The sequence below is a fragment of the Pipra filicauda genome, unplaced genomic scaffold (genome assembly GCF_003945595.2).
Source record: "Pipra filicauda isolate LSUMZ 115617 unplaced genomic scaffold, ASM394559v2 scaffold7_size6619720_pilon, whole genome shotgun sequence".
Classification (NCBI taxonomy): domain Eukaryota; kingdom Metazoa; phylum Chordata; class Aves; order Passeriformes; family Pipridae; genus Pipra; species Pipra filicauda.
In genome coordinates this window covers 5,523,624-5,667,802 of record NW_024104976.1, presented here as the reverse complement: position 1 = coordinate 5,667,802, position 144,179 = coordinate 5,523,624, and the positions used below count along the sequence as shown (strand labels likewise).

Here is a 144,179-nt window from a genome sequence, read left to right as displayed (position 1 = left end):
AAAGTTTTGAGTTAGTATTTGAGGGAGTATTCAGAGAAACATATGAAATGTGTCAAGCTAAAGGAAACCACAGTATTACAGCTCCAGTGTGCTTTAAAGCACTGTCACTGTTGACTCCCTCTTTGTGCCAGTGGTTCCCACAGTACAAGATTAGAAAGTGGGTGCTACAGATCTGGTGAAACTTTACCTCTCAGTTGTCAATGGCATGTTTGCATTTGAGAAAAGTTGATGTTGGATGAGATGTCCTTCATTCTTCTTAAAAGTGCTTTAAGTTTCAGGATAGATTCATCTGTATTAAAATTACATGTGTTGCTCCTTTTTTATCTTTTACATTAAGTTGCATGTATTGTCCATCTCCTTGGACTCCAAGACTTAGCATCCCACTTCTGTAACAGCAACACTGTTAAAAGTAAAGGAAATAATGTTACTTACCAGTGCTTTATACACTGCCGAGTGAACCATGGATGTAGCTGAAGGATGTAATGATTAAAGAACCAAATAATTGAAGTTTTGTACTGTCAGATGCTTAAGAGAATATTTTTCTGAAAAGTTGTCAGCATTTACAGTTAACTGAAAATGTTTCTCAAGTAATGAAGATTATTCAAACCTTACTAGTAGGGAGCTCTTCCTTAGCTACACATTATTTTAATTTTAAGTCAGATAAATTGAGTTGTGCCTAGTGAATTTATGGTCTCTATCACCCTCTGTTGGACATTTTTCTGCATTACCAGAACTATAATACCCTTGTCTTACAAAACATTATCTGTTTTGTTCCCAGGACCATTGTTTCTGGTTAGTATTTTCAGCTTACTTTATTCTGAAGGGAAAAAATGAAGATGGTAAATGTTTCTATAATATAAAAAATAACTCAGAAAAAAGATAAAGAATATGATAGAGACAGGTTTACCTTCACCTAAAATATAAATTTAATCTGTGTGTAGTAAAGGTATTTCTCATTATCCATTTAAAAGTTCTCAGTATCTAAAATGGAGTCACACCTGTTAACACTGAAAATGCATTATAGAGAAGTTTTGTCTTAATATAAAAAAGTAATGTTTAATATATTAATTCTCTCCTTTTTCTGTTGATAACCAGTGTTAGATATAATAGCCTTTTTATAAAACTTAAGTGTTGTTTAATCTTACCAGGAGAGGTAAAAAACCAAAATATGTTCTTATAATTTATAATTTTGATTGGTCTTTTTTCACTTTCTTATCTGTCTGTCCTAATGTAGTAACTGGCACATGTAATAATGCAAGTACTACAATCAAAGCTCACTCATCATTGAATGATTATGTACCTCCTGGTGTGGACTAGACTCTGAATCCTAATGAAATGAAAACTTTTTAAAGGAATTAAATAATTTAAAAATAAAACTAGGCAAAATAGAAGGAATGGGGTGACATTCCACCCATGCAGAAGAAGGAAGTATAGCAATGAACTTGGTATTCAGTTGTATTATTTCTGTGTAAATTTGTTTTTCTGCACATTTGAACAATATTCTTTCTGATGAATTTTGGAAAGTGAGCAAACACTTTGTGACAGTCCCATCAAGTTCCACTTTTGTTTTTTAACAATTTTTATGTGGTGCTGCAGCTGGTTGTTGCAGGATGCAGGCTTGCAGTTTATTTCACTATTACTATTTGTTTCACTATTGTTTGTTTTAATACATTTGCTTTTTTATACACTTAAACATTTGTTACCTCTCTTCTAACCCTAAATATCGACAGTGCTGTTAAAGGCTGTATGAATGGGGCTTTGTCAACTTGCTATTGAGCCATAAGTGTCTCTTTTCTTCCTTTGAAGTATTATTTTTGCTTATTTTAAATCAATGTATCCTTATATTTCTTTTGGAGCCAATGGGATGCTCTTATTCAGTAAATTTTAAGTTTAGAAGAAAAATGCAATAGAATGTTGAGGAGGTTTTAATGAACAAAGCAAAGTATGAGTAAAGTGTGCTCTTAATAATTAACCTTGACCATAATTTACGAAATACACCCGTAGGGAAGCGTGTTGGGTGTGGGTTTGGACACCTCTGGGACACTTCTGCTAGAAGAAGCCTTTCCCAGTGCTTGGGCAGGTGTGAGCACTGACTCACTGTGGCTTTGGAGGCAGAAAAGTCCCTTGTGAGCTGTGAAGCAAACTGGGTTTGCACAGACGTTGGTCACCACGCAGGGGCGCACTTGGCAAGAGTATTATTTAGCATTTTACCTAAAAATTCATTTGGATGGGAACAGTAGATACCTTTTAAAGGTAACTGAAACAAGTATTTTCTGTCTCACGATTTTTATATTGCTTTTTCTCTTGCATTGTATTTTGTTTTCATCTCCTAGTTAACTTCTGAAGTTAACAGGAAATATCTAAGCAGTTTTTAAATGCACACTATGAGCAACTTCAGTAACAAAATGACTGGTAATGAAAATTTTATGGACCTTAAAGAAAAATTGCATCAGATATTGAAATTCTCGGAAACTTTCTAGGGGGGTAAATTATTTCAGCTATAGGAAGCATAGCCAAGTATGTTAAATCTCCACCAGAAAAACAGGATTAGGCAAGGAGCTCCCATTTGGAACTGTCTGATGTGCACTGGTGTCCAGGTAAGAGAGCTATAGGTGGCATGATTGTTTTAATTTAGGCAACTCTTAATGACTGTAGGATCAGAGTGACAGATCTGAATGATGAGAAGTGTGTACTCTCCATGAGTTAGGGTTATTCTCTTAACTGATACATCTTGGAATATAGAGTTGTTCTTGTAAAGGTAAAGAATCTGTTTCCTGTAGGAATCTCAACTTATTTGTGTAATGTTGATTGCTTACACTGAAAAAAGGTCTGGGGTGGATTTGGTTTTTTCTGTGTGTGCTTTCTTAAAGCTGGAACCACTTCTTTCCTTTCTCTGTCCTCTTGTGTTTAGTGTGTACATTCTTCTGAGTCAGTACTCCCTACAATGCTTCTGGGAAGCTTTTCTCCTTTCTTCTTAGGCATTACTGTGTTCTTCTTTTATCAGTAATAACGTGAGGAAGACCCTAATATCTGGCTTAGTAAAGCAGAATCAAGGGCACATCAGTACCTATATCTGTCCTTCCCCTCATCTCCAGAAAATGTTTGCTGCTGCTTGTTCATCTCACTTGGTTGTATTGGAGGGGGGTGTTCTTCAGTGACCAGGGACTTTGTAAAGCTTTATGTCACGAGATACAAAGGCTTTGAGAGCAGCCTGAAAAGCTGTACCAAATAAACATCGGGCTGTGCATCAGTGGCCTGCTCTGGCCATCAGTACTTGGGTGTGACCCCAGCCAGCACAGGGGCCTGGGAGCATTGTTTGTGTTGCAAACTGTTTCCAGTTATTTGATCTTATTCTAAAAGTGATTCTTATTGACTGCCTTGAACCAGTGAATGCCTTGGGTTGTTTATGCTGTGGGAGCCACCGTGTTGAGAAGGTCACGCTGAGAATTGTCACCAAAGCTTTGCCCAGGATGTGATTGCACAGCTCTGTGACAGTGAAGATGTAGGTTATGGAGCCCATGGCATTCAGATGCTGAAATGCAGAATCACATGAAAATTAAATCTCTAGTTTGTTAATATTCAAGGCTTGGTTTTTGATCTGTAAAATGTACCATAAACATGAAAAGCTGTAATTACAACAGAATGCTCTCTCTTCCTCTCTGCCTTTTCATATACACCATTATAATTTCTTGGCTGTTGGAAATAGGACTCTTCGTTGTTGCTTTTCAGAATGACTTGCTAATGCCAAACTTTGCATTGTGAAACACATGCTGGGCCTTAATAAAGAAGAAGAAACAGGTTCCTGGGAGCTAAGAAATAACTGCTTTTTGCCACATCTTCCCTTTGTTTGCATAGTTTTTTTGTTAAATGTTTTACAGAGTGAGCCTCTGTGAGATTTCTTGACCCCACTGTCTATAAAGTCTCCCAGCCTTCCTCTATTTATAAAGCAACACTAACATGTTTTTTGGCTTATGATCTTTGACCATGACCCAATTTAAGTTGTTTCTGATACCAGTGCACAGCAGGTGCAATCCCTGCATGTAAAAGACAGTTAAAGGACAACTTTCCTGCCTTTGAACAGAGCTGGAACTGCTGTAAGAGCTGGTGCTGGGCAGTTGGGAGTAGCAAAGCATTCAGGTCAGTTCAGTTCCAGTGAAATGAGGAAGCACTGGATCTTCTGTTTGGTCTTTTCCCAGTGTCTCTGAGCCCCTGGTAATCCAAAGGATGGAGCTCCTCACTCTTCCAGGGAGCTGCTCTCTGAATCTCTAGTTTTGCACCTTGTTTCATTATAAGTGACCCAGAAACACAGATGTTATTGGGGCAGCTGTTGCTTACAGTGGCATTTGCCATATTTATCCAGCCCATATAATAGAGCATTCATGCCAGTGCTCTGGTTTGTTGGGTTAGGGTTTTTTTTTTTTCTCTCAGTTTTAAGCCAGTTCTGGGGGGGTAAAGCTGTTCTTGAGTCACTTTAAGTTAGTGCACTATAAATGTGGAATAAAACCCACTGAAATAACCATAAACAGTCATGAACATTTTTAATAAGTTTAATGAAAGTGAATTTATGTAAGATCTGAATGTCATAACTGTGTACAAACCCTTTTTTTCCCCATTCCAGCACTTGAAACCCCAAAGAGAGATTTCACTGTTTTGTTAAAATACAGCCTGACAAGAAACTTGTGAAAAGACACAAAATAGTTCAGTAACATTAAAATTTTGCTTACAAATTACATCTCTAAGTACTGGAGAAAAATGTTATCCCTATGTTAAATTTTTTTCCCCAGAGCTGCGGGGAAAAAGTAGAATAAAATATATTTGCTATAAAAAGCCTGATTAAACATACTTTCTTCTTAAGTGAGAGAAAGTTCTGATGTTGGTTACCTAAGGTAAAATCTCAATCTTAAAAAATGTCCAAATAAGAATTCAAAAAAGTAAATGCTTTGTAAAATATTTTTTTATCATTATAAGTTCCATAGCATATCAAGAGAATGTGTAATTAAGGTTAACTGATGCTTATAATTGTATGACATAAATTCTTTATTTTTGATCTAGATAATTTTTTTAAAGAGCAAAGAGAAAACAGCTTGCTTGTAGAACTCTGAAGGTTTAAAAATTAAAATGCTAGAACTTCCAATCATATTACATCTTAATGCTATATTGTTATGCAACTATATAATAATAATAAAAGCAAGTTAAAACAGTAGAACTTGAAAAAACACCAAATAAAACATAAACAAACCTAAAATGGTTTTACAAAATATCTTCATTCTGTAATGTTTTTAACTGCTTTTAAATATTCCATATAGCGTGGCACTCGGAAAATGTTTGCTTTAATTCAGTTTGGAGCAAAAGTAGGTGCTGGAGTGTGGCTTGGAATGGCTACTCCAAATTCTGATTCTGCCTGTGTTCCACTCTGGATCTCTTTTTTCCCATCAAATATAATTAATAATGTATAACCTGCCTATGGGAAGCAGCTTGAAATACAGCAAAGTAAAGGAGTTGTGTGGAGCTTTATTTTGTTCTTATTTCTGCAGGTTTTTTCTAACAATTTTTTTCCAGATTTGGATGTCTTTATAGAAAGGTAGAATGTAATCCTTAGTCTGCAGTGTGCCTTTGTCTTCACAGGTTGGATAACAGTGTTGGAAAACACAATGAGCTGAATTGTGTCCCTGTCAAAGTAGTTGTGAAAGCAAGTGCTGTTCTCTGTAATGATAAAGTGACAATTAGGCAATCTCATTATACTTGAGGTACTCTTCTCTCTGAATTAGTTTCAAAATGATATATTTAAAAAAATCCAAAGTAGAACTAAGAAAAATTTAAAGTTTTCAAGAATGCTGGGGATACTAACGGAATAGAAAATAAGATATTGTACATTGTTGGGCCTTGGGTTTTCCCCTGATTAAACAAGTTGATGTATATGAGGCTGCAAGCGAAACCGGGTTTGTTTATGAATAATTAATTTTTCCCTAGGTTAGAATGATCAAATGATCACTTTTGGGTGCTGCTGACTTCCTTTGGGTCTAGCATTTAATATAAGCTCTCTTGTTCAGTCTGTGACTCCAAGTCAGCTGATGGTTCTGGCAGCTGAAGAGTGAACCAGCTTCTGTAACTCCCTGCCAGGCTTTTTTTTTTTTTCACTGTTCCTGTCTTTTAGACCTTTTTCCAGCATTTTAGTGTAATATCTTTTTTAATGACAAACTCTTTAGGTCAGACTTCATTTTTGGAAGTTTCTCTTTTTTGCTTTAAGCTGTTAACATTAATTTTCAGTGTCTTTCTGAGGCCTCCAGCTGGCAGTGTTTGCTGGGTGGGAAGTGAGGGAGATGAACTCAGTTGTTTCAGTTCACAGTACAAACAGGGGTTTAGTATCCTCCCAGGAGAGCCACCATCTGCACCTTGCTTGGCTTTAAAAAATTAGATAAAACCTTGTCATATGCTACTGTCAAAGTTGGGAGTGTTTATTAAGAAACATTCAGTAACACACCAGTCCCTTCTCATGGTTGTTCATAAACAAATGAACTCCTGACCGTTGGGTTTGCTTCTGAGCTACTGGGTTTGTGCCACGATGTGGAAGTTAAGTGTAGACAAGAAGAAAGGAATATGGATAAAAATAGGTAATAAATGTGGTATCAGAACTATTCCTTTTTCTCAGTCCAGGCTGTTCCTGATTGCACTCTAACAAAACCTGCTGGGATAGCTCATAGGGAGGTATTTTGCAGCGTGGTCCTGCATTCCCAAACGAGGAAACTGCTGAGGAACTGAGGACTCTTTATCATGGCTAAGGTGAAGAGTTTTATGTCATGTCTTTTATGCAGAAATTACTAATTTATAGTTAATGCCTTTTAAGTAACCAATAGAATCAGATCTGGTTTGTGTTACATTGCAGCAGTTCAAAGAAAAAAAAACCAAAAATTTCAACCGTTTGAAATTCCTTCGATTTCAAGGAATGCATGGGAAAGCAATTGTAAAAGAAAATCGTGGAGCTGGTGCAAGACCCCTCTTATGAGGTTAAATAGCAAAAGGAAACAAAGTAATTTAGATTTTATTGCAAAGAAACAAAGAGGGGTGCATGAGAAGTAAGGTTCTGAAACTCAGATGTAAGGGATCTGTTAAACACCTGGACAAGCAAGTGATGGGGAGAAGGCCAATAAGGGGACTGACTGCATAAATATTCATTCTTGTTCTCCTATTTAGAACATGGGTGAAAACTTCACAATTATTCCTAAATTATAAATGATAACAATAAAAAAAAAATCTGTGTTTTTAGTTACAGGATTTTTCTCTGTTAATTGACTGACTTATGTTTCTTGTGCTAGAGATCAGAACTTGTAATGTTCCAGCCATTTGGCTTTCAACATCTCATTGTGCTGATAAGCTTGGGACTCACAGAAAGGGCTTATTCTCTGATGCTGTGTGTCAGCAGAGGCTCTGAGGGGGAGCATCAGTGTTGTCCCCTTGTCCCTGGAGACAGGGACAGGGGAACTTGCTTTACTGCAGGGGGGGGTGTCATACACAAAAATGAAAACGAAGAAACCCTTCCTGAAATCATTGCTGTCTGCTAATGTTTGTACTAGGAGACTGTCACTGTAAACAGTCACAAATCATTTTGTCACTGTAAACCTGAGAAAAGCCAGGGGAATAAAACCAGAATTGTTCAGTATTAGGGCAGGCTTGGTATGGTATCCTTTATTTTATGACCATTCTCATTTGGTTGTGTTCTTTCTCCCTGCTTGCTTGCATGGTGTCTGTTAGTAGAGTTTAACCTGCAGTGGAATTGGAATGTGCAATAAGACTGTAAGTTATTACAACTAAATTAAAAAAAAGACAATGTATGTATGCTGGAGGCAGCTTATTAGCAGATTGGTATGTTCTCATGGCAGGTGGGGTTATGAAGTAGAAGGGAGGCTATTGTGGACATTTGTGGGGGAAAATAAAGGCTTGCATGTGTGAGGATTTATGAGGTGAGTGCTAAAACAATAATTGAAACAATAAATGGAATTAGGATTTAATTTTAGTTTGATTTGTTTTGTTGCTTTCTCTGTCAGTTTGAATCTGTGCTGTGTCCTGTGAAGTCCATGGTCTAGAGATCAGGTTTTCAATTTGTTTGCAGTTGGAGAACCCTGTTCTCCTTTGTGCCTGCAAAGTGTTAGCAATGATGCTGTGTTGACCAGTGATATTTCAGACCTCATTTTGAAGTCAAAGTTCTTAGAAATACAATATTAAAGTATATTTATTGCTAAAGGTTTGCTCCTCTCTTTCTTTGGTAATACCGATGTACCACCTGGTGACATGTGAGTGTTGGTAGTATTTTAATTACTGTTACTAGTGATGAATCACTGATTTGATGAAAATTTTATTACAATTCAGTCATTTCAGAAACTTCAGAATTAAGGTACTGTAGGATTTTTTTTTTGTTAATTGTAATAAACTCTCAGAAGTCGATAACCCAGAGGTCGTAATGGAAGTAGAAGAATTTTTAGCAAGTGATGACAGTGCAGCAAAATGCTGTCTGACCTAAGCTGATTTTTACTGGGGAGCCAGAGAGTAAGTAAATGCTTAATTTTGTTTTGATGATTTTTAGGAGCAAATTGAAAATGCTAATAACTGTAACAGAATATTCCAAAATACCTATTATTTAATCACGAGACTGGAACAGCAATCTTGGAAATGTGGTCCACAGGAAATTAAGTATTTAGCCTTTGTTTTCATTTAACTATATTATAATATTACTTTAGAGCCTGGAAAGGCTCCAGTATGTTTTTAGGCACTTCCATTAAAACACAAATTACAATTTTGATAGACTGGGATGGGCAAATTTGTCACATGAATAAATAAATCCTTGGGAAGAAGGTACATGTAGACAGTAGTTCTGCTGGGCATATATTTTTCTTTTCATGCAGCACTTGCACACACATATAGAGATGCACCCAGAACAAGCAGTTAAGGAGCTGTTCTGTTTTAAAATCTGCTTGAAGTGTTGTCTTACTTTGTGAAATGAAAGCCATGAAAGAGGTGCCATTGAGTTTGGGAGGTGCTGTTGGGTTGGTGTCTGATGGAGAGCTGAAGTCCCTGGGCTGAGCAGAGTGGCTGTTGTTGCTTCCAAGAGCTGGTGTGGGTGCAGATCCCTGTTGCACTCAAACTGACAGGGCTGTTCTGCGGTAGATTTCCTTGGATATTTAATTTAACCTCTTTGGTTATTGTGACTGCAGCCCTCTGTAAGGGTACTGGGGGTGTGCTCAATGTACAAACTGGACCCAGAAGCTCTTTTTCAGACTCTTTGCCCTGTTAAGAGCCTATTTTTTTAACCAAGGCGGAACTCAATAGTATTGTGACTTCCCTCCCTTGGGTGGCTTGCTGGGAACTTGTTCTTGTATCTTCCACATGGAGCATCTTTGTCCCAAACGTGCTTTTAATGCCTGGATTCTCCATCTAAAAATGGGAATAGCGTGGCAAATCCTTGCTATTACAATTTTGAGTCCTAATGGTGGTGAAATGGCTGTAAGGCTGAATTAAGAGCAGTGTTGTGCTTCATTAGAACAAACCATTTTTGGTATCCTTTCTCTCTGGGTTGCCCACACTGATCTGCAGGAAGCTGTGTTTGGCCTTGGAGCAGAACAAAGGTATGAGAGAATATTCTCAGGGAGAGCAAGAATCTGAGTTTTAACCCCTTGCTGAGACCAGAGTTTCAATTTTGATGCAGGAGCTCATGTTTACAAGATGTTTACAAGACACAGTTTAGTTTCACAGGAGTCTATGCAGAGTTCCCCTTCAGTTTAAATTTTATGTTGGTTAACTTTTCCCATGAGGGTTTTGAGCTTTTCTCAGAAGCTCAAAATGAACAACTATTCTGGATGCCATCTGGTACCACCTCAGTTTGTGAACTTTAATAAGATTAGATCAGAGATTGTAAAATGGTTCACAGTTAGATCGAAATGAGCTTGTTCAAACTTGGTTGAAGTTGAATTTTTAACAGAACCTGAAAAGGGCCAGATTTTCATGTGGCTTTGCAGTGAAATGGCCTCTAGGGATTGCCAGTTCTCTTTCTTTTGCTCCCCACAAGTGCCGTGGTGTTTGACTCTTGAAGTCCTACAGACTCCCACAAATGTATGAGAATTGAGGTTTTCATTTCAAGTAATGTGAATTTCCAGCTTCCCTGGTTACTGAGAGAAGTCCCAAACTAGCAAGATCATCCACTTAATGGCTCAGACTTCACAAAACCAGTGAGGTGAGTTCAAACCCTCACTAAAAGTCTGTTGATTTACAAACCTCTGCCCTATTTTGGGGTCTCAGACATTTTAGTATTGCAGCAACAGATTTTTCACATGGGCAGAAATAGCATCAAAACTTGAACAAAACAGAACAAATGTGATGTTATTAAATAAGACTGACATATTTAATCCTTTTTATGGCCACAGGCTTCTCTGTAGTCACAGGAATATACCACGTTCTTGCTGATGAGGAGGCAATCCAATTTTCTGCAGTTCTGACAAAATGGTGTCTTTGAACAGGAGCATTTATACCTTGCTCCATGGAGTCATCAAAATGCCTGTGAATAACTTCCTGTTCCCTCTTTGTAGCAAGGACACCTGATCTGTTCAAAGCCTCTTGTAAAAACCTACTTGTGCACATGCATTAAATTTGATAGGTTTTCTTTTTCAATTACAGTGCATTTAAATGGATCGATAATTTTGGCCACAGGACTTTAGGGTCAGCTTTCTAGTTGGAGGCAGCTTAATGTGGCATCTCATGTGCATTTGATGAAATGAAAACCTGGCCAAGGTTAAAGTTGTTGTGCCCACAGTCCAGCAATCCTAATGGTTACTGGCAGTGCTTTAGCACAGTTTGGCTTGTGTGTGGTTTGAACAAATCCTGTGTAGGGGAAATGAGAAACGTCCATATTTGTGTATCTCATAGCAGGGAACGATGACTTTGAAACAAAAATCTGTTTTCTCCTGTAAAATACAAAATGCTTTTACAGACATTGCCTTTCCCTTTCCATACTAGAGCTGTGCCTATAATTGTAATCACTGCCATGACCTTACAGAAATCAGAAATGTCAGAGGCTTGTTAGTTCCTGCTGTTGGGCTGTTGTTGATGCTATTTATATGGAGTCTGGCTTGTTCTTATCGAGGTCATGGGCACATGAGGAGCTGTGGTGACAGAGGCAGGGACTGCATTATTTGGTTGCATTGGAGGCATTGGTTTGATTCCTCTGTAAATATGAAAAATCTCTGCACAATACTAGTGAGCAACATAAGAAACTAGGTGTGAGTAAAATCAGTCCTCTAGTCCCAAACTTTTCTGTGACAGGCAATTCTTTCTCTTCCTGACCATGTTTATTCCCTGTATCTCTGTATGACTGATTTTTGTTCCCTTTAGCACACACAACTTTACCAGTTTAGTAGAGTGGAAAGTATGACAAAAGGAAGAACTGGGATTCTTTAGCTGTAGCTTGCTTGGTGCTTCTGTTGATGATGATGAGAGAAGAACCATATCTAGACAGTTCTACCATGGGTTTGCAGCCACACAGGTAAGAAAGAGCATTGGGTAGAGGAGCTGATGGAGGATTTGAAGTGTTACACAGCTTGGGTGATATGAGAAACAAATGGTTATGTTTCACATACCTGTGCAGTATGTGCAGTACAACAAACACCTTGAAAACATGGCTTTAAATCAACTGGTACTTGCTAAGGTTTGCAGGTACTTAGGGGTTGGATGTGAGACCACATTATTGCAGATTACCTAGAAAACAGTGACCACCTGTGGCTGTGATGCTTGTTCATGTCAAGTAGCAAATAATGCAGCCTGGAACTGCTGCAGACAGAGACTGAAGGTAACAGGTTTGCCCTTCATTTGCTGTGGGTGAAGGGTTATCCAATTGCTGTAGCTCTGCTGCTCTGTATGAACATTAAATTTCAGTAACTGGCTGTAGCTTGAGTATTGATTTTACTCATAATAAAAAATGAAGTTTCTTAAAAGAAAGCAATGGTTTGAAAAAATGTAATCTTCTAGAATATCTATTTTAATTTTTCTGGTAGCTTTAATGATCCAAGAGCATGAGCAAGAGGCAGTGACACTGTTCCCTTGAGGAAGAGAGGTAGGTGATAAAGGAAAATTTAATAAACATACTTATTAGAAGCGAACCCAGGCCTGCATCTCAACAAATTCTGTAGAAAATAGATCAATTTTTACCAATTTCATTGTTGACTAAAGTTATTTTAGGCTAAAATTAATTAGTTCTGTACACTTTGATGCTGGAGGTTGAGATGGTTACCTGGAGAACAGCAGAAAGACAGCTTGGACCTCTGATTTCTCCAGCTGGTGCCTCAGGATTCAGGAGATCTTTTCTGTTGTTCCTGAGGAAGTTGTCACTTCAGTAAGAATACTCATGTCAACAAATTATTAATACTGGAAAATCATCTTGGTTTGCTTGTTCTTTTTTTGTGTTTGTTTTTTTTTTCCCTTTGGGATGCAGTGAATGGTGAATTGTTTCCTTCTCAGCAGCTTCTTTGGAAGCAGGCAAACCTTCAGAGTGATGGATGCCTCTCTGCTGAGGACAACATTCTTCTGTGAGGGAACAGTGAGTTTCTAGGAGCTGCCAGTAATTCTATAAAAATCTGTACAATTGATTCGTGCCTTTGAATTCAGTGCAATAAACATGCATGAAATCTTGCTGAGAGCACTGAAACCTGGGGTGTGTTACATGACTTCAAAAAGAGGATGTGGTTTGAGGTAGGTTTTTGTGTGCCTCACCTCCCTCCTGCTTCTGCTGCCATTTGACTTTAATGATTCTACCTTGTTTAGGCACATTTCTATATTTTAGGGACTATATCAAGCTATTTTGAACAACACTTCAATCATCTTGAGGTAAAGATTTTACATTTTGGTCTTATTAAATATTTTTCTTCAGGTGATTCAAGCCAGATGTACCATACACACATACAGGTAGGGCTTTATGTGAAGTAGAAATGGATTTTTTGGGTTTTCATAATTTTCAGTACTTAAATGCAAAGACCACTATGTCTGAGTTTATCTTAGCCATTGCAGGACATCTTTTTGGGGTTTATGTTGATAAGCCAAATCTTATTTTATTGTAGTTGTATATGTGGCTAAAGCTAAAGAGGAATTTGGCTAATCTTTCCCATTTTTTTAAAAAATAGAAGTTCTCACAGTTATGCAGCTGTTTCATGATTTAAGGTTCTCATAAACGGTTCACATAGAAAAAAAGTTTATCTTAAGCAGTAAAATTGTAGGACTGAATGTGAAATATGGAGAGATTTGAGGCAATATGCATTCACTAAAGTTTATTAAATAAAATGTGAGCACAAGCAAATTAGACCCTAAATTTTGGGTCCTAATTTTAGAATACTCATCTCAGTGCTGGCTGAGAGGGAGGAAACAACTCCTAAAATAGATTCAGGCCTTGCACAACCCTTGAGTATTTTAAAGAAACATGATCTTTTCATCTCATTATTGTTATATTGAATGGAAGAAATCTGTGTGCATTGAAACTGTATTAGTGTCTGAATACCCAGCATTTAAACCCTTAAGTAGGTACAGTGGCCTGCATGGAAGCAAACTAAAATATCTGTACTCTGTAAGACTGGAAAAGAGTTGTCATAATTATATGTGTCTCCTACCATGGCAAACCTTCATTTTAAAGGGATTGTTGCAGTTTATGCTCACATTTCAAGAAATGGGGCATGACTGAAAAGTCTTTGACCTGTGGAAATCCTACCTGCACGAGGAGATTGTTTTACAGCCTATAGAATTTTATTAAAACAAATAAATTTTATTACTGCGAGGTTTGCTTGTTTGGAGTTGGCTGCATGTGGCAGATGCAGTTTATCTTACGTGCCTGAGGTTTGCTGAGCCCCTTTGCCAGCACAAAGTCCCAGTGTGATGGACATGACTCCTGAACTCTGGAATGTTTGCAGTGGACTCTCAGGCTGCTCCAGGGTCAGTCACCTCTGTTATGGACACCAATGAATTTCTACAGCTACCAAGGGTAAACTGGAGCTTGGAATTGCTTTTGTAGGTTTGTTACCCCCTCTGCTATACTTATAAGGCTTAAATTTCTGTTTTCCAGGGCAGACAGACATTTAAAAAAAATGTTCCTGTTTTGCAAGTAATACTTGCACATTGTGATTTTCTTCCACCTTCCATACAGCTCTGAGGTCATTGCTGTTCTCAGCAGCAAAATCCAGGGGGATGGAATAGATTCTGATATCATTGTTTCTCTTTTCCTTACATATTAGTTGCTCATCCTTTTTTCCAGTCTTCATTTGATTACCACCCCCATTTCAGTGATAAATGAAGTAGAAAATCTATATATCAAAAAAGGGTAGTTCAAAGAATTTTTGGAATAAAATTTCTATTTAAAAGTCACTGCTTGTTGCATATGATTTTCCAGAAGTATTAATGTTGCCTGTGCAGTGTTTCTTCCATCAGTAACAAAATATGAAGGAGATCTAACAGATTCATTGCATATCTACAGTGGGTTTAGATTTAAAAAAATTCGCTTTGTGGAAAATATACATCATGGATGCTTTACTGCTGCTGTTTATCCTAATAAAGACCAGATACTGGACAGAACCAATTAAAACAGTCCATAAGGAGATCATGAACAGCAGTGATAACTAACTGGATCTTGCTGGACTATAAAATGCTTGACTTCTTGTGCAGAGCTTTTTAAGATTGTTGCTTAACCTTTAAATTGTAGCAGATATTTAAAGCAGCATATATGTCTGTACTGTTCAGGAGCCAGTACAAGCAAACCATGATGTACTTTCTGTGAATCTAATGTAATAGGAGTTTAAAGTCCTGTGTTTTTGGAGTTATATTAGTGAAAACAGTACTTAAGAAAAGCTTCAGGCATATTTTTGCACAATGAGTCATTGTTAAAAAATGGGTTCATCTTATTTGTTTTCTCCTGCAAGGCAGCTTTGCTGGTATAAGTATAATTGAAACTTGATCCCTCAGAAAATGTGTTCTGTACCGTGGTTCTTCTCAAGTTAGACTTTCTCTTTCTGGTGGCTTTTTTATAAAACAGTATAAAAATGCTATCTGTCAGGTGTTTGGTCACTGGAACTGTCAGGTATGTTGGTGCTGTTCTGAGAGAGAGGGAATTATTCCAGTCTTGTGAAATAGAAACCTTTTGGGTTTGTTTTTGTCCGAACCATATTATCTTTATCTACCCTCATTTTTGGGAAGCATCAGGAGGACTTGTCAGTCTCAGAAGAATCTCACTCCTCTTGTATTTTTAAATAAGCTTAATAATATGAATGAAACCATTGGCACTTCATATACTGGAGGCTTCTTCTATATTTTCCACTGCTCCCTTTTGAACATCAGTGATGCAAAGGGGAAGAAGTCAAAAGTCCTCACTCTCACCACTTGTGTTGTGTTCCAGCTGTCAAGTTTTCCTGTATCTAGTTTGCCATGCAGTGGCAAGAACAAACCTGGTCCATTCCAGTGTGAAAGGTTCTGTTTAGAAATTAAAAACACTGTTTATAAGGTTTTGTAGTGTATCTTCCTTTGGCAAAAAATACCACAGCTTTTGAGCATCTGTAGCGTGTAAAATGCAAGCAGAGGAAATGAGATATTACAACTGTTTGAAGGCATTCTGTTGGAAGGTGTTGAAAATGGCTATTTTTTGGAAGCATCTTCCATTTCTTACCAGCCTTAAGGGGCATTGAGATTGTTCCTAATTTTGACCTTGTATTGAATTCAGTGGGATTTGGAGCTCTGTGCCATTGCTTTGGGAATGATCCCAGTCACTGTGCTGCCGGATCCACTGGGCACGGTGTCACCTACCAGTCCCATGGCAGCTGTTCCCCTTCCTGTGGAAATGATGGTTGTTGCTTGCAGTGAGGCCCCACCTTCCAGGGAAATACCCAGTGCAGGCTGTGGAGCTTGAGTATCTCACACAGAAAACACTGAGGAATTTAAAGCATTATCCCACATTCAGGTCAGCTGGGTTTGCTTGAGAAGACACATGAAAATTTTGGTAAGTCTTGCCAGATCCTGGCATTTCCACACATTCAGTGTGTGCCCTCACTCTGGGCATTGAGGAGTACGAGGAACAGGTCACTGCTGCTATCCAATATATTTTTTAAGTCAGCTTTTTACTTCTATTGTATTTCACTTTAAAATGTGAAATGGTTATTCTGAAACAGAATGTATTTTAGTTTAAACCCCTGTTTTTTCCTTTAAAAAAAAAAGGCATTGTGCTTATTTTTAAATTGATCCAAACTGCTTCATTTTTACATTTCTATGGAGCAGACAACAAAAAAAAGAAGCAAGTAGAAGTAGCAGTAAATTTTTAGTTGTTTGTCCAACCAAACAGATGCTGATATATGTGACTCTAAGAGATACCTGATAGTGAGGACATAGGACTGTGTGACTCCACTTGTTGCTTCACTGTTCATTACAGTATCAAGTACTGCAAACTTATTTCCATTTCTTTGGACAAAATGTGAACAAACAGTTCATTCCCACCCCGAGAGGCATTGCATTCTTGTAGAAGTTGGAAGCTGCAGGCCTGAATCCTTGATTACATTAGTGCACCCAGTTGAAATGATATTCCAAATTTAGACTTAGCATACATTGTTCTAAAACTATTTATATAAAATTCAACCCAATGACAAGAGGGGGAGGTGTCTCTGCTCAGCAGCATTGGACAGTTATATTCCTTAGGAACTGGATGAGTGGGGAGAAGCAGCATGAACACACCTGGAGGAAATGCTGGCATGCTTTATTTTAGTTATGATTTCCAACACCTTTGTTGAATAAGTGCTCCTAAAAGTGCTCAGTTGAGGTTTGAAAATGTCTTGGTGGAATTCAGTAACTGGATTTCCAGCTAACTGCTTGTTGTAAAGATAGTTAAAGGAATTATTTGCTATGTTGTGTGTATTCCCTAGAAAGCTGCTGTACCTTCTTACAGCTTTGCTGAACATTTTTTCTCCATTCTGCTTTTTTTCTTTTTGAAGGGCTTGGGTCTAGGCCAAAGAGCACAATTATGCTTACATGGACCTTGATTTTTAACTGCCTGCCTAACTAAGCAAGTGAGCAGTGCCATTAAAGTCAATGGGATTACGTGCGTGCTTGGAGTTAGGTGCAGGCTTAAGTGCTTTGATGAATTGAAGCTTTACTGACTGACTGAGTCTTGTAACACAAGAAAGCGTTTCCAAGCACAGATATACTAATAAAAATGCTTAACTAATGTATCTCACATGGAGAGAATCACAAATACATATTTAATAGGGAAAAAAGTTACAGTAGATGAAAAACAAGTAGTTAATGATACAAAATCCTCAAGGAATATTACATCTTTGCTGTTGTATTGAAATAGGAAGTCTGGCATGTGCTGCGTTTTTTAGTTTATTTTGGTGGGAAATATTTGCAGTCATCTTAATACAGAGAGTTATGGTGGCAGTATTTTATAATATCTTGAACAGCATCATTCTAAAATCTGGCAATTACTCATATGGGACTTTCAGCTCAGTATTTTTACTGAACTCCTGCAAACTAGCAATTTCCTTGAGCCACCTTACTTCTGAATGTAAAATTTTCTTTGGCTTTTCAGTGGTTCCCAAGCAGAAATCTGCACTCAGGCAAACAAAGCAATGCTATGACTGTTTTCCATCAAAAAGAGAATTCGTACAAACTAAGAAGCAAAAAATCTCTTTCTGAACTGGAGCCTTTGAGAGAGATCTCCCAGCAGCCCAGTGATCAGCTGTGCTGTGGCACTGAGATGAAGTTATCAAGGCTGCCTTCATTTGCATGCCAGTAAACCCACAGCTTTGCCAGTTGTGGGAGCTGACCTTTGTCTGGTGACTTCAAAATAGTTTCACGTGATTCCTCTGATTCTTCATGTGGCAGGGAAGTGTCTGACTCTGCTTGGGAAGGGAAGGCCAAAAGCCAGGACAGGAGAAGAAAAGCTGCTTGTTCCCTGCAGCTCTGCACTGGCTCTGGCTCTGGGAATACAGCAGGAGCACTGAGCAGGGCCACAGGGAGGTGTGGGCAGGACAGGGACAAACCCATCTGTCCAGGTCACTCAAATAACTCCCCGAACAAGGACATAAGAGAGATGTTTCCATATCCAAAGTGTCTCCATTGCCATGGCATGATCAAAGTAAATATCGTTCAGATCTTAACTCACAGGAGCGTTTTAAATCTTCAGTCTGTATTTGTGTGCCTCCTGTGAAATCAGATGAACTTCTCTTCATCTTTGGGTCAGAGCTGGTTTTTCTGGAGAGCCTTTCCTGCCTCCGACAAGCCCAGTGTGGGAACTGCACAAGCTTTACAAGCGAAATCAAGGAACTCTGCAAACCCCTCGGAGGTCTTTACTGGTCTCCTGAGGGCAGTGGGCTCTTGCTTGAGAACATCTGCTGTACACAGTATCAGGTATTATAGAATTGAATGCTTTTCAGATGGCAGACTGTCAGGTTTTTTATTCCAGCTGTAATGTCGAGTTGGTTTCAGACTTCAAATAACTGTTACAAATTTGTTGAGACTCACAAATAACGAGCCCAAAAGGACTGAGTGCTGTGATACTGTTTAATTGCTCTCTGCTGCTGTTTCTGACTGAATTTTTCCTTTAGGAAATAAATATTCCTTTAGGGAATAAATAGGTTAGTGCTAAGGCTTATGAGAATGGAGAAGTGTGTTGAAATCACAAGATTTCTTTTTTTGGGTGTGCATATAGTGTTTTCTTGTTTTGACTTGGGCACTTGAGAAGTTCAGGGAAATGCATAAATTTGTTTTGGGATTTAATAGTGAAACAGGTGAATTCTGTGTGCAGCAAAGAATAAATTGTGTGTCTTACAAATTCTTGGATTATACTTCTTTATATTTGTGGAGTTTTAAAGGTGTAAGTAAAAGAACATAAACAGATATTAACCCCTTCACATACTCCCAACAGGATTTTGCCAAGGATTAATCTAAAACAGTGGGGTTTGCAAATGTACCTGCAAAAGTAGCATCAGGTTTCAGTGCTCTGGTATAGTTGATAGATCCAATTGTATTTTTCTAGGTACTTTGTGTCATGTATTTGTGCTGCAAAACAAGTAGAGCAGATAAAATTATATCTCTAGGTTTGTTTTACTTGTCTGAGGCTAGAATGTGTATACCACTGTTTTTCATTTTAAGCCTTTACTTTTGCTTGGAGTTCTTTTTATTTTTTTTTTTTTAGGTTATATTTCTGGTAGTATTTTTAGCACAACGTAATTTAACTTGATGGTTCTGGCCCAATAACTGAGTAATTTGATGTTGGTGTTGCTGTTTGGTCTTTGTAAATGTCTCCTGTCTTAATATTCTGACTTTGGAGTTTTTCAGTAATTCAGATTTAATAACTGTAGCTTTTTCTCCTGGACTGGCATATTTTAGGCTTCCTGCTCTATCATTCCTAACCATTCTGATGGAAACCAGAATGTCTGTGATCAGTCTGTTTATTGTAATGAGCTTTAGTTCAGAAACATCATTAGATAATAATTAGCCTGTTAGTCTTACCTAGTGTGGTTTAGCCCACAGGATGACATTCCTGGCTCCAATGACATTGTATAAAAACATTTTGAGGTGAAAGAAGAGGGAGGACTGACAATACTGCAAGAGTGGTGGACTTCATCATAAGCTTCTGTTTTCAAAGCCTCCAGAACTCAGGGGATGGTGTGAAAGCCAGAAGTCAGTGACACAGGCACTTTTGCTGAAGTATTTTTCTTACACTAAACATGGTATTGTACTGTGACCCAGTGACTATTGACCTTGTTTCCCTGTCCTGATCTGGAAGATGATGTGATGTCTCTGCAGAGAAACTTTCTCTCCTTTGTGTACCTTTATTTTTACTTTCTTTTTTATTTATTTTTTTTTGTTTTAGTTTCTTGTAAGATAACAGTCGAGGTGGCCCCCCTGAGCCTGAGGTATGCATATGACAGTCAAAACTTTGCAGCCCAAAGCCTCATGCACTCAGATAATTTGGAGCTTGCTTTGAAGTGATCTTTTGCCATGTTTTTGGCAGACAGACACAAGGTTTCTTGGCTCCTGCTCCTTGCCATCCAGAAGCTTTGTAGCCACATGATGCTGATCCTGAGTGTGCCTGGTACTCTGTCTCAGAAAGGCATGCAGCTAAACACTGTTAAATCTTGACACCTTTCACCCTTTGTCTGTGTGGGGCAGGTTGGCATCTCTCAGGTTTGAAGGAGGACAGAGTAAGTTGGATCTACCTGCAAACTGTCAAGTAGCCACAAGTAACTGTGAGAAAAATTGCAAAAGGTCCCATCTTTGGCTGTAAGGCAGCTCTGTACTCAGTGGAGAACTGTAAGCAGGAATCTGTGGTGTTAAGTGAGTGCATTGATTTATGCAAATCTTTTGTGGAAGTTTTTACCAGTAAACCTCAGTTTTCACCTGGTGGATGATTATTTCAGCAGCTGTGCCTGGGGCTATCATCTAGAGAATATTATGGCTCTGAAAACATTTTAGCATGCCTGCCTTTTACTCAGGAGTAATTAATTTCTATAATAGGGTTTTAGAAGGCTTAGTTGGTAGTTTAGAGTTTACTGTGTTCAGATTGGCTTTTTTGGAATCATATGAACCCCTCAGTGACTCGAGTCTCTGGTTAATTCCTTGGCACCGTTGCCAGTGAACCTTGTGTGGAGAAACCTGACTCCTGGCACAGAAGGATTGTGTATCCCAGAGCTGGTCCAGCTGCACAGAGCTCAGGCTGAGCAATTCCAGCCCTCGGCTCTTCCAGCACTACTGACCTACCTCGCTGTTTACAGGGCCAGCCTGAACCCTCCAGGGGCTGAAGTTACCCGAGAGCAGGAGGAAATTGGCCCATGTGTTCTCCTCAGTTTTAAGAACAGTGTTAAGGAAAGCTCTGAAGCCTTTTTGTAGGGTGGGTGTGTTGGAAAATAAAAAGCCAGATATTTTTCACTTTTGACCTTATATAATTTACTGCTTGTTTGTTATTTTTTTTTGAGGACTCTTGATAGTTGTTTTTTTTTTTTCCTTTGAAGATCTTTCTGAGGGACAAAGAATGAGAATTTGATTGCAAACAAAGTGTAAAATGTAATCAGGAGTTCATTTTAAAAACAGTTGCAGACTTCCTGCACAAACTCTTCTCTCTCACTCCTATTGAGCATTTCTGTTACAGAGCTGTACCAGCTGGAATAGCTTTGGCATAGCATGGGAAAAGGGCTGAGATTTTTGGAGATGTTCCTTTTGGAACAACAGTGGAAGCCACTTGCCAGCATAGATCTATCTTGGTAGTTGTTGGTTTACCTTGTCATAACTGAATTATGTTCTGTATTTGGAGCAGATCTCTTGAAGCCCACCTTGGGTATCTCTGCCTTGCATGTCCTGGGGAAAACCTTCAGCAGCCTGGGAGTTACTGAGTCCTGAAGTCGTTGTTGCCTTGTTTAAAAAAAGTGTTCCAAGTACTCACTCATGAGTGCTTTGTTCTGATTTTGAAATATGGAACTAAATTGCTTTCTAGAAAAGTAGTTTAAAGATACATTTGTAATTTAAACTGCCAGGTTTATTCTCCAAATAAAAAAGTTCTTACCAAAGAGTAGCACTCTCAGAAGCACATAAGAAGTCTAATGCTGAGTAAGGGAACAGTCATTTCAGAGAGAAGAATGACTGAAGGATGTTTTTACATTCTTGTTGCTTCGTGGTGTAGATTTTCTCAAAGCACTGGGGAAAGATAAACACAACAGATGTGCTGACTTGCTGTAGGATCTGGGGTTCTTTTGCACTTGAGGTACGTTGGGAAATTTCCCTAAGGGTAAAGTGGGTTTTTGACTAAATGGATTTAATCAACTTTTCTTTAGATATGCTAAGCATTAAATATTAATTATTAAAACTTGAATGTGAAATTCAAGATGAAATTTTGCTTTTGGAAATCTTCTGCAACAGTGCCCTGTTCTGTGAGCAGATCTTTTAGTGAATTAAAGAAATCCAAATCTCACAGAGCGAGCTCCAGGTTTCCATTTGTCCTTCTCTTTGCCATCACTGGCAATCCCTTGAGGGTTGGGAAGGAAGCATCTCAGGAGCTCTGTGGGTCAGAAGTGCATGTCCTGACTCTGATCACTGGCTCTGCTCACCAAAGGGGAAGGACATTTCTGTGAAAGGTGATGTATGTTTATGAATGTCTTTTTGTGTAGTCATTGCATTTGCAATGTGTGTCCTCCTGCCTAGGGAAAAAGTTATTGCCACCCACAGTTCCTGTCTGGAAAGGATTAAAAGTTCAGGAAAACAATGGGAAAGCCATATCATTTTTAATTACCTGATAAAGTACAGGTCAAAGCCATTCATGATTATAATGTTAATGGAATGTCATTGTTACCGTACTTGTGTCACTGACAGAGAGATCTTTTAAAATGGTCAGTGGAGAGAACCCAGGTTTGTTTGTTTCTGGTTGGCCAAGATCTTGGAGCCTGCTGCACAGTTCTTCTATTTGATATACTTACCTGTGTAATAACTAATTTGAGGTGTTCAATTGAGTTTGACAAGTATGGTTTTTAATGGTTTTATGAAGGGGGGGTTCTTCATTCTTTAATTTTCCATTTTAATTTTTTAAATTGTAATTTTTAAAGGTCCTATACTTCTAAATTTTCAAATAACAGTTAGCTAACATTGAAATGCTGTAGTAGTTAGAAGAATTATCTACACTCAACGAAGAACAAAAAGTCTTCCAGATAAAGCCAACCAGCATTTCTGGTGCCGGTGTAGATTTTTGCTGGTCCTCAGGAAACTGTTGTACAAAAGAAGGTCATAATATTTTGAACTGTTTCTTGATCAACTGTTGTATGTATCTTGCCAGAAAGTGCTTGTTTGTTTTTTTAATAGAGTATATTTACTTGCTGTTCGTTGTCCTTTCTCAGGTTTAAGATTGTTTTCACTTCCATTTTGTCCCTGTTGCCCATTTGGCAAGCAGTTTATATCATTTGAATAATTGTATATGCTCTATTTCAATATTTCCTGAGATAATCACTTCAAAAGTATTATTCCTAATGTCATTGCTTGGGTACAAAATACTGGTTATATGCAACTCAAGGGTGTGATGTTCCTGTTTCACGGGATCCTGAGAGGAGGCACCTCCCCCTGGGCTCATACTGAAGCAATGATGCTCTGCCTCTAAACCATTTGGTTCTGCACTTTTTTCAATCATCAAACTTCATTTTCTCATCTCAGTTAATCACGAGTATCAGTCAGACTCCTCCTCCTCCCCCTTGACACACATTCTCCCACTGTCAGCCCCTTCCCCTCTCCCCAGCCTGTGTTACTCTTGCAGTCAGGAGCAGGCTGCCTCAGGCTGCCTCACCAGCCCTTCTCTGGAGAGCCTCTTCTTATTCCTTACTCCTCATCACCACAATTTTGAAAGTCCTCCAGGAATGTTTTTCATTTTAGCCAAGGGACCACACAGCTAGAAAAAAATCTGCACAGGGAATAGGAACATAGTGCAAAAAGAATATAATCCTTTGTTTTGCCATTTTTAATGGCCCTTTTCTGTGCACACTTAGATTTGGCTGGAATGTTTGTATTTGCAAACTTACTTATGCAACTGAACTGCCTTCTTGTCTCTCCAGAATTCCAAGACACCCTTTATTCACAGTTTTCTGTTTCAGGGTCTGTTGTGTCAGTGGATGGGTAGTGAATACCTGCATGATCATATTTTTAGGTAGTAATATTGGTTAAAAAGTTATTACTGTATAGACAGCTAATCTGTTCATATATAAAAACATTGGGAATCATCTGTAGAATATCTTAAGCTAGCCTGAGTTTGGGAAAGATAAATCATTTGGTTTTTTGATGGAGCAGTGAAAGGTGATTAGATCACACCTAAATAAAATGCAAAATTTTTACTAGCTTATGACCAGCTCAGACCAACAATAACTTTCCCAGTGTTTAAAAGTTCAATTTAAAATATTTTAAAATATCTTACATTTGTTACATTCTTACTGTGGGCAGTAATGACATAAGATGTTGGCCTGAATTATTTTATGGCATTAATTGCTATTATAAGTTTCTCTCCTGCTGTGTATGTCTTCCATACTAATTCTGCCTTGTGGTGCTGGAACTGAATTAAACTACAGTCAGCTGTTATAGCTGTAGAGCCAGAAGCAGAAATTTGATTGGTATAAAACCACATTTTATAAGCACTCGCCCACACCTTAGAAACAATGTGGTGAAAAGTCACCTTTTTGAAAACATGGTGAGGAAAATGCTCATAAAAATGTGGTTGACTGGTCGGTGTGGGTTAGAACAAGCACAAGCCACGTGTCTGAGTTAAACATTTGCTCTGTCAGCTTGACAACATGAATGTCATCACTGTGTCTTTCGTAAACTTTTTAAGGGATGCTAAACTGTCCACAGGATTTTAAGTCTCGTCATGCCTGAAGTCTTTGCTACTTGATAAGTCAGCTGAATTTAATCTTAGGTGAAGCAAAGTTGAGTATCTTTAATGTGCAATGTTGTGCTTCTTCTGTTAAATCAACAGCTCCTCCAGGGTTGTGTTGATATTGTGTAATCCTGTTGATTTTGCTTGAAAGGTTGCCTGGTTTTGGTTCTTTAATTGATCAGAGACTGATGTTTGTGCCAGATTTTGTTCTGTTTGTTGAATAAACGAATGTAGAACAGAAGACAGGAAATTAACACAAAGATCTGACCAGCAAGGAAAACAAAAAGCTATTAATAAATTCACATCCACCACTTAATTACCCATTAAAGTCATTGGCAAAATTGTTAGTATTATCTTTGTAGAAGCATATTCTACAGACAGTCAGTGACATATATGTCTGAAATGTGCCCTCCCTTTTGTCAACTATTACAAAGAACATTCTGTTTAACTTTCCTTTTGGTTTATTTGCATAGTGACAGCAGTCTAAGATAATTTCCAGCTTACTTACATATGTATATACTAAATTTCCCTGGTGTCACCAGCTATTGATCACAGAATCGTGTAGCTGTCCTTGACAGATAGTTCACACAGAAGCTTATCTCAAGCTGTGTAATGTGAATTTTAAATCAGTCTGTTCCGTTTCCTTGGTGTGTGTGGTACATGCTCCCATCAACAGACATTATCCTGCACATGGAAACTGTTGGCTTTGAGTGTTTGGAATCTGTGTTAACTCCTGTGGAGGATTCAAAACATGTCTGCATAACAGAACTGGGGATCACCAGAAGTGTTTTAGTAAAGAAGTTGCTGAGGATATTGTAGACAGCTAATGCTCAAAGCCTTCCAAAGACTTTGCCTGCAAATAACTGTCGGGGCAGAGAATATTGCACGAGAGTCACAGGGACTCTAAGAAAACAGACACATAGGCAGGAAAGACCAATAGAGGCCTTTCTGGTATTTCCTTGGCAACAACTGCACAAAGACTGTGGAAGAGGGAAGCTGTCCCTGTGTATGTGGAATCTAGGAAACTTTTAATACTTCTGTTTCTCATTTCTCACTTCATTTAGGGATCGGCCAAGGGGAATGTTGAATGTAAAATCCTTGCAGTTTTGGAAGAGATGATTGGAACGGCATCTTCAAATCAAACTATCACAGCCTGGTAGTTTTCTGTCTATGGCAGATTTCTCTAAATTTCTCTAATTCTATAAGTTCACTTATTTCTCCAAAATCATGAAATTCAGTCTTGCTTTGATGCTGATTTTAAAATTTAAACTCAATTTTGAAATTATAGTTGCATGTGGATGTCCATCCAGGAACACAGACAGCTCACTTCACTTGTGCTTAGGTGTAAGCCCAGAACTTTTCAGAGTCCCTTCCATTGCCAGGGACACAAGGCCTCCATTAGCCCTTCTCCTGTTGCACAGGGAAGAGAGGACAGAGGGAGCTTTACCTGCTGTACAGCAACAAAACATGGAGCTGTGAGTTCCAGCAGCCATATAAATGGCTTTACCTCCTTCTCAAGATGGATATTCCTTGGTTGCTTCCCAGTGCAACTGCAGTTTTTCCTTACAAACTGCAGACCCAGTTTAAGACAACCCATGTTTGGTGAAGCCAATCCCGGTCCTCAAGTCAGAGGCTGAGGTGGCACATTTTGTAAAGAGTTGCTTGCCTCTGGCTGAAAAAATACTGAAAAAAGCTGCAAAGAAAGTTTTAACTCATATAATGCATCAGTTTATAACAAATATTAAAACCCTTATAAGGAACATTGTTTCAATGTCTGTTTTACAGTCATATCCGACATTTTTATTGCACAAGGCTCAAGATGCTGCACTTCTGCCAACACACAAGTGAATTCTTTCTAAGATGTTTGATAGAGGATATGTGGTCAATGTTCTGGGAGTTCATATGCTTTTACTGTAGCATATGTGCAAGTTTTGATCTTGATTTATGCAGTTCTACAGCTTCATTTCTAAAAAATCAGAACTGTCCACTCAATTTGCCATATGATGTTTTGCTTTAGTGGCAAACCTGTGCTTTTTATTTCAGTACATGTTTTCAGGAACAAGTATTTTTTATGAGTTTGAAGTCTTTAAATCACTGCAAGCACACAGAGTATTCAGTGTTTGCTCACTTCTCTTATACGAAATACTGATTAGAAAAACTATGTGTTACCTAAAGATCCTCACTTTCATGTCACATGGTGGCCAGACACAGCAGCTGAAACCCACATTTAGAAAAGAAAACATTTTAATATAGTGAGAGTCAGTAGACTTGCATCAAAGTGAACTATTGTTTTTGTAGTGATCAGCAGCTTCAGACCTCCCATGCTCATCATAAACTGCCCAGGCCAATACAGCTGATTTGTTCTCTTATTGCCACTGCCCTCCAACTGCCTTTCCAAAGGCAGATATCACAGTTGCTGCCAGCTAGAAAATTAGCAAAAGCCTTCTCTTTCTCCTTTTCTTTAAGCCTGTTATGTGTGTGATATTTTGGGTTGTAGGTGTGGTGTCTCTGGGTGTGTCTTGGATGTATTCATGGATAGAACATGGAGAGTTCCCCTCTCAATCTGTTAATTTGCACTGCACTGGTTATGGCAACCCTATGGTCAGGCCTCATCTCCTCCTCTCACTTATACCCTCCTTTCTTCCAGGAAATGTTGACCTGGGAGAATAAAAGGCTTTTTGTGCATTTGTCCAGGTTATCCAGATGTGTAACATTATGGCCAGTGTTACAAAGCAGTGGATTTCTACAAAGTAACACCAACCATTCTTAGGTGTGTGGAAAAGGCACTTTGAGATGCAGGCCAGGTATTCCACAGGACAGCTTAAGGTAATTAAGGCTGCCAGATTACATCAAGCCAGTCAGGTCAAGATCCTCTTTGAATTGGCAGATGCTCTTTAGCAGTGTGTCAACAGGGGTTGAACAAGATACAGATCCTGGAGGTGCTGGGCATCTGCAGTTCTCCAAGGGAAAAAAAAAAAAGGCAGATTTGGAAATAGCACCAAGAAAATGAACTCCAGTGCTGAATCTCTACCCAGATGATGGTCACAGTTTGACCCCTCTGCTGAGAGAATATCAATTCCCAGCATATTTGGGGTTGGTAGCTGTATCTGCTACAGCTTACATGTTAAATGGAGCATCCCTGAGCAGGCTTGCCTTTTGAAGCTTGAAGAAGCTTTTTGTCATCATGATTTCATTTTCTTTTTTCATCTTTCCTTTGGCTGGTGGGTGCAATGAGCACGTGTTTTAATCAATCAAAGAAAAGAGCTCTGTGTGTAGCATGTGTATTAAACACCATGGAACAGTTGAGTGTATAAGTTGGATGGAGAACCTTGATATCCATTATTAGAAGAAAGTAGAATTAATCTACTTGACTCTTACAAAGATGTTCTCTATAGTCTTGCTATAATCAAGGTAAAAACAAAGTTACCTTAAAATCATTTTTCTAAACTCTCCTGTGGTCAACTCTGATCACATCTGATAAACTAGTAACAGTCATTATTGCAGAGCAGCTCTTGGTTGTCTTTTCTCATTATGCTTTAGGAATTACAGTGATGAGTTTGACTTCAAATTCTTAGTTGCTTTTTATTCCATGTATAACTGCAAGAAGATATTTTGCTTTCAACACTTTTTTCAGAATGACAGCTCTGACAATTTTCTTGTTCCTTTTAAGTGCAAGATGCCCCATCCTGTAACTGAGCAAACTGTCCTGTTGGGTTTCAGTTTGTAAGAGGAATGTTAAATTAAGCTTAATGGGTATGTCTTTTGGATTAAAAACCTATATATTCTTCCAGTTAAAACAACGTGCTAGACTACTCATAACATAAATGTGCTTAGAGAAGACATTTGTTGAGGAAGGGGTGTCTGTGGGTTATTTTTTTCAGCCATATACTGGACAGTCCTCACTTCCCCACTGTTGTGCCCATTAAAAAAAATAGGTTTTTTGGTCTAGAGTTACTCTTTACTGTGAGCTACTTGCTTGTGTATTTATGTATGGGTTTTTTTCCTTTCTATTTTTATGCAAAATGACCAAGTGACATCAGCAGACCTTGTCAGTTTTAAAATGTGCTGGGAAAGCTCTATTTGATTTCAAACCTAAACCTATACATCATTCCCTTGTAACTACAAGTCCTTTTGGTACTGTGGCTGTTGTGTGAAGGTGAAAACTAAGTACTGGTGTTGGATTCTCCACATGGGTCTTTATTTTGAAAGCCCTGCTTGCCAAAGATGTTCTTGTACTTAACTAAGCCTTATGGCCAGTCTAATATTGCCGGAGGAATGTGAGGGAGCATTAATATGACTGAGTGAGGCCCTCTGTTTTCCTTTGAAATATCTGCCCTGCTTGCCAAACCGCCTTGGCAGGGAACTGCATGAAGGCTGGATGTGGAATTATGGATGTGGACTATATTTTTCTCCACAGTGTAGGGAATATGGGCTGTGACTCCTACACAGATTTAAAGGCAGTGATTGAAAGTGTTAGGACTGTAGGACAGACACACTGAAGAGCCTAATTGGTAATCTCTTAATACTCTCAAAAGTTCCTTATGCTCCCCCTAATAATACATCTAACAGATGATCTTGAAAAGGTATTTCTAGGAAACTTTTCTTCTTAAATATATTGATGATTTTCTAGCTATGGACATGAGAATATTTATCAAGTAAAACTAAGTATAGCATCTGACTTTGAATCCTTCACAGCTGAAGTTTGTAAGAGAGAAGGAAAATAGAAGGAAAAGGGAAAAAGAAATAAAGGTGGCAAATCGAAATCTAGTCCTTACTAAACACTTTCTTTAGTGTCTCTAGGTTGCAAAAAATCTTACTAAGTTGCAATACATTATATGTCCTAAGAATTAGTTCATATAGAACCTGCTGATTCTGCTGTGCCAATGTCACAGGACATGAAAACTGGAGGAACTGAAGCCACATGTGACACTTGGATTGAATTTACATTTTAAGTTCATATTTACTTATAAGATCATGCCCTGAGGGACCAGGCTGTTTTTAAATATTTGTTGAAGAAGCAGGAATTTTTATTTCTCTCTGAGTTACTGGCAAAGTATCTGGTTTGTTATTTGATGGTGGCAATCGAGCTGAGAGATTGTGACCTCAGGGACTAACAATGGATATTACAGGAGTCTACTTGATAATGAAAGATGGCTGAGAAAGAAAGAAAGATGGGTGAGAACACAGAGGTTCTCACCTCTTGGAAAAGCTGCAACAAGGTATCTTGATAATACTATATTTAGATTAAAGTTAATCTGTTTGATGTAAAAGGAGTGCTTGGAAAGTTAAAGAATGAGATATAAAAAGCCTTTTTAAGAGAAATGCTTAGTCTTCCATGACAATACTTCACAATAAATATTTTCATTCATAGATTAGTGCTTGATTTAATCTTTGTCTATGTTGGCTTTGGATAAGTAGTCATTAGGGGTCCATGGCAGATTGAATTTGTTTAATGCCATTTACCATCACATTTTAGCACGTATACTAAAGTATTGTCTTGATCCATTTGCACATAATGTGTTTAGAAATTTGAAACAATACATATTTTGTGTGAACCAGGCTTCTAGTCAAGCATATTGTGCAGAATTTCACACTGCAAATTTTTATCTATGAAACCTTTCATAAGAGAGAAGAGTATTGTAAATTTTCAGCGAAAATAAAGAAGGGAACAATCTGTCTGTCTTCCTAGAAAAATGAAAGAAATGGTTACTAAAAGAGAAGGAATCAATTTCTAATCAATCCCACCTTTTCTGGTTAAATAAAAATTAACCAAGACACTAGAAAGCAGCTACTTGCAGGCTTGAGGAAAAAAAACCCAAGATTCTAGACCCAGTGGTTCAAAACATTATTTGGATATTTGTGGTTAAGAACTTATGCTGAAAACTTTATCGTTGCAATTTATTTGATGTATTTTCTTGGAAAGGGATAAAATGGCCATACTTAATTGTAAACTTGTTTCTAAAACAAGTAATGACAAATATGCAAAGTCAAACAGACAAAATAAAACTGCCAGTGACCGGATTTGCTTGGTGATTTGTCATTTGGGGAATTTCTGTATCTGGGTATGCTTTTTCCAGATGATGATATTAATAATCAGCAGCATTCCCCATGCAGCTGTCTGGCATCGGGGCAAACTCTGTTGGATCTTCAAGCAGCTACCAAATAGACCAGGAGAGTCTTAGTCACACTTGCCATCCTTCACCAGCTCGTGTCACTGGGCTGTTACACAGCTTTGAGAAATGCTTTTGGAAATTCCTGGGCAGGCTGCTGCCATGGTGGCTCCATGGCCAGACTGCTGACCTTTGAATTTAGGACGATGTCTAAAAGAATATTCAGTTCTGTGTTATGCCACAGACCTGCTTGGTGATGTGCAGGCCCCTGAGGACCAGAAATGTTTGCAGTTGAAGACAGCAAAATAATAGTGGGGGGGGGGTTGTTTTGTTGTTGGTTGGTTGGTTGGTTTTTGTTGGTTTTTTGAGATGTGTTTGATGGTGTGTGTTGGTGATTCTGGGTCAGTGCTCAGCAATCTCAGCCTAAAGGCCCTTGGACAAATTTCTATCAGTACCAATTTGGATCGGGACGCCCTGGAAATCTGCCTGCCCTGATGAAGGACATGAATTCTCTTGGGAAGTTCTTTTGTAACTGCTGGAAGCTGTAAAAGCTCCATTCGAGATAACCTGTAAAATCCCTCTCCAGCTTTCCCAAGTGTAATCACAATATTGGCTATTACGTGACACTATTTTCTGCCAGAGTTGCTTTCCTGTGAGAAGTATCACTGAGTTTGTTGTCTTTCAGGAATCATCTTTCCTTACAGTAATAACAACAGTGAAATGAGTGAGCTAAACAAAACCCAAAAACTCCAAGCAGACAAAAAGCTAAAGATGGGATAAATATATTTTTAATTTTTTTTTTTTAATTCTTATTTTTGTTAACTGTTTTGGGTGCTTGCACTAATCCTTTGTCAGCGTGTCTAAACCAGGAGGGATAAGTGGTTTGCAAAATACATGTGAAAAAGGCAAGTCAAATATAAACCAAGTATTTATGGCAGGGTTAAAATGCTGTTGCCCCAGGCCAGTAAGTACCTGGTGAGTACTGGTACTTGTCCACTGGACATGAGCCAGCATGTGGGGCTGTACATAAAAATTAAGTGATATATTCATTGAGAAATAATTCATTGTGAGGAAGTCTTCCCTGAAACACTGTCGGAAGATTATTTGAGACATGATCCATACAGATCTGTAGTTACTGTATTGAAAAGACTTGGAACAGTGCAGGAAATCTTCAGGAGGAAATCTTCCTTCCACGATAAGGAATTTTCTGTGGGTTTTATTCACTTGCTTCTTGTTGGAATTCTGATTGTTTTCCAGCCATGTGATGGTGTTGGCTGCACAGATGTGCTTTTACAACCAGGTTTCTCAAACAGTCTGGTTTTATGTCTCTCCACGGGCCTTTAAGATTAGAACTGGTGTTATTGCTCACTTTAACACACGGAGACAGTCTGAGGATGGGGATAAAGGAATCAGCACCATTTGTGTCCTTCAAAACATACACAGAGAATGTTTCTTCACTTCCTTTGTTCTATGTGGCCTTTTAAGAAGTAATTTTTTTCTTAGTGTTCATACTCTTATTTATTTGCACCCTGGTGTCAGCAAACAGTATTCCCAGATTTTGTGCCACTGTGTAGAGATTTTACATTGTATGCTGAAGGTTTTAATATATGTATATATGCAGGGTTTAATGTACCAAAGGTTAATTTTACTGCTTAAAAATGAAATGGCATGCCAAGTAACTTCTTTAAAAATGTTTTCAGAGTATTCAACTACTTCATGCAGTCATTTTGGACTTGACTTTCCTCCTTATATAGTAGAGAAGTGTTCCTGAATTTAGACAAGCCGTTTGTCCCGTGAGAAAATTTGATAGTACTGAACTTTGTTTCAGTTGTCTGCTTCAGGAAGGCAAATTTCAAGTTAAATTATACTGGACATGCTCTGGGTACTCAGAGACTTATCAGCTGTTTATTCAAGTATTTATCAGCTTTGTGAGTCGCTGATCCTTTAGTAAATGGAGCATTTGAGACACAGGAGTGCATAATTATTTTAAGATGTTCCTTATCTGGTTTGAGCTGCATATGAATTTTCAGAGTTCACATACATGACATGTAGCCCAAGATTTAACATAATCTGTAGCTCTGTGGTTCCACTTCCCTGTGCAGCAGAAATCAGCCATGCAGAGGAATTGGGCATTTTGTCTCAGTAAATGACACCTCGAAAAATGGAGTCAAGTCCACGTGTGTGCTCTACCTGTGTGCTTCCCAAGCTTTTAAGCATGTGGGATCACTGTCCAGAGTCCAGAGAGCTGGGAAACTCCATATACATTGATGGTTCATTTGGTTCTAATGGGCAGCATGTGTTTCATGGGTTTACTTGGAAAGCAAGCACATTTATTAGATAAACTATCAAAAAAGTATGATATAAACAATCAGATTTCCCCAGAATTTTGTGTTTATTGAGGCAGTAAAGATGCACAGTTGCTCTTTAATTACAGAGTTTATTCATTTTTATATGCTCTACATCTGCAGAGAAAGGGGAGCCTTGTTCTTGCACTGCAGCTCAGCTTCTAATTTGTACCTAATTTGCACCAGCAGTGTAACTGGTCTGTTGGTGCTGCATGTTTTTGACCTGGCATGGACCCCCCAGTGATGGAAAATGAGCCGTTAGTTGACTAATGGGGTAGATTTTGACCTGGTGTTAATTCTTTAAATTTGCAATGCAATTAGGGGCAGGGAGTGTGCTGAGATCAGACAGTCTCATTGATAGAAATGGCAAATTGGGAGGATGAAATCAAACAGAATATGGAGAGATTTTTGGGGAGGAATAATTGCATCTTTGATTTAGGAGTTTTGTAACTAGATGGGAAAAGTTGGGATGTGCTTTCTGCTCAAACTGTAGTTTGCATTACTATGAGATTAGTTTTGTCTGCTCACTTCAGGTAACTGGGTTGTGAAATGAAACTACTTTAGAAATCTTCCTCCTCTTTCTTCTTGTCTTTGGGCTCTGGATGAGTGTTTCATCCAGCGTGTTTTAACCAGTATTGCAATTAAATCCCAAGTCTTCAGTTGAGCATACACGTTTCCTTTGGCATCACAACAGCTATTTTCTTTTTTATTTTTTCCTGCCAGAGGAGGAGAGAAACCCAGTATTCCCATAAAGCACAAAAAATACAATTGGATTATTAATACAAGTCTTCCAAGATTTTTTTCCTGTTCATCCTTTGGATTTTAAGTCGGTTCTGGTTCAGTACCTCTGTGACATCAGAGAACAGAAGTGCCTCTGCTACAGAATTGTCCTTGGCTCTGGTTCTCCAGCTGTGTAACTCCTACTTGGATGTTGAATTTCTTTTGTTAGGTGGGACCCTGCTCTAGTTCTGCCCCCTAAACAGTGTGTGTGTTCTGTGCAGTACTCACTCTTCTCTGAGGTTGCCTCTATTTCAAGACTTTATCTGCTGCCTGATAACATCTCTTGTATTCTTTCTTTTGCCTGGTTGATCTCCACTGTTACTGGCCCTCTGTACACTCGGTTAGAAATGTGGATTTTGGCAGAGGCACAGATAGATGTCCAGGGCTCTGATTATGCTGATCAGCCTTACTGGCCTTGCCCCCACCTGATTCCTGGGACCAGGAGCCACAGTTGAACTCAGCCCTGGGCCTTCAGCCCCTGCTCGAGCTGCCTTCGAGCAGCCTCTGTGCCCCCAGCTGAGGTCCTGCTGGTTTGCACCCTGATCCATGGGCTGTCACTGCAGACTCGTTGGGCGACCTTGGCTCTGCTTTGGCCCTGGCTGCCACCCCTGGGTCTGCCCAGCTCCATCCTGTGGTGGCAGAGGCCTGGCTGGGGAAGCCACCAGCCTCGCTGCCCTTGTTGGCGAGCTCGACACATGGCTCCTCATCCCTGTCACTGCTCCCTGACAGTTCCTCACGGTGACTGGTGCTGTTTTATTGCTTTGGGAAAGTAGTAAGCATGAAAAATGTTGGCCAGCTTTTGCAGAGCTTCCTTTTCATCTTTAGTTGGCAAGAAATGAGCATCACCTGCCAAAGTAGGTTTTACCATGGTGTTTGTCACACAGTTCCTACCTGCAGGTTTTACTGGTGTGTGCTATACTTCATCCACTGCTGAGGAGGACTCACAGTGATTTTCCAACTTCTGTTTTTCCCAGTCTAAAAGAATGTCTTTATGGCTTTGAGATTTTTTACCAATATAGAAAATAACAGGACAGGGAGAGCGTATGCACGAAAACATGGTCTGTCAGGGCTTCCTTCTCTGCAAGAATTTCAGGGATGTTTCCAAGCAAAACTGAAAATCAATACTACAGTTGCAATCCTAACTGGTTAGTTTTCCCTTGCTGACAGCTTGTTGCCATCGTTTTATGAGGCATGTTTGAGGTAACTGTCATTTGCCAGCTGGTCACTTGGGAAAATGTGTGTTAGCACTAAAATCCAGTTTGAAAGTTGGTGGGTTTGGGCCTGAAGAAAGACTCTCCTTTATAATTCTGATCTCATAGGAGGTCATGGCCTATTGTGTCAGGACATTTGGTACTTCTCTTTAGTTGGTTTTATAATTAAAACATTAGTACACTTACATGATCCAGAGGCCTCACCTTTTTCTTTTTGTATCTTTAAAATACTTTCTATGTAGACTTAGAGGTATCAACCTTTATCCCTCATGAAGAAGTGATTTGAAAATATCATGACTCAAATTTATATTTAGAATGTTTTATCTAGTGGGAGGCTGACTTTTCCCAGGGAATAGATATGCATTATTTGTATAATTTATAATTAATTTGATGTAGTTACAGATTATTTAGAGTTTTTCCATGGGGGATTTATTTTTTTAATTCTCATTTCTTATTTTAGGTAAAGTATCCAAATATAGCAGTGGTACCAAGTAGGTTCATTCCAGTTTTGTTCCAGTTGCGAAGGAACGGCCTCAAATATTTTAAAGGGTAAGGCCTTTTCCTTCGGGTCCTATTTTTAGTGGCTGCTCATTTGCCACACTTCAACATGAAACACAGATCAAAATGCCTTATGTGAAACTTGGGTGATGAGAGGTAGTTTTCTAGAAATGGGTGTCTTTTTTTTTTTATGCACACAAAGAAAGAGATTAAATGTGAACCATCAAAGAACTCTTTTCCTCTTGGTTTCACCACTCTGTTCTGTCTAGGAAGAGGTAGAAGACAGCATGAGTAATGTTGGATAACGTGTTAGGAAAATACATGGGAAAATAACATTAAAGTTTAAGTGTGAGGAGAACCAGAATATGGTGCTAAAAATCTTAATGCCTTATTAGGAAAGCAAAAACATTGATTAACAAACGCAGAGAGAAAAAATTTTGTCACAAGATGAATGGTAGTCATAAAAGTTAGAAGTTCAAAGCATGGTGTCCACTTGTTCTGTAGTCAGAACGTAGTGTTGGTCAGAGGAAGGAATGCCTCATAAATGTCGTCTGATTCTACTTGCACTATGCAACTACTGTCTGGGGAGGCAAAGAGGTGCTTGGAGAACTTGGGATATAAACCAGAATTCTATCATCAAAATACAGAAAATTGGAATATGGCCATGAAAAACACACATTCTAGCCCAGCCCTGGGCAGGTGATAACCAGAGGTCTTTTTCTCCCTCTAGCACTCTGTAATGCCAGAAAAGAGAAAGGGATAATGGATTTAGTACTGAAGGAAAGATTCAAGATGATAAATCAATTTGAGGTTAATACTCAGCTCTTTGAAGTTGGACCTTTTCAGTAAAGTCTGGCTTTGTAATCAAGAGCCTGAGCTTTAAGAAGTCAAGAATAGGGAGAAGAGGAAGGAAATGCTCAGATTTCCTTTTCAGGGTTGGAGTGCAATTTAAAAGCACTGGCAGTACCATGGTAGTGAGAGGAGAACAAGGGGATGATCATGAAGGCCAACATGGTTTTATTGAATTAACTGCAGTGATGCAACCAAAGCTGGGCTGACCTAATTAGATACCAATAGCTCTTTGAGACTTACTTTGTAATGCCATTTTCACAGGATGCAATAACAACACCTTTTTAATTGTGTGTACTTTCTAAACTGATCTGATCTCTATTTCCTCACAAAAGAGAAACAAAAAGATGAGAAACAGAGGAAAAGTCAGAACTTGGAGTGACTTCAGATGACAAACAAGTGGAAAAATGAGGATTGTTCACCTTAGAAAGGGAAATAAGCTAGAATAGAAGTGGAAAGTTAAATTGGAAAGCAGTTAACTAGCAAAAGCATTAGCAAGGACAAAAAGGGTCTGTATGGAATAATTTATTAAAATCTCTTTAAGGATTTTTTTTTCCACAGCATCCTTTTGTCTTTTCTATAACTGTAGAGTGGGATCGAAAAATGATTAGACATATAGATAGATAGATAAGAATATCTGTACCTTTATTACGGAAGGTAACAGTGGGAGATGTGCTGCCCCATGCAATGCTGTACTCTGGTAGCCAATCAATATTTCAGTTTTGGAAGGAATTCTTTCAGGGACAGAGCTATCCCCTTTAATGCTTCTTTGTACAAGAAATTGTGTGGAGTCAGCTGCTTTCCCAACAAAAACATTGAGGAAAAGGGTAGGATGCTGGGAGTTACTTGGAGAAGCATTAGTATATGGAATACTTAAATTGAGTTAAAATTTCAATGAAGAAGAAACTGCTGAGATGCAGTGAAATATGTATGAGACTCTGGGACTTGATTTCTCCCAGGTGCTCAGTGTCTGAGGTTTGCTCTCACAGGGCTCCACATACTCAGCCTTTAGGCTGTAAGACACAGCTCACACCTTGTCTTCCCTCCCAAGCTGGCTGGGGTTGGGAAGTCCAAATACTCCATCTTGGTCCTTCTTGTCCTTGTTGTGATTTCCTCTGTTGCTGGTCAGTCAGAGGCAGAGGTGCTGCTGCAGTGCAGACTCTGAGTGTGTGAGGGTGCCTCTGGCAGCAGCACTGCAGGAGAATTGCTGGAACTCTGGAGGGCAGAGGACAGGAGAGACTCTCTTGCTCTCTTTCACCACCCCCTCTGGCCAGTGAAATGCAGAAAGCAGTGGAGTGGATGTAAAAGCTTCCATGGAGGTACAGAAATCCCCCTGTGGTCCAGCTGCAGTATTTCCTGAATCCAAGAAGGTAGGGCAGGGAGTGGCGTTTTTCTGCACTCACTCTCCTCAGTACACTGCTTTTATCTTCAAGGAAAATACATTCTTTCTGCAGTCTAAATTCCCTGTCTGCTCAGACACACATAATGTGGCAAGAAACATTGTTATTTCAAGTGTTTAATTAAATACACACTTTTATTTTTTAAATAAAATTAAAAAAAAAACCACCTCATAGAAGAGATCTGAAGTGAAATGTTATGGCTGGTGTCTTTCAGTTCAGGCTAAAGGACAGCAGTAATTTATTCTAACCTTAAAACATCTGAATAATAAATTCAGAAGGAAATGCTTCCTGTAGAAAGTGAAGTGAGATAAATGGCTGGAATTGCCTGTCTGACAGCAATAAATATGGCAGCCATCTTTCCATATGACTTCATTCAATGTAAAAATTTTCTCTGTTGCTTCTTTTTTTAAGTAACCTGTAGATCACCCACTGGGAGAGATGACCAGTTAAATAAAACCAAAACATAATAGATTTTCAACTTTCCTCTGTTAAATTTTTACATGGAACGTTGAAATAAAAACCTAACACCTTTTCTTAAGTAGTCATATGTCTACTGCTTTTGCTGTTAGTGATTCCTGGAAGATGGTGTCTGTCCAAAGTAAATTAATGCTGTTTTAAATACTTGTTTTAAGAAACAGTTAATGTACTTATTAATACTTCAAAATACACAGAAATTGTCCGTGTCTGGTTCTGAAGTACTTCAGCCTGAAGTACATAGTTATCCCCCATGCTGTCTTGCTTTGAGAGTTTGAGCTCTACAAACATTAGGGCTGTAGGAAGTAGAAAGGAAGTCTTTAAAATCTTGTTTTGACTCATGTTTTCTCCTATTATTACTTTTCTATTAGGAACTTGGTCAGCTTTCTAAGCTAATATACCTTGAGCAGAAAGCAGTAGCTGTGAGTGATATTACCTGAGCATACTGTTCATGATTTCACGTGGAGTTACTGGAAGCCTGAGAGACCTGGGAGGGAATTTTGTGCTTTTGTTAAGTTCAACAAACTTGTCCTTGTTTGAGATTCAGGTACAATTGCCTCAGGAGGAAGCTGGTCACAAACTTCATAAACTGATTGATTTTACAAACCCCTGGAGACTGACAGGTAATTTGTTCACAGGTGAAAGTCAGTACTCTTTTAATGAGATTTGTGCTGTGCAAAGATGCATTGTTTGTGTCGTGTATTTTTGTTTCTGAGAGCAAACAGTAGGGACTTTTCCCCTAAAGATTCTGATGGCTTTTTTTGTTTTTTAAAAATATATAATTTCAGATTTTCTATTTCAGTTATATACCTAAAATAGTTATGCTGTTGTTTTTGCTATGTTTGTATGTTTCTAAGTAAAAACAAGGATGTTTTTGTGTTGAAATTAGAGATATCATTTCTTCCCTTTTACTATTGGAAGGTATTTTGGCTTCTCTATCCACTACTGCAGAACTTTATATCTGAAATAGCTGATCAGTCATAAACTGATTTTTTTCTATTGCTCCAGTAGTTTTTTAATCTCTAATGTGGTGATTGTTGAGGTTTGCAGAGTTCTGATCTTGGCTGCAGCAGTGCAAGTTTGGCTCAGTGTTAAGTTTCAGGTTTCTCTGTGCTGCAAAGAAAGGCTGTGGTTGTGTTTGTGAACATGCACAATTCCATCCAGTTCAGTGGGATAAAGCTTGAAGGCATAATAGCAGGTATGAACAGATCTCTTGTCTTAATATGGAGAACAGAGCACCAGCTTCTGAAATTCAGGGAATTCTGCCTGTATTTTTTGTAGAGGAAAAATTAAATGCATATGGAAAGAATTAGCTATATGACTTATTAAATGGGAATGTAGTACAGTTTTCTGTGCTCAGAAACTCATCCTGGTAATATTCAGTTAGACTTCAAGGTGGTTCATTATTTACAGAGAATATCCTGCTTTCTGGAATGATCAGCAGAAAGAAACCTAAATTCACAGTTACTCTTAATTTTTTAAAATTCCCTTTTCTACCTGCCATTAAAAAGGAGAGGATTGGCAATTTTGTGCCTGTGCTATATATTTAATCACAAAAACTAGTGATTAAAACAGAAAAACAAGATAAAGCTTAATTTTATGGAAGCAGCTTTCGTCGTTGGAGTTTTTGTTACACACTGCAACATCTGAAATGGTGTATTCTTTTAAAACCTTTTCAAGCTCTGAAACTGTATTTTCAAAGTATCATGGTTGGAGCTCTCACGTTGGAAGTGTTTTGAACTCCGGTTTAGTTGGCAGTTTGCTCACTATCCTTTTTCCTTTTGTGGTATATCTAAATATTTCAAAAAAATATGGAAGGACAGGTTGGCTTCCTGACAGGGTTTTGATGGAAAATTTCCTTAAGTTTATTTGGCTTTACATTTTTAGTCTGGAGGCTTTGCCATAGGCAACCAGTGTACAAAGTACCTGTGATGGCAGCTCTACATTTAGCTGTCAGCACCACGGCATAATCTACAAACCTTCAGCTCGCCTTAAAAGGGGGGAAAATACTTCTTTCATTTGGGTTTTGAAGGGAGGTGTTGTATTTGTGAGATCAACATAGCAGTGGAGAGTTCTGGGTGGTTTTTGTCAGAAAGTACCATTAAGGGCTGTGTGGAGTTTTCAATAACTGCAGATTTGGCTGCCGGTCCCCACTGTCACCGCGCCGTGGCCGACTGCCTGTGATCATTCAGATCGTTTGGAAGAACCACTCTGGAGCTCCTTGTGCTGAAACTCTCATTCTGGATTTTTAAACCTCCTGAAGCTTGTGCTGTTCCCTCGAGGGGAGGCAGCTGAGGAGGGAGGACTCTTTGCTAGTGAGACCCCCCATCCTGTGTGGCCTCCATTGCATCTCTCCCTGCCTGGAGTGCCCTCCCTGGACACGGGGCTGGCGGGAGCGTTCCCGGGACCACGGAGCTGCACAGCTGGGGATCAACAAGGGAGAAAACAGCTGACCCATGAAAGGTGTTCTGCTGATTTGAGAGGCTAAAAAAGGGCAGGCTGCTCTGTAGGTGTAGAAGAGAGCCAGCACTGTGAGTCGGGTTAGGCAGGAGAAGAGGTAGGACTCTTTATGGGCAGTAGGAGGAGTGACAATGATGTCTGGTTAGTAGAGCTAATCAGATTTTACTGTGCTGGAGACCCAGATGTCCAACTGCAAATACAGCAGAATGTGGACTTTCAGCAGCAGTGAGAATGCTAATTTGCTATACTGGTTTAGGAGTTTGACTCTATTTAATTGCAATTCTGAGAAAAAGTATTTTATCTTTCACCTCTCGTAGGAGAGGAAAAGAATGGTTGGTAAAGCCAGTTTAAAAATAGCCTGAAGGGTCTGACATATTCAGCTGTGTATACAAAACTTACCAAATTACAGAAAGAAATGTAATATATAGTAATGGTGTGCTTCTCAATTTCACCAGCATTTTTACTTCCCGCCTCCTAAAGTGTTGAGATATTTTAAAGTACCTGTATTCCGAGTTCATGTGGTTTACTGTTTGACATATGAGACCAGGTTATTCCTGGGTCATATTTTTGAGATTTCCCCTGGAACCATAAGGATAAGAAGTATGTATTTACATGAAAGATGAGAATATAGTGTGTTTTCTTGACTTCAGGAGCTGGAACTTTAAGAAAGGCTTGCACTTCTGCTTGCTTGGTCAAACCAGGTTATTTGATGAGTTGGATTGTTATAAATCAAAATTTCCTTTATTCAGCTATAATATGAAAAAGAAAGAGAGGTTATATCCATATCCTGCTCCAGGATTATCCTGAAGGATGGGGGTCCATTCCAGGAAGCAGTTGTGACATTCCTGAGAGCCAATGGGCACTTGGGTCCCCCTTGCCCTTACCCCGGGGCCAGGAGTGAGAGCTCGAGGTTCTGCCCGAGCCCCTGGCAGGATCAGGCCATTGGGATTGCAGGATTGTGCTGATGTGGAGCTGACTGAAACCATAGGCTGCTTCCTGCTTAGATTCTAAGTTATGATTTATGCATTACAAACTCCTTCCATAAAAGGAGGTGCTGTACCTTTAAGTAGCACATGCCGTCTAACCATCAACAGGCATCTCTTGCAAGCAGCGTTAGCCTGTTTCTCCAATCATGCCTGCCTAAGTCAATAACGCTTTGCCAAACCTCCTCGTGCATTAAAGGTTACCGTTTAGCTTGTTCCATGAATCACAGCAGATGCAGAACTTGGCAGTGACCATTCCTGTCCCTCCCCTTCTTCGCTTCCTACTGCCTGCAGCCCCCCAGCTCCGAGCTGGCCGAGCCCCCTCCCCCAGCAGGGAGAAGTCATTACATGAAGAGATCAACTTACCAGTTGTCTTCAGAGCAGTGGCTGAGAGCAAAGCTCCTGGTCGGACCGTGAGTGCGAGAGCAAGGGGGAGAGGGAGAAAGACTCGTACCTACGAGAGCTGAGGGCTGTGATACTGAGACACAAGTGCATCTGCTTGCTGTTAGTACTTGGCAGAGGGTTCTCTCCTCCAGGGTAGCTCTAACTTTGGGTAATAATGTTTGTCAGCTACCTGATACTAACGTTGCTCTGCTTTCAAACAGCAGTGTTAGCAAGACCTGGGGGTGAGGTAAGCAAAGTATAATGTCTTGTCAAAAATTGTCTTGTCAGAGTTGCGTTTTCTTCATATCTATTAAGATGGACCGTGAATGATTTTTATGCTGTTAGACATTTTAGAATTGCCTTGTTTGCTTCGTGTGTAAAAAGCTCTTGTTTTGTTTGGGTTTAGTTTGGGGGATTTGTGTTTGCTTTTTTGCTGTTGGTTTGGGTTTGTTGGTTTTTTGTGGGTTTTTCTGCAAAAGTCCATAGGTACTAAAGGAGAGCAGTTTGCAAGTTAACTTCTCTCGACAGTACGCTTTCTGTGAGAGATGACTAATTTGTGAATTTTTCTTTACTAATATACAGAGAAATATGATACTCAGCAGCAGTAGTGGTAGTGTTTTGTTCATATTTTCTGCAAAAAAATGTGCACTATTGAAGTTTTTACACAGGCTATATTTTGGGGATGTGGGCATGTGAAAACTTCAGGCTTCATTAATAACATTCTCTTTGTGCAAATACATGTAATGTTTAGTATGTGGCAGGGCAGAAAAAAACTTGATTTTTTAAAAAATGCATATCATATCATTAAAGAGGGACTTTATGCATTCCTTCTATTCCTAATTCCTCAGTCTTGAACAGTGGAATAGAACAGCTCTTGCTATGCTTTAAAAAGTTGCTACTTGATTTACGAAGAGACGTTTTCTAGATTTTTGTCCTCATCAGAGCAGTTTGTCATCAAGTTCTTATTTCATACCAAAGCAGAAATTTTCAGCTGGTCATTTACCATTTAGGAAATAATTCAGCAAGCACAGTACCATTAGATAAAAAATATTCCATCTAATGAAATTATTAGCAGAAACCACGTTTGTTACTCATTCTGGCTCGCTCTGACTGAAATGTGATGTGTAGCTGTGCATTTTAAGGGAATCATTGGCTAGTTCTGTTCCATAAATATGCCTTCCTTCAGTAAATCTTCTGCAAACAGTGTTTCTGGTTTAGAGCCTTGTCTTTTGTTAGCCCTATCATAACTTTATAGCAGCCTAATGAAGTCCAGAGCCATTACTTTCTCTGGTAAAAGAAAGTGGAAGTGAACTGGAAAAAAACACCTTGTCCAACAGTGTGTGGTTGACACTCTGTAGCTCATATGTCTAGATAGAAACTTTATTTTGCTTTCAGGGTGGTTTAATAAGAGAAGCTGTAATGGTTTTGATTCAAGAAAATGACTCAGTGAAATCCTGAGCTGCCTTTGATCTAGTGAAAGCAGGGAAAAGTTTTCAGCAGAGTCTCAACAAATTTAAGTGGTTTGATGATCAGAGCAACTGGAAGCTGATCATTGCCCTCTAGTTGTCACAGGAGTTTTTAACTTCCTGCTTGATTGTTACCGAGCACAGAAAATGATAGATGGACTCACCTTGTCCAGACTGAGGGACCTTAAAATCTGTGGTGGCTCATATGGAAAATATTTCTGTCACCACTGCAGGCACATGTGGTCTTCAGAGATCCATATAAAGAACAAATCTAGAGCAGCAGCAGTGTTGCCTGCCAATTACCCTCGTTAGCAAGTAAAATAAAAGCAATGCTGTGTTCTTACCTGGAAATGAATTTCTGCTGTAAAAGTGCAGCGTGGAATGTTTTAGCACTGTGATCCATATGCCAAGTACTTTAAACTGTACTACTGTTCTGAGTTTTTCAGCTAATACAGCGAACAGAGTATGAAAAATGGCCTGTTACTTTATCAATGAATCTTAGGTTGTAGGGTTTAGTGTAGGTAGTGAGAAATTTTCTCCTTTATTATGTTCATATGGCTAATTTTGAAAATTCCGTAATAAAAAATATACTGCATCTACTGTTATTAATATAATATTTCTTTGTCCTGTATTGTAAGAGACCACCCGATAATCTTGTGCACTTCCCTGCTCCAGCTGCAGAACCTTGGCTACATAAATATTATTTCTCTAGGAAATTACTCAGTAAAGATTTTTCCCCTGGTTGACAGTGAATTGAAGACTCAGAATATAAGAGAGAAGCCATTTTTTAAAGGAACCTGTACTGTAGTTTGTGCTCTTCTGAACTGTTTTGTATGCTTCTCTGAATATTTTAATTGATTTATAGGTATGTATTTTTTAAAGTTCTGCTCATAAAAGTGTCAGATTTTGATAGATTATAAAGTCAATGGGAAGCTGCTTTACTTGCCAATTTGTTTTGTCTGTATTTTAATGCTGCAGAACTTTGACTGTTCAAGGAACAGAAAATTACAAAAATCCAAGTGTTACTTCTTTCCCTTATAAATCTTAAGGCACCCCTAACACTTGTTCTGATGTGTGTATGATTATGTTCTGCTTTTCATTTGTTGTTGATTTAAGGCATGGCTTGGCATGAAGTCAGTGAAACTGCCTTGCATCACTTTTCCATCCAGGAGGGAAGGGAGGTTGCACAGCTTTGCAACTTGCACCGTGTTTGTAGTGGCCAAGCCCAAAGTTTTTTTGTGTGTGTGCTTCTTAGGAAATGAGCATGTTGAACTCCGAGGCTCAAAACAATACTTAATCAAGGTTTCCACCTTCCCATGTCTTTAATCTGGTGGTTTGGAATCATCTCTAGCATGAAAATCGTTGGTTTTACTGGATGTATTGGGCTTAGGAAATCTTTGAGCAGCTCCTGAGGAGTAGACCATCCCCATACTTTCAAGTATTCCAAAGCCTATCATTATTCTTCACTCACAAGCAGGTAGCCTTTTAAATAGTTTTCTCAGTATACTTGATAGATATTTGTATTTGAGAAGAGAATTTCACATTCCTTGAGATTTTCATTGTTTCAGCCGAATTCTCCCATTTCAGTAGTTTCCTTAATCTTGTGCAAACTGAGCATCAGTCAGTACCATGAGCCCTGCCTGGCTCAGGACAGGGGGCAGTGGAGCTGTGCAAATTTACTCAAGTCACCAGCCTGGCCTTCTCAGCAATAAAGCAAAACCAAATTGTGCCATTCTGAGTTTTATTTGAATTGTTTTCTAGTGGCATTTAAAAAAATTCAGTCTAGCTTACAAAATGTGTGGACAAAGGGAACTAAGTCTCACGTATAACTTATGTGTTGATTCGATCTGTATTTTAATGTGACAAGTAATCATAATCTAACTAATCATAAAAATACACGATCTGTGACTTAGCAGAGAACTTTCAACATGGATAAGTGAATAGAACAGCTTTGTAAGATCTAAATCTAATTATTTTCAGTTCTTGAGTAGTATTTACTCAGGTAACAGGATGTTTTGCTGCAGTTAAGCTGTTTATAGAAGCAAAAGTTTTATTTAAATACATGGATACTATTTAGAGTATGTGATAGTGTTCAGCTTTCTTCATAAAGTAGTTCAACATGAAGTGTAGAAGATACTAAACAAAGTCCTTGAGAGTTGTTTTAATATATTTTTTTATTATAAATAAATTTCACAGATGTGAAGTGTTTCTCTTTGGAATTTGGGCATAAAGAGGGTGAAAGTATCACGTTCTACCTGCTAAATGGGTAAAGGGAGTCTGAGCAACTTGTGGTGCTCCAGACACTGCTGGGTCTCAGCGGTGGCTTATGGGCCAACACATGGAACAGCTGTTCTCCACCGTGTCCCAGGCTGCCAGAGCAGGGATAAACAGGCAGGAATGCTGAGGATCCCATTGCCATGAGCTCCCATTCATTTCCACCTCCACAGGAGGCAGCTTGTCCATGGGAACCAGAGAGCCAAAGTGAACTTGTCGACACCTTAAAAGGTCACTCAGTTCTGAACAGGTTCAGGTGTCACGATCCCAATGACACAAATGCAGCCCATTGTGAGAAACACCTCAGTGTTGGTGCCAGCATTGGGACTGACTTCTGTGTGGTGCAGTGTGAGTGGAGCTTTCCCTTGCTGATCTCAGAAACAGACTGCTGAAGCAAGAGTTAAAAATCACAGAAGGCCCAAACACATTGAGGTCATGGCCCTTTTGACACTGTCTCTTGACTGACTTTTTTCTTGTCAAGGACTAACTCTTTGTTGTGACTTGTAGTGAAATTTCTGACCTTTCTCAGTAGAACCTTTTGGTGTTGTCTGGTCAGACCTGATGCACGTGTGGCCACTGGTGTGTGTCCTTGTGCAGAGGTGGAAGAGAAGCTCCTGCGAGGTCACACATGCTTGGGTAACACAGTTTCATGCATTTCTGTGGAAGAGCAGCATGGAGAATGAACGTGGGAGTGCTTGTGCTACATGGCTATTGATGGTCTTCATTTATTGCATCAACTTTACCTTCCCAGTCACATTGGCACGGCCCTAATTACTGTTGCATCTGTGGATTTTGTCATCTTCAGGTTTTTAATCCTTATGCTAGTCCTGGGAGGTAGAAGAGTGCTATTACACAGCTGTTACTTATAAATTCTAGGGCCACAGAGGTAAAATACAATTTAGAAGCTCAAAACAGGTATCAGTGACTTCTATAGAGGCTTGACAAATCAGCCTAGCACATAACTGGTTTTGTAGCTGAGAAACTGTGTATGGGCAGGAGATGAACTAGTTAACCTGTGCCTGCTCAGTCACCAGGCTGCAGTTTAGCTGATGCCACTCCTTCAGTTATGGGCAGGGAGCACATGATGCAGCCCAATAAAACAAGCATTTCCATCTCTGACTTCCACTGGACCAGCATATAAGAAAACATAATTTCTCCCACTGACATAGTGACAAAAGTAATTTCTCATCCCTGTACCTGAGTATTCCCATCTGCAAGCCAACGTTAACAGGGTTTCCATCGATTCTCCTGAGAAATTGATGTCACCTTGACTATTATTTTGCCATAAAACATCACCCTTCACCCTTCTGTTTATGAAGCATGAGAATGTCTGAGAACCCTTGTGGACTGGTAACTAAGGAGGGATTGAACCATTTATTTGTTTAGCACACATAAAAGAAAGTTATTTGGATTTTCTTTAAAATTACTCTGTTCTGAGTTAGAAAAAACAGATGGTAATTTACATATGGCAGTAACTGCTGACATCACCAGTAAAACATCTGAAAGTGAGACATACCATAGTTGAAAAATAATCCTGTCAAGTAAATATCCACGGCCCTGGTCAAATTATAAGAATATGCTCTGTATTGCTGTAAGTACTACAGTACACGTTTATTTGACCCCTGACATTCCTGCCTCACTCTTCTTGGCTTTATTGTCTGTCTCAACTGCAGTATTAATAATACAACCCTGTTTTGCTTTAAAAACTCTGATGTAAATTTGGTGTAGTAGGACGTTCAGCTTAAAGTTAATTACATTCCAGCAAAATGCCTCAAAGTGTGTTCTTTCACCCTTTGTGATGGGGTGGAATAAATATTCTTCCAGTTTTATTCTCAAGATTTCTCTGTGGCATTTAGTTCTTCCTATATGGTGTATCTGTGCCTGTTCTTGAGGGAAAGAGGACTGAAATCCCAGCAGAGTGACCAAAGGCTGGGAGGACACTTCCTTAATAGCTCTCAGATCATTAGCCTGGATCCAAAGCCTTTTGGCTTTGGGCTCTGGTTCAGGCTGTGCTGAGCTTCTTGTTCCGTGCCATAAACATCTAAAAGACACATTGAGGGCTGCAGGAATTCCCACAGTAATTACAGCATCATGCTCAGTCCTACCATAGTTAAGCTAAATTCATGAAGTCATTACCAAATCAGAGGTTACGTGTGATGGATGAGCTAATTTGTTTCTGAGATGTGGTTCAGAGACCGTTTTCTGGAAAGCTGTTCTAGAAACTTGTTGGATTACTTATTAGATAGACTTGTGTTTAAATAAATGTACCATGAATTTTGTACGTGGAAATACTGTTTTCCCTAGAAACTAACAGTTTACAAAATACTTTCTTGGTCGTATTTCATTATCAGTATCCGTTCTTTTGATTTGCTTTATGGTTTTTTTCCATCTTTGCTTTTTGAAGTAATAATTCTCTTAAAATTGAGTTCCAATGAAGGTATTTTTATCACTGTAATGTAAATGCTTTTTCTTCTGGCACGGTGAGTTTAACTTGAATTTCTTAGGATTTTAATATTTGTTCCAAACATGCTGAGCATATAAACAGAGCAATGAATTTAGAAGGCAGGTAGTTTATATTAGGATGTATTGAAAGGTATTCACAAACAACAGAAAAGGGATGAATAAAGATCTAGTAAGTAAAATAAGTCCCTGTGATTATTTTTTAAATCATAACTGTCATTGTATAAATAGGTCTTTCTTCTAAAGACTTCTTTGGTTGTCCTATCTCTTTATGGCAATGTTATAAGGCTCTGAATTTTTAAGTGCTCTGATGTATAATAGGGCACAGGAATGTGTTCCAAGACTCATAAAATCTTTAATTAAAAGAATGGAAATTCTTGTAAACTCCTGGTGGTTGCCTTTAAGTAATATCACTTCTTAAAACACTTCCCGCTCCCCCAGTCTGTGAGATTATCTTTCATTTTGTGTTCAGCACTGTTACATTCTGTCTCTGGGTGATGGACACATTTCAGGGAAACAAGTTGATTATTAAGAATTCCCCAGCCTCTCTGGAAGGGAGACCTGGCACACAAAAGAGCCTGTGCTAAGTAACCAAGCAAATGCTTTGCTGGTAAAAGTCCAAATATCATTTTGCTCCCAGCTTCCCTGCAGGTAACTCTGCTGGAGATGGAACCCAGCAGTGCTCACCGAGCTGCTGCTCAGAGCCTGGGAGTCCAGAGCTGGGGGGAATTATTCAGTCAGCAGGAACAGAAGGCAGATTTTGCCTGCATGGTTGAAGGACAGTGGATAGAAGGGGGGCTGTGTATGTCACACACACCCCTGTCCTTACTTGATCTGTGCTTTCTTCACCGTCCCTTCAGTGCCACTCGCTGTTCGTGGCAGCCAAAAGGGCAGCAGGCATCAAACATCAGGCCCTGGGCTGTTAAGGACCCAAGGGCACCAACCCAGCAATTATGTCCCTGACAGCAGCTACACTGCTTCTCTTTAAAGACCCTTTTAAATGAGACACATGAAAGTGGAGCATGAGAGAGTATTAAATTAAAGCTTTGCCTGTGGATGTCATTGCCTGAAGCTGTTGAGCTGTTTCTTCATGGGTTACAGGTATTATTTTCCCAGCATGTGGGCTGGGAGGAAGGTTTTATCAAGAGACAGAAGTTTTTGACAAATTTCCACTCCCACCTACTTGGCAGTCACAGGAGAATGAGGTGAATTAGGAGTCAATAAATTCATCTTTCCCACCATAACTGCTTTTTGACTGAAGCATAACGTTTGCTTCCCTTTTTCCTGAAATTTCTTCCCAAAATGGCATGGTGCTGGGAATAAATCCTTTAAAATTTTTGACTTCAGAGAAAAATCCCTTTGTTGTTAAAATTTTTAAACAAAAATTTAAAAGGTTTTTTAGAAGTGTTTTTTAAAAAGATACTAACTACTGGGTAAGTCATCACAGGTAAATGATAACGTAGCAGTAGGAAGCTTGGTAGCTTAATACAAAATTACCTCCTTGCTCCTTGGAAGTTGAAGTTGTAGGAGCAATGGTAAAAGCATATGGAAATGCTGCATTTTGATCCCAAACGGGGAATAGATTTACCATAAGAAATCACCCCCTCTGAGGAAAGATTTCTTTCTCTTAATGTACTAATTCCACTATACATTTGAAACAAGCTCAAGGTAACTGCTGCAGAGACAACAAAGCCACATTTGATAGCAGTCAGTGCATGGAGGGTGTATTAACATCTGACAGCAGGTCTGAAACACGTGCTGGACTCTTGCTTGTAAGTACTTGAAAAGTGAGATTTATTTAGTGCTCCAACAAGCAGGTGATAGTGAAGTATTCTAGCCAGGGGCACCAACTGTTTTGATGTTTTACCTATGAGCTTGTATCCTGTAGAAAAGCACAAGGACACAGAATAACTGTATAAATTGCTTTTCTTATTTCCTCATTAAGGGGAAAATTCTTGCTGAAATGGCAGAATTATCTTATTTGAGCCAATCTGTTGAACTGAAGACGGTTCTGTTAAATATTTGCTTATATATTTTGAGAGTGAGAAACTCAGGAACAGATTTTCTTGGTGCTGTGGAGGAACTAGGAGAGAATAAGTGATAGGTGCATGGTAGTCCCATGCCACTGAGAACACACATCCCCTGCTCATGACATGAGGTGATTACAATATCATCTGCTCTGTGACTGCATCTCATCCTTTTGAAAATTCGGGTACTCAGGTGGTTGTCTAGTATTTCAAAAGGTCAGCTATTCAGTGGTCTCCTGCTGATGCCTGGGAGAGCACACACGGAACGTGTGACATCCATGGAGGGGATGGGATGGCACTGGGATGAACAGTGCAGTACCAAAGAAATCAGTAATTAGGAGTGATCAACGTAAGAAACAGAGGTGTTTCTTCTGCTTTATTATGGAAATGAACAAAGCCAAAACAAAGCAAAATGATAAGTAACTCCAACCATTTCTTACTTCCACTACCGTTCTGATAGTGGAAGTAAGAAAATACCCAGTGCATCCAACTGTCACAGTGTGGCTCCCAGGGATTATCTCCAGGAAGATCATGTCAGCAGAGGTTGGGTTGTGTCCTGCCTTTTCTTTCTGAATGATCACCGCTTCTGATTTTTAGATGAGAGTGAGAAATACAAGAAGTGACAACTAATGTTGTGATGCTTTACTTGTAACCATAGGAATCAGTTTCTAACCATGTAAAAAATGGCTAATAGCTAAGTAAAACCATGCTTCAGATTCAAGTAAAGGTAAAAAGCCAAAATAAATTGTTCAGAAGAAATTAGAGAGATTAGTAGTCTCCTTTTTAGGGGTACTACCTTCCCTTCGTATAGTTGTGTCAATACTGAGAGGCTTTAAAGGAACCTTCATCTCAGTGAGAATTGGGCCAGAAATTTATCAAGTACAGTTCTGTCTCCTTTTTGTTCTCACTCTCAACAAACTACCTGAATATCACAGTATTTTAAAGGTGATAATAAATGTGTGGGCTTTTTGTGTCCATCAGTTTTGCTTTAGCAGTGGACACACCAAGTCATTGGGCTTATTTCACTTTTGTCATTCTCACTGCAGTCGATTCTGCTTGTAAGAAACGAGCCAGCTGATTCTTTTATGAATTTCCCAAAGGCAATCTTAGGCAAGAAGAATCAGTAAATATCTGTTTACAAGACAAGATATGGTGTACTGAAAAAGTAGGAGTTATTTGAAAAAAACCTAGTAGATTTTTCTCTGTTGTCAGAAGTGGGTATTGATGCACAGAAGTCCATTAGTCCTGGAAGGAGTGGCAGTTGGTGCAGCTCCAGCTCTATATGCAGCCATTCATTTTAGGAATTGATTGAGAGCAGATGAGATCAAAAGTTAACATCTGCAGCTGTCTCTAGCTGCTAAATAAGCTTTAAGAACCTGGTGAAGCCGTATTTTAGTGAAGGATAAACACTTCAGAACTTGCAAGTCCAAATTTCAGGTCTTGCAGGACCTGAAATAGGTTCTCACTCGAGTTTCAGCACTGGGTTCTTCTCTCTGTTGAAGGGAACGCTGGGAATACCCAGCAATCAAGTTAAAATTTGCAGAACTTCACATCTCCCTAAGAAGTTAGTTCTTGGATAACAAACTGATGTTGCTAAAAAATGCTAATACTTCTGCTTCAAGTCAGAAGGAAATTTCTGCATCATAAACAGTTTGGCAGAATTTTAGAGAGTAAGAAGTGAATGCTGTTGCTTAAAACATTGTTTGCTTTAAGAGGATTTGGCCAAGGGAAGTAAGGAAATGACCTGAAAAAAAATCAGCCTTGTGCAAACTATTGGAGACTTCATTAGGGAGACATTGCAGGGAAGCAGAAGTGGAGGATCAGCCCTGGGAATGTCAAGGTGAAGTCTTGGCTCGGATGAAGATGATGAAAGCCAAATGGTCACTGATTTAAAAGTGTCATAAATAGGGTTTTGATCTCAGCAACTGAGGATTTAGGAAAGATGTCATTAGCCAAATCCTGCTGCCTTGATTAGATGCAAGTTTTCCTATGTGCATTATACAGCCCTGTGCAATGGCTGAGTTGTAAGTGCATTGGTTCAGAGGATCTGGAAATGAACGTGGTATCCTGCAACAAAAGGAATGAAAAAACCATCTGGTGTGGGGCATTTCTAAAAATAGTAAGAGCTGACTAAACTCTGTGCAAACCATTTTAAATTTTAGAATGTCAGTGCTAAAATGAAGCAAAAATGCTGTTTCTTTTTCATTCAGAAAAGTCCTGTAGCCTAGTAAGGTTCTGATTTTTATGCATTTATTTATTAAATCTAATTTTAAAACACTGTCAAAAGGTGGAGAGTGGTGGATGGTCTGTGTGTAGTTCAAGGAGTGCCCAGACATGTGCCCTGTCCCAGTTAATCACAGACAACTCTGCCTGGATAACAACCCTCTGCCAATGCATAGAAGGATCAAACAATGCTTCACTCTGGATGTTTGGTGACACCAGTCTCAGGGAATGTTAGGTTGTAAGCTGGATGCATATTTAATTACTAATATTGCGGGGGGGGGTGGGGTATTTCAGCCTTATTGTTCCTCTTTTTTTCAGATAGTAAATGTTCTTATGTGATAAAACTGCTCTGTGTGCCATTGTTGATGATTAGTGGATGTTTTTCCATCTAATGTCCGTCCTGTGATGAAGTCTTTGTGTGTGGCTTCAGGAGGCTTGCACAGGTGAGCTCTCAGACCAAGTCAAAGACTAAAAGCAGTATTTTCCAGTTGTGAGTAAATATGTGACTATGTTCTAGCACTTTGTGGCATTACAGCAATTATTACGGGATTATCCCTGTTTTCCTTTTTTTTCAATGTTTCTTGGTTTTTTGGGTTTTATCTGTCTTAAGTGCAGAGGGTGTTTATGTTTCATGGAAAAGATTGTGTCAGTATTGGGATCATCCTCCTAGTAGTCCTCCTGTTTGGTGATCACAGCAGTTACAGTAACTAGTGAAAATTATGAATTCCAGCTTTTCAACTTTTGAAAAATATTTTTTTTTTTCAAAAGTCTTGATCTCTGATTAAAAATGAACCAATATACCACTTCAGTTTTGGTAACCCTTAAAAAAGAGACATGCCCTGGTCAAAATAGCTCTTGGACAGGTTCAACCCTTCGGCTGTGAGAGGAGTTCCTCTGACCCAGTGCACTTGTTTCTTGCTCAGGTAGGACCAGAGTGAGCATTACTCTTGGAATTTGGTGGGAATTTCTCCACAGAGCAATGGAGCCATGTTTCCAGCCGTGGCAAGACCACAGCATTTCTGGCAGCTGAAGAAAAGTAGGGAATAAAACTGTTTGTGTGAGACTTGCATGATTGTAAAAGGTTGTTTCTAAGTTCTTATGCAGCATCTTGAGACTGGGCTGTTGTGGCAAATGACATCTGCAGACATGTGAGGTTTGTGAAGGACTAATTGGGTCAAGAGTTCCCTCTGGGGCAGGTATTGGGAAGTGACATTTTTTGCAATCGATGAGTAGTGCTGAGATTAATAATGAAGACATTGTTAAAACAGACTTCGTAGTGATGTTTAAAAATTAAGTCCTTGCATCTGTTCTTTCTGGTTAAAAAAAACCCCTCTTTTCTTCCTCAAAGAAGCTTTAAAAAGTCTCAGAGCTCCTCATAGTTTTATGCTCAAGAGAAAGACTATTTAATCAAATTCAGGAGTTCAGTATGAAAAATATCAGAAGCTGACCAAGTTTTAACTGAAGAAAAATTAATGAGTTTTGTTGCTTGATAGTTATTTATTGATTGACTGAGTCTCTGGTAGAAGCAACTCTGCTTGTGCATACAGGAATCAAGGTTCTTCAGTTAATTGATCCTCAGTCACCGGTGATTTCTGATGTTTATTAATGAAAGCCTAGCCCAAAAAAGAAGATAAAGAAGATGTCTCTTTTTTAGTAAATCTGTCTAACAGCATTGGCATCATCTTAGTAAAGTGTCACTTTTATGAAATTACTTCTTTTATACTGAGAAATTTAATGACATTTCTGATTACATTTTAATGACATAATTTTTATAATGACATTTGCCATTATTTGCTTTCAGTCAATGAGAATATTAAGCCTTTGTCTCAGAGATCAGGTGATGTCTAATTAGCACTTTTAATATTCACTCACTGAATTCTGAAACTTACAGATATGAAGAGGTAGTTAATTTTTCATTCTGTCTGAAATAATAGTCTGATAATTACCTGATAATTACAGAGCTCTACGAGGCCATTGCTTGGATGCTTCAGAGGATTACAGTGATGCTTATCAATGTATTTGTATGTACATGCAGTCATTTAATCTCCCTGTGGTCTCTCTTTTTTTCAACAGAACATACCATTTTAAAAATAATTCCTAAATCAGACCAAAAAAAAGGTGTTTTTTGCTCATTCTTCTGCAAACTTGTTATTGACAAAGTGTCCTTGATATGCCATTGGTATTTATTGTGTCCCTGAGACAAGTGAACATGAGCTACTAATTTTAATTCTATTTTATAGCATCTTCTGGATAGAAAATGTAGTGTAATATTGCTTCTCATTAAAGTATAGACCATTTTCAGTGGCTTGCAGCCCTGGTGTGTATTTGTGCAGGCTGCATAAACCCCAAACTGCAGACCCCAGTTTGTGGAGTCACATCCACAGCTGCACCTGGTCAGATGCATGAATGGATTGCTGTAACATTGGGGGCCTGGGGTTTCTTGGGTTTGGGGGTTATTTTTCTCTTTTTTCATTTAACCTGTGTAATGGTTTCTACTAGGGATTTGTTGAACTTCTTCAGATAAAATGCAACCTGTGGAAACCTTATCATTTTGGTCAGGAATCAAACTAAATTTCATGTCCTTGAAGCTCTAAAAAATGTAACTAAATTTTTGTTCTGGTATTTTTCACTTTAAAGTATTTTTATTGTTTTGTCAATAGACAAAATAGAACCAAAACAAAACGAAAACAAAACAAACAAACAAACAAAAAACCAAAACCCAGAAGCTTTAGTAGTCACACTGGAATATAAGATTAGAATTGTCAGTGTCCCAACTTTTGTTGCAAGTTACCTTATCTTATGATCTTTTGTCTAAACCTGACAATTTCCATCTTTCTTCCTTTTCTTCCTCCCCCGTCCTTGAATGTTCTGAGATAAGTAGTTAAATTTAGAAATATGCCTTTTGTTTGGAAATGAACCTACAAAACTTGGATAGTTTGAATATTTGATGATTTCCCAGAAAATACGTAAGATTGTGAAGTTCTACAATAGCAACTAAGAGTAAAGGCAACCTTCTTATGTTTTGGGAGGGCTTTTTTCTTATTTGGAATGTCATCAGGATTGGTTTGCCAGCTTTGGTTGCTTCCTATCAGTACATTAATTTCTGTAGCTGCTTCAGTTTTGGCGGAGCAGGCTGACACCATAGGGATCCTTTTTTATCAGATATTTCAAACACGGCTTTTCTGATGTTCTGACATTCAGAACAGATAATTTCTGTATGGATGCTCTAGCAGGGGTAAGATAGTTTACACTGTCAAGTTTTTCTGATGGAGTGCCTGTAGGATCACTTTTTTCCACAGGGAAAGCTGTTATGTCATGACTTCCTGGAAGTTATTTCCATTTTCAAGTCCTCCATGCCACTCACTTCTGTACTGTTCTTTTCACCTTTCCAAACTTATGTTCATCTGGGAATCCTGAGGTAAAATGAGGGAGTCCCAAGCCACAGGGCAGCATCAAAGTGTCCACAAATGGTCTTAAAAATTGCTGGTGTCACTAATCCCTTATTAGATATAATGAGGCCCTAAAATTTCTTTTTGAATTGCCTTCATTAACCTGAGTCCTGTGTAACTTGGAGAGGCAGATTTTAAATGTCTTTGTTAACATAGCAGGAGAGGTTATTAGAGGTTAATCCCTGAAGCATGACAGTTTTTTATGCAGCCATAAATTTATTTGTGTATGTTAAAAATACAAATGGTTTAAAGTTCAGCCCTCACAGTCTGTCTGGAGCTTAACTCAATGCACAATCATGGCAGATTTCCAGGCAGTGGTTGTGCCAGGCTACAGAGTTGGTTTCCCTGTAGTGGTGAAGCTGAAACCATCTGACTCCACATACTTGAAGTCAGTTCGCTGTTGAATTGGCAGCAGTTGCGGTCAGGCTTCAGTTATAAGAAAATGCTTTATTACTTCCAAGTTTCCCTTTCAGCAAAGAACACTTATAAGACCATAAAACTGTCTGTGTCTTTCTAAGATCTATCATGGCAGCCTGGTAGAACAGCATGTATTTTTCATTTTAATAGTGTTTTCCAGTTATGTAGCGGGTTTAAATAGTAATATTTATTTGTCCTCTGAATTGTTGCCTGTTGTTTTCCTCTGTCCCTTCTGACATGCACTGGTTGGTGTCAACAGTGTGGAGATTCCAGTTCCTCTTCTGGTTTTAGAACAGCAGGAGATGTAAGTGATGGGAATATCTGCTGCAGCACAGTTCAGCACTCCTGCCAAAAAGAAAGGGAGAAAAGTGCCACAGTGCTTTAAACCAGCTCTCAGTGTGAAGTGGCACAAGGTGATACCTTCTTTACATCTTAATCTTGGAGTTAAATTCCACTCTCACTGCTCCTGTCTATGGTAACTGTGCATGCTAATCCATTTGCAGGACCACTGGCTCTACAAATTCCCTACTTGCACTTGCCTTTGCTCACAGGTTTTTTTTAGGCAAGTACAGCAGTGGCATCATAACAAACTGTCACACACGGCTTCCTTCCCAAATGGAACGTCCGTGTGTTTGTCAGCTTCTTCCAGATAAACCTCAGGGAGAGAACCCCTTCTGTTCGTGACTTGAAAATATCAGGGGTGCAAAGAAGACAGGGTTGTATTTTTTTACTCAAAACAACTCTCTGTGTGAGGAAGATGAGAATCTGTGCTTGTATTACAGGTCTGAACTTCCTGGAAATACTGTTTTGCATCCTGTTGCATCCATTTACCCTCTCCCCCCCCCCCCCTTAAGTATAATTAATTTAGATTTTGATACAAGAATTTGATTTGGTTGGGAAAGCTGAAGTTCTTCCCTTTCTGCAAGTCCTGAAGGACTGACAGTAGGAATAGCATGGGAAGTGAAGGCAGTCAGGTGGTAGCCCTGTGGTTTCAGAGGGTGAGAATATTCACTGACTGATCAAGAGACAGGATTTTGGTGTAGGAAAGTCTTCCATTACTGGAACGTTTTGGTTTTCAGAGAGCAGGTCTGTGTAGTCTGTCCCCTGCAGCAAATCCCTCTGGTCTTCCACAGGCTCCTATCGATGAAATCCAGCAACAACTTTTGTCTTATGGGATTGTCTCCCAAAATTCTCATGAACCCTGATGGAAAGGGGCCTGCTGGGGAGGAACACAAGAATAAATAAAAAAATAAAATTATTTTTTAGGGATTTGGGCCTTAAAAGTTACAGAGAGATTTTTTAAAAAGTAATCTTGTTTCTGTATCAAGTGGAGTGAGGATGATGGGACAACTGTGAGGATATGAGGATGTGATCCTGTGAGGATGATGGGACAACTAACATGTATAGCTCACCCTGTTTCCTCAGTTCATTAGAAAGGTTTAATCTTTCTTTTGAAATATACTGAATGTGGGGAAAGTTGTTTTTAAAACTTTAGAGTTCTTTACATATTACTTCCTCAGATTTGAGATTGAATCAAGGATTTTCCCCCAGTTAACCAGCCAGTTAGTTTCCCTGAAGAGCCTGTGTAGAGAGTTGCAGCTTACATAAATCTTCTGAAAAATACTCTGTGTGGCTGATACACCAGGGAGAATGATTTGTCTTTATGTCTTACAGGTGCAGAACAGAGAATACTGTTGAGAGAACTTAAGGTTTTGGATTATTTTGATAGTGGTATGTCATTCAGTCTTATCAAGGTCTTAAGCTCAAATTAAGCAAAACCATTCAGTTAATATATTAAAAGTTGAGTTTATGAAGGTTGGAAACATACTTATGGATTTGAACCTAAACTTAGTAGAAGCTAAAAAGAGGGGGAAGGAAAACATGCAGAAACAATTTAAAAATGAAGCATGATACTTAAAATGTAGTTCTGTGGGATGTGGAAGGGTGGCTTAAATGGCTTTAATCAAACGTGTGCTTCATTGTAAAGCTTTTAATTGTTTCACTTCTGTTTGAATTAGTTTTTGCTCTTAACCCCCAATACTAATGGTGTTTAGGGCTGTCCCAGTCTGAGAACACAGACCAAATTCCCACAGAGGGTATGCACACACGTCTGAGAGAACATGTACTTACACAGGCAAGTGCAAGCGAGCTGAGATGCCTTGAATGCCTGGAATGGACATGGCAGAGCTGTGACACTATAAAGGAACAAAGGGGTTTGTTTCCTATGAAGCATTTCTCTGAACCTAAATTCTCTAGTGGGGCTATGGGATGTACTGAAGAATGGGTTAGAACAGGACAGAGATAAAATGAGATTTTAAGCAGAGCTTCCCATTCCTGAGATACACAGCTCCAAGCAGAGCTGCATGTTCAAGTAATCATTGCCTGCTTTTTTTAGAGAAATTTTTATTTTAGGTCCTAGGTTTATTTTTTTTTCATGATTGCTGTGTAGAAGTTGTGCTGAAAAGCTGTAACTGCACACAGAGTGGGTGTCATCCTGGTCACTTAACTCTGTCAGTGGTCATACAAGCCTTTCCTTATTCTTGTGCATTTATTCGTATGTGTTCTACAAGATAAGGTAAGTAATACGAAATTGTTAGGATGCTCATTGGTATATAAGGGTAAGTTTAGATCAGATATAAGGAAGAAATTCTCCCCTCTGAGGGTGGTGAGGCCCTGGCAGACTCTGCCCAGAGAAGCTGTGGCTGCCCCATCCCTGGAAGTGTTCAAGGCTGGCTTGGAGCGACCTGGGATAGTGGAAGGTGTCCCTGCCCATGGCAGGGGTTGGAACGAGATGATCTTCAAGGTCCCCTCCAAACCAAGCCATTTTATGCTTTTGTGTTATAAAGTAATTTATGATTTTCGTGGCTGGAAACATGAGCTACTTACATGCAGCAATGACTTTCACTGCCATTCTGCTCAGCTTGCAGAGCCCTGTACGCTCTGAGCCAAACCCAGCGGTTCTTACCCAGGCAAAACTCCCACTGACTTCACTGCCTGCAGCGGGAGTTCTGCCTAAGTAAAGACTGAAGGATTTGGATCACCAAACTTAGAACATAGAGTTTTCTATAACCTTGGGCTGAATTGCACATGAGGCAGTGGGTGTTTGAAGGAAAAAGGAAATACACTTTTTTTTTCTACGATAATTTCAGCCCTGTTAGTGCTGAAGTTAAAAGCATTCCTTTTGAGAAAGCCTGGCTTCTAAACTCTGCCAGTGTCTTGGGCTGGGGATGCTAAGAATTACATTTGGAGTTCTTTGTACTGTACTGCCAAGTTTAAGAAGATACTCTTCAATGAATTAATGTAAGTATTAGTAGGGTTGGTGTTTTTGTCATGTGGTAACAGAATAGATGTTCTGTGAAATACAGCAGCGTGCTTGATTTTTCTTGCTTTAAGTTGAAAGCAAAGACTGGCAAATATCTCATAAATATAAAAGCCTTGAACCAAGTCCAGGAAACATCTGTTTACTTATCCAATGCAATAAATATTTTAAAAGTCCATCTTAAAATTACCTACTGCTTACTACTTGTTTTAAAAACTTCTCCAGTAAAATGCAGTTCAAACAGTTTTCCTCGTCACAGTGTTTACTGCCCAGGTCAGCATATGCCCAGGTGAGTGTAGAGATTTTACACAACAGTGCAAAATAAGTTTCAAATATAAGCAAATCAGAATATTAAGTGTGCCACACCCACATTTCCCCTGTGCATCTTCCTAGTTACTGTACTAGTTACAGTAACTAGCATCCTAGTTACAGTAACTAGCATCTTCCTAGTTACTGTACAATGGAATTGAGGAATTCACTCCTGAACGGGATGTGAGGCCTGGAATTTTTCATGTGGATGTGGGTTTTGTGCTTTCCTGCTCGTAGAGGCCGGGTATGCCATAAATGTGGGCTGTTGAAATGTTCCTGTGGGCCAAGGTGGTGGTTGATGGGAATTGCACAGGCATGTTTGCTTTGCTAGGATCAGTTTATCTCCTCTCTTCGTTGGTGGTTAGATTAGGTACCACAGTAGCTCTAATCCAGGGGGTTCTGCATAGCACTGGAGAACATAAAGGAATGTGGAAACAGAAGGGGAAACGTCGATGAGACCTCGTGCTGAACCCTGGCATCCCAAAACCTGCCTCTGCATCTCAGGCCTGCGGTGGAGCTGGGGCAGAAGCTCGGAGGAAGGGAAGGCTGCCGGGGAGGTCTGGAGCCACACGGGACTGTGGGGAGGGGATGGAAGGGCTGGATCCTAAACCAGGATAGTTTATTCAGGCCTACAGATTTCATAGTTCCTTTTGAACAGTGTACATCACCCAAACTCTTTGTTAATGTTAGGCAGGCTTTGAAGATTTTGTGTCAGAACTTCAAAGTGCTGCTAATTTTGCTCTAGGGTGGAAAGTAGAATATTTAGGATCTTTTTTAATTCTAGTGTCAGGTTTCTAAAACTCTATGATATGACTTTTCTTTATACTGAGACTGTATGCACTGTATCCAGAATAACAGAAATCATTCCTTTGGAAACTAATCATCACATATGGACAGACTGACTTAAATCATGATTTCTTTGAATTCTAATCTGTGCACAGAGATTTTTAATAAATACATAGTAAGAAACATCATGTAGTGACTTTTTTACAGCTTCTTGTAAAATGGTGATTGCAGTCTGCGATAAATTCTGCAGAAAGACAATATTTTAAAAGTAATATGATAAGTACATAATAGGCCAAACTCTGTGGTCTTTATAAAATTTCCTGGTCCTACATTTTACAAGTCTGTGCTCTTTGCATAAACTCCTTGAATTTCCTGGTCGTTGATCCTGGTCAGTGTAGTGGAGGAGCAGGGAATTACTTTTCCTCCTGTCCCATTAACTGTAGGCTTGAATATCTATTTGGTCTTATGCTGCAGAGCACACAGTGGTGGAAGCTTCTGGCTCTGCTTCATGTACAGAGCACCGAGTAGTGGAAACTTCTGGCTCTGCTTCCTGTTAGTTTGCACTTGGGGTGCTTTGTTCAGCATCGAGGGTGGATTGTGGAATCTTTGTTTCCAGCCCGCTCTCTGTGTAGTCTGACAGGTACAATGGTCCCCACTGCCACACAGCTCACCCACCTCACTTCTTGAACAGGAGGGACACTGGCAGAAACTCATCGGGACCGATCCTGCTCTGGGAATTTTAAGGCTGTCAGGCAGAATTTTCCAGTGAAGGAGAAGTACCTCACACTGGACCTGTCATTACTGGCAGCAGTGCTGTGCTTCATCAGCGTGAGATAACAAAGCTGTTGGAAGACATTTCAACAGAATGTTTAATGTAATTACCTCTATTAGTAATTATTGCATTATCTTTGAGCTGTCATTTTTCTATAACACACCGGTTGTTTGCAACCTGGATTGCAGAGTAGTGAAATCTCACCTGAAATGCTTAATTAGGTATCCATAAAGAATAAGGATACTTGGCCAAGCACAGAGCTCAGTCAATAGAAAGTCAAACATTTCTGCTTTTTGACAAAACTGGTGATATTTGGGAATGTGTGTTATTGTTCAGGAAGCAAAGATTAATACTCAGGGATGCTTCCAAGCAAAACAAATAAGATGTGCAGTCATCTCCAAATTGAAAGGACAGGTCTTAGAAAACTATTCTGCTAATCTACAGCCTTAAAATGAGGACTCTGACATAGTCCTGACAGAATTCAGCAGTATGAGGTAACACATTTTGAACTGAGCAGTAGGTGGAACAAGGGTAGGTGAGCAGTAAGTAGAACAAGGGTAGGTGATATGCTTTGGCAAGACTGAAGCAGGGATTGATTTAATGTCAGAATAATTTACTTAAGGATGTAAATGCATTCTAATTCTTAATTTAATTATTTTAAATTTTAATTAATTTAGCTCCTGGTGTAGATGGTTCAGTTGCTTGCATTTGCTTACACTTACAGATTGAGAAAAGGGGGGTGGTGGTGAAAGAACCAGTCTGGCATTAAGAAATAGTCTGTACTTAAAGTTACCATGTGTCTACCATATATTTAGTGATTTTCTCTAAAAATTAAAATTACACTTGTAGTTGGTGTTATCATATAGTCTCTTTCAAGTTGACAGTTTTAAACCATTACCATCTTTTATCACTACCAGGAAAACTGTTTCCTGTAAATGGTTTGGTTTAGAACTGATGGCTGGCTTGATAGTAATAGTGGATTTTCAACTTCATCAAAGATAAGGAAAAGTTCTAGAATTCTAGAAAGAAGCATTCCAAATTTATCTAACAGATCAGAGGTCTTCCAGGGGTAAAATTTACAAGAAAATCTGGCTTGCTGTGGAGCTTACCCTGCACATCTCTGGAAATTAAGGTGACAAAACTCTACAGTGTATTCGTTATGTTCCTCAGTTTTACTGTAGTGAACAGTGTCCTCTGTTAGCAACACAGGCCATTTTTTTTAAACTCTTATTTGGCTGTTTCTTATGGAGCTTGTATATGTTTTCACCCATAACAGTCTTAACATTTTTGGTACAATTCTCTACACAGACTTCTGTGTCAGTTTTGAAGGTGTCAGTCATTCAGAGTTATGATTTATCCCTGGGAAAATATTATGAAGACACTCTATGTCTTATTGGCTTTTGGAATATTTCAAGAAACTCTTGTTAGATTTTTTTTTATGTGTGTTCTCCAGACATAACTTTAATCTAATTAATGAAAAATGATTCAAAATTTTCCATAAGAAAAGAATGACTTGTCCACCATCCATTGGCACCAGAATGGGAGCTAGTCTGTGCAGTTTACTTGCTTGTTAGATTTTCTCATTGTATCCTCTTCTAATCTATTACTAATCTTTCAGTTGATCTCTTTACCTTAAAACTGATTTTCCTCAGCCAGCACTGATGTCTTTGCAATCTCTTATAATTTCACAGCCAGTCTGTCATCACTAAAACCACAATATGGTAGTATTATGTAACATGCTTTTCCTTCCTTTATTCTGTTTAAGTAGTTTCCCACCTATTTATTTTATTAAAACAACATTGTACTATCATACAACATTGTACTACTCCAGCTCTGGAGTTTCATCTAGCTAAACTATCAGGCAAGTTTTTCATGTGTTTTATTTAATTTGCTACTGATGTGGACATTAAATGTAGATGGAAGCAACACAAATGCAGTCTGGAATGTTCATATGGAAATATATTTATTGTCATTGAATCCATTGCCTGTATAACTTGACTGCAGACACACTGGGTAATAACAAAGCTTTGATTAGAATAGTGGTTTTCAGCAAATTCACATCTTGTTGACAGCAATTTATAGAACCCTTCAGGTATTTTGGCATAAGTAGATATTGCACATTTTCATAGTGCTCCCTGATTATTTTAAGGCCTAGGGAGCGTGTTTTCCAGTGCCTTTCCTGTTCCAGGGTTATGTAAAACTGCTTAGAACCCATTTGGATGGGCTCTTCTGATCGGCCGACTCTTGAAAAGGTGAAGACCCAGGTTGTGTGGGATTGTACTTTGTAAAGTTTTCAGAAGCATTAGTTGCATTTTAGTACTTTTCTTTATAGGCACCTCGCTGACTTAGGTCAATCTTAGGACTCATGAAGGAGTTGGACTTCGTTTTCTGATTGACTTCCAGTTGGTTTCTGAGGGCACTCTTTGCTTTCTTCATATAACGGTACAGGTTTATTGATGAATTCATTTCCCCCTTTTTTATTCCTTTGTGCCTCTGTTTAGTTAATCTCGAGTTTGTTATGGGCATTTGAATATTGCCCACATTTTTTTAAATGCCCAGCTTCACGTGTCATTGCCTTTTTGAGTCGCTGCTGCTTTGTGTACATGGATTTGTTTGCTGTGGGATCCAGCTGGTGAACAGCGCACAGGGTTATTTGGGAGTGGTTCTGCATGTACACTGTGCATGATGATCACATGCTCAGAGAAAATTTGGTTCCCTCCACTTCCTTTTGCAGAGAACTGCTGGGAAACCCTGCCTGCTCTGGTTCCTCTGTGGTTAGAGGGCTCTGCTCCACGGCCCGGGATGGAGCTGTGCTTCTGGAGTATTTACATAGGGGGGAATGCACAAAACACATGCTCACAGGAGTGCTGCCAAATTTGATCAGGATATTGATTCAGTATAACAGCAAATACAGCTGCCAGAATTCTGTGCTCTGGACTATTTTATGAATTTGTTCCAGGTGGAAATTCACCTCTCTTCCTTCTCTCCTTCCTTGGATAGGAAACCAAACAGCATGTTCGCTTGGCTGGCTCTTCCCTTGCCTGCCATTGGTATTTTGTTGGCTGTTTTCATATAGCTTTTGGCTCTTTCTCTAATTGGAAAAACCTAAGTTTGCCAGAGGTTTTATTGACACTGTACTGCCTGCTTTTGCAGTTACTTGTTTTGTACTACTTTGTGTTAGGGAAAAGTTTATTTTGCTTTTTTTGTGTGTGTGTTCGAAGTGAGTCTGGACATATTGCAGGATTGGAATGAGGAAATTATTCAGGTGTGGGTTTTTGCTGCAGTTGTATAAATTCATGTGAGTGGATCCTATAGTTAGTCTCATTTTTATGAGAATAATGATTAAGTTATTTATGAAGTATCAGTCTGAGATACCATGTGGCATCTATTTGGGCAAGATAATTACGTTTCTAAGCCCTTAAATGTAGATGTCATTTAATTTCTGCTTATTTGTAGCATACTCTTAAGTTATAGCTCAGTCCTGAAGACCTCATTGAGGGCTTTATTCAGAGTAAGATCCCCACTGTAGTCAAAGCCTGCAGTTCTTCGTACCTGAGAGTGTCATGTCTGTACAGTTGGCCAGTGATTGTACTGTGGTGGGCACTGGAGGAGATGTTTAGGAGAATCAGAATTAAACAGCATTTCTAAATAATTTAGTACTATTTCAAATTCAGAGAGAAGTTGTAGGCAAGTTAGAATCTGATGGGGATGCAGAAATTCTCTCAACTGTGTGTGCCATGAAAGCTCAGATGAGTACACGTGCTTCAAACAGATTCTAATGCTGTTTTGATGAATAGCATAAAAATGATTGCAGAGGTTTTGAGCTGTGGCCTTCTAGAAGGGAGAGCAAGCAGGGCAGTCCTGGGCAGGAGGAGGGTTGCCTGGGGTGTCTGGCTGGATGTCAGAGAATCTGCACTGTTCATGCTGGGATGGGCTTTTGTGTTTGCATTGGACAGCTGGAACTGCTGCACCAAAGCAAACATCAGGCGGGGCTCCTGCTGGTCGTGTAGGACCAGGTCAGTAAATCACAATCCAGGGGCACTGGGAAATGTAGGTAGGTGATACCTGCATCTCATTAGCTGCTGCTGAATTATATTATGGAAAAGTGCTACATTTTTTTCCACAGAGTTTGCCTGATGGAGAAATATGTGGGTTTTTTTCCAATAAATGAAGTAGCAGAATTACTGTGGAGTTCAGTGCCCGGATAACAAATTTAGGAGGTGAAGCACAACACTTTTCATCGTTTCTCTCTCCTTCCCCCCTGCCATGAATAAACAAATACTTGAGTGCTAGAGAGAAAAGACTGGAGAAGAGCAAGCAGGATTGAAAAAGGAATGGGACTGAAATCCTTCACAGCAGCTAGCAAAGTAATGTTTTTGCCTTCAAGCCACAGTAAGTACAATAGAGCTAAGTGAAAGAAATCAACAGTTTTCTATTTGAAAAGCACTTACTGGCAGAATAATAAATTTTAAAAAGACAGAATTAGATGGAAGAAAATCCTCAGTTTACAGCCAGAGGAAAAATTGTATTTATTTCCAGCAAGAGCCTAAATGTGGATCTGCCTTGAATAGAAATGCAGTGTTACTTTGGCTTCCTTAATGTACTTTATCAGGCACTTGGACAAGAGAGAATAAGGCTAAAGAGTAAGAGCCCTAGAAGAGTTGATTTTGTGATTTTGCTGGGGATCAAGCATGGGCAGACTGTGATTAATCCTAACTGTCATGTCTTGGCACAAATAATGTGTAATAATTAAATTACATCAATGAGTTTGTTGGTACTTTGAGTGAGAGATTTTGAAATGTCTAAAATACGACTGAAACTGAAATTGTGTTTAATTGGTGCCATACAGTGAGTGAGTGAGAATATTACATAATCCCTGAGGCCAAGCTAATTTACTAACACATGGATTGTACATTCTAAGAACACAAGTGCTGGGAAAAAGATGCATGTGCTTTGCTGTTAGCATGAGAAATACAATAGATTCTAGTCTTTACTACAGAAGTTAAGCTAAGGAATTACCTCCCACTGCTGAATATGAGTTTCTTGAAAGAACAGCTCAGTTCTTGTTGGTGCAAGACATCAGTGCTTGACAATTCCTTGGATTTTGGGGTGCCATCAAAAGAGGTAGGGATTAAAGACATCCAGAAATGTCTTTCTCATTCAGAAAGAATTGTTTCTTACCTGCTGGTGGTACCACCCCACCTACTTAGTATGGAATCAGTGTTGGGGTGTGTCACTGCACCTTGGGAATGAATATGGGGTTTGGGAGGTGGGATAAAGAGAGTTTGAGAGCTTATTGAGGGATGAGGTTGAATATTGTCATTTTCACGTGTTGAACAGTCATATAAGTTCCTTTGTTTTTAAAGAAGGAAAGCTGCAAACCCCTGCTCTCCCAGGGGGGTTCATCAGGGAATCACCTGGACTCTCATAAAGGCCAGCAAGTGCTTCAAAGTCATTAGATAAGAAGCCCCTGGGTATCAGCTGTTTGCAGAGCAGATGAAGTGCAAGAGGCAGGATTCTCTGGGGCAGTGTCTGTCCTTGTCACCCACGGACTGAGTGTTCCTCACTCAGGTACAGCAGAACCAGTTTCTGAGCTGGTTGTGCTGCCTCCCTGCCAGCAGGCTGTTCTCAGGCATTTTCCTGACAGTAGCACTTGCAGGCCATGTCTGGAATTTACTTGAAGCTCTGGAGCATGCACAGTGTGACTGGGGGTTTTTTAGTGTTGTACTGCCCAATTTTTAAGTTATGTGTGTTGACTGGATGCCATGGTGATACTCAGGGGTTTAAATCTCGACTAGACATGGGCATCTTTTCATAAGAAGAGAAAAGATCCCATCCTTGATGCTGTCTCAGTCTCTGTGCCAATTTTGAGCCCCTGATCTTAAAAAAGAGTATTTCTGAGCATTCCTGAGTAAACCAGTTATAAGTTCTTTTAAAAACTATTTGCAAAACACACAATTTTGTTTAATCCTAGTTTTTGGAAAAAACCAAAATTATTCTTGTGTTTATTTTCTTTGAAAAGAAATGTTCAGCTTGTTTCTAGTCCCTGGCAAGGAAATTTTCAGTGTGGGTTGTTAAGTTTTGGCAGAGCTATAGCTGTCTAAAAGCAACAGGGATATTATAGGAAAGCATTTGAAAATATTAGCCATTACTATAGTTACCAGCTCTGCTTGTATTTCTTTCGGTTTTTTTAACTAAATTGTAACTTGAAATATTGCTGGGGATGAAATTGTATCAGGGCAAGTGGTCTCAAAGGTGGGTACACCAAGGGGAGAGGAAGTAAAGCCCTAAGGGCAGCACTGCAGGTCAAGCACAGGTCACAGAGCTCCTTGAGTCCATGGGAGATCCCCCAGGGATCCAGTTCCTGGGTGCTGCTCTTGGCACCTCCTGGTTCTCCCCAGCACAGTTCCAAGAGTAACACACAGAATTAAACCCCTGGAGGAGGGGAAAAAAGGCAACACAGCAACACTTGTTGTTGAATTTCAAATTTATTAGAATTAAAGGAGTTAATTACCGTTGTCCCAGGAGATAATAGAGAACAGTGTATTCTGTGCTGCCTTTTTTGTGAGCGACATCGTGGATAAAAAAGAAATACATGCAGTTGAAAGAGAGGGCTAATGAGTAAGTGTTTATTGCACAGATATAGTCTGGCTGTGTTAGCTGCTGTTTCAAGATCAGACATCTGTCCTTAAAATATTTTGCTGCTTGGAGGTTTTTTTCTTTACCTTGAAATAAAGCCAAGTTTTTCCTTCATAAAGGAGAACACTTGAATAAACACAACCTGAGTATAAAGCCAGTTGGGACTAGTCTGCTGGCAATGGCCAGAGTTCTTTTCACTTTGGGAATTATTAGAAAGACAGTGAATCTGACTCTCCCCTCTCAAGGGTCCCTCATCTGGTCTCTGTTCTTGACTTCTGTACTATTAAACAGCATGGAAGAGTCAGGGGTTTACAGGAATATTACACGGGGACACTTTTATATATTGTCACCTCTTTTTCAGAAAATGCTAAGTATTTCTTTCTTTTAACCTTGAAATTGCAAAAGATGCAAGTGTTTGTTAAACACAGTATACTCATAGGGACATTATTTATACATACCAAGCAGGTAAAACTTGTAAATCTCCTATTACAGAACAAGGACAGTTGAGAAGTCTGTGTGGCTTAGAAAGCTGAGGTTTGTGTATTCTGGGGGGCAGTGTTGGAATTCAGTGGTACTTAACTATGAATTAGATTCTGAAGAATTTGGCACACTCTTTTTTCCCCTAAAAAATTGCTTCTCAAAGTAGGATTCTCTGTATGTTAGACCAGGACACAAGAGTTGTAGTGCTAGTAATGGCTGAAACCAGTTAGTTCTTTCCTTTGCCCTCAGTTAGACAAAATAATTCTTCACTGGGACCTCTTGCTTTCTAAGTTTGTGGACGTGAGGGAGTGTCTACATAATACAAAAAAACCCCTACCCTTTTTAGTATAATGAGAAAAAGCATTTGGAAATAAACCCCCAAGGTTCAAGTAGACAAAACTGCTGCATTTCCATTTCTTTTCTCGTTCATCCAGTTTGTCATAAAACTTGCTGCACAATCCCTTCTTATGTAATCAGTGACACACAGAATGACAACTCTAGTTTCCCTATTTTTCAACCTTTCCTTTTGAAATATAAGAAAATGCTGTTGTCAAAATTCTTTTTCAAGTAAGGAAACAACTTTTTTTTAATGTTCTGTCCTCTAATTCATCTTTGCTGAAAAAAAAATCCAAATATCTGATCCATATATAGGTCACTACTCAAAACAGGAACCTCAGGTTTACAGGAGCCTCAAATTAAACTTGTTTAAGTTGTTGTGGCAGGAGTTTTGGTCAAGTAGTGATGAGGATGGAAGGATATAGCAAATACATGGTGACTATGTGGTGATTTGGGGCAACAAAGAAAAAAGTAAAATTCCTGAAATCTGATCTTCATTGCATTTATATCCATCTTCTAGTAATCTAGGAGGCATTGTGTTACATTCCTTTTAACTGTTTTCCCATTTTACAATAAGCTATCCTTTACAATAAGGTTTTCCCATTTTACAATAAGGTACATAAGGCTTGAAATTCAGATGACATTTGACATAACAAAACTTAAACTCAGATTTGTGTATTTGAACAGCTGTTGAGGCCACCGAGGAGATTCTCAGTAGTTCTCAGGTGCCCCTGGTTTATCTGCCTTGATTCTTACCCTTTCACTGACAAGCAAAGGAAATCACATCTGAGGTTGAGTTTGTGATTGTCTTTCCTATAGCACAAAAATGGTTTGAGAAATTTCTTGAATCGAACTGCAGCTCTTTGAACTGAAGTGCTCTGGGAAAAGAATTAGATTGGCTATCTCCAAGCCCAGAAAAGAATCCAAATGTTGTGGCTGTGACTTTTACAGGGCATTCCAAATGGATGATGCTTTGGGGAAAGATTTCACCTTTTAAAACTGCCTGCAGCTTTCATATCTATTTGGACCTGTCAAGATGTCAAAAAAAAAAAAAAAAAGAAGAACAAAGATCTTGAGAAATAGTTCCAGCAAAGCAGGGAAATGGGGTTTGAGATCCAGAACTCTAAGTGATTTGAGGAAAGGTAGTAGCAGAAGGAGTTGCCTTCTGGAAACATTTTAGAGCAAACAATAGAGTAAGAACAGTGTGAGGGAGAGTGAACTCATAAATGATTGGGTCAGTTGTGAAGGTGCTGCAGTTTGCATTTGTTTGCAGGCACATCAGGCTTTTGCTTAGCGTGCCAAAATTAACCAAACCTTTAACGAGAAACTGAGAAAACATTGTGATGTGGTTGTGGCTCTGCCTGCAGAGAGCCTATAGTGATATTTAGAACAGGATTGGGCATCTGAAAAGTGCACATTCCTGAAAAACATCTTAAAAACAACTAGCTTTTTAAAAACTACTAGATGTAACAGCCTTCTGCATAGGCACTAAAGCAAGGGATATTCAAAGAATGAGATTAGAAGTAATTTGTTCAAATGAACATAATGAATAAAAAAAAAGTCTGAATCCCAATTTAGATGTAAATTTTCCCAAATCTCTGTTATGTTTAGAAACCACTTTCAAGTGTTACTAATCCGCTCATGTATGAATAAATACTTTGTCAGAATTTATACTTCATATGACCTTGTGCATCTCACTTCACTTGTAATGGGTGTAGCTGTTTCAGTACTTTTAAAAGGGGAATCGAGCTCAGCCAATGTATTTAAGCTCTTTGAAGAGGTACATCAACAAAGTGGGACAAGGAAGATCTTACTTGGATTTCTCCAGCTTCTGTGGAAGTTTCCTTATTAAAGAAGTGAATTTGTGATGGGATAAGAGGAGAGATCATACTGTAGATGAGTAACTGGTTAAGAGAAAAACTCGAAGCATTAGCACATGTGGTTCTAAGGTTTCTTAATGGAAAAAAAATTATTTTTATTCCTGTGTCTTGGCTTAGGCTTACACTGTTCAGCACAATTAAAGGCAAGTCATCCACAGAAGAAAAGACAGCCCCAAAATAAAAAACCCATAATGATAGTAAAGTAGTTTGTCATTCAGAAAAAAAATTCAGATGTTTTTATGAACATGCCAGCTCACTGTAAAATAGCAAAAAAGCTAATCAGAAGTTAGGAATTAAAAAAGTGAAAAACAGAACAGGTTGTTCAGTGTGTGTTTCTGTGTAAGGGTAGGGACAGATGGACAAACATACATGTGGTGCTTGTGCATCTCAGCTGCCTCCTCAGATGGGACCCATCAGAACTGCAGTTCAGGCAACAGAGATGACCAGGGAATGCAATAAAATAGGCAGGAAAATAGGCTGGAAAAACAATAACTTGGGTGAGGATGATGGAGTGAAGTCCATAAAACTTGAGAGTTCATGGAGAATGTGAGAAGGAAATGCTGGTCATTGTTGTTCTCAGTACAAGCTCTACAAGGCACTGGCAGGAGCTGCCTGGTGCTGTTCTCAAGAGGAGGTGATGTGGAGGGTGGTGGATCTCACTGACAGAGGAACTGGGTCTGCTGCATTTCAGGAAGGAAGGTAAGCATGTTCCATAAAGACTACTAAATGATAGAAAGACATTACATTTGACTTAGGAAGTCTTTGGGCCTCAAATAAAAAATACAGCCTGGAAAAATATTCTGTCCAAATAGCATATATTTTTCCTAGGTTTAGGATCCCTCTTCTGCATCCATGTTTGATACCTTTGGTCTAACTTGTGAGGACTTTGTGTTTCTGTGTTCTTGAGTAGAGAGGAAGAGTTTTGGTGATGGAATCTAACCATTCAAAGGGCCTGATCATTGACTGCCTTGAGATTCTTCTGAAGCTCTTCATACTCGGGTTTTTTTGCTACCCTGGATGTCTTCACGTTAGCTAGAAAATACTGGGAGCCAGGAATTCCTGGTGCAGATGAAGGATGAAGTCATTATTGACAGGATGGTGAAGTTGAGCATACTCTTCTGAGGCAGGCATTAGGCTCCATTTTTTTGCCTTATTTGTGTGCCAATCAAAATAGAGAAATGTGTGCAGTTTTCCATTACTCAGGGACCTTGTCGCTGATGGTTTGCACATTTTCTCTCTGATTAACAGAAGTAAAAATATTTGAAAGTTTGCAACATTGAAATAGGTCAAAATACTAAATACTAATACCTGACCATAAGTCTTGATCCTGCAAATATTAAGGAACTACTGGAAAATAAGAAAATACTAAAAATTTTCAAAGGGAATTTGTTTAAGTCTTTAGTGATAACAAGGTCTCATCACTGTGAATTCTAATATTTCTTACTTCTTCATGTCTACTCTGAGATGTTTAAAACAGCTTAGTTAAGTAGCAGCTTTAAAAAATCTTTAGGTTTCAGGAATAACTCTTTTGTAATACAAGCTGCTAAATCTGACCCGTTCAAACCCCATGAAGTCATACACAGGTAACTGAGAAAGGAACTTGGCACGTTCAGAGGCATTATCTAGAGCAAGATCATTCTTCAGTTTTGGATTTCTGTGAGAAACTGCTTCACTGTTGGCTGAAGAGGTTTAGAAGCCTAGAAAAAGGATATTGGTCTATAGAAAAATCAGCATCCTAAGAGTTGGACTTTACCAACGAGGAGAACAGATAAATTATGAAGAACCAAATTCCCTGTTTTCTGGCTTCAAAAAATGCCACTCAAAACATAAATCTCATTATCTGTTAGTGTTTGAGCATGAAAAATATGTCCTGATTAGTCCCATATAAGAATCCTATTAAAACAAGTAAAAAGGAGGGCTGGTTTTAGTTAAGTGTTTTTTCAGAACTTTATTCTGTCCATCTTCAGCTATGAGCTCTACAGGTAGGGGTGGTGTGCTGATACTACCTCATTCCATTTCTGTTACCACAAAATCACATTGTAAAAAGGAAATTCATCTCTGCAAATAATTTTCAGAAGTAGGTGAAGATCATATAGCAGAGGAAACTTCCCACTGCAACCAGTTGTATTTAGAACAAAGTTTTAGTGTGCTGTATAGTTATTTGGGCTAAACTCCTTTAAACCCAGGAACAGTAAAGTAATGTTGTTTTTTCTTTTAATCAAATGGGACGTTTTAAAGTGTGCATTGATGAATCTCAGCTTAGGACTTTGGCACAAACCTTACAGCAACACCGTGTTCAGAACCAAGCACTAGTTGAATCCAGTCCTTGTTGGTTGAAGAGCAAAAGCCTCTTTCAAGATAAATCTAAAAAGTCTGACAAATGATCAGGGCCTCCTGAAATCCTGCAGAGAAGTGATCTGCAGCTGTGGGGAGGCTTCCACAAAGAAATGTTCACAGGTGCTTGTGTTCATAGGAAATGGGTGTTCCTCTTTCTGCTGGTTGTGATAGAGGCACACATTTGGAAGGAGCTTTTTATGCCATCACATTCTCTGCTCTTGTGGTCTCCTCCCTCTTGGATTCACACATTTCCTTCCCCTACAGCACTGATGTACAGCCAAAAATCCAGATGGCTGAATGGGAAATGGACTTTGTGCTTAGCTCATGTAGCAGAGGCAGGGTGCACTGCCTCCTTGCCTGAATTCTCCTCAACAGGAGTATGTAAAACTCCAGAACATTTAGAGTCCATGCGTTTTGCAGGGTATTTGTAATAAGCTCCCCTTCCACCTTTGTGTTTTAAGGGCTATTATTTTCTATAGGACAGGCAGAATTTTAGTATTTTAGTACTGCAATCTTGTGGTGGTTTGAGACCCTCAAAAATCCAATTTCCAAGTCCAAGCCCCCCTCCCACAATTTGCTTCAGTGTGAGAGGATTTTCAGACAAAACACAACTACTGAGCATTGGGGGAAGGGGTAAATACTTACAAGGTTTGTTTACATACATATATATTGGTAACAACTATCTCTTCTACAATGAAATAACATATTTACATTAGATTAAATTTCTCTTTTTCTTCAACAAGAGTCCAAGAAGAAAAGAAAAAAGTCCTTTTGTCACTTTTCAGGCCACAGTTCCTTCAAATTAGTTTCTGTGGTATTAGTTAGTGTCCTTTATTTTTAAGGCAGCAGGTTTGCAGAATTTATTAATCTCTTTTAATATACTCAATATCTTATCAAGCTAGTTGCATATAAAGTGATCTCTACCATATACATTACAAAATAGAGCTTTGCAAGAATAAAATCTATTTAGTTTTGTTTATTTAAAAGTAGACAACTTGGACCTGTAAGTTTGAAAGATTTCTTTGCAAGCATCTCAGTTACAGCTGCATATATTATATAGTTTCTTTAAGAAGAGAAAGCAGTTGTATTTGTGTAAATAGATAAATTTTGTGTATTTGGGTAAATCACCCATGTTGTTTAACTGGATGTTAATTGGGGTGATACCATAGAACTATTCAGCACCAAGGATGGAGAAAATAGAACTGTATTGAATGGAGGCTTCCACTGTTGGCTGTGACCTTGGAGATGGAGTGGCTGCTCTGCCACTTCGGATTTTTCCAAAGAAACAAATTGTACTCCAATGGACAATATGCCAGTCCATTTTTCCATCTCCTCTCCCTAAAGGGCAGGATAAAAACAGCATCAAAGAGGTCACCATGCCATGGAACTTCTGTTCAAACAATGAGAGACCTGCTGTGGCAGCAGTGCCTCTCTTGCTGCTGTGTGGGAGAGGTGAGTGTTCGCCTGTAGGTGCTCGGGAGGCTGTTCTGAACTTCAGTCATAACTAAAACTATTCGTGGTCTCTTCCTGAGGTTGTCTTCAAATGCTGTTACTGCTTGTTTATGCTCTTTATGACGTTCATGAACCAGAAAGTAATAATGGTAGGTATTGTAAGAGTTCAGGAGAGAACTTAAAATGCAGTATTTTGAGGCCAGCAGGGAGTTGGTGTGTTGTGTTCAGACACAGCCATACCTTTGGATAGATTATATTGTGTTTTACACTTGTTCTCTGAAGTATCAAGCTTTTGAAGAGAGTTGTGGAGAGCCTGACCTGGGCAGGGTGCGTTATTGCATCAATAACACCGAGATATGATCAGGCTGGTGCTGACATGCATTAGCTCTATTAGCTCTGGCCACTCAAATGAGAGGTGTTTTAAAAAGGCATAGAACTAATATCAATTACAGAAACTGTATTACTTTGTTTAACTGTTTCTTGTCATTGCCAACAAGGTCAAATTAGGCTAGATTTTATGAACCATTTCATGTATTTTCAGACTGCACTGTTAGTGATTCAGTATGTCTGTACATCCAAGCCCTGTCTGCATTTCTGAAGGCTTTAGCCTTCTGATCCACATCGTAAACATACACTTTGTGTACAAATCCTGGGAAACAAGATACCATTCTTAAAGAATATAATGTGTGGAGTTGGTATCTGACCTTAGATATGAAATGGTTTTCTGCTTTGCCAGTTGAGTTGTATAAACAGAAGCATAGAGTTTGCTACTCTTGCTGAATCTGTGATATCAGGTAATCTGATATATTTGCAGCAGATCAATATATTCAAGCAGACATGAGTGCTTTGTTATACGTGATTTAGAATATTTTTTTCAGATTAGATTTAGTCTGGTCTTGGACTAAAGCAGCTTTACTGTCCTTGTCGTTTTAACTTTTCTGAAGTGAAAAAGCAGTTAGTGCATTTCAGAGATGCACATACCATTTGAAGCTGTTGTACCTCTTGAGCTTTAGAACTTTCAGGGTATGGAGCTTCCAGTTGCAAATTCAATGTTTGGTTTAGAAAAAAAAAACAAACCCCCAGTCTTTCAGGTACTTTTTTCTTTTCTCTCACAGTATTCCCATCCTTTATGGATAGGAGCAATCTGATTCCCTTGAAAGTGTGAAGACCCAAAACTGAAGCCCCAGGATGCTGGATGTGCTTCTGAATGCTCTGGCAGCAGATATATCTGGGAACAGACTGACCCAGGGTCCAGGCATGGTGAAATTAGTCTCCTTCTGTGTTAGGCTCCTGTGCCTGTGGTTGGATTCAGTGCCCAGAGCCTCCTGGGAATGCTTAAGACAGATTTCTTCCCCCCAGGCAGAAATGAGTGCTGATGACTGAACTGTGTGTGAGCAAATGGGGAAAGGCCCACCAGCCCTGCACTCCCCGTGTGTGCTTTCCAGTGGGATATTTGTGTCACGGTGAGGGATCTTCAGCTCCTTCACTGGTAAATGCTGCCAACGCAGCCACCTCAAAACACTTGGGTAATAAAATCCTTTAATAAGCTCTTTGTAGAGTGGAGGGCTCAAAACTGAGTATTTATCTTGACTTTGATAAGGTGACAGCCAGCAACGTTCTGGTTCTATTTCAGCTTTTTGTTGCAGCAGCATCGCTGGAGATGGGGCAGATTTCACCCACCTTGCTGGGGTTTGTGTGTGGGAGAACTGCAGGTCCCACTTATAGAATCTTTCCTTAGAACAAAAATAACTTGAGAGAAGTTGTTTTGCAAAGTACCAGAGGTATCAGTGTGAGATGCATGCTTTACATTTTTAATCCCCTTTTATTAGCTGTTACTAGTTGATATCTTTAAGGGCATCTTTTCACTTGATTACTTTTCCTGGATGGCTTTCCTTTTTCCATTGTAACAAGAATAAAACCTTTTTGCTCTCAGGTAATTTTCTAGCCAATAAGAAACCACTGAATGTCTTAGTGAAAGAGTCTTTATATGTCTTTATGTGAGTGGCTTTTTTTTTCTTCATTGAACCGGTGCATATCCAGATACTGTAAATGTCATTTGAATTCTTAAGGTTGTCAAAAATGAATAACTTGCTTCTTCTTGCTGTCTGAAATTTATCTGACAAAATGAAGTTCAACATAAAGCACAGATAGGTAATGAAACCAGCTATTGTGCAGGTAGGAAAGTCTGTGATTGATTAAGTGGGCGACATCTGGATGTGACCATTACCTATTCGTGAGGGGCTGTAAATAGCATCAAAGATTTGTGAGGGTTAGGGCTGTGGGCAGCAGGAAATATTTGAAAGCCAAAGCAGGATCAAATGTTTAGGTAAAAATTATGGTTATAGCTTACCACAAATCAAGTGAGAGCCATTAGAATGTTGTTTGTTATCCTGTGGTTGAATGTAAATTCTCAACATTGCTCCTTTGATTTGTAAAGCAAATGAGGGTTAGGTTGCAACCTTGAAGACACGTGAGATGCTGAAGTGAGACAAGCAGGCCCTGCTGACTTTGTTGTGCTCTGCCTTTGGAGGTTTTCTGGAGGTACCTGTTGCTCCACAAGCATAGCCTTGGTTCCTCACTGCTGAACACCTTGTTTTGTTCCCACTGAAGAATGTGCACCACCAAACCTTGCACTTGTGTTTGTACAGGGGAACTCCCTCCCACAGTGAAGTGCTCCAGCCCCTGGCTGTGTGCTGGCTCACTGTTCTATTGGAATACTATGGAGCACAAACATTTTGGCTCCCTCAGGGAACAGCAAAACTGGAAATCTGTATCATTCTTCTCATTTATAAATAGCTCTGGCAAGTGAGGTGTGCATTTGGTGGGAATCCTACTCCTGGCATGTGCTGGCTATTGCTCTTTAGCATCATTACATCTTCATTGGTGCCTCATGTAATACCTGTCATAGACAGATAGAAATGGAAGGAATTATATTTATCTAATTTTAGGAGTTAAATTTATAAGTTCATGCTTGAAAGTCAAAGGTTTTAACAGTGGCCAGAGAAATGTAGTATTGTTATCCTCAGCTGCTTCACACACTGAGGAGAGAGCCCCCCAGCCAATCTCCAGGCAACCTTGCTTAAGTTTTGGGGGGAAAAATAAGACTGGTGTCCTTCCTACTGGAGAGGAGAGAGATTTATTGAAGACAAGAAACAAGGCTTGTGATGGGAGTATCAGAAACTGTCTGGGAAAACAATCTAAATCCACTAATGCAAACTGTAATTCTGAGAGATGAGGAGCCAAAGCTTTGAGATGCCAAAGCAGTATGTGCTTTGTTGTTACTAATCTGATGGACCTCCTGCCTGGAGGGGAAGGATTAAATGAGTAGCACGTCTGTGAGCTGCAGTTGAGTGAAATTAGTGGAGTTGGGACTTTCTTAATTTCTCTTGCAATGCCTTCTTTATCCAGGCTTCCTTGTATGAGTTCTTAAGGGGGAGCCTAGACTGTAAACACCAAGCTAAACCAAGTGTTTAAGGACTTAGTTAGTCCCTCTAGTCCCTCCAATATCATAAATGACTTTGTGGATGAACTAATACCTTCTGGAGTGCCACATCTTCATGTGATGTGTATTGCCACAGAACCCCACAGACAGAGCTGCACCTTTGGTTTTGTAGCCAAGTACTTCACCAGTTCTGGTTTTCCCAGTGATTTACACACCATTAGGATCTCATTTGACTAATATTTACCCTCCATTTTTTCCTTAAGTTAAAGTGATTGATCTGAGAAAAAGATTATCACTTACATGCCAAAACAGTGGTGTTTTTTTTTTAATACTCTCTCCTCAACATTGTGCATCAAATGTTTCTGATCAAAGTGAGAAGTGTAGAAAGCTCAAGCTGCTCAAACAGGGATTAAAACTCTTGTGTCTAATATATGTCTGTGTTTGCATTAACTAACCTTGCTAGTGCTCATTTGTTTTTCCGATTTACTTATTTGAATTTCGGTCTGTTTGGGGATTGTAAGGTCACATTCACCCCCTGCTGTGAGTTTGAGCTGTTGGACACAGAACACACTGAGGGGGATTGATCTTCTCTGGGTGTACCCTGAAGTGGGATAAGGTGGCTGAGTTTATGTCACTATAAGCTCCTGAAAGTTGGAGTTCTGAGTGAATACAGTGGTACTGGTGGTATAAAGGGACATCCTTTATAGTTTTATTTCTCAATTATTTGCTTATATTGTCATTACTCTGGGAAAAAACCACTACTTTTATAGTGTTGCTTTGTTGAAAATGAACAGTGGGCTGTTCTTGACTAGCATCCTTGGCCTTTTTTAAAATTTTGAGTTTGTTGTTTTAACTTTTTTTCATTTCAGTGAGATGTCTGTGATATGAATTTGACTCTGAAAGGGATGCTCAAGGCTTTCTTTTTTAGAAAAAGAAATCTGGTATTAAAAGAACAGTGAAAGGATCTTTCCTGTATGTTTGTTTTAGTTTAAAGATGGAACTATGAGGGCTGCTAGGGAGAAAATTGACTCCATGTCAGACAGACTCAATACACTAGTGCATAAATGAAACCTTAATTCTTGAATTATAAATGTATAAAGTAAATTATAATGTATATGAAGTATAAATGTAGATGTCTACTTCTAGACAGTTTTTATCAAGTTTACTGCCTGTTCTCCAGTGACTGGCTCAGAAAACTAATAGAGATGGAACCGGAATTAATAAGAGATTAGAAAGAACCATTGCTAGTTAGTGGCGCAACTTTGAACAGAAAATAAGAGAAGGAAGCAATGCAGATCATCTTAAAAGATGTAAAGTGGAAAAAATCGGTAACTGGTGTTGTTTTATTTTGATAATCAGTTAATTTTTTTGTGGTTTCACATTTCTTGATATCATTTCCTGGTATTTTCACTTTTCTTGTTTTGGAGAAGGCAAAGTTGGAAGAGGGACTTGGTTAAGGAAAACAGGATAAAGAAGGGGAGTAAGGTTTATCTTTGACACATTTAGAAGCTTTTAATACTTTCTCTCCAAAAACATGATGAAAGTCAATGCCTTGTACTGGGAGTCCAAAATTGGACATAGTATTCCATTTGAGGTTTTTCTTGTCAAATGGAGGGCATAATCCCCTTCCTTGGCCTTCCAACCACCCCTCTACTGGAACAGTCCATTGTGCAGTTGCTGTCTCTGCTGCAAGGGCACGTTACTTGTTCACACCCAAGTTATCCACAAGGTCCCTGAGGTCCTTTACTGCAGAGCTACTTCCCAGCCTGTCCTGGTGCATGGAGTTATTCTGTCCAAGGCACAGAACTTTCCATTTCAACTTCCCGTGGTTCCTGCCTGCCCCTTCTGCCAGGCTGTCAAGACACCTCTGAGCAGCAATCCAGTCCTGCTTCCAGCATCTCCCTGCAGTTTGGTGCCACCTGTGCATTTGCTGCCAGCACACTCCTGTCTGAACATCCAGGGCACACAAGGAATGTTTAACAGTATTGCCTCCAGTATCCCTCCCAGGGAGAGGCCACTGGGAAGTGCCTGTCAGTTGGATTTTGGAGCAGGATCACTACCCATTAAGTCTGGCAATCCAGTGGTTTCCCACTCACCTTACTGTCACCTTTCCCAGTCTGGAGTTCTGCAGTGTGGCTTTGAGACCACTGTGACAGATGATGTTGAAGGCCTCACTGAACCCAAGGCACAGAACATCCCCTCCTCCACTTCCCTGCTGAACTCACTGAACCACAGCAGACAGCAGCTTGTTCAGGCACCACTGGACCTTGGTATGTCCAGGAGGGTTGTTCTCTTTTTCTTTTGTTGTTTTGGGGTTTTTTTGTCCTTCATGTGTTTGGAAATGACTTCCAGGAGGATCAGCTCTGCAGTCTCCTGAGGGCTGTTTAGGGTGACCAACCTGCAGCTGAGTCTCAGGTCCTCCTCCTTGCCCTTAATGAAGATGGATGTGGCAGCTGCTTTTTGGGCACTGCCACCAACCACCATGACCTCACTGGGAAATCATCCAGCTCTGTTGGCACTCTTGGTTGCATCCTGTCTGGTCCTAAAGATTTGTGTACATAAAAGTTCCTCAGGTGCTCCTAAACCTGATCTTTCTCATTCCCACAGATTCAGTGGGAGTGATTAATTTTACACAGAAGTTCAAGTGAATGGAAAAAAAAATATATATATACTTCTGTTTGACACATTTAAGTCCAAAAGTCATTTAAACTTGCTAGTAAATTTTGCATTGTGAAGACCATGGGATTGACATAATTCTGCCCTGTCAAGTCCTGTAAAGAGCCTGACCCTTGTGACTTGGCAAATTTCCCATTGATGTCAACTTTGAAGTCAATGAGGATTCCTTTGGAGGACAGACACCAGAATTTGGATTAAAACATTTGTTTCTGATTGATAAATGAAGTCCACCTGGTGACCAGACAAGGAGAACATATGATGCAAGAAATAACAGTTTGAGAGGTTCTCCTTCATTTCAGTTTTGTACAACATTTGTATTTCAGATTAAAATACATCCCAATCCAAAAGAAATCTTTGGATTGACTGAGATATTTTAAGATCCTGTTACCGATAACAAAATGACAGCAGTTGTTACTCATGTGATAAAGGCTCATTTGAAAAGAAGTGCAATACAAACTTTGTGTAGAGGTGTAAGAAATTAGCTTTTTGCCTTTTTTTTTTTTTTTTTTTTTGCAAAGACCTTCTGCATTTTGATTTCACGAGGATTGTAAGTGCCACCTTGTGGACATCATTATTCTTGTATCTCATAGGACACAAGTGGTAAAGTAGAATAATAAAATTTAGTTTCAAAATCTGTGACAGAAGTTATTTATGTTTTCTTTGAGGATCAGGGGATTTTATTTATTTTCCAGTATTGTTAATTGATGTGCTGAAGTTGAGGAACATAATACCTTTGGGTTTCATGGCTGGGAATAAACCCAAACTCTACTAGTCTTGTTGTGGAGCTCTACTCCTTCATGGTTTTTGCAGTTCTTGCTGGAATTCCTTTGTTGGTCACTCTCAGACCTTTCTCCTGAGTAAGACAGTGGTGGGATACACAGGAGTGAAATCCCAGATGTCTGGTGTTCTGACAGGCTCTTTTTGTTGTAATCCCTTGTCCTTGTGTGGAAGTGCCCTGGTAAAATGGTTCATGCCATTTCCTGCAGGAGCCCATGTCATTTTGGAGGGGTTGTGGTTTGTAGGGTTTTCTCTGTTGGCCATCCTGGTGTTCCCTGTGTTTCTGGCATCTGCATTCTGCTGGTGCTGGGACATCTCCTGGTGCTGGGCACATCAGCTGTGCCATGTTTCAGAGGGTTTTGGGAACTGTCTTGTCTCCAATACCCGAGCACCACGATGTGTAACAGCAAACCCCAACTCAGGCATTTCTGCAGTTTTCAGAAATAAAACCAGATTTTGTACTGAGGAATACAGAGTTTCTAGTTGTATGCAGCTAATTTTCTGCTCTTTAATAAATTAAAGATATTGTCATCAAAGTAGATTAAGTATCTGCTGCTTATTTGGAAACTGTCTCTTGAGGATCTGGAGCTTCCTCTCTAGCCAACTCCAGTTCAAGCCTGTGTTCTAGGAGTAAATCCAGTTGGTTTGTCTGTGTGCTGTTTAGCTGTCAACCATTCCAACTGCTTGTGCACATCACAAATTCCTACTTATCTCCAGGCTATAATTAGGCCATAGCCAGTATCAAAATTCCAGGACATCAAATCTCTTGGCTTGCTGCTGAAGTGCTTTCTTATGTTGTCACGAAGCAGAAGCTGATTTATTTCATAGATAAGTTGGTTTTTAAACTGTTACAAAAAATAACAGTGTTGTTTTTGTGAAAACACAGTTGCATTCCTGGTCAGTGAAGAAGTCTCCAAATTACCATCTCAGCTGCAGGGAAGGTGTTTTGTGGAGTGCACAAATGGTTACCACACCTGAGCTCCTGGGCCAACACCAAATCTCCAGTGTGCGAGTTCACTTGTGTCCACTTGGTTACTGGTTGAATTATTAAGAGATCATCTTCCCGTTCTGTTTGAGAGGCCTGGGAAGTAAAAACATCTGACTTTATATGGAGAAGATACCTGACATGGGAAGAAAAGCTTAGAAATTCAGGTAGAATACGGGAAACTGTTTATTAAAATGAGGATGATGGAATGTCAAATATGATTCTCTTAACAGAAGAACCATGAACAATGTAGAACAGGGGCTAAAAAGATAAGGCTCCAGCACTTGGTAGGTAAGATCAAAAATGATGGAAGAATTGTTGTTTACATGCTTTTATCACATTTCAACTTTAGCATAAGTGGATCTGGTATTTCCTTGATTTATCTGTTAACAACCTTAGATTTTTCCTTTTATCTGTTGCATTGTTGCTGTATTTTTAACTTATTATGACATCTTTCCTGACTTTCAGCTTTAGTGTGATCATGAATGATTTCTTTGTGCTTAAAAAAAAGCTTTGCTTTGGGGTAGACATGAATTTGTTAAATTTACTTTGAACTGCTACATTTGTAGAATGATAGAATGGTTGGGGTTGGAAGGAACCTTAAAGATCATCTAGTTTCAACCTCCAAATTACATTTCATAAAATAGGTGATAGGTTTCTGTTCTACTGGCTCATGTAATGTTTCATTCTTATTTGAATGTGAATGAGAAGTTCTTTTTTGGGATGTGCAAGTTAATCATAGAAGTAGATGATAGGTGTTCATCATAAAACTTCCACAAGTCTGTAAATACAAACCAGCAAGATCAATGAACAGAAATGTTTCTGTAGAACAAGAGGTAGTGCATATACTGTAGAGACTTTTAAAGTGCAGTAACTTGGAAAGATTTTTTTTCTTGTTTGTGTCAAATCTGTAACCTTTTTTCTGCATTTTAATTTACATTATTTTAAATGCCCAGAGAAGCTGTGGCTGCCCCATCCCTAGAACTGTTCAAGGCCAGGTTGGACAGGGCTTGGAGCAACCTGGGATAGTGGAAGATGTCCCTGCCCACGGCATGAGATGATCTTCAAGGTCCCTTCCAACTCAAACCATTCTATGATTGTAGGAAATGATTTATTTTGAATTATCCCATCCAAGTGGGTGCTACTGAGTGGGTTGAAGATTTTCTACTCAGTGAACTGGAGGATCCCTTCTCTAACTGTCAAGGTGCAGCATAAAGATTTCTGAGAAACCTCTTTTGGTGAGAATAGGCTGAGTGCTCAATTTTAGAGGAGATTAGGACAACACTTTATATGTGAAGTAGTTCTGCTTTTGTAAAAAGCCCTTTTCAAATCCTGACATAATCATAGCTCTCCACCTCTTCTCTGGCTAGCAGCTGTGGGAACTGTGTTGTTAAGAGGTTCTTTCCTTTCAGCCAAGGAGGATGCAATCAGTGATGAACAATGCATTACTGTTCTAGTGTGTTCTTGTATTTTTGGTAGCAGGATGTAAAAACCTGTCAGCTAACTTTGAAACCCCGAGCCTATGAACCCTTTAGCTTTTCTGGCCTTTTCCCATAGGGATGAACAAAGGAAGACGTTGCTGAAATGCTGATTCTCTAAATGGTTTCACAACTGATTGTTCTCTGAAAGTCATGCTATCCTTGGTTATTATGTCCAAAGTCTGCAGTTGTAAGATCTTGGAAAAAGAAATCTTACTTTATTTTGCAGAGCATTGGCTGTGACGACTATCTGGGTTCTGACAAGGTGATTGACAAGTGTGGAATATGTGGAGGGGACAACACTGCTTGCAAGGTGGTGTCTGGAGTTTTCAAACACACGCTAACAAATCTTGGCTACCACAAGATAGTGGAAATTCCTGAAGGAGCTACTAAAATCAACATTACTGAGATGTCAAAGAGCAACAACTATTTGGGTAAGTTGCATCTCAGTGAATGAAGCCTTCTTTGTGCTCTAGTGCAACTGGGTGGAGGTTATGCCAGGAAAGGCCTTCTGAGCAGTGTGCAATAGATGTCAAGAAGAGGAGGGAGAAGGGAAAAAAGTCATCAAACAGGTATTTTGATCAGAACTGTCTGTAATTCTCAGTTTTTCTCGCACAACAAACACCATAGACCTGTTCCCATGTATTCCCTGTCCATCTGACCTGGCTTTGGTATTTCCTGTTAGTTGGTTCTGCTCTGGTGTTTTCCCTTCCTGCATCATTGCCCTTCTCTGAGCAGTCAGGAATCCAGCCAAGCATTGGTTGTTCAGATACATTGAATTGAGACTGCTTAAAGAGGAAAGAGCATTTTCTAATTGCCTAAAATTTCAGTTCTTTTAAAGTGAAAGAATGTAAAAATTGTATTGAGATAATTTGGTACTGAGGTGGCATTTGCAGAATCCAAGGTTATTTGTACACTTGTTTATTCTGAAGCAGGTTCTTAATTCAAAACCATAGATCATCCTTGAACATTTATATTAACATCTTGAGATATATTTCTAGATGTTTGTAATGGGTTACAACTTAGAGATTATGTGCAGTTTATGCAGATCTGTGTCAGTCTTGTGTACATTTATGAACTGTGGCTTTCCCTGTTGTCACCTGTCCTGTTCCCAAGTTACAAAGCCCTTGGTTTGTCTATATTTGTGCATGTTTTGGAGGCAATTCTGCTGAGTGGACTAGAGAGAGAAGAGTCAGTTCAGATTTATAAAACCTGCTCCTCACCCTTTACTTTCTCTTCACCTGTTAGTCCATCCTTAGATCTGTCTTACCAATTGCTAGAGCAGATAGTAAAACTGGTGTAGTCTTTGCTAAAACTGTACTGGAAGTTCCAAACCCCAGTATTCCTGTTGGACAACTGCTCTATCTCACTTGTGGCTGGTGAGCATCTCAACTGCTGCTCAGGTACAAGAAAGGAAAATGCTTGTTATGGAATTGCTTATCTTTTCTACTTTGTTCCCCTTAATTTCTGCTGGAGCTGTACTGAGTTTTACAGGAACAGTGCCTGTGGATGGGAGTTTATTGTGGGGAACAGTCTGAACTGTAACATGAGCTCCATAATTGTACAAGGAAAGTGACCCTTCAAAAATTGAAGAAATAATGAAACTACCCACAGTCCAAGAAAACCAAATGTCTGGACCTTTTGTAGGGTGGTCTTATCAGTTCTAATTGGTTTCATCCAAGTGAGTTTTTGATACATTCTGTACCTAAATGCACTAGCATTCATTTGTTCATGCCAGCAGTTTGTATAACATCCATCAACACTAACTTGATTGATGATGAACTAAATCAATAATTCTCTCTAAAGAACTTCCCTAGATACTTGTACTCTTGGTAGAAAATGGGTGAGAACGGAGCTTACTTGGCAGTACAGTGAAAGCAGTCATGTTACTAATGTATAAAATCATGGAGCTGAATGTAATTTTTCTGTCAGATTTATGTGCCAGCATCTAAAAACAGCTGGCAGAGAAATTCCCTTAACTATGTTAAAATGGCCTGAGCCACTTCAACATTTTTGGAATGGGCAGCACAGAAAGAAAGTAACATTTTTTGATTAAAAATAACCAGGCTGTTGGCCTGGTTCCCATGCTACTCCTTAACTGCTTATCCCCTGACCCCTTGGTTTATGCTATCATCTCTTTTCTTTCCTTGTTTTTTCTTTTTGTTTTTTTATCCATTTCATATGTTTTATTTTAAAGCTGCTGGTATGGATTTAGTCTGTTCAATTTGCCAGCTCGCTCGCCTGTTAGGAATTCTCGAGGATGTAATTCCAGCTAGAAGGACTCCAGCTGTTCTGCTTACATTGTTACACAATAAACTTGCTTTATTGAGGCAGGTGAGTTGCACCAGGACAGGAATGAACATGTTCCAGCAGATCAGAAAACTGAAACCACAGGCACGTTTATCAAGCAATTTACTGGACAAGTGAAATGGTAACGGTGAGGTCGGGTTTTGGCATGTTGGTGGTCAGAAGTTTCCCACTGATAAAGCAGCATTCAGAATATAGACATAATGCACATAACAGTGGTAGAGCTGGGAAGCTTGAGAACTCAAGATCTGGTATTTACTGTTTTCTCTGTGTTTATGGTAATAAACAAAAGTCTTGAACTTTTAATAGTAATAATTAAAAAAACCCTTATCCTTAAGGTGTAGCAACAACAGGAAGAACAACCCAGCAGCCATTCCTTTAAGGATGTAGTTAAATACTTTGCAAAACTGAATTTTCCAGACCCTGTTCTGTCACGATCCAGTTGTAGCCAGCAGAGCTGCTTGTAAGCAACATTCCACTTGTTTCAAGGAGTGTAAGGTAGTTGCTTTTGGTTTTCCTTTCACTTTGTACATTTTATGGTTTCTTCAATGCAAAATCATAAGTTGGCTCAAGGTCACTAAGATTTATTTTTTTTTTTAGAAGACGACAGCAGATATTTCTGGGAATTGGAGTTATCCTGTGTGTCTGTGTTTAGGAGATTGTCTTGGTTCCACGTGTTCCAATTTTTACAAAACTCCACATCTTTTTACTGTTTTATCAAAAGCACCAACCAAGTGAGCAATCAGGAAAGTTTGTTTTCACAAGGAGGTATTTCTGTAAAATCAGGAGGTGCTGGAAAAAGCAGGCAGGAATATAAGTATCAAACTCAGCTAAAAGTCATTCAAACTTTTGAAAGCTTCTCCACACTGCTTTTGTGAACTTTTCTGTAGTAATCTATTGCTCATTGTTGCAGAGCTTGTGACCCTCATAAAAAGCACAGTCCTAATGATTCTGCTGAATATGATGGAGCTTCTTGAGGTTTGCTCATTTTAAGTACTGCATTTTTGGTTTTTGCACACAAGTTGGAGTGATTCCAGTATAAAATTTTTAAGTTCTTGCTACTTGTAAATGATAAACTTCTGTCAAAAGAGAAAACATGACAGTGGTATATAAAGTATTTATAAAAAGTATTAAAGTATTTCTGGAACGTGTCATTATCTGGGTACTCAGAATATGCAGATTAAAGGAGACAGGCAACTTCAATGGTTGCTTAGCTGGTTTTTCATGTAGCTTTGTAATTAACTTTTCACAAAATCCCAGTTTTTGATAAATGAATTTCATATAACACAAACATATTTCCTTCCCTCCCTGCCCAAGTGCTCCAGTTCCTTTTAGGCTTTCCATTTCTTGCAGCTCTTCACTGCAGGAAGAGTATTGATCTGATAGAGGAAAATATTTTAGCAGTCAGTTTGAGAATGAGCTGCAGCATTAACTAGTGTTTCTTAGCGAGCCAAAATTAACTAACTAACAGAGCCATTGGGTGTATCTGAAATTCCCCAGGAAACATCTCATGTTTGTTTTCTAGTGTGTGTTTGTTCAGAAAGAAAGCAGTCCCGTTTGGAGTGCTGTATAATAGCTATTCATTCCTGTTAATAATGTATTCATCAGGCTGTATGTTTACTCTAGTATTTTATTACAATTTAGGTTTAGACTCTCTAAAGTGTAAAGAAGGTTAGAGGCTGTGCAGTCCTGAGCTGTGTCAGAAGGATTTGCTTCTCAAAGCAGTTTTCAGCAACATTTTCTTACTGGCTGACATGTTAGACCCGTTGGTAACAGAACAGCTGACCTTGGACAGACTTTTCCATTGGCAAAGCACTTCTGTCACATGCTGGTCTTGTACAGAAAAGAGACAAAGACATACTTTTTATCCCACTGGTAATCATCAGCTGGCCAGTTCTCATACATGGACGTGGGAAGCTTGCCACTGAATTAAGTGGGACCATAATACCTTCAGTGGGACCAGGATGTTACAGCACTTGTGCTGCAAAACATGTGGTTTTGAGTAGAAATACTTCATCATCTTCGGGATTGGGATTTGAGATAATGGCAAAATTTAAGGCCAAATAACACGAATCTGAAGTGATTATTTGGAAGGTGGGTTTTTTTGCCTTTTTTGTGTCTTGAGAACCTAATTTAAAGAAGCTGGTGGTTCTCCATATCCACAGCCTCAGCAGCAAGGCAATCTTGGTACCAGTAGTTAAAATTTAGCTTAATACGAGATTGAGAGATCCAGTGGTTGAAAATGTGCTCATTTTGAAATACACTTACACTGTGTAATGAACTTGCTCTCATTAAAGGAATGTGATCATGTCCTGTAACTCAAGGAACAGTTTGTTTCTGGGGCAGTTGTCCTGTGGCCTTGGGATCCAGTTCATCCAGCAGTCCTGGCCATGGTGCCACCAGTGCTGGCAGCTGGGGGGTGTGAGTGTCCCAGGAAAGGGAGGGGAGATCCAGCGGAGCTTTAGCAAGTCCCTTAACGGTTTGTTTCTCACCTGAACGCTGCTTGCTACAAAGATGGTTGTTCCACAGTGAAATTCATTTCATTGCTCATTGTAAAGCACATCACAGTTCCTTCAGGGAATATATTCTGTATTTCAGTTTTGGGTTTAGTGGAATTAAGCAATTTCAGCCACTAAATGAAATAGAGATATCTTTGGGTCTAATCCATTTCCCCCACTTTCTGTAAAGTGATGCTCTGCTGTTGTAGCATCTTCTCTTGGCACGTGCCAGTGTACAGTATTTATGATTAAAATAAGAGTTGCACATTAATATTTTTAAACAAAACTCCAAGAGTTGTTAATAGCACCTTTGTGAAAATTGGTGTCCCTGAACACGAGTATGGCTGTAAGAAATTTGTCATATGGAAAGAACAGGACCTGATACTAATGGGGCTGTGAAAAGATGCTCAAAACCCACTTTCACTCCATATTCCATGCAGCAGATAACATTCAGGCAGTACATTTCATGAGGAAATATTGTTAGCAGCTCTGGAGGTTAAAATAACATTTTGAAATCAATTTAGAGATTCAAATTTACAGGAGATAAAGGAGTTAGTTTAGGACACTGGCAGAGAATTTAGATAAACATTGTTAGAGGCACTGATGTATCACAGGTGATCATATGAAAAGTTTTATAATATAAGCAATTAACTCATTTCCTTCATATGGGGCTAAGTAGATCAATTAATACACTTCAAAATATACTTATTTCTTAATTGCTGTTACTGATTTTATTTTAATTTTATTTTCATACAAGTTTACAAGCTTCTGTGCAAAAAAGTTGCAACAAATACTATATAGTAATATGGAGGAGAGGATACATGTTTGAGTTTTCAGTGACTTAAACATGGCATTTCTTCTGGTGTGTATTCTTCATTGAGTGCATCCCTATCCGTGCACTGGAGTTGGAGTGTTTCTCCTGCATCCACAGCTTACTGAAGGCAGCACTTAGAAAACATGTAATTACAATATCTGGATAAGAATAACTATTTTTTTTACCTTTTGTCCTTGGTCCTCTTGCCTGTTCTCTGTTGGAGTTAAACAACAAAGACATTTCTTTGTACAGCCAACAATGTGCTCCAAACTGTGGAGAAAAGATTTAAGGAAACACTTCTTAAATCAACTGAAATTCAGCACAGCAAGTTCAAACCATAAGGAAATTGCAGAGCAAATTATTAGTTAGAATCTCTGTGTAAACTTAAGCAGAACATTTTGAATAATATTCCTAAGAAATGCTTCTTATGATTAGGTATCCCAGTGGAACTGCTGTGTCCTTGTTTCCTGAATGCTGAACTGAAGACTCAGGAAACATTACACAGGAAGAGGAGCAAGTTGGGGTTTGGGGTTTTTTGGTTTGGGGTTTTTTTTAATGTTTGCAAGATCAGGTATTCCTATAAAAACAAGATACTGGTAATATAAATTGAGAACTACTAGTTATTTGCTTCTGCCTTATCTTTTTGTCTCCACTCTCAGTCTTGTCCTTCAGTGCTTCAGATTCTACTTTTGGTCAAATATTTTCTGATTCTACAGGACTGGCCATTAATAGAAGCTTTAAAAATTTTTGGGCACCTCAAAACTTTCAATTCAATGTCAGTTTTAGAAGAGACCCGATGAGCAGAGAAGATTCTAATTTTTTTCCACTTAATTCAGTTCAGTTAGCATTGGTTACTCACTTCTAGATATGTTGATTATCTGAATTAACAGTAATTTTAATAAATTACTCTCTGTGTGGGCATGCCTTAATTCAAAACTTACACAGGTCTACTAAGAGCATTGTGTTTCTCACCATGGATTTAAAAACAGCCTCACTGCTGAAGTGTCTGATCCCGACCTATCCAGGAAAGTGCTTTTCCGTGACTGTTGTTTTATGCACAGAAGGTCAGGGTCTGATCAGACAAACATGCATTTTTTAGCAGCTCCCCAGTTCGGTGCATGTTGAGTGAATGTTACACTGATTGCTGACAGATTCCCTCAGGATTTATGTTCAGACCCGTTTGCTGGCCTGAGATGTTCAATAAGTTGCGTTTTCTTAAACCAAAAAGTGCACTACTGGGGTTAGTTGGTTTTGGCAAAACTTGTTTACATGCTGATTTTTGATCATGTCATGGTCTTCCTCTGCAAACTACAGCTTCAGTGTGTGTGTGACCTACAACCTGCTCTGATTTTGGGTCCTGATAATTCCCTTTACCACAGCCAGTGTGACTAGCACGTCCTGTTTGAAGGGTTCAAGGCGATGGTGAAGGGACATGAGGAGTCTCTGTTTAGGCCTGGAGATGACAGAAATCTTAGCAGCATGTTCTGTCAAGAAGTTTTGCATCAAACTGTGTTTGGATCTTGCCCTTTCTGATCATGTGCCTGTCACAATGAGCATGGTTTTCCCCATTAAAAAAGTGACAGCTAGGATGAAGCTTCCACTGTGTTACATTTAAGTCTCTGTCCTTCCTTCTGCGTTGTTGGTAATATTCTGTTTATTAAACCATTCCTTCCCAAAGGGTAATGCTGGGTTACAGGGCACTTGAGCTCACTGTTGGTGTTTGGAGCCACAGCTGGATGTTTGTCACATAGGTGAGCTCACTCAGGGGTGTGGAAGGTGGGATCTGTGGTGATGAACACAAAGCCAGGGAGAGGGTAGGATCTTTCACCTGTCAAAGCATTTGCCTTTTTGAAAACAATATGAGCTCATCATCAAATTTAAGAGAAGAACAGAAAAATCCAGAACTGAAGAATCACAGTGTGACATCTTCACATAAGGTATAGGATGGGAGGCATCCTGAATTCCACTGTGGACACTCCTGGACCTGTAAAGGGGATTTCACTTACAGTCAGATCCAGTGCTGCTTGAAATCCTTGCAGGTTATGTCAGTGTTTGATCTTTGGAGTCCAGCCTGTGTTTGAGGAAATTGCATAAGTTGCCTTATGGTAACTTAGGAGAATGAAGACTAACAAAAATTTGCTTCTAATGCAAAAGAAATCCAAAAACTAATAGGAGACAGTATATTAAACCAGATAGAAATGTGCAATAGCTGCCTTTCTAACATTTCTTACCTGTAGTTGGTTATTAAGATGCCTGGTTCTTCCTGCACACACACTTACATATCCTTTGAATTGTCCATAAAATAGTTTCCAATGGTTTTTCTTCAGGGACAGTTTCTTTCACTAAATAAATGTTCATCTTACTGTAGCCAGCATGTATTGTTTGGCTGGGGGTGATCACCCTCCTAAACCCCTTGAAGCTGTTAAGACTTTGGATGAAATTCAACCCTTGTGTTAATGAATTCAACTCCACTGAATCCAAGTTGCACAAGCATCTTACCTCGTGTAATGACCTGGAGTTGAAACACAATATATCCAGGACATTATTCTTTGCTGACCATATATTTTTTCAGTACTGGTGTTGCTGAAATAATTCCAATTTGAAGTTCCTGGCAGGGTTATCTTATTATACTAAATTCCAAAGTAACCTTTTCCCTTCTGGCTTCATTAAGCAGCTTGTATCTACCACTCTGTACAGTGGTCTGTAGGGCTCCAGGCACATTTTGAAAACATACAAAGGAAATGCTTTCTCAAAAACTAGTTTATTCTTTTTTAAATATTAAATGGCAGATCTTTAAAAAATCTTTTACTAAAAGACAGACCTTGCTACTGCTCTGGGTGAGGGGAAGTGCTCTTTCCTCTGCCTCAGGAAAGTGGTTGAGCCTGGATGGCTGGGTCAACTTGTGTGTCACAGCTGTCCCCCTCTGTCTTACAGACCAGTTTTCTGATGGCACTTGCCATCAGTATTTTCTCTGTTGAGCTTCTAAATGAGTTTCTCCTTGTTTGCTGCTGGTGGGACATCTGGAGGGAGCTCTGGGTTGGGATGCTGAGCAAGAAGCCTGGGAGCTTCGTGGCTTTCCATCTGACCCGAACCTGAAGGAGAATTCTCTGTGTTGCTGTTTTTCCAGGTAAACAGCTTCCTGGCCTTTATCCTCTGCATCTTGAGGGAGAATAGGAACGTTTCTTTCCATCTCCCTGTGCTGGCTGTGCTTTTTGGCTCGTACCTGCTCGTTGGTGACAGCGGTCATGACCAGTTTGGAAACTCATAGAAATCCTGTTTTCATTTCCTGTGTTTCCTAGTTCTACCATCGTTTGGCAGAGGTGGTGTTGTGGTTTTTTTACCCTTTGTTTGTAAGCAATGTTCTTATGAAAACAGCAATCCCCAGGGCAGAGCACCAGCTGAAGCCTGCTGTTGCTTTGATGACCTGCCCTGCAAATACATCATCTGAACAACAGCCAGCAGCAATGAGTCCCACTGAGGTGCTTGTTTCATAAGTTCTGTATTAAAAGAATGTTTTTTTAACTTCTCTTGAAATATGGAAAGACTGCTTTGAAAGGAAGGGAAAGGGATAAAGAGAAATATGCAAAATAGTGAGAGGGAACTCAGAAAGGCTGATTGTTCAGTTTGCCTTGTAAAGCACCCAGCAATCTGGTTGCTTATATAACTTTGCAAACCCCCTTGGCCTGGAAGCCTCTGGAGAACTGACTATGCAAGATTTTTAGTATTTCCTGCTTCTTGTCAGACCCCAAAATCTTTAATTTCTGCCTTTCTCACATTGTTTTGATTATAGTTCTGTTTCCAGCTATAAACAGAACTAAGGAACTTGAATGCAAAAAATTCAAAGAAATGCATTAAAACATGAAAGAGATGGGCTGTTTGAACAGTTTTTATTAATCTGAACCCAATTAATGTGAACTTTTTAGATCTTGAAGCTTTGGAATATTTCTGTCTTCTAGTTGATGACCAAACCATCAAGTAGTTTCCATGAAAATACTCATTTGAACAGCACGTGGTGTTTGGAATATCAACACATGGTTTGTTCAAGGCTTCTTAAAGCCCCCTGAAGAGTGTATGCTAATTGAGCACCTTCTGGTGCAGAGATTTCATGGCAGTGACCAATATTTAGAAACGTGGATTCTCCTCTCAGGAATACAGCTGACTTTCAGCTCCTCTCCATTCTTCCTTTGTCTCCAAGATGACCAACAAGGGACTGTTTTGGAAATGCCGTTTATTCTTTGGAAGTAATTAGCTTTGTGAGTTAATTGAAGTCCCTCATATGCAATCTGTTGCTCAGTTGTCTTTTTACGTGGAGTAAACACTATTTTTTTAAGTTGTTATCAAGGTGTAGTCATTGGTGTGATAAAATACTTTTCTTCTTATAAATTTTAATTTAAAAATAATTTTGTTCTCTGGCTTAGCTGTACATAAGGAGTGACCAGTGTCAATCCAAATTCATGAACGAATTCATAGGCGAATTCCCAAATCACATGAAGACACATTTCTTTCCTTTCTTGCCAAGAGGAGAGGTTGTTACTAATTTAAAGAGTTGTTCAAATGCTACACAACCAAACTTAAGAAAAAATGGTTGAGAACCTGGTTTCAATTGTCACAGATATTTCTGTACAGCATTCTTTGATTCCCTAATCTTATTTTATTCTGAGCAAAATTCTCTTTTGGATAGCGAAAAACCTTTCTTTGTTCCTTAAGCATCTCTTGATCTAGTGAGATAGAATGTGTTCTTACATCTTTGATTCTGTAAAAGAAACTTTTTTTTTTGCTGTTTCTTCTCTTATTTCCCTTTGAACTGCTCAGTTTCAACATTTTTGGGTTTTACCCTTTTTAAAATCTCTTTTAGTAAAATAATCACCCAGTAGAAGTTCTACATGATTAGTGGCTTCATGGTTGGATCAAATAAAGAGATTTCATCTGCAGAGAATATTTTTATATTGCAGCATTAAATTCCAAAAGAAATCCAAGTCTTTTTTAATACAGAATATATATGGGGATTTAAAACTTGATTTATAGACTGTGTGATTAAGTTAGTCAAGGGAGATTAAACTTTATCCTTTATTTCTTAACTTGCCCAGTGTCTTTGTTTTCTATTGAATATTACTTCAAACACTTTGTGTCAGAAGAATTTGGGTGCTTAAAAGCCTTACAGACCCAGTCTTGCTTTCATATTTGTACCCACAGCAGTAGTACTTACCTCACGGTCATGACTCCATTTTTTTAATATCAAACTGCTGTAATTCTGAAAACTTTGGTAGTGTGCTTTAAAGATCTAGGTCAGGTGAATGTCTGCTCTCTGAATATGGACTTATTTTTAATGAGCTACCCAGCAAAGGTTGCCAGCTTGCACTGCTGATCTGGGCATGGCTCAGGGACCCCGAGGCAGCAGAAGAGAATCTGTTGGCCACTGGTAACCACAGTGTGCTAATAAAGGGGTTTAAGGCCGTGACTGTCCAGCTGCAGCTTCTCTGCATTAGGGTTGATACTTCAGTCCCTCTCCTTCACCCACAGCCACCTCCAGCAGCAGAGGGGGAGCAGAAGGGCAGAATTCCCTGCCCTGAGTCAGCAGGCAGTGGGTGTGAGAGGTTGTGTGGCACGAGCCCACAGCAGATGCCTCCACACCCGAAAACTGTGTGTTGCTGGTACAGAGCGAGGAACAGCTGAAGGGAACTTAAAGTAAGGATTCTTTGGAGAAGCTTCACTGAAATGATGGGAGGTGAACCTCAGGAAGGAGCAGGAGCAGGACTGGTCATTGGGCAGGAGGCCTGGAACCAAGCATGAGAACATTGAAATGATAAGTGATGCCAGAGCTTTGGAGAACTTGGGAAAGAGATACATTTTGCTTGGTGAAAAGAGATCTCATCATTACAGTTACTTGTGAGGAACTAAGGCAACAATATCTTAGTGTATAATGAGATGTTCAGTCATACTGCAAAATAAAGATTCCTTCAATAAGTGGAATTATAAGTTTACTGTTGAATTTCTGTCATAACATTTTGTCATTCTCTTCTGGGCTCATATTGCAGAGGACTGGAAGGATTGGTTTTTCCTCAAGTGTCTGGCAGAGCTAGAAGAGGTTGTTCTATATTCAGAATGATAGTTCCTCTGATTTTTTATTTGTTCTTACCAAATACTTCTTCTTTCCTTTCCCAAACCTAATTAACAGCAATTAATACCAAGCCATGGAAATTGGTTTGAGCTTAAATTTGCATTATAAACAGACAGTACCTTTCTTCAGCTGTCTTCTGACAATAAAAGGCTGAGAAGCATGATGCAGTCTTAAATTTTTATCAAGAGATTGTAACTTCCCAACATCATAATTTTCTGTTTTAAATTTATCAAAGCAGCCTTTTGAGAAAAAGGTCTCCAATGTGTCAGCTGAAACATGTAGTCTTAAGAACTTGTAGTTTCTTTAGACTGTATCTATTGATAGAGTGAAAAATCAATTTTTTCTACAACCCTCACCTTGCTAAATAGCACATCGTAGTTAATTCCTAAAGCTTCCGAGTCTCTGGTTCAGGAGAGTTCCTTGGGGATTGTTTTGAAGCTGTTCAGACAGTCCTGATGAGCAGCAGACCTGGTTTGTTGCTGTGCCAGCAGTGAGCTCTGTTAGAGGGAGAGGAGTTTTGCACTGAAGCTGCAAAGTTTGGGAGTTACATCCAAGCAAAGGTTCGTGAATGAAACAGAGGATTCCTTCCCCGTGCCTGTCAGTGGGAGCTCGGGGCTGAGCAGTTGTGCAGGGACAGATTTTGGAGAACTACAAAGGAAAATCTCAGAGTTCTGTTCTGTTCTGTTGGTTCCCGAAGAAGTGTCGCGTGTCTGTAATTTAGTACATCACCACAAACCTTACAGACAGTTTAATTCAAAGAGATTAACAGGAGAAATTCTATTGATGTGTTCAGGTTAACCTCGAATTCGCTTGTCCTGCCAGTGGCCCTTTGCAGTGGTGCTGTACAGCAAACTGCCTGGGGCGTTCCCGAGCCAGGAGAGCTGTGTCCCCAGAATCCAGGGAGAAGCGTGGCCCGGGATCACACAGCCAGGGGCGTTTTGATGGGCACTTTGGGAGGGTGCAGTTTGCATCTTTGTTCTTTCCTTTATTTGTCTTCAGTTAACAGACTGTGCAATGAGCACACCAGTAAGTAAAACACAATGTTATTGTAAAAGTAAAACCCGTCTGTTGCTGAAGAGACTCAAACACTTCAGAAACCAGCAATGACTCTCTGTGTGCACCTTGGCAGATGAACAGTATTTTGTATTTACTGAGAAGCAGGAGAGTTTGATACTGACTTAGATTTTGTTTGCTAAAACTGAACATTAAACTGAGGAACAGACCAAAAAAGGGGTCTTAAAATTCCCTGTTCACTGTTGTTTTTCGGTTTAGAGTGTGTGCCATGTCTTTAACATCCCCACTGCACACGTTTTTGAAGTAAAGGTGAAATCAAATGGAATAATTTTTTTCCTACCTTGGAATTTCTCTAAAGATCGAGGAGGCAGAGACAGGGAATGTGGAATGGGATGTAAACATTTATGTTTTATTTCAATACCATCCCTAATGCCAGTGAAGCAGTAGAAATTTGGCACTTTTCTGGAGGTGAATTGATGAAGGCTTTTTTCAGTTCTTTAGCTTCATCATTTGTTTTAAGCTGAGAGACCCTCAACTCTACTTAGTATTAAAGCATTAATAAGTTACCTGTCAGATTGTAAGGTGTAAAAATCTAAACCTGAGAGTACTGCTTGTTAGAACAAAGGAATATTGTGACAAAGCAGATAAACTTCATTACACAGTGATGGTATAAAATTTTCTTTAGTGTTTCCGTAGTGCATTTTGTGTCTGCTTCTGAGGATGCAGATTTTCCTGGCAAATTTGGTGTCATTAGTAATGGACTGGTGCTGTTTTCACATGGTTGAATTGTGCCATTTTTATTTACTATGTTTGAATTTTCATCCTGTCTTAGAGGTAGAATGAGTTAACTGAACTGTGACATCTGCTCGTATGTGAGTCATCTGTTGCTCTGTCATTCTGGCATACTTAGGTCTTAAATTTGGTATAATATTGCATATTTAGGGTCAAATTCCTGTTAGATTTCGGTTTTAACAAGAACTGGTGTCTGTTATGCATCACCACCTACTTGTGCTTTTTCTTCCCTCCTCTGGTATAAAGCAACCATCCTATGTCTTTCTTCCCTTGAAAAGTGGAAAACAGCTTTTAATGTTCTAACTTGTAGATTTATCTCTTGTTCTCTCCTTCTAAGGCAGTTCAGTACCATCACTTGCAAGGGTGCAACTTCTGCTCTCACTAACTGTGCAGAATAATGGACTAGTGCAATTCTCTGGGTCTGCATAAACGCTGACTCTGGCAACTTCAAACCCTAAATACACACTCTGTAGGGGAGGTTTTCAAGCAGATGTTCAGTGTTAATAGTAATGTGTTTAACTGACCTGAGGTTCTGAAGGCTGAAGTCCAGATTCTGTCTTGGCATGTTGTGCATCAGATAAATTACACTAATCCTGTGCAGAGTATTGGGTGTCACAAGTGAGGTGGTACCAAAGGTGCTGCGTATTTGCATCCCCAGCAGAAATGATGGTGGAATGGAGTTTAATGTTTGTTGAGATCTTCATGTCTGTCATGATGATCCAGCTTTCTCAGAGTCCAAATCCATGTGAGAAAGATCCTATAACTGATCTTCTGAGGGATGGGCCAGACCTTTCCTGTCCTGCATGGTTTGGTGCCTGTGAGCATCAGCAGAGCTGCCCAGGTTTCTCAGTCTTCAGTAGATCACTAAGATGTTCCAGGACTATTTCAAGACACTGCCTCCTAAAGTTAATCATAAATAGCAATGTAACTTTTTAGAGCTTAAAATTCATTCAGCATGGTAAGTATTTCCAGAGAGAAAGTGGGAAGTGACTAAAAGTTCTTGCTGTGCAAAGCTGCTCTCCTTCACCTTTGCTCCATTTCTGCCCAAACCCACCACTGCATGGGTTTGTGTTTCATGCCTCCCTCCAGAATTTGGCTGTTGAAACAAAAGCTCCTTGGTTCTTTGAGAAAATCATCACAGAACGTGCATCTTATCTTCAAAGTGTTTTTCTGACATTAATTAATTGGATCCTCACGATCCTGTGAGCAGGATAAGGAGCAGCCTGAAAATGCCCATTAAGCACCTACTGCAATGAACTGTATTAACCTTTTTTGGAGCCTAAGTGGATAAATGGTTTTTTCTACTGCCTAAATAACTTCAGAAGTGTTTGCAAAAAAGGGCACAAAATTTAAAACTGCTTTTGAACTTTGAGCAGACTTTTATGCCTACGTGCTTGTGGACGTAGAAAAGCTGCTGTTCAAACAAGCAGGGGCAGATCCTGTGCAGCTTGGAAATTACAATGGTGCCATTGATTTCCTTGGGCCTGGGCTCTGCACATCAACTGGAAGGCCTGGCTCCTTGCTTGGGAAGTAAAGCAGTATGGAGTAAGCCCTGATTTGAATAAAGAGCTTTAAAACCTAATAATCATAAAAGTAATAATACCTATAATGAAGATACACTTGGAAACAGATGGTAAAGATTTTGTGTGAGACAGACTGAAGAGAAAGACACACTAAATGAATGGAAAAGAAAGGCAAAACAAAATAAAGTCATTGGTATTTGTGGATATAACCAAATATGAAATCGGAAAATATTTTATCTCTCCACGGGATTACTAAAAGTTCCTTTCTCTCTCAAGTGACCATTATCTTAAACTGTATCTGACAGTAAGTCTTTGTAAAGGGAACCAATTTGTGTTTTGGTATTTAGGGTGGGGTTTGTTTCTGTCTTCACTGAAGTTAATCAGGAAAAATGCTGTTAACCACTGAAGTCGCTGTGTGGATTTGTGATAGGATTATAAATGAAAAAATACACAGTGTTGAAACCCACTGGACTTGAAATATGTGTATATCAGTATTGTCCAGCAAGATCTTTAGTATCGAGTTCACATTGCCAGTTCATGGTCAGATATTTTCCCTAGGATTTATGGTCCTTAAACAATGGAAGAATGATCTTTGATTTGGAAGTAAAGTAATTGTTAATTGAGTGGGTTATGAACTTGGAAACACTGAAACAGTGATTTTTTTTTAAAGAGAAGACAGATAAATATCATATTGAAGACTATGAGTAGTATTTCAGTCTGCAGTTTAAACAAAAGTGTAGCTTTCCTTGTATCAGTCCTGTGGTGCCTTCCTATTTAGTGCAGGCAGAAATGAGCTCAGGAATGGGAGAAGAGCTCTTGAATAAATGATTGATCTGCTTTGTACGTTACCTCAAGGCAAGGTTCCAGTAACACACTGTCTTTTTTGGTCGTTGGCAACCAGGGGGACAGTGGAGATTTTTGTAGACACCTCAGAGTGCAGGAATATTTCTTGGTTTTGCCCAGGCTTTGCCAGGGATCTGTGGGTGGCTCCTGGGCCTGTGTGTGTGCTTGCCAATCACCCAGTGAGAGGCTGCAGCTTTTGGGCAATAGGTATAGAAGATTTTTATCCCCTAGAAATTTAATTCAGTTATGTGCTGCCCTTTTTCTTCTGCATTATTATTCCTACCCTGCCTAAGTAAGCTTTGGAAACCATTATTGATTGTTGATCAGTGCACTGAAGGTCTTGAGCTGTGTCCCAGAGTGGTTAATGTGGAGCTCAGTTTTGCTGAGGCACCCACCATCCCTCTGTTCTGGAATGGAATGGCTGAGGAAAGCTCTTAGGAAGCCCCACAGCCTTTCTCTTCACAGTACATTTACAAGTGAGAAGAAACAGTGTGTTTACATCACGTGTTTGAGAAAAGTGTTGAGCAGCTCCTTTAACCTTTTTGTTGCTTTTTCAGTTGATTTTGCTTGTGGGTTGGTTTGAGGTTGTGTTTGGTGGGGGTTTTTGAGCAGAAGAGACTGTCAGTGCGGATGTCTGCAATGATTTTATTGGCTTGAGTGGAAGAGATGTTGTTTGATCAACTGGTTATGGTTTCCTTGGATGAGGTAGGCAGGGTTTGTGTTTTCGATTAGATTTTTTTAGGCAGCTAGTATAGAAACAAATAGAGAAGGTAAATAGAAAAGAAATAGAAGGGGTGGGAAAAGTAAAGTGAAGAAGATGCTAACTGAAAGGCAGCATAAAGGGAAATACCAAAATGCATTCAAACAAAACATTCTACCAATACATTCTTTAAAACACTAGTAAATATTTTAACCTGAATTTGTATGTCTGTGTAAAGTCATCGAGAAAGTATCTGGGGGTTGATGTTTACTTGGCCTGCTAATAATCATCTCTGATAAAGGCTTTTTTGGTTCAGTTAATTTGTTCAAACTTACCTGGTGCATTTTTGTAAATGTAGGTGACTCAAGAGCTTTATTGAATGACTGTGTCTCAAATCCAGTTGTTTTATATAATATAATGGCTGCACAAGGGCTGCAAACCTTGGCAGTTACCTGCAGGCCTGCTGTGCTCATAGCACAGGCCCAACCTCTAAAGGATCCCAAAGCCTCTCCTAAATTGACTTTCGTCTCTCCAAAAAGCTGTTCTTGGCTCTTTGGTCAGTAGTTAGACCTCTTCAGTGTTCCATTAGTCAGGAATGAGAGGTAAATTGGAAGATGCAACGTGTGCTTCCAGTGTAACAGTCGTAATTCAACAAAGGCCGCCCAGAGGTGTTCAGCAGATATTCCAGGGCTGGGCAGCAGCTTCTCCCAAGCCATGGCCTTTCCCACAGGACCACAGTCTGTGCAGATAAACAGCTTATCCACCAGAGTGGTGGCAGCTTGTTCTGTTCCTGGATCAGGGGGTGGGAGGGGTTTGTCCAAGGTCCTGCTCCCTGGAATACAACTGCAATAGCAGTGCTGGGGTTTATGGCTTGGCAGTGGCCTGTGCCTGTAACCACTTTAAATTAGGCCAATCACTATGGTCTAGTCCACAAAAACACTGGATTAAGAGGATTGATTTCTCTCTATGGCTGCCCTCTCCCTGATAAAACTCCTGGGTTTGCCTTGAATTGTATTGAAATAGGTCGAGTAAAGTTGAAGACTTTGGGAAGAATGTGTGCTATCATCCAGTGGCACGGAGTATTTCCTAGACATGTGTAACCTGTTACATTTCAGTAATTGTTTAGTTTGTGTTTATAACAGGAAACCAGTTTAAATGACTTCTGGGAGGGTAGGTATTTAACAGGCTCTTTACTGGTAGACAGCATTCATAAAAAGACTTGCTTATTTATCTCAAACTTGGAAAAAAAAGTGTTCCTGGCTCGGTATGAACTAGGTGTGCTGGATGTACTTTTACAAAAAATTAAGTTCACTGTTAATGTAAACAGTGTGAGAAATGCTGTCTGAAATGCAGAAAAAAAATAGACTGTGGGTTATATTAATTTAGGTAATTAATTATTTGGGTATATTAATTTTAAACAAAAATTAAGGCTGTAGCTAATCACTTTTTATAGTTCTGAAAAAGTGATACTGGAGAAACTCCATTAAAGGGAGAAGATAGAGCTTATCAAACTTTAATAAGAATTAATCAGAGACATAAAGAGAAGGATTTTTCTTTTCCAAGATGGAATTTTAAAGGAAAAATTAGAAATTTGCTGCTGAAATGTTGGATATTTAATGTTCAGCATGTTAAATTAATTTCAGTCATATTTCATGGTTTGAGAGCCTGTATATAACAACTTCTGTTCAGTGTATTGATCAGGAGACCTCTGGAACTGGTGCAGAAGGTCCAGAAGATCAAACTTTAGAAATACTAGCAACAAACTGCAGAGCAGTTTGCAAGTGATCTGCTTGCACAGTGTGGGGGGTAGAAAATAAGTAACTTCTTGCTAAAAGAAAGAAAAAAGCAGCTTTCTTGTTATTAATATATTCTTTCCACATATGCTTGGAAAAACTTAAATTTAGTTCCTGATGGCAAAATAATTATGTAGTTTGTCCTGGTTGTACTTAACTCATTTTTTTCTATTGTGTGTTTGGAATCTGAACTCCACTGTTTTATCTACGCTGCAGACAAAATACTGCCATTAATTAGCCAGACTTAGTGATCTGGGCATAGACTCACTACTTGCAAATCCATATTTTTTCCTGTGTTTCCATGAAAAAGGTTGATTGGGGAATTTTTTAGTTTTTCTTCGTTAGCTTAATAGGTAGCTTGGGAAAAAAGAACAGTGATAGAATGAGAAGTGATACTCTGAAATGATTTGTGTCTGGAATAATCCTGTGTGCTGCTTTTTGTGAAATATTACAGTCATATTCTTTGTTGTTCTTGGAGCTATAGAAGTCATCAATAAAATGTGATGATTTCTAGGTTTGTCGTGTCTACGCATTTCTGGGCTTATCTCCAGGTATCAGTCGTGTGTTTCACATGGTTTGATAGCTTTGTCAAATAAATATCAACTCAGTTCCATCCCAGGACATCTTTGTTATGTTTAAATGTGTGGACTGACATAAACAATAACATGTGTGATACGGGGCCAAGCCTTTATAGCCAGAAAATAATGCCTGAGAAAGTGCATCCCAGTGCTGACTCGACCTGCTGTACGTCCAGCTTTGCTCTGACCACCCAGCCTGTTGTGCCAGGAATTCCTGTTCTGGCAGAGCGTGCTCAGGTAAATGGAGACAGTCTGTAACTGGTATTTATATTATTTTTCTTTGCTGGGAGCTAAATACTCGGGAGGATCTGCTATCAATTAATGTCAAAGCACCTGTATCCTTACCATAGTGACCACCAAATTAATCAAAGCCAATCTTTCCCACCCATAGTAACCTCTGATCTGAGTTTGGCTTCAGTCTCTGCAGTGCCCCGATCTAACTTGTGTGCTGGGCCCAGCTCTGAGTTTTCCCTGCCCTGCTGGGCCAGCTCAGAGAGCTGTGGGCTCAGGCTCCAGTCTGCTGTTCAGTAGGAGAGAACTATTTCAGATCTCTCCTCTGTCCTGTTGTTGGCTCTCGTCCCAATGTTACTGTATTCGAGACTCCAGTGTCTCTGTCAGACTGGCCTGCGATCAGACAGTGGCTCTGAAAGCCTCCAGAGAGTGGGAATGACAGACATTGAGCCAGAGGAATTCATGGCTAGGCTTAGGGGACCCAAGAGTGCTCTCAGATCTGTGTGTTTTGAGTTACAGTGTTCAACTTTACCACACAGAGCATCCAAAATTCTTGAGAAATTCCACTTGAAATTCGAAACAGTTTAGGAGTATTCATTAACTCCAGTTTTTCATTGCAAGGACTAAAAGCTATTTAGCAAACAAAAGAAGCTGTTATGATTCTTTCTTCTTTAGCTTTTGATTCTCATGAGATACAGTGCTCTTTTCTGCAGAGATGTCACAATCTGCTTTTTTAGCTTAGCTGTCATCCAACTATTCCAGTTCTTGGCAGTTGTCAGGAGTGCAGAGAGGTACAAAACATTTTTTGTTATGCCAGCTGGAGAAAAGAGTGGGGTATTTACACATGTGCATTTCACTAATCTAACCCTTCTGACTGAACTAATGTCTAGATTAGAAGATAATTCAATTGCATTTATCTACCCATAGGATTTTTGCCAAATGTGAGCTGAGTTTCTGTGCTGGGGTAACTAATGTGCAGCTGAGCTGTGCCAGAAGGCTCAGCTATCATGTTCAGAGCCATTAACAGCCACTCCGATCAACTTCTGAAATATAAGAACCAGATTCCAACTGAAATTATGTAACTAAGCCAAATACTGTAATCTGCAGATTCAGTGGGAGCTGCATGCCTAAAATATCACTTGCTATATTGGAAATGTATCCCTCCTGGAGACTACCAAGTCCTGAATGTTGTTTGTTATATATTTCTAAATAATTCTAAATATTTCTAAATAATTGGTTTACAGCTATTGCCAGTGGAGAGTATTTCCTGATGTTACTGAGGTAGGATAGGAAATATGTTGCTAAGAATTCAAGCCAAGCTTTTTCACTGGTCTTAGACTGAAATTCTGGTTGTTCCCAATAAGAGCTGAAGTCCTGAGACTGCCACTTAGAAACTGTAACCTTAGTTATGCCCTGCCTTCTTTAAATTAAGAAATTAAGGATGTGTAAGTAAGAATGGGAAAGGGCTTTATGAAGTTCTGTATAGAAAAAAAGCCCAAAATTCTGAGTTAGATCTTGCTGATGAATTCCTTTGTTCTTCTGAACCACAGGAGCTCCATTTGAGGTGCTGCATTTCCTGAAAACAGAATAGTAAATGTGCAACTGCATATACATTTAACATAGTTTACGTACAGCTACAAGACATCCGGGATTTTTACTCCAGTTTTAGTGTGTTTTAGTGCTGTCCTTCACATTTCATTTCTCTTAGTCTACTTTTGGGCCAGTCCTTCTGTCCTTCATCTTCGGTATTTTCAGGCAGACCTGACCAATGGTAAAATGACATACAATTGACAACAGCAGAATATTTACACTGACTTCAGTGAAGGTGGAAATTTAGTCATTCACTGCTACCCCTTCAAGTCAAGGGAAATTTCTGTGCAAGTTAAAAGAGCAGGAGCTTTTTTTAGATCTTTAATAGTACTTAGTAAAATGTATTTGAGGTATGTAGTTATAGAGAATGTCTAGGTGAAAACAAATGGAAAGTTCATCTTTCTTATCATGTAGTGTCATTGTGTAGCTTAATTGTGTGAGCCCCTTTAGTTCAGCTCATCTGCAGAATAATGGAACCTGCTCATTTTCAGTTTTTGTTGCAATGATTCTTACCTTCCCCAAGCTTTAGGCTGCCTTCTGACAGTTTGTCTCTCACAAACTCCAGTGTAGGGGCTGTGATAGACTACTCATAAAATGCAATAAATGTGTTTGGGAATGATGTCATTTCTCACAGGACTTTTTTTACTCATTGCAGTCCATCTACTTTGATACAAATTGGAAATTGAAACTCCCATAGTGAAGAACTAGGTTGTTGCATCTTTAATTGTGGATATTGAGATCCTGATGCAGTGCAACACTTGCATATGTAATTAACAGCACGTAACATTAATGCCTCCACACCTTCCTGACTTCATTAAAGCCTGTCGTGCTGAGGAGCACTGAGCAGGTTTTTGTGTTAGAGACCTCATAAACATAACACTAACATAAAGATCAACTTCATCTCTGTTGTTTCCTCTTGTTCTTTCATTTGCTTTCCCAGTAAATGTTAATATGTCCTACAATAAATGCTTTTACTAACTAATTGTATACTCTGGGTAAGAATACTCTTTAGAGTATTCTCTAATTCTCTGCTGTTTAGAGTAATATCTCAACATTTGGGATTATTGCCTTTGAGTAACCTACTCCCCATGGAAAGCTTGGGAATCATGTAAGTGTTATTAGTTTTGTACTTATGAATAATATTATTAGAAGTCTTCAGTCACTCAAAAGCACCTGCTTGGAAAATGGGAGAAGGCTTTTTACCAGAGCAATTTTAAAGAAGGGAAGCAGTAATGGGAAGAAAACTGAAAATGTAACCGAAGATGCAACTCAGAAGGAGTGCTTATGCCTTGCAGTGCAAGAATTACCAAAATGCTGAAATTCTGCTTTAATTAACCTTTTTATTTGCATCATCAAATCTGCTTCATGAACTCCCTGTTTCAAAAGCTCCAGGCTGTGTACAGACAGAGGTTTGCAGTATTAGTCTGGCAGCTGGGTAATAGGATGCAGAACATTTGCTGAGTGAGTAACACCACGATTTCTGTGAGTTTTCCAAAGGTGTGTCGTTGTATTCTCAGTGTTGCAAACTGCTTCCCACTGGGATCGAGTGTGATGTGTGGGAGAGCAGTAGTGACACTGAAGGGTAATAAATGCCCTATTATCACGTTTTACAAATGTCACATGTCTGTGTGATTATTCTGCAGGACCTTGTGCGTGCCAGAGGCTCGGAAGTCGGAATGAGAACACTGTGCTCAGAGAGGGGGTTTCTTGCCTTTTGCTTCTCATCAAAAAGGCACAACAGAAGAGGAAGTGTAGAACAGCTGATGTGCTTCTGTGTCAGTTGGCTGTAACTAATACCTAGCAGGGAAGACTATTAAAAAACACAGGGAAATCCTGCATCCTGCCCTGGTAGAAGCTCAGGATACTTGCCTTTGGTGACGTGCAGACTGAATCTGCAATTCTTTTGGAGATTTTATTGAAGTTGTTGAGATTTGAACCTGCCTGGCCCTGAATAGGTTGCACAGCTGTATGACAAATCAGGGTGTTTTTTTCTCAAAGCCCATGTTGTTTATTGCAGCAGAAGTTATTTGTCTGTTCTGCTTTGTTGCCCCAGCATTTTCCTTGAGCTGGTGCATCACTGTGGCTTTTGGAGTCAGAAGCATAAAAAGGAACAGGCATAACTGAGTGAAGAGGGAGCTGCAGCAGCAGGGGGAAATTAGAGGGCAACAGTTTAATGAAGACTCCAAAAGGAAAATGACTGTTTGCTGCAGTGCAGAAAATGAGCATTTCTGTTTGCAATGATTAGCTGTAAACCTTTAAGAAAGTAAATAGTTGTGGGTTTTTTTGCAAGTGGGAAAAAAAAAATCACATATCTTTTGAAAGCTATAGTGGGATTTGCTGCTCTCAAAATCGTTAGGAAATGCATCCAGAAGATGACTGCTTCCTCAAAAATGGAACAACTTTAAATTAAACCTAAGACAGCAGAACCTGTATATTTTGTGCTTGCTTTTTTTGACACCATCATGGTGGAAGGATAAAACCTGCCAAAGTAGGACCTCAGGACAAACTTGGCAGAACTGGTTTAATGCAATTCACTGTTTCAAATTTATTCCCCTATGGAGCAGAATTTCTTTAATACGATAGGTCCCTAAGGAGAATATCAAAACAACTCCTTGAGCAGGATTAAGCTGTTGATCTGAAGTCTACAATTAATATTTTAGATAAGAAAGGAAACTTCATAAGCCTTTCCTTGGAAAGAAGAGTATACTTGAATTATCGTTTCCTTGTAAGAGTGTTGACAATCTGGTGCTTTTATCTAGTGTGTGCTGTAACAATATTTAAGCAATTACTTGAATGCAAATGTTAGCAATAAACACCATGTGTCATGTTTAATTTGCAATGTTATGACTACTACTCAGTTCATGGATAACATGCAGCAGTACCTTTGCAAAATAAGTATATGCCCAAGCTATTCAAAGCTGTAAGCAAAGATGCTTGTTGGGTTTCTGAGAAGTAGATTTTTAAGTTCCTAGTAAGTGAAAAAATGAGTAAGGTTTGTTAGGATAGGGGTCTATATTACAGGGTAACTGTGTAGTCAGACAAACTCAAAATTTCAGATGCTTCCCAGACCTGTACAGGAGTAAGTCTCTAAAATTTGGATACATGTGCAGAAGATTCTGATTCCCAAGCTTTGAAAATGGACTGAAAATGCCACTACACCCGATTTACTCCTGGTTTCAGTCCAGATCTTAAAACCACCTGACAAGTCATGTTATACTTTTGTATTGTGTTTGCTTCTGGTCCTCCCTGGATTGAGTAGGAGTGGAGGCAAACACAGGGGTTTTTTGTCCTAAAATTTGTGTTGGAAAGTATTCTTTTGCATGAGGATTACATAAGGTCATCAGCACTTCTCAGTGGAGAGTCCCACTCTGTAGTCTGTGTCCTTTTGGGCACAGTTCAAGTGACCAGTAATGGCTTTGAACTTCCAAAATAGTTGGAAGTTCAGCAACCCTTTGCCTCAGCTGTGCAAAGTTAGAGGGTGCCCCGTTTTTGTCACAGGAGATCTGCACCCTTACCCTGTATGAGTTGCCAGTGAAGAAACTAAATACAGTGCAAGAGGTAAAGGTGCTCAACCTGCAGAGACACTGTCTTCAGGTTTGGTTTGTACAATCTGATACTAATTTAGAGCCCACTCAGTGAACTGCTGACCATTTTCTAATATCCTCTGTTGGCTCTGGAATAAGGGTTTTGTAGGATCAGATTGTTAAAATCATTTGATTCTTGCTGATCATGAGATCTTAGCCCTACTCATATTTCTTGAATTAAGCTGAGAGTCCTGTGGGAGCTTTGCCATGACCTCAATAGGAGTTTGAATTCAAAAACTCAGAGGCAAATAATAGATAATTCAGTTCATGCCAAATTTATTCTTAATGCTCTGTAACTAAGGTGTATTCTAATAATCAGCAAATATCTATCCTTTTGGAAAGGAGTAATTTCAGAGAATCCATTTGAACTAGTGCATATTTCATTGGACTGTTCCAACAAACCCCTCACTTCCAAGTTTCTCTTTCTGTGAAGTTCCTCATGGTTTGTACCATGAAACCAACTGAATTCTCCCAGGAGATTGCACAGGGGGATCTGGGTGGTTTGGTAGCACGAGATGCACCATCCTGCTCTGATTTTTATAACCAGTGTGTGAGTATTTTAGATTCAGTTCTGAAAGCCCCATATAATTTATTTTTGTGCAGGAAACATAAACAGTAGAAATTGGGCATTTCTTTCATGTCTTTGGTCATAATGCTTATTCAGAACTAGTCTTCTTACTTACTGCAACTGTATCTGGGCATTTTCTTTAAACATGCTGGGAAGGTGGTGTTGTTTCTACAGAAAGTTAGTATGGCCAAGATATTCTTGCATTTTAATTCAACTGAAACAGCAACAGAACTAAAAAAGAAAAGGCTTATTAAAATAAAATATGAAAAATACGCTCCAAATGTGATGTGCCACGTAAAAATTGTGCTAATGGTGTAAAAATAAGATAGTTGCCTGTCAGATGCTTTGGTTGAATTGGCAGCTGCAAAACAAATGCAGCTTGAGAGCCCCACTCTCCTCTCCCAAATGCCTGTTCTTGGTGCCTCCTTTGAGGACGTTTATCAAAGAACTTTTTAGTGTCTTATCAATCTTTGACTTGCACCTTGAGTGCATCTGCAGCTTGTCCAGGTTCCCTGGATTAAATCACCAGCAAGACATTCACAGTTGCCTTCAGCAGCACGAGCCTTCCCTTCCATTCCCACTGGCCACAGTTGCAGACGTGCATCCTCTTCCCAGCAGAGAGGAGTGTTCCCTGCCTCGCTCTCTTTGGGTCAGGACCAAATGAGAGACCCTTCATCATTTTGGTATATGGGAAATAACTTTGATTCTGTCTGTCTGAAGTCTTATTATGGTTTGTAAAGCAATTAAGTGGGACTTAGGACACTTCTCCCAGACAGAACGGCCTTAGGACAGAACAATGTACTGTATTACTCTGGATATTAGTGCTGTTGCCAGATCTGAGAGGTTTCATTTTATTATTGGTACTGTGCCTATTTTGGGTGGAAGTGTACTGCAAATAGTGTGGGTATTAGGCCCACACATAAAATATTTCTCTTCAGATATGGTTAGAAAAATGGGACTCATTCAGCAAGACATTTACAAAATATATCAAACTGCTTATATGGAAATGCTAATCAGAGTTTGTATCCTGAAATACTCTGTACAGCTCGTGCAAAACATTATTGAAGACCACTGTAAACAACACTGTTTTAGTTAAAAAACTGTTTTGAAGATGAAAGATAGATTAAATGAACTACAGCCTGTATGAGAAATTCCTCATGAGGAATTAATGGTAGAGCTTTTCATAATCTTTCATGCTTTGGCAAAAAATATTAGCACCATAAAAATTCTTCAGGGGGCAGAGTTGAGGTGGTAGCTGCAGAGTGATCAAAACATAAAAGAGGAACATTTTCCCTTTTTATGGAGAGGCCTCTTTCAAATCTGTCATATGATGGATTTGAAATGAAAGTTTAATGTGCTCGCAGTTTCTCAGACAGCCATCTTTCTACAGCTTCATTATTAATAACAATTTAATCTTAGCCAGCTCTTGCTTTTTTCTGAGCTCTTGATAATTCATTTATCTTATTTGTTTAGCATCAATCTAAGAAAAAATACCCAGATCATAAAAGTTGAGGAAGTGTTCCACATTAATAAACCAACGTGAAACCAGTCTCCAATAAATTCTGCAGAAGTGTTTAATCCACGGTTGCTTGAATTAAAAAGCAACAAGTGTAAATAGTGTATAAATAGCAAGTAACCAATGTGACTGGGTTTCATATTTAACCTGTGTGCAACAGTGTGTGAGCCATAATTTTCCCTCACAGCCCTGTGTGAGTAATGATGAGGCCGTTTTCCCAGCTAATGTTGTATAAAATATTTTTCAGCTCATGTTTATGGTGCAGAGACTGTTTTGTGAGTGTGTCAGTAAAGTCTGAAAAGGTGGGCAGCTCTCCCCCGTGACTCAGTCCCTCCAGGTTTGTGGGGGTGCAGCTCTGCCTGTCCACTCAAATCCATAGAGGATTTTGGACAGGGAGAATTACAAGTCTTAAACTTCACCCATCGAGGCTCTTTATAGGCCAAGTGGTCCAGGGCCTGCCCTATGTATTTCCTTGGAAGTAAACACTGTCAGCAATATGGGCTTCTTTCTCACGGGTTCAGAGCTGGTGGTAGCAGCTGCTTTAATCCTTCACCTTTCTACATCTTACATTTTGTCCAGAACCATAAAAAAAAAAATTCTTACAGTGTAGGAAGAAGGAAATGCAATAATATAAACTCTTGTAAATATAATTGTTTACTTTTATACCCATTGTATTCAGTTTCTGTCTTGTTTTCCTTTAAAAGCAGATTCAATACTATTTAAATTTTTTCTTGCAGAAATTGGGATACTAATAATAAAGACTAAACTAATTTAAATTTTAAATTTACAGATTGCACATTTGTTTTCCTGTCCTTTGTTATGAAAAAGTTACTTTGAAAAAGTAGGTTGCTGAGTCCTTTGCCTCTGTAAGAGGTGTGACAGTACTGGTTTGGTGCAGGAGTGATTCATAAATCCCATGTGACTGCAATTCAGATGTTTGTTAGTTATTAGATAATACATCAGTGTTGCATACCTCTGTTTCTGCATAAGGCAAGCCAGTGCAAGCTGACTTGAAATCACAGACAAACCTGAAAACTGGAGTTGGTTGGTGTTTGAAGACTGATAAAGTCACACTTTGTGTAATGAGCCATTGCTCTTCCATTCATGAATAACAATGGTAAGGACATAGAAGAGACCTAAGTGTGATGGTATCCAAGCACTGCTTACAGAATTTAACAAAAACCACAGTGAAGTCATCTGCTTTAAAAGATTTCAGCAATATTAAGCAAATTATATAGTTGGGTAGTCACCAGCAACCCCTCCTATGGGGGAAAAAAGACTTTGAATGTTAAACTTTAGACAAGGACACTGGCAGTGGCACTGTCCCTTCACACAGGATGCTCTGTCCTGGCCTTCTCTGCTGGATTGGCTTTGAGCCTGGAGAGCAGCTCAGTCTTTGGTAGGGTCCAAGGTAGAACTTGCTCTGTGCATGAAGATACTGATCTGTCCAATTCCCTGGATTTTGTAGTGGCCCTTTAACCCACATGTCTATATTTGCCTGCATCTTTGTCTGTAACTATGGAATTTTCACAATACAGGGTTTCTTTCAACAAGGAGGTAGTCAAAGAGGAGTAGTGAAGTGGTTGACGTGCTTTCTGAAATGTTGGCAGTAGTATTGCACTTAAAATCACTTATTTATATACAAGAACAGTGTTCCTTGCAGGGTGGTTCTCTTGCTGTCCTTTTCTATCCTAACATGATGTCCCTTTACACTGACATTCTGTGGTGTTTTTCTCCACACAGTCACACTGGTGTTCACTGAGAGGCCTGCAGCAAAAGCAGAAAGACTGCTTCTACTGATTAATTAAGTCAATTCAGATGTCTGGAATATGTACAAACAATTTAAGTTTCTTCTCTAATGTGCGTTACTTTGGAATTAATGGCATAAATTTAATTTCCCATCATTTAGGCCATGCATGTAGACTTCTTAAGTTTTTCCCAGTAACATGAATAGTTGTGTGTAGTTTTGAGAGCATTTTAACTGAGTATCACAGTTGCTGGGGCATGGCACAGAAGAAACAGTCTCTGGAATATCTGGATCCTTGACCCTAAATTTTTGTAAGTTCAAAGCTTGTGCCTTGAATTTACATTTTAAAAAGTAAATTACCAAGCAATGTAGAACCAAAGGTATTAGCAAATTTTGTTGTCTGTTTTAAAGTCTGTATTTAAAAGCAAACTCTTTCGTAATAAAATGGAAAATCTATGAGTTTAGAGAAAGGGTTGTGTCTTTCCAGTGTGCTTAAACAATGTCTGATGTGGTTTCAACCTCAAGATATTACTATATTTTTAAATAATATATAACCATGCACATATAATATATAACTTATGCACATATATGTGCAGGAGTTTCTGACCCTAAGGCCTTAGTCACATAAACAGATAAAGGAAGTAGGAAGCAGAAGGAACAGAGGCACCTGAGTCACTAAAGCAGTGACTTGCCCATGATAACAAAGGGAATGCACTGCCCAGCTGGATATTGGATCCATATTTTATCCTTCTCTGACAAGCATCTGATTTGCAAGTCACTTTTTCTTATGCAAGAGAGCTCATCATTCCAGACTGTGCTGCAGATCAGGGCCCTGCAGATGTTCTGGCCAAAAATCCTGTTCTGAAAGGGAAATGGGGGCACTGGCCAAGCGGCTCCATGAAGAATAACTGGAATATTTTAGCAATTCAGGATACTGCTGTGTCCCTAAATTGTTTGGTGCTTCTACACTGTGTAATGTACTGATTTCCTGTGTCTGACTCAGTGTTTTGTTCTGCCTAAATCACAAAATAATCGATTCAATGGGAAGAAAGTGGAGGAAAACCACTTCCTTGGCATCCGTACGTGTTCAGCGTGTGCCGCTGCCTCGCTGAGAGTCACATGACTACCTGTGACCAGAGAAACTGTTGGTAAAGTTTTCCAAACTGTCTTTGATTCTCCTTTCTTTTCCTGCAGCATAAACATACAAAGTGTTCAGACAAAGCTTTCTAAGATTGGGTCGCGTTTGGGGTTTTCTTTTTCCACAACCACTAATCCAGTTGTTCCTTCCAACAGCTTCGTCCCTTGGCGTTGGAGAATCCCTAACAGTGTCCTCTGCTCCTCTGGGGATTTGGTTGGGCACCAGAGCGTGGAGGTGACCTCCTCTGACCCAAGTCCTTGTGTTTGTGTCCCATCCCTGCAGCCCTGCGGAGCCGCTCGGGACGGTCCATCATCAACGGGAACTGGGCGATCGATCGGCCCGGGAGATACGAAGGTGGTGGGACAATGTTCACCTACAGGCGCCCAAACGAGATCTCCAGCACTGCAGGGGAGTCGTTTTTAGCAGATGGCCCAACAAATGAAGTCCTTGATGTCTATGTGAGTTAGTGTTTAGATTAACCTTCCTGATGGAAAAACAAAATGTTCCGTTCATTGTTAACATGGGACACGAAAATTACATTCAGTACCAATACTTTGTTACTTTAAGTTTGAAACATTGCTTTTGTTATTTTACACTTGTTTGCCGTTGTTTCCATCTTGCTCCAGGTCATAGGAAATCTAAATCAAGCCTTTTTCCCCTCAGAGTTTACTGATCCAGTAAACCCAATTTTACTTGTTCAGTAAAACAGATAAAACATACAAATGTCTGGGGCTTTTTCTTTTCTTTTTTTCTTTTTTTTTTTTGTGAACTGGATTTTCTCTGGATACTTTTCTATTGAAGCAAAATTGTTTAATTGGAGCGAATAGTTTAATTTTATGGTGAACAAGCAAATACCTAAGCCAGACAAGGCCTCTCACAGAGGGGTACCATCTCAGTTTCCTTTAAAAGAAACAATGCAGAAAACCTATAGAATGTAAGATTTGAAGCAGGGCAGATTTAAAATGAAGCTGTGCTAGGAGACTATAGATAAGAGCTATTTGAGAAAGGAAGAGAAAAAGACAAATTGTGTCCAAGAGGGAGAGATCATATTGAAAAAGCTTTGTACTTCAGATGGGTCAGGTTTTTAGTTCATCATACTGAAGTAAAAAATATAACTGGAATTGATTACAACTTATTCAAAGATAAATGGTGTGTTCTTAGATCATACACTCCCACATAGTAAATCAATTTATTGAAAAAAACCAGTTCAGCTGATTATATGATTGTTTCATCCAGCTCTGGCTTTTTTGTCCTTGAGTGCAATATGGGTGGAAAATTGAGTGTGCTGGGTCATTTCATAGAAGAATTAATAGTAACTGCCCTGATTACCAAGCTGGGAAAAGTTAAATGTTGGCAGAGTTATTCCCCATCTGCTATATGGTGCCTTAATAAAGCAGTGTCATAATTATGCTAACATTAGAATCATTAAGGTTGGAAAAGACCTCTAAGATCATCTGGTCCAACTGATCCAAACTTTTTTTCCCATTGATGGCAGTGTACAACTGTCAAAAGCCTGGAAAAGTAAGTGATTGGGCTAGTTCTGCAATGCAGACTCTTATGTTTTTAAAATCCATGTGTCATTGTGCAGTTACAGGGTTTGTGAGCTGAGGCTTGGCTGTAAGTTTTTATTGTCAGCTGATTGATGCCTAATATGTAATGACCCAGAGAGAAAAGGGTCAGGAAATGGATTAAACAGATATTTCCAAAGTAATACCATAAAAAAGCCTGAAGTTTAAATTTATGATAGTGTAATGTTTTAGTTTAGGCTTAGTCTCTTTCTTTTCTTTTTTTTTTTACTTTTGCAGTGACTCTTAGTAGCTGACATGATGGGCACAGCTTTATCAGTTTGCTCTGTGGCTGCTGGTGTGGATTGCCACATCTCATTTGGCTGGACTCTTATCTGAGATGTTTCTTGTTCATATGAGGAATACTACAATTCATTATAAGACGATAGTTCACTGTCTTTTTTAATGTAGTGTGGGAAGATAAAGCTGGATAGTGCTAGATGAAAGAAAATCAATCATCAGCGTGACACAGCCTCTCTTATGGCTTTGAAATGTGTAGCCATGCAGATACAGATGTCTTTCTTCAGACTTTGTCTTGCCTGAATCATGCAATTCTCTTTTCATCCATACTCATGATCTTTATGCTCTGTGTAGCAGAATGAAGAGATTTGCAGATGGGAACTCCAAATGGCTTTCTGTCCTGTTTGCCTGAGATCATGCTGTCTTTCTTGCACTCTGAAAATGGAGAGGGAAAAGCTCTCTGATTTACAGGAGGTTATAACAGCAAGATAAAGAGATGCAAGTTCTGTCCAAGTGTGAAGTAAATGTTGCTACAAAGACTTAGGTCCACTAACTCAGAGCAAACTATTCTATCATTGCAGGAATTTTCCTGCAGGAAAGCTGGGACAATATACTAATTAGGGACTTCAACAGTTAAACTCTTTATAACATGTCTGTCAGTTGTTTTGAGAAATGTGATGCTAAAACCATATGAACAACTGGAAAGCTGCTCCTGGAACCATCTAAAGAGCAGAGTCCTGGTTCTGGAAGGGGCAACGTACTCTTCTGCTGAAGTCAGCTCACAGTTCTTGGTTCTCTCAGGACCAAACACAAAGAGGGTGTATTTTTTGGATAACAAAGTGACATTGGAAGGACCAACCCTTACAAAAAAATACTACAGGCAGTGCATTATTAGATGGTTCAGAAAAGTGAGTGATCTCTGAGGGACAGGTTTTAGAGGAACAGCTATTATACTTGGCAAGGAAAAAGTGATTCTGACACAAGGAAAAACAAAGGTCTGAATCCCTACTTGGTATTAATTGATGTGACGAACTTAGTGAAGCCTTGAAGCGTTAATTGTGCTCTGCTGGGTCATTAGGCCATTAGCATAGCATGACTTTTTTCTTTTAGGTCCATGGATTGTCAGAACCAAGGAGCTAGTGCAAGCTCTGCTGTTTGCTTGGAGGCTTTTTGGGTTGGTTTGTTTGTTTTTCAAAAAAGGTACTTGGAGTGTAATCTGAGGCTTCTACCAGACTAATCCCCACTGAGAGTTCAGGACTAAAGCATAAGTATCATTAGAAGCAGTACTGAAGTAATCAAAGCAAAAGTAGTGAAATTAGCAGCTTATGATACCCCTGCATTCCTAGTGTGAGAATGCTCAGGCTCACAGCAACAACATGACAGAAGCCAGTTGGGTATGGAGTGTGCTACTGACAGCTTTAAAAAGCTGTTATAAAGTCAAAGCTTGCTCAGGTCCCATTCTGCCTCTGCTTAAACAAGCATCCCAAAGTAACAGTGACTGTCAGAGCCTGCCTGGTGTCAGCTCACATGGGCCTGTGTAGCAGTGCTCTGAAAACACTCAGCTTCACTCTCACATTTACCTTATAGATCCTGCCTGTGTTTCATAATGAGCACTTTGATAGAGTTGTGGCTTGCTGTAAAGCAGTGGGAGTCTGGCTGCACTTTGATTACACCTTCACTGAGCTGCAAATGAGCGTGGAAGGATGCAGGAGGGTTGCACAGGCACTCTTCAGCTGCTGTGACAGGAACGTGGGCCTTTGGAATGTGTTCCCTCCACCTTTGAGGAGCAGAGCTCATGGCCAGGGCAGCACAATGTCAGTAGTTTTAGCTGGGTGATTGCTGAGGCTCCAGGGAGTGGTGCCAAGGTATCTGTGTGGTGTGGGAAGGAACACTTGGATTTGGGAGGTGCACACGCAGAATAACACGTGTGTGCTCTGTGCATGTGCTCTGTTCAAGTTCACAGGTGAACCTTTAAAAGGTAGAAGGCCAAATGTGTCGATTGAGGGTTGTGGTATTTGTTTTTCTCTGCTTTGTTCCTCCCTTGCTTTCATTTCCTCAGGCATCTGTCAAGCTCCTGCTCTCTGAGAATGTTTTGTTGGCCTCAGGACCGTCTCTTCTGCTGCTGAGGCCTGGTGTGAACCTCTGCTGCTCACACTGCTGAGAGGCACAGCCATGGCTGGTGCAGCCACTGCCCACCTTGCCCTCAAGCATGGCAGTCTGACATTTTTCAAAGAAGATTTAGACAAATAGTTTTTGTGCCATCATAAGCTGGCTCAGTTTGCAAACACAGTAACTTGTATTTTCTTCCTTGCAAATAGTAACTTGTATTTTCTTCTTTACAAACACACAGTAACTTGTGTTTCCTTCTTGTTGTATTTTCTGGAGGCAGTCATTAGTCACTGCTTCTAACACGACCAATGAAAAATGATGTTATGTAGCTGAGCAGTTCAAGTTGATATTTAAGTAGTAATAACAAATGGGAGGACTCAATATATGGCTGTTTTTCTTTTTAGATGATACATCAGCAGCCTAACCCAGGTATCCATTATGAGTATATCATTCCAGGAGACAATGTCATTAGTCCTCAGCTGCTTGCTCACAGGAGGCCAGGTAAAATGCCACCATTTCCTATTATTTAACACAGTTTGTTACCCAATAAACTAATGGAGAAATTCATACCATTAAATTCAGTGTAAATGCTGCCATTGATGTGGGAGGGGCCCAGAATTTCACCCTACATGTTGAATGAGATGTCAGCATAGATTTAGTAACTTCAGTGAATTAATACAGGCAGGGATTATTTATACTTTAGGTGGGAATCTGCTCACAGATTTCTACATTCAGTAACAGTTCTGTTATCAAAATTTTATCCAGCTCATGGGTTTGCATGAACTGGAGTGTTGTAACCTTCTCTCAGAAATGAAATAAAACATGAGTTTTCAGAGTGTGAGATAATTTGAAACAACCCTTCACAGTTTCTTTTTCCTCCCCCAACTGGAGAGGATCAAACAGAACAGTGTTTCTGTCCCAAGGCAGAATCTGGGCAGCCCATGCTCCTGCCTGAGCTGTGGATGTGTGCTGTGTGTGCTCTAGGAAGTCCTGAAGGACAGCAGAACATTTGCAAGTGAATTTGGTCCTCGTTTTTGATGGTCGTGACTTGCCTTGACAAATTTCTAAGTCTGTTTGCAGCCTGTTTGTAAAGAGGAGCAGCTGGACTGGGCCATGGGGAGGCACAGGATGCAGAGCATGGTACAAAACAAAAAAGCTTTTGGGAAATTTTGACACACTGGGTGCATTAACTCTACAGTGTGTTTGGAGAGTCTTAATGTATTTGCAGACTGAGACTTGGTTATCTTAGTTTAAAACAGCACAGTCTTTGCAGGTCACTATTAGGAATTCTCTACATAGCAGATTAAAACTGCTTCTAAATTTAATGAAACTCCAGTTCTGATTTTTAGTGGATCAGAGCATAGACTGATGTTTGCATGTGAGGCTCATTCTCATTTTACTTTTCTGTTGTGTGTCCATCATCAGGGGAGCCGTTGAATGGTCAGTTGGGAATGCCAGAAGGTACAAGTCATGAGGATGAGGATTTGCACAGAGAGACAGACATTCTCACTGGACAGTCAGCTGGAACTTTTCCAGTTATTCAGCCAGGAAGATTTCCTTCTCATCAGCCAGAAAACCAGGTGCCTGCTATGCAACAGCCAAGGCAAAACCGAGAACACAACTGGAAACAGGTTGGAAAAACTGAGTGCACTACTACCTGTGGGAAAGGTGAGTGCTTTGGACACCGTGCACAGAAAAGAGATGGCTCGTGGGAGGGTTCAAAGGCAAAATGACAAATATGAAATCTGCAAAGGAAAGCATTCCAGGAAAGGGAGGAAAGCATTCCAGGAAGTTTGTGGGAAGAAGTGGAAACTGCGTATCTGCTTGTCTGGTTGAACAGCATTCCACTGGTGTTTATTTCGTTCTGTGCAAGAAAGTTAGGTCTAACCTAAGCAAAATCTTGTATTTTCAGTTCAAAGTTAATTTTCCTGTTTGTGGTTTCTTTCTCAGCCTAATCCTGAGTTTCTGCACTAATCAGGCTCCAATACCAATAAATAGTCATTCAGAGTTATTTGCTGTAGAATAGCCCAAAACAACTAAAATCACCCAATTTTTAAGTCAGTGGTTTGGCTTCAAGCGGTTGAACTGGCAGTTGTTGGTTGTACCTTGACCACTTCTCCTTGGCTGAGTTTATGTACTTTAACTTTTTGTTTACCAAATACAAGCTCACATGTTGGCTCTTTGTAGTAATAGTAGAGTTCTGTCTTTCGGCTCTGGCATGAAAGTTACTTAAAGACTGAGCATTAAATATGGAGAGTAGTCATTTTTGGTGATGTTTAACCTGTAAACTTTGCCTGATGGATCTTTGCAAAATCCAGATAAAGTGGATGATGTTCTCCTGTATTTACTCTCCACGTAACTCTGAAGTCAGGAGGCTCAGTCTCTTTCCAAAAGCACAACAGAATAACTGCTAGTTTTTTCCTCCTGCCAAGCCTGTATTGTGGCCTCTTAGCTACATGTTTTTTGAATTGCCTAAATACTTAATGTTTGTACTCTCTGCACTGTAAAGGTCTCATGCAGACCCAGGGACATGTTTTCTCAACCTTTCCTACAGTGCTGTGCTATACTTTCTATATACCAAATACTTCCCATAGTATGACAATGTAAACAGTACAGCATTCAGCTCTTACATTTGGAAATTTGGGATAAAGTCTGTGTTTCCTGTTGTCAAGTTATGCTTTTCCTTTCTACGTCAGTGTTGGATGCTACTGTTAGAACTGCAGAGTCTTTTGCAATCCTTCACCTAATTTTCTTCTCCATTTCAGGATCACAGTACCCAATTTTCCACTGTGTCAACAGAATCACTCACGAGGAGGTCCCCGAGGGTTACTGTGACAGCAGTACCAAACCCATCCCAGAAGAGGAGGCCTGCAACCTCTTCCCGTGTCCAGCTTTGTAAGATATTACAATTTATGTCAAGTGAAATAAGGCAATGCCATTGAGGTTTTGTCTGTGAAAGAGGCTGTTCTGAGCAGGAAACTAGTTTGATCTTCTAAGTACTGTGCCCTTGTGTCATAAAGTGTAGTGGATTTTTTTCCTTAGTTGTTGTTGGCCTTCTTCCCCTTCACGGGGAGAACAGTGTTCGGAGTAGGCAAGAGGGAAGTTGGCAAAAGTAAGTGCAGCAGTTCCTCCAAATGTGTGTGATTGTTCAGGCAGGCACAGGCTACCTGGTCTCTGCGGGTACATCTTTTTTCAAGTGAGAGGTTTCTGCACATACCTGTCTAAAGAAGAGGCTCTGTGAGTTCTGTCACTCCACATTAGATCCAGGTGCTGCAGTGGCCACCTTTTCTTTCCTTGGTGTCGTATTTAAAGATGAGATAGTGCTCACAGCAGCTCCCTGGTAAATACCCCCTCTCTTTGAATTGGGTAGTTCTTCAGCTCCAAGACTGGATTCTGAAGTGCTGGTCCTCGTTTCCAGCACACTAGTCCAGCTCAGCAGTGATTTCCTTCTGAAATGACACTGTGCATTGCAATTGGCTAAGCAACAGGTTTTAAATAGTCAATAATGAAAAATAAAAATATCACCCCCCACCCAAAAGGACAATTCATTCAGGGAGCATACCAGGAAAAGGGTTAAACCCAGTTGCCATTTTAGCAATGTTGTCAATTTTCCATCTCTCTGGTGGTTACACTCCTCAGTTCTCTTCTGAGCAGCAAGTGGCCACTCCTTATCCCATGGAGATTTCCAGTGGTGTAAGTGCTGTTACAGTGTCAGAGATGTCTGAAAGCAATTTCCTGGTGTGTATTAGATACTCAGGAATTTCTGAAGCCATTTACATGGAGATGTCTTCTCTTACCAAAAGCATTTTTCTCACCTCTTTCCTTCTAACAACTCATATTAATTCAGGATAATGTCAAGAATATAAGCAAAGAAATTTAAATATTTAAATACAATTATTTTGCTTATTCTCCACAAGAGTTCTGAAATAAAATATGTGAGCAATTCAGATACTTCCCTTATTTGTGTCTGTCTTCATGCTTGAAATGAAAACTGAAAGGGGAAAATGACGTATTTGTACAAAGGTGACAAAATAAATACAATGAAATCTTGAAATGAGAAGAATATATCTAGGGATTTTTTCATCTCTAAAATGAATTGTATTTATTCATTGCTTATCATTTGCTATTTCAGTTTTGCTGATGAATGAATGCCTGGATGCATTACATAATTTTTGTGTTACTGCCATTTTTTAGTGTCTTTGCTGCAGAAAACCTTTACATTGTACATCTTAAACTTTTGGGAAGTGTCATTCGAGCAGTAATATATATTATAGGTAGAATGTTTAAAAAACCAAACAGCTATTAGAACCTTAAGTAATGTTTGTAATATGTCTTGAGACCATAAATTGGGCCATCTTGTCTTCATGGCTGTTATTATGAACCACTGCAGGTGGATTGTGTATACAAGTATATAATGTTGTCTCATAAGAGGTTGTTTTGCAGCAGTTTAAGTGCCATTTTATAGGATTCTGTACCAGCATCAGAATCATGTCATTCAAGTTCTGTTAAGATTCAGTATTAGAGAATTCTTTGCTGAAAAAAAGATGTCCCCTTTTTTGTTTTTCGCTTCAGCTGGGACATAGGGGAGTGGTCTGAGTGCAGCAAAACCTGCGGCCTGGGGATGCAGCACCGCCAGATCTTGTGCCGGCAAATCTACGCCAACCGCACCCTGACGGTGCAGCAGTACCGGTGCCACCACCTGGAGAAGCCTGAGACCACCAGCACCTGCCAGCTGAAGATCTGCAGTGAGTGGCAGATCAGGACAGAGTGGACCTCAGTAAGTATGATTGACTCATTCAGGGTGTAAAACCTCAGAGAAGAGTAAGAATTTTCTTCCGGGTGTCACTAATCAAACGTGAATTTTGGTTTTGTTTAAAACGGGGAAGTGGAATGTTTTGAAGGCCTTGGAAATAAGTAAATCTTAGTTCAGTAAACCCCTGCTTCACTATGACCATTAAAGTTTCCTCACCAGAAAGAAGATGAAAAAACACAAACCATGCAGATGTGTCTGCACAGACATACACAAGCTGTCTGAGCAATGTTTTTTTTACATGCTGTGTGAGTAGGACAGTCCTGAGAGGTTTGCATGAGGTGGCAAACCTATTGCTCTTTCTCACAGCATGCAGAGCTTAGCTCCAGGAGTTATTTAACATCACATATGTATTTAGGATAAAGGCAGTAGTCGTTGTTACTGTAGTTGGTTTGAAGCCATGCCAAGGCTTTTAGATAAATGTGGATGATACAGTTTTGAGATTTAACTTTTCGGTGTTGCTTACAACAGGTTTGGTCAAGCTGACAACCATCCCAATTACTTTCATGGCCATGGTGTGAAAGAGAAAATATCCTGCTGTATTAAGTGAAGTGATACACAAATCTCTCAGTATTCCATGAAACAAAGCAAAGAACTTTTAGTTGCTGAATTACGGAGGTGGATAGACCACGAAAAATTCTAGCTTAAACCCTCAAACTAAACCTACTTTTTTCTCTCTCCTGAAGTGCTTCCTTGCTCCTACTTCCCCCAGCCTGTGCATCAGGCATCAGATACCCAGAGATATCAGGTATCAGGCAGAGATACCCAGAGCTGTCAATGTTCTCTGAGGCTGGAGAAAGCAGGAGGAGAAGGCCTCTGCTTGGAAGTGGGATTCAGGAGTTGTGTTTCTTTGCATTTCTCTTGCTTCGTATCTGCTTTTATAGGTCAAGATCAAAATGATGCAGAGTATGTCAGCCTGCTACTTAAATACCAGCATTTCATTTTGATAAGTGCAGTATGACCTGTTGAAGATGGAGTTTCGTGTTTTCCAAATGTATCAGCGTGATACACTGTAGAATACCACAGACTGAGCATATGATTTAATACGACTGATGTGTTTTTATTCCCTACTCCTGGCAATCTTGAATAGCTCTGTATCTCCTGCCTTAGCAGGAATGAATGAGCTGGATGTTCCCAGCTCCCTGATAAGCCACTGCTCAGAGTCCTGAGGCACCTCCCTTTTGTTGCAGTGTTCAGTGCCTTGTGGAGTGGGGCAGAGGACCCGGGATGTGAAGTGTGTCAGCAACCTTGGGGACGTTGTTGATGACGAGGAGTGTAACATGAAGCTGCGGCCAAATGACATTGAGAACTGTGACATGGGCCCCTGTGCCAAGAGCTGGTTCCTCACAGACTGGAGTGACAGGGTAAGGCTTCTCTTCATCTTGTGCTGCCAAATCTTCTAAAACTTAGGGGCATCAGAATTAAAAAATGTATATCTGTACAGCCATAAAAGGAGTAATCTTATTTTCCATATTTATCTGTTGAACCCGCAAAAGCAAACAAAAACATAATGATCCCAAGGGCATCTCGAGTTTGTGTTAAGATACAAGAATGTACAGAAAGGGCATGTGGGTATGTGGCCAAACATCTGGATTTAGAATTGGCTCTGAGTCTGAACTTCCCAAAATATTGAGTGTGCTGAGATTTATTATTCTGCCTTGCTTAGGCCTGAGACTCAAGATTCAAACTCTTAAAATTCAAACTCATTCACTGTTTTTTTTAGAGGATGCAGATTTGAGGCCTGATGTCTGGGTTTAAGTTCAAGCCATAAAACAATTATCTTCTAGCTGTGAAAAGAGGGGAACAACTTCCTAAACTCAGGCAAGCTTAATTCAGGCTCCTGTACTTCGTGAACATGGGGGGTTCTTTATTCCAATGAGTCTCTGCATGAAAGCAACAAACCCAGTGGTGATTGACCTTGTTTTGTGATTGGGCTCAGAGTTGTTCAGTGGTGATATTTCTATGCTGTCATTAAAAGGCTCACAAACATGGGCTAGGAAAAGCTGGGTATTTTGGTCTCTCTCGTGGATGCCTGCCTATCCACTTCATCTGGAAACAAGTTGAGCCTTCAGTCTGTAAACTCCTGGTTGCATCTCCCTTTTTTTTGACCGACAAATATTGTAATTTCTCACTGGAGCTGTAAGATTCCATCCATAACTTAAAGATTTCATGGTTTAGATCATTTTGCAGCAGTACCTCTGAAAGCTGGGAATGTCGGGCTCATGGGCTGAGCATTAGTTTGGACACTCAGAAGATTTTGCACATGGTTTAAATGCAGAGGTGGAACGGGAACTTCAAAAGTAGAACAGGTAGCTGATAATTAAATCACATAATTAAAAAGGCTGATAGACTCTTGTTACAATTAAAGGCCTGCAAAATTTTCAGCCTCTAGACAACTCAACTAGAGTTTATAAAAAAACCAGAAATATAGACTAATAAATCTGTGCTGTTGTCACTTTTTTTCCAGTGTACACTCTGGCATAGTATGGACAGAAAGTTACCAGGTGAAGTATAGGTGTATTAGTGCAAAGGGCAAAGATTTTGCTGTAGGGGAAATGGCAGTGCCTTTTTTTTTTGAGTGATATTTTACAAGTAAGAGAGAAAAATGCATTCTACCCTCAAAGACATCTTTCTTGAAAAAGCTGACCCAGCTGCTATCAGCTACTGGTTCCACCACACAAAGCACAGTCATTCCAGTGAAGGTTCTAGCACCATTTGCTTCATTTTTCTACACTAATATTCTGCCCTCTGCAGAATTAAAAGCAGCTTTTGACCTGAAGGTCATAACTGTAGAATGTTATTATGCTTATTTATATGTGTTGAATAGAAGTGAAGCAGGTAATGTGGAAAATGTTGGAGTTTTTTTTCTTACCACAAACATTTTAGGGCCAGAGAGCAAAGAATGGATTTTGTTACCTTCTCAGTTTATATAAGTGTACAGATTCATTTCTTCCAAATGCTTGCTACTGTAGTTGGCATTGTTCACCACCACTTCTGCCAGCAGTGGGTTTGGATTCACAAAGAGGATGTAAGGAACAGCTTATTTCAGGAAAAAAACGTAGATTTGAGCTGGGATATGCATGATCTTCTAAGATTCACACATACCTCATAACTGGGGTGTTCAGAGGAGCCCAGTGGCAGTGATTGCAGTGGGAGTCAGTGGAATAAAGGAGTAGTCAGTAGCTTTGCAAAGTCAGGCCTTTGGCATTAGCTTTCTTATTTCGCCACAAAAGGGCTGTTTTGGGGGGTCAGAAGTCTCTCTTTCTTTGTAGAGGAGTGTGTTCCTATTGAAAGACAAGAGGAGAATCCTGCCATGGAGTGGAAGTGGGCATTCCCAGGTGTATGGACTTTGCGTGTGTAATTTCCCCAAACAATTCTTCAAGAAGTGCTTTAAGCCAAGCCACACTCCAGCAATAAGCACAGATCAGCGATGGGCAGCCACAAATGGTTCAGATAAGCAGCCAAAAGTTCAAATGCTTTAAAAAAGCTTGTTCAAACCTCTTGAGTCTGCAAAACTGTGGTGGAAATCTCACAAGAACAGACCTTCTTTGTGAGATTTATTACATGCCTACTTCAAGTCCCAGCTGGAAATACCACAGAACAGTCTTTCCCATTGTATTTTGACATTTCAGCCGTGGCTGGAAATAAGAAGTAAAAGAACTTATCCTAACTTTTGAGAACGTTGGAACTTTGAAATGGTTGAGTTCAAACTTGGTTACAGCCCTAAGAGGAGGCCTGGTCTGTACTTTCCTGAACCCACTTTGCAAACACTTAATGTGTACTGTTGCACATGCAGCAAGCAGAGATTTCCAGAGGGCTGTCGGAGATCAGTTAAACACGTCCTTTCCCTTTCAGCAAGGGATGTATCAAACCTCCGTGTCCGGATTTATGTGGTACATGGGGCATTACAATACAGCCTTGGTTAATTAGTGAAACATCAAGAAAAATCACAGTAACAGAAAAATTACAGTTGTCTTTGCTGCCAACAGATGTTAAATTTCAGGATTTGATAACTGTGGTACATGTGTGCAGAATTTGACAAGGGTGTTCTTTAACAGTGTTTTAAAAATAGAGCGAGATCTAATTTAGGGATGCTGGAAAGATTTTGGGTTTTCTTATTTTACTGAAACCTTGCAAAGTTTTAATTGATGAAAAAAATCATGCTAGTTACCTTTATTTTCATTGATAGTTTCTGTGGTTCTGAATTGGAAGATGATGTCATTAAATTTCCCTAAATGTAACTTTGGCAATATAACATATGTGCACTTAAAACCCTGCAGAGCACATGCAGATTTGTGTGTAAGAGTTGTGTTTCCTTCCCAGGGTGGTCTGTTTGTGGCTTTGCTCTGTAAATAACACTTGGCTGCCTTCTTGCCATGTTCTCCACTCCTGTTTTCCCACAATGTATTTATGTATTTTATGGCCACCTGTTTCCCCCCGTGGCATCGACCTTCTTGGATTCAGTTTCTGCACACAGTGATTCTTTATATATGAAATTAAAAATCCCTGCATGTTCCTGAAACAATGCAGTTCTTGATCTGTGTTATTTTGACAAACAGGTATCAAAGTCCATTGTGTGTGTATTACACACACACACTCTTTTACCTGCAAAGCTTATGACATGTGTGGCCACACTGGTGAAACATGTAAAGGAAGGAGGGAAAGCAATTCATCCATAGGAAACAAACACTTCTTTTCTGAAAAGTATGTACTCTGTCATTTGTTTGTGACCATGTGTTGATATCCCCCAGGCTCAATCTTGAGAGAAATAGAAATTTTTACCCATTTCAATGGGAAAGATTGCAGGTTAAAAGTCTGTAGTAGCAAAGTGAGACCAATCTTATTTGTCTGTGTCTTTATATTTATTGCTCTACCTTGAGTGTAAATAAGAGAATTAACTTAAGTTTCGTGGCTTTGACTTCTGCATGATCTTTAACCTCTTTTGCCTATAGAGGGTCTGGACAAACTTTTGTGATATTTTTATGTGCATTTTTAGAAAGATGGCTTCCTGTCTGCTAATTCTCTAAAGATGTCACACTGCATTAAAACAGCACAGCTCCACCAACCAGCATCCATTAATCAGGAGAGTAAATCTGGTGAACCTTACTGAACTCAGCAACAGAATGGGATTGATGGGAGCAGATGAGATTCTTGCAAACATTTCACATGACTGATTCTTTGACAGCTCTAATTGCTGGAAAGTTTACTTCTCCTGTGGGTCAGAAGTGGGAAACTGCATTCTCCTGATTTACAGCAATGGGAGGCTCACCAATGTTTCCTTGCAGCTTCCAACTGGAGCATTCCCCTCTCGCATTTTTGTTTATTCCTCATTGCCATCTCCTCTGTTCATTTGTTTCTCGTTTTATGTTTACAGCCTACTTAGAAAAGAAGCCAAAATACAAACAATTCTTAGATGTTAATGAGATTCTGCGGCCAAAATAAAACCTTGGGAAGAAAGAAAAAATGCTGCACATCAGGGAACATAATCAAAACAAACCAAACACATGCTCTGGATTTCACTCTTCATTAAAAGGAGTAATGGCAATGCTTCTGTAATAATCTGCCATAAGAGAACTGTAGTGAAAAGAGAACTTCATAAAAATCAGTGCTTTATTCCTCACAATTCTAAAACATTGCCTAACAGGTTTGAGTGGGTTTACTGAAGAGTCAGATGAGGAACCACCAATGAATACTGTACCTTACACTCTTCTTTCACTATTTTTTATTTAATTCTGGGTAGTTCACTTAAAATCTCCTGAATCCTGGGGGGAAAAAAAGAAAAAAAAAACAGGGGAAAAAATTACCATGGAGCTTGTGCAAGAGTTCATTATTTTTTATTACCACTGTTTATTTGTTTTCAGTATAAAATCAAAACAAGATAAAATAGCCCTTTTCATTGATTTCATGTGGAAATCATATGGAAATAGAAGGGTTGCATTCTTTATGTATGAATATGTAACACACTTCGTAACTTGCGATGAAACACAGCCAGGAGAGTTGTGATAGAAGGGGGGCCAAGACCTGCAGAGATTTGTGTTTCCTTCTCTAGAGCTGATCTGGCTGTGCCACAGTTCAGCTGCTCCACATGAAGATCAGCAGATCAAGCCTGCAGGGCAGGAGGAGCCTTCCCTGTGTCCCCGGGAGGTTGGCAGGGCAGGGGAGGTTGGCAGGACAGGGGAGGTTGGCAGGGCAGGGGAGGTTGGCAGGACGGGGGAGGTTGGCAGGGCAGGGGAGGTTGGCAGGACAGGGGAGGTTGGCAGGGCAGGGGAGGTTGGCAGGACGGGCTCACGAGTGGCAGGCAGGGCCAAACCAGGGGCCGGGTTATCAGGCACCGTCACAGGGATGAGGAAGGGCCAAGGGGAAGCTGGAAGTCAGTGCAGTGACAGTCACCAGGGTCAGACACAGCCCAGGGATCCTGGGGCAGGTCTGTGGGAATGGGGCAGTGCCAGGGTCGGGCTGGGAAGGGAGTCCAAGGGTGAGGGATCACTGAACCCCAGGCTGTGGCTGGGAAAAGGCACATCTCTGAGCATGGGCCAGAGCTGAGGTTAAATGGAGACCCCAGGCCATGAGCAGGGGGTGGGTGGAGGCCCCAGGAGAGGCTGCTCTGGTGCACTCAAGCCCTGAGAAGTCCTTACAGCTCTCAAGGCAAGTAATATTTATTATATGAGCCAGAGTAGCGAGGAAGTCTGTTCTGTTCCCTCACATTAACTACTCCTGAGAGCATCAGTATTGTGTGAGTACCAACGGTGTAACCTACTGCATATAAAGTAACTGTGTATGTAAAAGCAATCATGATCCAGCTGAAAGACTAAGACTGTATTTCAGAATGTTTGTTCCCTTGGAAGGCTGCCATGGAAGTGTGAGACCGATCCAGCACCTACTGTGTTGCATAGATGCACTCTGAAGGGGAACAGTTCAAATCTCGGCATCAGAAAATGCTCTGGCAATACATGAGGATATTTCTTGCTACAACACACCCCTTTCTTTTTCGTTTTTTAAGAAATCAAGGCAGCTCTCAGTGGTTTTACATCCTTTGAAAATCTGCCCCAGTCTTGGAACTGTGGCCAGAAGTGAGCTTCTGAAACACAAGTCTGAGTTAATTATTGGGAAAACAAAGGTTACATAATCTGTCCAAAATCCCTCCTGAAATGTGTTTTCTCAGAGTAGGTCAAATAATGCTAAGGAGTTTCATAAATGTATTGGAAACGTAGATCTTCATTTTTATTTTTTGCAGCAGTGTAACATCAGGAGGATGACTGATAAAAATCTTTACTGTCTTGTGGGAAATAATTAAGATGGTGAAGGTTAAAGTGTGGTACATAGAAATCCTACACAAATGGGAATGTTTTACTCAAACTCAATTGGTTGTTATTTAAAAATTTAATTAATGCCAGCAGTGATGCTGAGACCTGAGTGAAAGGGCTCTGGAGGTCCAGGAGAATTCCTGCTGCCACTCTCCTGTGGTCTGTTGCCCCATTTGAGGGTAATGAGTGGGGCTGGCACGTTGGTGATGGGCAACTGGCACTGTTTAAGAGGATTTTTTTGCTATACCCATGTCTTGTAGCTCTGACAAAAATCCAGGCTTCCACTTGCAGTTTTCCAAGTTTGCAGGAACTAGCCTTATTTTCCTGGACTGCTGTTCAGTTGTTTTCTGACAACTATCAGAGCCCTGAATGAGGGGGTTTTATTTTTAGTTTTTAATGGGTATGGAAAGCTTCTGAAATTGAACTCAGGAGGGAAGGACCTCAGGAAGAGGAAAAATGGCAGACTCCTTAAAACACAGACAGAGGTTTCTGAGGAATTTGTGCCAATTAAAACAAGACTGTGAAACAAAATATCTTTAATAATAGGACCAGAATAAAGTTGCAGCTTGTGAAAGTTCCTCACATTTCACAATGTTAGGTTATGGCAGTTGCTATGTATTAATGCAACAAATCAATGGCACCAAATTGAAAGTAGTGGGTGTGTCAGTTGTGAAAACCAAAGGGGAGGATTCATTATCCAAACTCTCCCTACTCCCTGCCTTGCACTTTGGAAATCCATGGCTTTCACACAGAAGATTTTTACTGAAAAGAAGAAAAAAAAACATAAAAAAATAAATACGTAACATGAAACACTCAGGTTGAAGTTTGCTTTGTAAATTCTTAGAGGGCAGTTAATCTGTAGTAAAATATTGCAGCAGAGGGTAGGACAACCCTATACCTTCCCATTTGGTATTTCCTTTGTTATTTGATATGCAAGCCTACCTAGTTCCTACATAATCACTTAAAAGGTAAGACTGTGGAGGTTTTCTGGATGACTGTATAGGCTAAACTTGTTCCCAGCTCTGGTTTGCAAAGCAGAAAAGCAAATTATGTTGTCAAATGAAAATTAGTTAGAAATAAGAAAAGTATTTACAGAGTATATATCTGGTTCTCTGTGCTTAATGTGATTGAATATACTTGCCAAGGACGAAAGGTGAGCAGCCACAAGATGTGTTTCTGCACAGTGGTTTGAGTGGTGGCCATCGAGTGGGGCTCAGCAAGGCCACGTTACCTGAGAGAGGGCTGTTGGACATGGGTGCAGTGTAGTCTCAGTTTATATAAGCAGGAAAGTGGTCACTACTGGCACATTTACATCACTCTTGTGTTTTCAAGATTTTGCCACTTCACTTTGAAAAGGCCTCCTTAGCCATGAAATCTGGTTTGCTGAGGAGGTAGGTCTGTTTTACATATCTGGGTGAAAGTGGACTATTTTCACAGAATCACCAATAAAAAAGGTTCATTATGTTACTTATAGCCATCATTTAGGCAAAGCTTAATTACTTGATCTTGCAGATGAAGGAAGAAACCTGAATTTCTAGTTTTTCCAAAACTGTACTTTGTTTCTTAAAAAATTTGCTTTACAGAGTTGAATCACTTGTTAGTTTTGTAGGCATTCCATTTCAGTAAAGCTTTGCTATCCTGTTTGAACATCTTGTGAAAGGAATCAACTTGCTGATAGGAAAAACATTTTTCTATTCTGTGTCTGTGAGATAAATGTAACATGACTAGATGTTTCACACAGGTTACCAGTGTTGCTCAGTGAATAAAGAGCAGTTTACAGCCGATTGTACTTTCAGTCACTGGTCCCTCTGGAGAAGCTGAGTGACTGTATCTGTTCACCTTGTTATTAACAGTGGTGCTCTCATGGCATCTGCTGTCCTGTAGTTGAACTCCTGGAAGTGAACCCTGACACTATTACCAGTGGCAGCCAAATCAAGCTGTGGTCAACTCTGTGTCTGATTACCAGCTTTTTGAATCATTCTTATTTAATAAAGTTTAAAAAGTGCTCCAATGCAGAGTTATATTCATCCACAAGGAATGTGGTGTTCATTGTGGAAGAAAAACACAGTTTCTCCTAATTTCATGGTATGTTAAACATAAAATCTGAAATAGCAATCAAGTGCATCCTTTTCTCCCATAGATTGCATATTTACTCGTGGTTTTCTTTGCATGTGTGATAGAACTGCTGTGTTTAAATTCCATTATATACATATCTTTCAGTGAGCTGCACATAGGTTTTTCTTTGTATTAATGGTCCAGACACGAAAGGGAAGAGTAAGAAAGAATTAAGCAACAAAAGAACAGTCTAACACAGGAATTTCTTACTTCCTTGACATATTTCTGGTTTTTAGATGTCAGTAGTTTGATGCTGCCTAGAACAGTGGAATATCAGAGATTTCCTGCTACAGTAGATAAAAGAGCAAACTCCAAGGGCAAAAATGGAATTTATCCTGTATGATTTATGGATGACATGCATACAGTCTCTGAATATGTGACATGAGACTCTGCATATCACTATTTAGTAAGAGCTTTCAGAATTTAGCAGTGGAACTTTGAGAATGGTAAATGTTAGTTGCTGGGAAGTCATAGCATTAAAAAGCAATATTGAATGTACCTAAAATTCTATGGCTACCTCTTCTAAGACTAATTAACAATTTACAATTGAAACAGGTTAGACAAAAACTACTGGTAGTTAACAGTTAATTGCTGAGGATTTACCTCAATCTTTTGAAACCACCTGTCAAAAAAATTTATATTTTTCTACTCAATTGTGCTGTCATATTTTGTCAACTTGTGGAACATCCAGGATGTGCTACACAGTCATTTTACTCCCAGTGCCACAGCCCTCAGAGTTTTCCTTGCCCTTTCAAGCAGTGTGAGATCCACCTGGCTGACAGCTTGAAGTGGTCAGAGGAGAAACTCAAGAGAACAAATCAAAGGCTGAAGTAGGACTGCTGTCTGAAAAGCCCTTTATGGAAATTATCTGCTCTCAGAGCTATCAACTGAGATGCAAAAAGATTAATAAAAATAAAACTGAATGAATTTACAGGCAGGAAGAAGGAAGGAAAAAATAAGAAAGCTATTACAAAGCTGTAAAACAAGAGATGTCTTTCTTAACTAATCCTTTCATTTTTGACTGTAAAGACAGGTGCTGCTTGTGCTTTCAAAAGTGTGAAACTGTGAGACGATTTCCTACAGCTGAATGCCAAGTAAAAATAAGTGACTTTGCATAACCTGCTTTCCTTTCGTGGCTGTTGCTTCTCGCGGGGATGCTGTGCAGTGTGGGGGGCAGTGCAGTGACCGGGGTGTGTTTTCCCGCAGTGCTCGGCAGAGTGTGGGGCCGGGATCCGCACGCGCTCCGTGCTCTGCATGACCAACCACGTCAGCAGTTTGCCTCTGGAGGGCTGCGGCAACAACAGACCCTCGGAAACGACCCCCTGTAATAATGGACCCTGTGCTGGTAAAGTGGAGTGGTTTGCTGGGGGCTGGACACAGGTGAGCCAAGTGCTATATCTGACGTACCTACTGGTTTTCTGCTGGTATTTTAATTTAAAACTCGTATTTTTGTGCAATAACGATGTGTGCCATAAGGTATTTCTACATCTCTGTGGAATATTTGGGTATTTTTTCCTGTATTTTGCTCAGTTGATGTTCAATAATTTTCAGCACCTGCTGTTGTTTTTTTTTATTTTGATGAAAATAAGATTTTGTTCTTCTCTTCTCTGTACTTTTTTTTTTTATTTTTCGTCTCCTGACCCAATGTATTTATAAAATGGAAGATAACAGAATGCTGCTTAGCATATTCAGGTGAACACTAAAGCAACAGATTTGCATCTTTTAAAGTAAAGCCTTTGTGATCATGCATGCATGCAGGGAGATATATACATATATATATATGTATATGGGATTTCCAAGTAAATAAGACAAAAACTAATGGTTAATCCCAAAAGTTTTCTTCAGTACTGTTGTTCCTCTGCTAGAACAAGCAAAAGAACCAAACTTGGTTAGTGGCCTGTATCCTGATGCCCTTTCCTCAGGGTAAATTCTTCCCTTTATCCCCACCTCAGTAGCCCTTTAGGAGCTGCCACCTTGTGCCCGGGCATTTCTGTCCCTTGCTGAGGGCTCTGGCACAGCCTGGAGAGCTCTTGAGAGTGCTGGTGCCAGCCCTGGCTGGAGCTGGGCTGGTAACTCACTGCCCTGCAGATTCTGAGACCCTTCCAGCTGATAAGGAGCTGGAAATTAAACTGGTACAGCTGAGGTGGAGATTGCAGGGCTACTGCTATGCTAATGCTTCTGAGTGTAAGCGATAATCGGTTTTATTGTATGACAATAACAAATTCACATTTCAGAAATACTTATCTGCAGTTCTAATGGCAGATGAAATCAAGGCTTGTCACTTAGACCTCTCCAGCTGATTGAATGGGAGCTCTGGATCCATTTTTGCTGCCCCAGGAGAGGTGTTCAGTAAAGGCATCCAAACTTCCCTGGTCTTTCAGGTTGATTCGCCTTCTTTCTTTGCTTGAGATTGAACTGTTCAGTGCACACCAAAGGTACAGAGTCTTTGCTGTGTGTCATCTGAAAGCAGTATCTGACAGCATCAAATCCTGGCTTCTAAATACCCAAATGCAGAGAGACAGTCAGCAGAGCAGAGCAGGGGGAGCACTGGATGTTCAGGCTGGATGTTCACAGCCTGTCTTCTGGAGGAACCGCTAAACGGAGCAGCAACAGAGATGTTTGGTGTTAAACAAAGTGCAGTTACTGTACTTCTGGATTTATTTGGGTGCATTTATCTTAAGGTTCTTTGTTCAGCTCAAGGTTTTTGTGGGAATCTGGTAAAGGGATTGTAAATTCTACCCAAAATATAAATAAAATCCCCACTGCTGGTAACATATGATTGGTTTAGGCTAGAAAAAGCCTTCTGAAAATCATAATCCTTTATGCAACACAGAAACCCGTATGTTGCTGGAATCATCTTCTAAAAGCCTTTTTACAAGTGCCAGGAACAGTACTGTGTGTGTACCTAACCTTTAAATGGACAGTAAGAATCCAAGTGAGTCAAATTTGCTTTTCAGAACTGGAACCAACACTACATCACACAGATACTTGCAAACATGAAAATAACACCCTGGCAGATCAAGGCACTTTCTAAGAACAACACAGAATGTGGAGCTTTGTAAAGCTCCAAAACTGTGCTCTAACCTTATAACCCTCAAAAGTTCAGTACAGTACATACAATCCTGCTTCAGCGAGAAGCAGTTTATGGAGAAAGTGAGTTATGCTTCTCTTTTGATTAGAAAAATAAATAGCAGTTTCTTTTCTGTAGCTACAGGTGAAACGACACTTTCACATTTCTCCAAAAATATACTTAGAGTCCTTATTCATTAAAATAATTAGAGATATGTTTTGAGTCTGTGGTACCACATGGAGTAAAAATTCACAGAAGTATCTTTTTTATTTCTATAGCTGTTTTTAAGATTTAAAATGAAAAAAAAAATTAAATATGTAATACCTGACACAGTCAGTAGTCACTTGATGAATTAAATCACTACTATATCCTTCAGCTTTTTCTTGTACTGGTACTTAACTGGGACCAGTGGCTGCTTTGTTAGTACTGCATACAAATAATAACAGTAACCCAAGGTTTATCCAGGCTGCTATTCTAATTCTGAGAGAGAAAAATCTTACTGCAGGATCTTAAGGAACACTTTGCCCTTTTCCTTTCTCTTCAAGTCATGTGCCAGTGATGGAAGGAAAGATATAGTGAAGCTCATTTTTTCTGAGAAAAAAACATATGAAAGTGAGGAAATGGGTTTTGGATGTTAGTGTCTAGATAGGTGCCCAGATCTTACTGTTTGAATATTAACTTAAAATGCAAGTACACATGTGTGCAAGGGTGTGTGCTATTTTATTTCAGGAACAAACGTTACTTTGTAAGCAAGCTGAAGGACGTAAGTAGAATAACAAATTCCCCCCCTTGTTTTTTGTTTTCTGATACAGTGCTCTTCTGAATGTGGCAGTGGAACTCAACAGAGAGAAGTCATTTGTGTTAGGAAAACTGAAGGTAATTTTGATGTTTTGGACCCCTATGAATGTTCATATTTGGAAAAACCTCCCATCCAGCAATCCTGCTACCTCAAACCGTGTGGATCTAAGTGGTTTCATACAGAATGGAGCACAGTAAGTCTCTCTTGCTTTCCTCTGTCTCTATTTTGTTTGATACAGCTTTCTCCATTCATACTGAAAGAGAGCCACTGATCATGACACTGACTTTATTTTGCACAGGAATGACACTAAAAAGAAAGTAAACCCTTTATCCAGTGGAGCTTAGGAAAGTTAGGAAATACCTTGACCAGAAGGAGACGCTGCATAGTTGTCTTTTCATCACTCATCTCTTCTTCAGAGAATCTTCCTGTTTTGCCCCTTATAATGAGACAATGTGTACCGAGAAGTTCCTTTCAGATCTCTGATTTCATTAAAATTAAGGGGCATTTAATAAAGAATGAGGGATGTATTTGGTTTTTAAAGTCAGTTTTGCCATAATATTTTACTGTAAATTCTTCACTGTAATACTTAGGACTTTATTGAGAGAAAATGTAGAACTCAATGTATCTTCAGTTTCCCCTGAAAGTGGACCAGCTGCACTGACCAGTGTGCCACAAAATGCTTTGGTTTTATCTGTCTTTCCATCATTTCCTATACCAAATAAAGCTTATTGGATTTTTACCAGAAAAAAATCAGCATTTTTCCCCTACATGAAAACGAGGAAGTTCATTGTCATCTTAGAATGAGATGACATCATATCTCATGCAGTAACTTAGACCCTTCTCTGAGCCTTAAATCAAATTCCCAATGACAGCTCTGAAATGTGGATGTAACTCAGATGCCTTTAGTTTGAGTTCCCTTGGTCGGGAACCTTTGGAAATATCTCATCCACATGACATGAGAGAGAAATTATTTTGATTTTTCTTTTTGCTAAATGCTCAATTATTTGACTGGCCTGCTGGCAGCACTAGAAAGAAGAGAAGGAGGTAGAATGTTTTTAACAAACTAAGTCAGCTGAAGGGAATCCTGTTTTTTTTCCCTTAATTGCAGGTATAGGTGCTTATTTGACAGCAACATCCAACTCAAGTTCATAATAAAGCCATGCAGATCAAAGCAGGTTCTTTGGTGTTGCTGGAAGTTCTTCGGATTGTTTATGGAACTGTTTAGATTAAATAACTTCCCCTTAGCAAACCCATTTTCAGTTGTGAACCTGTGGATGTGTAGCCACAAGAGACAGAACCGTCTGCTTCCAGAGAAGGCAGCAGAGTCCCTGTGCAAGTGAGAATATGTGCTTTCTGCAGGCACAAGGAACAAGGTGCTGACTTCCTCAGGATCTGAGAGGTATTTAGGGATCCCTAGAGATCCCTTCCTGAGAAATGGCATCTAGAAATCCTTAAAGGTCTAAGCCTTTGTGACCATCTTCACTGTAGGAAGAAGTACATCTGCTAGCAGAGGTCTTATAAAATCACCTTGTGTTTCAGTTCTCTTTCTGAGCAAGCTGTTCTGGTTGAAGGTGTCCCTGCTCACTGCAGGGGGACTGGATTAGGTGGCCTTCAAAGCTCAAACTATTCTATGATTCCATTCTATATTGTTACAGTTATCAACAGAGTATGTGGCATTTCTTACTGTTAGAGCTGAAGAGAAAGGATGAGGGGTTAGCTGGGAGCAGAAGAGCTGACCCAAAGCCCCTGTTCTAGGTTTGGGAGCTGTCAGGTTCAACTCTTCAGACCTTTTGTATGACCTAAAATAAATGGCACGGCCTCTCAGTCAGGGGGGTCAAATGGCTGGGTTTGTGTGCAGTCTGTTGGGTGTCTTGGTTCCACTTAAAGTGCTTAAGATCTCTACAAACCTGAACTGAAGCTCTTATTGCTGCCTGTGGAATAATTACAGTATTCTATATAGGCATGTAACAAGAGTAATGCTGGAAAAAAAGGTGTTCTATTAGTGCCCCAGAGCTACCCTTTTGAAAGGTTGTATTAAAGATGAAAGAGCAGTCTAAGAATATAATACTGAGAATACTTTGGTCAGTTTGTTATGATCATGATAAGTTGTTTCTGCAGCATTAGGAAAAGAAGTAATTATGCCAAAAAAGTCAGAAAGAAGACATTCTTACTAGTTCAGGGCTGTTAAGGTTTTAATCATTATAAATTACCCAGATGTAATTAAGTTTGTGAGCATTAGGTCAAACTGGACAGTGAACCAAATCTCAAAGACCTCACTCAGGCGAAATTCTTGAGGTCAACAGGGAATTTGCTTCAATATGGGCAGAAATGTGTAATAATTGGCTTTAAAAATACCATGACAAGCAAGTACAAAAATCTCTGGCTTCATAACAGACTTCGGACATCAAAAGAAAGTATTTCTGTGCTCCTTCAAAGAAACCTATAATGCTTAGTAAAATTGTGTTGCAGGAGGTGAAAAATACTTGAGTGCCAGAAAAAAAGGCAATTAAAATTATTCCTGCTTGAGTATTATTAAATGGCAAAAGGGCAGTGGAGGGCAGTGCAGTCAAGTAGTAAAGTTCAGTGCGGGGAGTTCTTAAAGTAGGAAATGTGGAAAGAGTAGATTTGGGAGATATGTATAAATAAGCAGAGAACGAGAAGGCTAATTAAAGAAGCAAGAAGCTAACTAATAAATTCAGAAAGGGAACTATCCTGGCTTGCTGTCAGTTGCAGTGTCACCACATTTACTTGTCCAGTTGTTTCTCCTGTGTTCAAAACCGTTTTGGAATCTTTAACAAAATTGCACCTGTATATTATGGGCTGCATAGATAGAAAATAACAAACTGTAGTGGTGAAGTTGATAAAAGGCTCCAGTGATGCCTGGGTCTGGCTTCAAAGTTCCCTTTTCTTTTCTTTCTGTATTTACACATCTCATATTGTCTTCATGAACTTCAGCTTAATTGTTTCAGTGTTCCAAATCCTGTGAAGGAGGATTTCGGGTCCGGGAGGTGCGGTGTCTGTCAGATGACATGGCAGCCAGTTCCCAGTGTGACCCACAGCTGAAACCCGAAGAGAAAGAACCCTGCAACACACAAGATTGTGTCCCTGAAATAGGTAAGGAAGGGGCAGCTTCTGCTTTAACTATGGATCTCCATCTAGTGGAGAAAATATTTAGTAGTCTTGAAGAGTGTATTTTAACAGTGTGTTTTCTTTATTGAGTACAGAGTTTTATTTTTACACAAAATACAGCTCTTTTCTGTGCTGTAAAAGTAGGTTTTCATTTCTGATTTAAAATGTTTTCCTAGTAACGTGTAAGAAACTGGCTTACTTTTGAAGTTGCTAAGAATGTGAGAGATCTGCTTCTGTGAAAATGCTACATACAGGGTGTTTTTCTGCTGTCTCCTTGCATTCTCCAAGGTTTCTCTTGCCAGAGTCTTTAAAACAGAAAGAGGATCATGTATGATATGTATTTGGTAACAAGTTCTGTAAGAACCAACGACATTAAACTAAGACATTAAGTGCAATTAAGCAGTTTTCTTTTATATATATATATATATATTAAATATACACATACAGACAGTTTGGTTTTGGAATTAGTCATTCAGCTCCTACAGATTTGATTTTAATAGCAATGAGAGTGGCAAAGGCAAGAAAGATACATAGTTTAGAAACAGTTTTAATGTTCTACGACAAGTTGCAGTTGAGAATTATACTTTAAGATAACTACATAAAAAAAATAGGGGAACTGGGCATGGGTACATTTCTTCCATGGTTTATTTATTTTTCTATTATAATGTATAAAATCTTGAATAATCTGACTTATTTGCATAGGTAGCTTATTTTGACCCGAGAACGAATGTTTAAATACAGATCCAAGGGATTTTACGTGGTAAAAAGAAAGGAGATTGCTTATTTGTTGCTCCGTTACTTCTTTCTTCAGTTCCCTGTCTCTCCTTTTTCCTCCACAGATGAGAACTGCAAAGATAAATACTACAACTGCAATGTGGTGGTTCAGGCCAGGCTCTGTGTCTACACCTACTACAAGACAGCCTGTTGTGCATCCTGTACCCGGGTGGCAAACAGACAGTCGGGGTTCCTGGGCCGCAGATAACAAACACTCTCTGCTCGAAGCAGCCGCGTGGGGCTGCCCGTGGAGCCGGAACAGTGTTACTGCTTTGACTGCAGCAGTCTTAGCTTCTTAGAGAGGGGGGGTTGTATTGCTGAGTGCATCGAGACTATGGTTAAATCTCACACCCTTTCAGTTATTGTGCAGTTATCTCTTTTGTTTGTTGTAAAACCGTGATCTTTTTCAAGCATTAGTTGCTAATGATACTGTTATTTGCACCTGCTCATCAGATAATTATTTAAGGAACATACCAGCCTTAATATTGTGAAATGAATGAAAACTGAATCAATTGCAGCAATTACTGGAGATAGTTGACCAGTGTGGATGCAGCTGCTGCATTATTTTCTGAGTGCTTACTTTTACTTGGTATTTTGGACTGCCTTAAATTAGATGACTAAATCAATGAAACATGCACATGAGAAAAATTACTTCCCGAAGAACCAGACCCTTGAAGACCCATTTGTCAGCAGTTTCTTAGCACTCTACATTATGTTTTTAATTACTTCAGTCCATTCATAATTAGAGTCACTGTTAAGCTCTCTCAGTTGTACTTTTAACTAATGTCCTGTCCTCAGGCAGTAAATATATACACACTTAACTGCCAAAAAGTGCCTTTATATTTAATTCATAAACTCTTGAAGATACACTTTTCTAAGTTTGTATGGATTTTAAAATAATTACCTACCAGAGTGACACTAATGTCTAGCCCTTCAAGTCTTTAACAGCTCCATCTGTCAGTGAGACACATTCAGCAGAGAGGTGAAGAGCCTTTGCTGATGGAATAAGTGATTGTTTCCCCAGGCGAGGTCTCTTCCCTGTAGGACAGTTATTTCAGTGAACTGGGATCTTGCCTGATCCTTTGTCTCTGCACTATTGCTTAACAACTACCATACCAAAGTACTTTGTCCAGACCTAGTCTGGATGTGTCACCAGTTTCTGAAACCACCACCAAAGGATGCAGGCCTGTGTGCTTTGTAGTCGTGTGTTACTCGTGGTGTCAGGCAGCGGTGTGAGTGTAGTACCTGAGTATCTGTCAAGAGATCTTGGCTATTGACATTCTTCAGGTTTTGATCGGTTGTTACAACATATTTGCCTTTTTTCACTTAATGTTTCATCACACAGATCTATTTATACCACTCCTTTTCTGTTACTCAAGAATGGCTGCAGACTAAGAGCTGAATTTAAGTGGTGATTTTTCATTTCTGCAATTACCATACTCAGCCTTGGGACTTGCTAAAAGCAAATAGGGTGTGCTGTGCAGGGCAGATCAGTTTTTGCATTATCTGCATGTTCTCTAGCCTTTGCTTGAGAGGTCTTTCAAATGTGTAAATAAGGCTGAAGGAAAAAAATGAACACCACTGCTTATTCAGCTGTTTATTACAGCATATTTTTTGTAAATTAGTGATGCTCAACTATGCATCTCTTTCTAAGGTGCCTGATGTCTGAGTTGAAAAACAGCTGTGACAATCATGTTCAGTCACTCCCAGAGATGTGATATAACAGTGGTTAAGGTGTCCTGCTACTGATGCAGACCCATGTTTGAGCCTCACTGTGTGTTCTTTTCTTCTTACTGCTCTGGTGGAGAGGACGTGGAAAGGGAATGGAGCTCTGGGAGGCAAAGGTTGCTGGGTGTGGTACTGCTCACGTCAGGGTTTGTGCTGGAAGCCACAGGAAGGTGGAATTCCTGTAGTCTAAAAGCTGCCTTGAATTGAGACAAACCTTTGAATTTTTTGATTCAGTCACTCGTGAAAAATATATTTTAGACATGATGAACTACCACTGTTTGGCTAAAGGAAATTAAAGGAAAAAGTGTTTCCCCTAGAATTTGAAGTTATCTTTGTGACTATAAACCAATCATGTCTTTGGCTGTTTCTGTACACCTTAGCTTAGGCTTTTTTACTGTAAATAATTTATATAAAATTGTTAGAAACAGAAATGCTAATTAGAAAACTTCTGAGTTCATGAATCTTTTACAGTCCTGTTCCCTTGTATTATGAAGATTTATCCATGAAGATAACTTATAGATTTGTGATGATATTATATTCCTTAGATTCTCGACCAAAGAATGTTATGGAGACAGTGCAGTGTAAACAACTCTGGAATCCAGTATTTCTAAATACAGATTTTCATCTGTGTATCTCATTGCAACAAATTTTGACATACATTGTATAATTTTTGTTGTTATCTCTTTTGTCCCAAGGAAGTGTATCCTGTCAGCTTGAGGGAAATACCTGTTCCATAAAAAGGCTTCCTGAAAACCCCAAGGCAGAGGAGATGCAGAGAGCTAATCAGGTTTGCAGTCAGTCCATGGAAAATTATCTTACACACGCTTCTGGCTGTGTGTGACTCAGCACACAGACATGAGATCCTCCTGTTTTATAAGATATGTTATTTTGCGCTGGAATATATGGCCATGAGGTTATTTGACAAAGATGATCATCTTGTAGGCTCTATTAAGCTGCCACTAAAGTAAACAGAGTTCTTGGCAGCTAAATATCAAAGAATATATACTTACACATAGCAGTGTAACCCTGTAACACACCTAATATGTACGGCTTTGTGAATTAAATGCAGTGAGCTATGATTATACAAATTGTACATTTTTTGTTTTAAGTAAAGAGACAGTTTCAGATGTATCAGATATAACAAAAAATACCATTTCACCTAATTAACCATCTAATGGTAAGAAAACTGCCAGAATGCTGCTGAACTTAATCATTTATCATCTCATGTGTCAGCATTATCAAAATAGTTGTTCCTGCAAAATGAACTAATAAGCCCTTTTTATCAGCACTTTGATGTACTAATATTGTCTGCACAGAGTAAGTGCTGGACTAAGATTCCACCATCTTGCAAAGCACACTTTGGAATTGTGCCTGTAGCAAGTGTTTGTTTTAATGGAGCAGTGCCATTAGGCACTTAGGGTGATGCCTGCAGAAGGACCTGATTTTACTTTTGCTGTAAGTCAAAGGTGGGTTTAATGAATGTACTAGACTTAGAGCAGATATAAACCCAATAGAAGTAAGAAATAATGCAGACTTCTGATTTTAAATGCTTGAGTTTCTTTTTCTGACATTTTAACATCAGTCAAAATCTTGCAGAATGGTGTAAAAAAATATGCTTCCTTGCCTTGAAGCTTTTCACCTTACACAATGAAGGAAGACCAGAGTGAGTTAGATGGCTTATTTAAAGAGTCTAAGCAGTCCAGCTGCTTACAGCTTTCATGGTTTACAGTGTGCAGCTGGCCAAAATCAGCCCCATCCAGAGCAGGCTGTGTGTCTCCAAGCACTTTCCCTTTGGAACTGAGGGTTCCTGGTGCAGTTGTTTGTCAGGTTATCCAGGGCCCATCAGGGTTTGCCAGCTCCTGTGCAATGTCACCTTCAAGCATATGTAGGTAGAATTCCTTGTGTACTGCAGTTACATGCCAAGTTTGAGAGCACTGAATTCATGGAGTTCTCCCCTCCTCTCCCAGAAGATGGTGTGGAAGCATGAGGGTTGCTCCTGTGGGAATGGCCAGCAATGAGACAGAGTTAGTGTTTGCTTTGATGACTCTGACCTTGATGGCTCTGAATCAGGGAAGGGCTTGTTGGGAGGCAATGAACAGCTGGGGAGTGCAGTGCAGGAGACATGGGGGATCGTGCAGGCCTGGCAGCCTTGAAGGCCAACTGTAATGTATGGCCATGGGCTGGATGCAGGGCTGCTTCAGCATCCCTGCACAGGGAACTGGCTTCTTTTTCATTACACTCATAATCTTTTTCCTTTTTTTTCCCCAGTATTTCAGCAAAAGGAGGACTTTCTGTATGAATTAAGCAGTGTTTAACATTAATGTTATTGGTTAGATCCCGGTTTTATGACAATATGGTGCAGTTATATATCAGTCATATATATATATATGTCATTATAGCCCAGACTCAAAGGAGTACATTAAACTACTTGAACAGAAGACCACATGGGGCAGCAGCTTTTCGAGGACCTTGCTACTTCCTTTACTTGTGTCTGAGTCCTAGAGAGTGCCAGTCACCACTGAGAGAGGAAGAAGGTAGGGGCTCAAACAGCTTATGGCTGGTATAGGGGAGGCTATGCCTTCCTGAAGGAAATACTTTGTTTTCTCTCTTTATAATCTGTACCACTCTAAGTAGTAAAATATACTTTAAAGAGCTTTGCTTTTCCCCATTCTCATCCTGACCTGTCTCCCTTTTACACCCAGACCCCCAACTCTTCTCCTCTTCCTCTCATCTCACTTTCATCCCTTTGTCCTCTGGGTTACAGTATTAAATTTTGCCAGAATTACTGAAAGCCCTGAGCTGGCCTTGTGGTTTGTAAGAATCAGTGTTAGAAATTAGCCCAGCTGTTAAGAGAGCTATATTCCTGGCAGCCCAGGGATTTTTGTGTCTCTGTGTATCCACGTTGGCTAGCTTTTAATGCATAGTAGTAAAGTACATACTGAATTAATCCCCATGCAATGAACCTGTGACTGCACAGCTATTGGAGTATGTAGTGGCCATTTATTCTCATAAGTAACATTTATCACATAAAAAAAAGGGTTATCCTTGTCACAAAGGAAAAGCTGTGTGTTTACTTGGTCTTCTTGAGACTTAGTGTTTTTGACTTCTTCAGAGCTGTTCTGTGTGTTGGGCAGATAATTTATGTGCACGCCTGTAATTCGAACACAAAACATGACATTTTGAACATGAATGTAAACTTCCTTTATGTCTAAACTTACAGAATGTTTGGGGGAGATAAATTAGGCATTGCTCAGAAAATGGAGTAAAATAATTATTTCCACACCAGAAATGAAAAATCATCCACTAA

General features: G+C 39.5%; 1 protein-coding gene across 1 annotated transcript; it reads left to right on the top strand.

Annotated features, from left to right (window-relative positions):
• Positions 1-42,048: 42,048 nt before the first annotated feature.
• On the top strand, positions 42,049-141,486 carry THSD4 (thrombospondin type 1 domain containing 4). The gene is made up of 12 exons (XM_027736915.2): positions 42,049-42,138; positions 84,105-84,309; positions 113,512-113,687; positions 117,548-117,644; positions 118,569-118,811; positions 119,909-120,038; positions 121,716-121,920; positions 123,144-123,317; positions 132,579-132,752; positions 135,255-135,434; positions 138,211-138,355; positions 139,210-141,486. The coding sequence occupies exons 1-12, from the start codon at positions 42,067-42,069 to the stop codon at positions 139,350-139,352; spliced, it is 1,944 nt and encodes a 647-aa protein (XP_027592716.1). The 5' UTR covers positions 42,049-42,066; the 3' UTR covers positions 139,353-141,486.
• Positions 141,487-144,179: the final 2,693 nt, after the last annotated feature.

Coding starts and splice junctions, on each gene's coding strand:
- THSD4 (XM_027736915.2), top strand. CDS start 42,067: ATGTTTGTCAGCTACCTGATACTAACGTTGCTCTGCTTTCAAACAGCA. Junction 42,139..84,104: donor TAGCAAGACCTGGGGGTGAG/GTAAGCAAAGTA, acceptor TTTATTTTGCAG/AGCATTGGCTGTGACGACTA. Junction 138,356..139,209: donor AGATTGTGTCCCTGAAATAG/GTAAGGAAGGGG, acceptor TTTCCTCCACAG/ATGAGAACTGCAAAGATAAA.